The sequence below is a fragment of the Carassius carassius genome, chromosome 21 (genome assembly GCF_963082965.1).
Source record: "Carassius carassius chromosome 21, fCarCar2.1, whole genome shotgun sequence".
Taxonomy (NCBI): Eukaryota; Metazoa; Chordata; class Actinopteri; order Cypriniformes; family Cyprinidae; genus Carassius; species Carassius carassius.
Window position 1 is genome coordinate 11001636 of NC_081775.1, and position 144179 is coordinate 11145814.

Consider the following 144179-nt stretch of genomic DNA (forward strand, 5'->3'; position numbering starts at 1 on the left):
TTGAAATTCTCAAAACTACCTGTTCAATTCTCACATCATTGTGTCACTTGTGCACATCAAAAAAGTAGTTTCTCATTTCTCTGAACAAGTTACAAATGCTTTGGTACATCCATGCAAATGATTATGTACAATTCTCTGTTGTTTCCTTCATTATCAGTTGCTAATGTCATGTTGCTCAAAATTTATTATATAGTTTTCTGTGCAATAGTGTTACCCCTCAAAACATCGGGTCTTTAGTTCATCGTATAAGTCATTAAATGCAAAATGGTTATTCTAGTTGTCATAAACTGCCAAGCACACTTTTTTTTACACATTATTATTAGACTTTTTGTCAATCTGGCATGAATTGTGCAAATAAATCTTTACTAATGAAGAGAATGTAGATGATAAACCAATGATAAACCATTTCTCTGAAATAGCTCAAAGGTTCATCTCATGAGTCTTCAGTTAGAAAGCTTATACTGTATAGACAGAGGACAACACAAGAGTTACACATTCTGAAAATGGACTTATTTTCATCTTTGTGCCCATATTTATTTTTCCATTTCTACATGTTTTTTTTTTACAGTATTATAATTTTTTTGGCCAGACCACTAGTAAAAGTGTAACTGGGAATTCTATCCAGTCTCTTTCAATCAATATCCCAGTAATGTGTAAATTTCTACTTTTGAAATGGATATATGGCATACATAAGCATATGGCATACTGTTCAATACAGTAACTGTCATCCAAAATGTTGCCATAGTTTAGAGTACACTGTTATATTGACAACATGACTAAGCAATCTGACTGTCTTATCCGTAAACTATGACACAAGGACTTGTCATTCGATGGCACTGAAAAATGTTTTCAGTAATTGCAATAGTAATAAAAGCAGTAATAAATAAAAGCAGTAATAAAATAAAATGTAAAGATGAAAAAAGTAAAATTTGAAACGTTAAATAAAATATATTTGAAAAAGTAAGAAAATTAAAAATACCTAACAAAACCACTAAAACGAAAATGTAAATTGAAAATATAAAAATTCTAAATATGAATAAATACTATAACAATATATAAATAGCAGCACTGCTCTAAAATCAGCCAACAGACCAATCTGACCAGACTGAGATTTTACCTGCTGTTTTTCCTCCCACAGGGTCTTTTAAGATTATTCAGGTTTTTAAATATAAAATGCTAAAAAAAAGCGCCCTGTGGATAAAAAGGCCATATTTGGTCAGGTTTTACAACCATAAAACATGTCTTATAGTAAAGCAGCACATGACTTCTAGCACCATCTTAAACTTTCCTCTTAATTGTCTCTCTTATGTTATTACCACCGGGCATCTGAGAAAGATCAATATACCCTAATTGGTGATCGATACAATCCTAACCAGGGGGTCAGACAACCTGACTGCAGCACAGTAGTAACCACAGTTCCGGAGTCCGCATGTCCCCTTAGGCTGTCCTGCCCACCAGGCTTAATGAGGCTAATTAAACAGCACAAGAAGCATTTGAGGAGACATGACTAATTGTTTTCAGTTGAGCAATTGGCCGAGCGGTCATTTATCCAGCCCCACCCCCTGGAGATCCAGCAGCTGATAGGAGGAGTCTTTTTTTTAACAGCTACGGATACAGAGATAAACTGAGCCAGGCTCCATGCAGGCGGCCATTGGCACAGGAAGAGGAGTCGTGGATATGACCTTGGAGGAGGAGAGCTCAGGTGTCCACAGATAGAGAGCGGGATAACACTAAAATACACTCCCTTCCAGTGGATAAATAACTTTAGAAAACATGTTGAGAAAATTAGAAATGATAAATGAGATTCAGCCAGGACAACCTATTAAACAGACTGTAATACAGTCCATCACAACCCCATTTTAATTTGTATAAATGAATGTAGAATTAAATATAATTTCAACATAAGGTCTATGGTTAAAAAATGTATATTTTATGGCCCTACACCAACCCTACACCTAACCCTAACCCTAACAGGAAACTTTGTGCATTTTTATTTTCTCAAAAAACTCATTCTGTATGGTTTATAAGCATTTTGAAAAATGGGGACATGGGTTATGTCCTCATAAGTCACCCTCTCCTTGTAATACCTGTGTCATACCCATGTCATTATACAGAGTTGTGTCCTGATATGTCACAAAAACAAGAGCACATACACACACACTGTACCCCGTTTCCTCTTTTCTGTTCTTTCTCTGTCCAGCTGTGTGACCTTCTGTTGGGACAATAATTCTGCACGGTTTTTGCACGCAATTCCACTTTACAAAGAAATGCATTTATTTATATTAATTAATAATAATAATAATTATTATAATTATTATTATAAAAAACACATAAACAGATAAACACACAAATATATAAATAAATGAACATTTGACAGACAGATAGACGGAAAGATAGATAGACAGACAGACAGATACACAGAGAGATAGATAGACAGACAGACAGACAGACAGATACACAGACAGATAGATAGACAGACAGATAGATAGACAGAGAGACAGACAGATAGAGAGACAGAGAGAGAGATACACAGACAGACAGAGAGACAGACAGACAGACAGATAGATAGACAGAGAGACAGATAGATACACAGACAGACAGAGAGACAGACAGACAGACAGACAGATAGAGAGACAGAGAGACATACACAGACAGACAGAGAGACAGACAGACAGAGAGATAGATAGACAGAGAGACAGATAGATACACAGACAGACAGAGAGACAGACAGACAGACAGACAGATAGAGAGACAGAGAGACATACACAGAGAGACAGAGAGACAGACAGACAGACAGAGAGATAGATAGACAGAGAGACAGATACACGGACAGACAGAGAGACAGACAGACAGAGAGATAGATAGACAGAGAGACAGATACACAGACAGACAGAGAGACAGACAGACAGACAGATAGATAGATAGATAGATAGATAGATAGATAGACAGACAGACAGACAGACAGACAGACAGACAGACAGACAGACAGACAGACAGACAGACAGATAGATAGATAGATAGATAGATAGATAGATAGATAGATAGATAGATAGATAGATAGACAGACAGAGAAACAGATACACAGACAGACAGACAGAGAGACAGACAGACAGATAAATAGAGAGACAGATACACAGACAGACAGAGAGACAGACAGACAGATAGATAGAGAGACAGATACACAGACAAACAGAGAGACAGACAGACAGAGAGAGAGAGAGAGAGACAAGACAGACAGATAGATAGACAGACAGACAGACAGATACACAGCCAGATAGACAGACAGATGGACAGCCAAACAGATAGATAGACAGACAGACAGACAGACAGATAGACAGACAGACAGACAGATACACAGACAGATAGACAGACAGACAGACAGACAGATAGATAGACAGAGAGACAGACAGACAGGCATACAGACAGAGAGACAGACAGATAGGCAGACAGACAGACAGACAGACAGATACACAGACAGATAGATAGACAGACAGACAGATAGATAGACAGAGAGACAGACAGACAGATAGACAGACAGACAGACAGACAGACAGAGAGATAGACAGAGAGACAGACAGACAGATACACAGACAGATAGATAGACAGACAGACAGAGAGACAGATAGATAGACAGAGAGACAGACAGACAGACAGACAGGCAGGCAGGCAGACAGATAGATAGACAGAGAGACAGACAGACAGACAGACAGACAGATAGACAGACAGATACACAGAAAGATAGATAGACAGACAGACAGACAGACAGACAGACAGACAGACAGACAGACGGATGGATGGATGGATGGATGGATGGATGGATGGATGGATGGATAGATAGATAGATAGATAGATAGATAGATAGATAGATAGATAGATAGATAGACAGAGAGACAGAGAGACAGACAAAGACTATCTATCAGCCCAATGCTGTCCATCTATTTGTTGTATGTGTGGCAAGATCAAGCAAATATACTCCTAGTTACACACTCAAATGTCTGGAGGTGTCTTTGTGTGAGACAAAATGTCAAGTCTGGTTGGTTTGAGACGTCTCGTGCTGTCACACACACACACACAGAGCGGAGGTTCTGGTTATTTAGCTACACATCTTCACGCTCTAGACTGTCAACCTTGCTCAGCAGCAATAGTTGCATTTATATTCAAAGGTTGAATCTCTGTGTCTCTGGAGATGAAAAGCCTCCTAGTCATCGCTACAAATATAAAGAGCATTTTGATCTTTCTCTAGGGGACATAAATACATTTGTTTCATACACGTGTACATACATTTTCATTCAATCCTGATTATTTGTCATTACTTATAGTGGCAAATTTACTTGTGTCACCCAATCTTACAATTACAAACAACGTGATTATAATTATTATTAGCTTAGATATTCTATACTTTCCATATAGCAGATTTTCTGCTTTGGAAACACTCTTTTGATACATCAATTTCAACTGGCTGAAATAGAAACGCTGGTGCCTCTATGAAGATACTGCATATTTTACATGTAGTGTTGAAAATGCTGACCCTTAAGGTCAGGAAAGAGCTGACCACCCCATATCCGTTTTCGCATCCACCCCTCTGTTCTGCTAGGATGGCTCACCAGTGAAATTCCATACAGTCCCGGAGCAAAACAATCTGTCACATCTACCGCCATTGTTGTTTTTTCTCTAAATATATCTGTTTCCTCCTAAGACCTATTTTTGGATCAATCTTTATTCCAGGAACACCCATGGCATCTCATTCATGACTACATGAATAACTAACGCTATAGGCTATATGTTGTGTGTGCCAGTGAAACTAGTATAGAGTCATGTGAATGGGCACTGTATATCTGTTCGTGGTCAGAATGTGGAACAATGGATGTTCATCTCTGTATTCATTATCATAGCCAACCTTACCCAGGGCCACTGGCTTATTAGAGACTGCTGAATTCATTATCACTGGAAGTGTTACATTATAGGTTTTCAAAGAAAAGCATCCTTGGATTAAATAAATAGTTCACCAATTATGAAAATCTGTTTAATCAGCTTCAGGCTATTCAAGATGTAGACCTAGTGTCAACCGGTCGACCGATGATGCCATCACCACTGCTGTCCACTCAGCACTCACACATCTTGAAAAAAGGACTCATGAATGCTGTTCATTGACTTCAGTTCAGCATTCAACACAATCATCCCTCAACAGCTCATTTACAAACTGATCCAGCTGGGGCTCAACACTTCGCTGTGCAACTGGCTGTTGGACTTTCTGACTGGAAGACCTCAGGCAGTACGGGTCGGCAGCAACACATCCAGCACCATCACACTGAACACTGGAGCCCCCCAAGGATGTGTGCTGAGCCCCCTCCTCTTCACTCTGCTGACCCATGACTGCACACCGTCACACAACTCCAACCTCTTTATTAAGATTGCAGATGACACGACTGTGGTGGGTCTCATTAGCAACAAAGATGAGACAAACTACAGGAGCGAGGTGAGCCGCCTGGCCAAGTGGTGCAGTGACAACAATCTCTCTCTGAACGTGGAGAAGACGAAGGAGGTTGTTGTTGACTTCAGGAGAGCACACACTCAGCACGTTCCTCTGACCATCAACGGTGCGACTGTGGAGAGAGTGAGCAGCACTAAGTTCCTGGGTGTGCATATCACAGAGGACCTCTCCTGGACTGAAAACACTGCAGCACTGGCCAAGAAATCACAACAGCGTCTCTACTTCCTCCGCAAACTGAGGAGAGCCAGAGCCCCACCCCCATCATGTACATGTTGTTCACTTCATTGATTTGCACTCTATCTACCATTTTCCTTGCGCTGCTTTATTTAACTTTATTTTTAATTTTGTCTTTTTTTACATTCCCTTATTGTATAGTTGTATCTACATTTTATATTTGATCTAGATTTTTAGGCTTTAATGTTAATGTTATATGTATGCACCGGGGTCTGAGAGTAACACAATTTCGATTCTCTGTATGTATGTACTGTACATGTGGAAATTGACAATAAAGCAGACTTGACTTGAATTGACTTGACTAGATGAGCTTGTTTATCATCAGAACAGATTTGGAGAAATTTAGCATTACATGACTTGCTCACTAATTGATCATCTGCAGTGAATGGGTGCCATCAGAATGAGAGTCCAAACAGCCAATAAAAACAACACAATAATCCAAACATCTCCAGTCCATCAATTAATGTCTTGTGAAGTGAAAAGATGCATGTTTGTAAGAAATAAATCCATGATTAAGACGTTTTTAATCAGTTTATCAAGGATTATGGACTCTTCTTTTGCCCAGAAACAATAGTTTAAAGTTAAATTGTGGATTACTTGTGGTATATTGTGATGTTTTTATCGGCTGTTTGGACTCTCATTCTGACGGCACCCATTCACTGCAGAGGATCCATTGGTGAGCAAGTGATGTAATGCTAGATTTCTCCAAATCTGTTCCATTGAAGAAACAGACTCATATATTTCAGATCATTTTATTTTTCTCTTTTTCTTTTGTGAACTATTCCTTCAAACTTTTAAAATTGTAGAAAGATAAATACAAAAGAAAGATGGAAACAGCCGGCCATTTCGAGGCACGTTCATTATTATGAACCCAAAGGACACAGGGAGATAAAAAATAAAGATGAGTAACTTCTTTTGGCCGGTGAAGATAAACTGGGGCTCCAGGCTTGTGACATTAATTAGAAGGTGATTAAAGCAATAAAGAGATTTATCAGTTCAGACGCCGCTCAGAGAGAAAGAGAAAAAACTGAGATAAAACAGCAAAGATTCTTAATATTTAATGATAATGTAATTATAAAACTTGAGGCTATTATACTGGAGGCTTGAGAAAAACTGCAATGAACCTGCACTGAAAGCTGTCAAAAATTGAAATTAATGATAGACATAAATTACATGACAGACATGATTATTTTCTACTGTATATATTTAACAAGACAATATGTGTGTGTGTGTGTGTGTGTGTGTGTGTGTGTGTGTGTGTGTGTGTGTGTGTGTGTGTGTGTGTGTGTGTGTGTGTGTGTGTGTGTGTACAACATGCTTTTTGCCATAAAATATTGTTCCAAATATTTTCGTGAGCATGATTCTTTTGTTAAATGTATAGTTATACATGTTTAAGTTTTTTAGTATCACAAGCTGAACATGTTTATCCGCCTTTTTTTATTTGAAGGTCATTAATGATAGTCATCCTTCTATTTACCACCTGTATTATTATGGCTGTATATTTTGGTATAAACATTATTTCAGTTAACGAAAGGGTCAATGCCGTTCCGCAAATCTTGGAGCCACCGCCTACAATGAACTGTAGTCTCAACTGAGACATGCCCAGATTATGAAGGTAAAGAGAAGAGAGTCTCAATTTCAAGAGTGTCTAATTGGATTCCACAGTCAATCAGTCAAAGAGTCCAAAGGATGTTTGTAAATTAGAGACAAACGGACAGCAACAGTCACAGAATGAAGATGTATTACATTAAGAAAGCATTCAATTCCAAAGAACATAAATGTTGTTTATCAAAGAAGAATTTCATAATGATAGAATGCATCCATAACAGCAATAAAACTATCAACCAAGAAAGAAGACAATAACAAATCTCTGTGTCAGGCTTTCAGCAACAAACCACTGTAGGTAAAACATAAAGCTATCTACTGCATACATCTATCTTAAGAGGAATAAACAAGAGCTGTAAGGTGAATACTGCACCTGTATGATCTGACTAGGCTTCTGCTCAACAATGTAGAACATTTATTCCAGTCAAAGCTGGAAAAGCACCTCATTCGTATGAGAAACACCTTGCTCTGATAGGAATATCACTCAGTGTGAAATACACATCTGTGTTTGGGCACACCAATTGTTATGCAGGCTAGGGAAAAAAGTGAGCAAGACAAAGGAAACAAATCTTTGCATTTCACCTTGCAGGTTTTCTCCTTCACAAAGTCTGTGATGACTCAGTTTACTCCGTTATCCCCGTCTTGTTTGCTAAGCCTTGTTGTAATAGTCTCGGTAAGCATGACAACTCCACACAATGACTGAGAGGGGAATTTACTTTCCTTCACAGAATCCTGAGAGACCAGAAGTCCAATAAAGCTTTGATGCGTTTCTTGATGCCTTATTTTCCAAGGGGCCAAAAATATTCATTTTCTATTTGAACATCAGACATTTTTATGCATGACTGTCCAGATTTACACATTAACTATGCTTACCTTGTCAAAAGAAATAGCATACTGGAAACAATATACTTATATAAATAATATACTTAAATAATAAAGCCTATCAAGCACCATTAAAACATATACAGCAGTCTGCTTACCAATAGAAATGTAACATATGACATATACTTCACTATCAAAAATTATATTGCTATATTATGTTACTCTACCTATAAGGTATACTGTAGGTCAGGATGACATGCCACCTTTGCAGTTTGTGAAATTTTATCCCTGAAAAGTGGAAGAGTTTGGGAACAGCAGCAACTCAGTAATGAAGTGTAAGACCATGTTAAGAGAGCAATGTCACCCTTTTGCTGAAGCACATTGTGCATAAAAGCTTTTTTTTTTTTTTGTAAATCTGCTAAGTGACACTAGTAGCAAGAAAGAGCATACTTCCTTTAACTGATTGTGTGCCACATATTGCTTTGTAAAGCTTTTACAATGTCATTTAATAAGGGTCTTAAAGCTACAACAGCAAAAACAACACACTTATGGGCAGATAGTCATTACCTTTTTTTTTTACTTTTTTTCCCCTTGACATTTTGTGGACCTCGGGGAAAATATAAAATGATCAAAACATTTAAAGGTCTACTAACAGTGATCTTATGTAGCATCATGAAAAATCGTGTTCGTAACCAATGTTGTTCTAGTCGCAGTCACTGATGATCAGGGCTGAGAAATAACAGAGAAACTGTTAAGGTATTATTATGTATATAAAATATACATAATACGATAATATGAATATTTGTATTCGGTTACAATGAAAAAAAAGGTAATTACAGTTACATTCAAAAGGTAGCCTATTTAGATTTCTGAATGGATTGCTTGGAATTTTTCACTTACCGTAATATTTCCATTTACATCAATTGTGCAGGCTAACGCATTACTAAGAAGAAGAATTTAGGCTTTGGCATAACTTTAATAAGTAACCTGTATTTGACTGCTCTGACCCTAATCTTGCATATCACCCTCCACGGAGAGACTTGCTGGAGGCCAGCCAGCCTGTGCGTCTTAAATTACAAACGACCTCCAAACGAACCTGAGCATCCACACAGCCTATAGACTGCTGGAGAACGTCTGGATAGAAACACATCTTGCATTTAATCACTCTCCCGCACCCTCGGACACGGGCTGCATTAAACTCTGTGATGCTCAATCCTGCCCAAATCTGGGCCACTAGCGCAGCAGACACATGGACAGCCGTGATAGATTTAAAAAGAAAAGATTAAATGTGAGTGGGCTGAAAAATACATGCCAAACATTCCCAAAAAACAGCCTACACACACACACACACACACACCCACATTAGACCTAATACCCATGAAGCTCAATGCAATCAGGGTAAATGATATACATATCATACACACATAAAATCAAGTACACTACCATTAAAAGGTTTGTTACTGGTAAAAAATGTTTTAATGTTTTTGAAAGATGTATCTTATGCTCACCAAGGCTGCATTTATTTGATTTAAAAATGCATTGAAACAGTAATATTGTGAAATATTATAATTTAAAATAGCCCTTTTCTATTTTATATATTTTAAAATGGAATTAATTCCTGTCATGGCAAAGCTGATTATTCAGCATCATTACTCGTCTTCTAGTATGCCGATTTGCACAAAAAATGATATGCACAAAAAACATGATTATTATTAATGTTGAAAAAGTAAAAAAACGAAACAAAAAAATTAGCGTTCTTTGATGAAAAGAACAGTCAAGAACAGCATTTATTTGAAACCAAAATCTTTCGTAACACTATAAATGTCTTATAAATGTCTATAAATGTCACTTTTGATCAATTTATTGCATCCTTGCACTATAAAAGTATTATTTAAAATAATAATAATATTATATATATATATATATATATATATATATATATATATATATATATATATATAGAAATAAAATGTTATATATTAATATAAAATGTAGTGGTAATGGTAGATAACACTGTCAGAAGAGCTGACAAAGAGCTGACGTTTCTTTACAAAAATTTATCTGTCCCGAAACTAGATGGGAAAAATACAGCAAAGTACTTCAAAGATTCAGTCATAAATCAAAAGTGACAATGAGAAACGACATGCCTGAACACTTTTAATTGTGATTTTTCTTTGTCGAAAGGCTTTTATTGTCAGAGATCAAACATAATTGTCTCAGCATGATGTGCAAAGACCAAAAACAAAAGTATGACGGAGCAAAACGCTTGTGTGGGAGTGGTGATTGTCTATAGAGATAGAGCGAGACAAAAACCAAGATGTTGACATAACATAAGGGAGATGAAAAATGACCCCAAAAAAATGTCTAGGTATATTGTGACATGACTAAAGACTCTAAAGCTAGATGATGACAATGACATGATATTGGAGAAAATAAAACCATCACAAATCATAAATCCTGAGTTGTGTGTAGAAGGACAAAAATAAGAGGAGATTGAGTTTGTATAGATAAAAGGTCAAAGGAGAAACAGAAAGAGGGATAGAAAGAGAGAGTAAATAAAAGGGGAAGAGAGGCTTGGCCTCAGAGAGTCCCAGCATGCTCGGCTAGGTCACAGTGCAGTAACCCGAGTGGGAAAGATGTGCTGAATCAGATGCCATTGCTGAAGGTGACCCTCCATCGCTTCCTTCTGAGCTCTCTCTCCCCACCAGCCTCCTTTTCTCCCCTTTCGCCCCGCCTCCCCATCCTTTTTAGTCCCTTACCCCTCTGTTCCTCCCTCCTCAACCATGTCTTGCATCCCTCGCTCTTCTCCTCCTCACTGATATTGATCCCTGCAGCCCTCAGTGCAGCCTACAGCTCAAGGCTGTGTGCGGTTCTCTTGTAACAATTTTACAGTGACACGCTTATGCACTACCTGCTATCAATATCCATATAACGAGGACGGATCCATCACCGTTCAGAATGAAATTTGTGTTGTTCCAAGCAACAGACATGTCAAGGTCCATTTGGTCTGGATAATGAAGCGAGAGGAACTATGGTCAAGGTATTGACTCTTAGGTTAAATAGTGGGAAGATAAAGAACAATACAATCTCATTGCACCACACTTCACTGACTAAAGTTAAGTTATAGGTGTTCAAACAGTTTGGTTCATTGATTGGTGTGTTTTAAAAGTTTTACTATACTTTTTTTCCCCTTTGGGGTAAGGGGATGCCATCTTGTGCCATTATTTTATAATGTTAAAGGCACAGTGTGCTCAAAGAAATAAATAGAAATAATAATAATAATATTTTGTCATCGTTTTTTAAATCATTATGTGCCATGACAGCTGGGACAATAAATAAGTCCATGATATAGAAAAGGAAAAATGCTTTCAAATTCTAGTTTATAACACGTGCCAGGTTCTTATAAATGCGCTCTTTCTATTAACGTGGGCTTCATATAGTTTTGAAAACATTTATACCACTTTAAAGAAAAGTTTACATTTAATAAAATGTCAAGTATTGGAACAACCAAGTAAAAAGTACTTACATATTTTCTTTACACCTTGAATACATGCCAGTGTACACATCTTAGTTATTTTTAATTGTATTAATTGTATTATTATCATTTATATTCATTTTAATTATGATATATTTTTTAATGTGAGTATAAAATAAAATATAAAAAATATAATCATTTTCTTTTAGTTTTTGGAGAGTTGCACCACATGATGTTTTAATAATATGGCTTGTCATAAATAGGACACATGATCTAATACTTTAAGAGACTTGAGAGTCTGCAGTGGTCCACTCTATAAAATCATTTTCTGTGTTATTTATTTATTTATTTACTTATTTAAATTATTCATTCATTCATTTTTTTGTTGTACACATCACATGACTATTTTTCTAAGAAATAATAAAAGATATAGGCACACTTAACAGCCTCTAATTACTGCATGACTTAGTTGGATGGAAAAGAGCAGCATAAACACTCTTCAAAGTATCTCCATTTGTGTTTTATGGGGAAAAAGATTATAATAACATGAGGTTTAGAACACAGTGACAGTATTTTTATTTCTGGATGAACTAACTGTAAAAAAAGCTGGTTTCAAATACATTTTCTTTAAGAAACTGCTAGAAAATTTCACAATGAATTACAAAGAAATGGCAAGTAACGTTGAATTAAATGTGAAGTTTTAAAGCAGAAAGACTGAAATTGTATTTTTTTGTAAATTAATATGAATATGAAAATGTACTCGACTTTTTGAAGTTTAGTGTGACATCACTTCCTTTACCAATGACCTTCACAGTTTCTCACATAATATGACTGATGTTGATTGCATTAGACATCTCAGACTCAATAAACTGAAACAGATTAGCAGATTGTGATGGTCTTGTAATGCAAACAGTGAGCTCAAAGAAGCAGAATCGTCTTGCAGTGCTGTCCTACACAGCAAGGGTAAACTGCAGCATCCTCACATCTCCCTCTCCTTCAACCACACCTTCTACACATCACCTTGAATATGCATGAAGTGAAGTGTGGACTGTGCATATAATCACACAATTAACAACCGTGCACAAAACATGCTCTGCACAGAGGATCAGAATCATCTCATTAGCAGATGCTCTATCAGATGGACTCAAATGAAGGAACATTCAGACAGCCTCAATAAGACGATTATAAGTAATTGGCCAGAAGTTGGATTTATAATTTAGCTGAAATTGAGAAGGTGAGGAGAGGCTAGCGTTATTATACACACAACCATATGTTCACACACACACACACACACACACACACACAGCCTGTATTGTGAAGTGAGTGTTTCTCAAGGGATCGGGATGGGGAGTATTGCAATTGTTGCTTTCTTCAGACTTCTGCCTCATCCTCCGTCTTTCTCTCATATTAATGAATGATTCATAACTGTTGGATAACCTTGACTGCTCCCTGAGCCTTCAGCAATGCACTGTTGTGAAGTCTGGGTCACAACATTCATTATTTCAGCAGCACATCAGGACAGACACACCCAAACACACACACCTCAACAACTCAGCATCTCTCTGCATGTTTCTTTGGCACGTACGCCAGTCACATACAAATGACTACGATTCAAAGTTACACAAACAAAGAAAGTTATATAGAAATCATCGTTCAAACCTGATGAAATGCAAAGACACGCATCAAGTTGATGACATGCAAGACAGTTAAACCACAAACTAACAGATTTACAACATCAAAAATACGTTTTCCATCTGTGTGAAAACAAGCTAAATAAATTCAGCCTGATCATGTCTGGACTGTACTAACAAATGAAAGAATTACTGAAATAAATAAATAAATTATACATATGCTGTACTGTACTATACTAACAAATAAACGAATTACTGAAAGAAATATATAAATATAAATATATATATATATATATATATATATATATATATATATTATACAGAGAGAGAGAGAGAGATGTATACACATCACATTAATTACCCTATCATTAACAGTTATTTATTAAGCATACAAATAGTTTATTATTAGTAGGTAGATAGATGATAGATAGATGATAGATAGATAGATAGATAGATAGATAGATAGATAGATAGATAGATAGATAGATAGATAGAATGAGTGAGTGAAAATGAATCAGAACTAACATACTATATGTAGCATAAACTGTTGTATTTGGCAACCACAGATTCCACGCATCTTTCTGTCTCGCGTCTCTCCCACACCCACATTTACAGTCCAAACATTCAGACAACACGGATATTTAGCAGAAAACACTCACCTGCACTGTCGCTGACACACACACATTCTTTTCAAACAATTCAGCCGTTCAAAAATCATCCTTTTAAACGCGTCTATATACATTGATGAAAAGTAAATTTGACCCCGACGGTCAAATTCCTCAAGAGCATTCCTTACTGTAAATTATTCGGAGGATGCTGCGAGATCTGTAACTTTCTACGACTTCTAAATGTTGTCTAGAGAGAGCACTATCCGCTCGCAGCTGAGAAGCGCGCCAGACGCGTGTGTGTTCAGTGTGTGTGAGTGTGTGTTCAGCTCGGGACCCGTGACGATTCTCTGCGAGGGAAAAAAAACCGCACATCGGACAGCGCGTTTCCACTTGGCTGTAGACACTCCAAAACAACAGCCACTGTCATTGGATTGTGGTTTTCAGGCCAGAGATAACTTGTGTCCTGAACAAACTAAAGAGCTTTTTTCAATGTTCTTGACAGTAGCAGCACCTTGAGTGATTTCCACACAGCAACACGTTCACTTACAATCAATGGCAGATCCCTTACCTTCATAGATAGATATGAACCGCTTTCTCTTCATCGCGTCCCAAAGCGTTTCAATCCGGGCAATTGTTTTGACTTTCTGGATAAATGCGCTGATGCGTTACATGGCATCGGTTATGCTGAGTCTGTCTTCTCGCAGAGCACGGCGACAGGATCGATGATGAGCCGGAGGACAGTGTAACGGATGTCCGTGAAGGCGTGCTGCGGGAAGCGATGCGTGTCAGCGGGCCAGGTCGCTTCTAGCGCCCGCTTCAGTATTCCCAGGCACAGGCGATAAGAGAAAACACTGGGATAAGAGTAAGAAGCGATGTTGGAGGCGCTGAGGGGAGGGAAAGATTTAAAGGGAAGAGCCGCCCCTTGTGCAAACGAACCAGGTTTGCCGGTTTTGTTTAAAGCACCTCAGGTCAGGGAGCGAAATACGGACAGGTGAAATAGGAGGATTTGGATGGGAAGTGAGTTGGGAAACTAGTGTGGAAGTGCATTTTTACCGCCTCTTCCATTCAAACCAGATGGGTTGGTGATCTCCAAGATTGATTAGACCTGTTTTCTGGCACATTCTTTCAGCTAAGAACAGGAAACTAAATTAACATGGTTCACAGTTTATTTATTTCTTTATTTATTTATTCAGCAAAACTTGTCTGGATAATAAAAGTAGACATGGTTTGCGTACATAGTCTATGGTTTTTTGACAACGAGACAGATTCACACCAGTCTTTGGTCACATATTAATAGTTTTTTTTCCCACCTTGTCCTGGGTCAGTGAAGAGGCACTGGCAAGAGTTTTCTTGCATCACTCACTGAATTTTTTTTAGGGCAAATCTATGGCCCTACATCACTGGCAAATTATAAACAACTAGACTGAATAATAATAATAATAATAATAATTATTATTATTATTATTATTATTAAAGTATGTAATTTTGTTGATTAACTCATGTATATAATTTTTTTTATCACAACATTTATTCATATATGCTTGGATTTATATTTTCCGCAGCAAAGTTCATCTAATTTAGGGGTCACTGCAAGGTGTGTTGAACAAGGTAGAACTAATATTCATTATTTATATATTAATGTATTAGTAAATAAAATAATAGAAAAATTCCTTATCCTTAACTAATGTTAACCTATATTTTCTATTATGTATTTTTACAAAATGAAAGAGAAAAAATACAGTAGTGCGTAGTGTGTTACATTATGGGAATTGTAGTCTTTTGAACCCTCCAGCAATATAGAACTGCCTGTCCAATAAAACTACATGTACCAGCGTCTGCAGCACACAACAATCATGGCGTTGACGGAGCTGCATCAGGAGCGTGAATCACTGAATGATAATATCAGCCAAGATGATGGAGGCAAAAAGTCTGGCCCAATATCTTTCGGTTTTAGTAAAACTTTAAGTAAGGTTAAACCTGGGAAAGCGGAAGAGCGAGATTATTTAGTTGAAGTCGAAGGGAAAGAACTTAAAGGGTGAGTAGAATGCTAACGTTAGCTAGGTTAGCAAATAACCTAATTGAAAGTAACGTTAGTGTGACGTTGATTATTTGTCTCATCATGTGCCATGTGCTTTAACTCTTATGTATCTGTCACTTCTACAGAACCAAACCGGTGGAGAAGCCGAAGGAGCTGATCATCCCGTTGATCCACAAGAACCGCTGGTACCGACAGGATGCTGCTGATCGAGGGGACACGAGCAGAGACCCGTCCCAGAGCAGAGACCCGTCCCAGCCGGGGCAGCAGGACACGGTGGAGTCCCTAGCCGTCAAAGAACTCATCGAAGGTGTGTAAATTTATTATTAATCGTTCTTTAGGTTATGGCTGTGTTTCAAAACCTATTAAGATGTCTACCTAGGGGACATACTTGGGCATTCATTTACTAATATAAAATTGGCAGAAAGAAAAAATATTTGTAGTATTCACTCTGGAGTACTACGCTTATATCATTGTAGGTCAAAATTGTAACCATTCAGTTCCATGATATTTAGAACATTTACACTGACTGTAGTGTAAAACATAGCCGACAATGCCATAAAATGTTAAGTATCACTAGGTTTTAATACATAACCTTGCTGAGTTTGTCTACTTTTGAGATACTAGCTTTGCTTTAGGTTTTCAGTGGGTTTCTATCCCACTTGTTGTGTACTTCAAATCTTACATGTAAATTGTTAAAGAAAATCTACTTTTGATGTGTTGAGTAACATATTAACATGTAAAGTACTTGACTAATTCTAAGTGTTGTTTGTAAAACATATATGATATATATATTTTAAATGTACCAAATTGTAATGTCAACATTACAAATATGTTTAAATATAGGTTTCTATAGAATGACATATACTAAAATAGTATTTGTCATCTCTGCCAAAAGTATATTTTAGTTGCCATGAATGGTATATTTCAAAATCAATAGAATTATGAAATTACACACAAAAAAGCCATAAAGTGGGTGAAAAAACACTTTCAAGTTTAACTAATTGTGTTTAATATAAATGTTTAATAATAACTTTAATAGTTTATTATAAACTATAATACCTTTTTATTTAATTGCAAATAACCTGCAGCTCAGTGTCTGAACGCATTAAATTTAGTTCACATTTGAGTATATTCTTTTAAAGTGTATTATTTCTGTAATAAGGATCTTTTTTATGCTAATGTGTAAGGGCCAATGAAATGAGCTGTGTTCCTTGCAGTAGTAGTTTGTATAGTATTTGAATCCACTGGTTATTCATTGATGTAATGCTTGACATTAAATGCATCATCAATAATTCTCATAACTCAATGGTTGTGGCAATAATGTGGTTTAGTAGTTACAGATCTGAAATGACAAACAAAAGATTGTAGATGGAGCCAGTTTTATACTCAAAAGCATCTGCTTAAATAAAGAACGATGTTCTGTTTCTGTTTGAATGTCATTTTCTGCAGAGTCTCAAAAGCACCAGGAGAGATGGAAGAATGGACCGCAGATGGATTCGAACCTTTCCATTCCTCTTCTCATGCAGAACCAAGCCCCTCAGGGTTTTGAGGATGGAGACACAGTCAAAGTGGATTTGCGACCAGAGTCGGTAGGTTCAAGATTGACACAAAAAATGGATGATGGTCAATCCAGGAATGAATGTTGGTTGTCAGCATGGAAATATGCTTTTGTGCGAGTTACACATTATTACATTTTAAATCATCTTCATTTATGTAGTGCTTTAAACACACAAAGATTTTTACAAATATTTCGGAGAACGCTGCACATGGGATACATTTTAGAGTCGAGTTCATCATAGCAAATGATATTGAAACAAATGGGAAAATCTTGTAAAGCAAGATTATTCCTTCCTTGTAGATTTCTTTCTTTGACTAGTGTGGGACGCATCAGTGTGTTCGTACATGCTGAGGATTTCTAATGCAATTGTAGTTGTTGATTTATGAAGTGTATTTTATTAACTCTCATTAGTGTTCTATCGGCTGCTCGAGCTGTTGTCCAGTAATGGTGCCAAATGTGGTATCAGCAAAGGGCAGTTCAAGGTCATTGCACATGCAGTGCTCTTGTTGCATTTAATGTGTGTGTATGTGTGTGTGTAGAGGATAAGGGTGTGTCCTAATGAAATGAGTGATGAAGAACTCTCCTGCTGCATCCAAACAGCTTACTCTGCATAAACTCCCTCTCTCTCTTTCTTACTCGCACCTTCAGTGTCATTTTCTCCTGCAGTGCGAGTCCATCACTTGAAGATTGTTGTGAGAGCGCCAGCTACAGCTCGATTAGGCTTTAACTTGCTCAGAATCATTGAGTAAATTTGACTCTGCTTGTTTATTCAATGCATAAAGAAGCTGTAATATTTTATCTAATAATCATCTTCTCTGTAGCTTGATGTGTGTGTTTCTAATTAGTATTTTGGGTCTGAATGTGTTTTTGATTTCTCTGTGGAGTTGTTTGAGATGTGTTTTCAATATGCTATAGAGTGGATATCTGTTCTGGTTCAGTCCACAGATGCTGACTATGAACGTGTTCCTGTGGAGGCTTATGGGATGGCCATGCTGAAGGGAATGGGCTGGAAGCAAGGAGAGGGGATCGGACACACATTTAAACAGTACAGACCTTTTTTTTTCTTTCAGTTAAATTGTAAATGAAATAAAAACATGTATTGGATGTTTTTTTGTTATTGGTTTTAAGGTGCCCTTGACTCTCAGCATATTCAAATTAAATGTTTTAAAGTAAAAAAACTATGAACAATTACTATTAGTATTATTTTAGTGAAATTATTTTTAATGATCTGTTATGTTTTCCAAGTGCTTGGTTACATAATTGTTATGTGAACCCCTTTTTATGGTTATTATTATTTATTTTTTACTTGAAAGATAATTTTTTATTCAAAGCTGCCCGTTCATCTACACATATGGTTGTTTTTTTAAGCTAACCCAGTTTAACCTCTTTTAAATAATAAGGAAAATGAAATGATACATATATCCATATGTCCAACATTATAAATCACCTCACATTGACCATGTGTTAAAAGGTTTCAAACAGCTTGTCTGCTTTAGTGTGTTTTATATTTGACCTCTGCAGTGTCTTTGTAGTTTCGTCACTGTTTTGAGTGATAAGCTCTTTCTAATGCACGTGATGTTTGGCTCTCTTCGAGTCTTTTCCACTCATGTTTCCTTGTGTTGGGATTATTGTCCTGGCTAGAGACATTAATGACATGAGATTATGATTTGATGTCAAATGCAGTGAAGAATTATTTCAGACCAACAGACAGAATCTTTGGCGCGGACAGGCTGCACACTTTTTAATCTTTTGTGCTTAATGGCCCATCTGTTCGCTCGTATGAACATGGAAACACACAGTCTGCTCTTTTCTTTTTGGGGGGTGGTTGATGTACATGTGTGTGATATGTGTTAGCTTGTGGTTTATGTTTGAAAAATCCTAATAGCTTCTTATAAAAAATATTTTGTTTTTCTCATTTCCCGTCAGAGATGTGAAGCCCATAGAGCATCAGTTAAGGCCTAAAGGGCTGGGTTTGGGGGCCGATCGCTCTGCTATTAAAGACCTGGAGCCTGGTGTCCCCAAGAGACCTCCTAAACCTGGTGAGGAGAAGAAGGAAGAGGAGGCGTTGGTTCTGGGAGCTGGAGGATGTGTGCAGGTCCTGGCAGGAGCCCATAAAGACCTGTACGGGAAAGTGAGTGGACTTTACTTCATCCGAATTCACTTCTGTGTAAGTAATGGTGAACTACGGATTTTCTTTCTGTCTCTTTTTTTGTTCTCACATTGTCTCTTTCACAGATAGAGGGAGTGGATCCAGATAATGCCAGAGTCGTAGTTAAACTGGCCATTGGTGGCAAGACAGTAACCATTATCCAGCACTCTTTAAAACTTGTCACCCGTAAGGAATACGACAAATACAGCAAAGACCTTAGTAAGTTTTACATCTTCATCTGTTATTTGTGTAAAACTGAGTTTTACAGCAATTCTACATACACATCAAAGATGTTGGTCCTGATTTTGTTATTCTGGCTAAATCTAAAAGCATTTGTTATTCTACTTAAATGCATTTTCCTCTAACTATTATTTTTAAGATTGCAAATTAACAATGAATTTACCTTCAAGATGTGATTGCTTCTAATAAAACTGAATGTCCAGTGAGAAAAAATGTAGTGCAAGGCATTTTATTCATTAGGATTTTATTGGATTGTGAGCTATATTAATGTTAGTTACTATTACATAAATGTGCATCGACATGCATCAGTTTTGATTTCATGGTGTCTTTAAATTGAATGAGAACAGTTGAGAATACAGATTGACTGTGTAAAGTGCAATTTGAGCTTGTGGGAAAACTAGCCTAGTTCAAACCCAAAACATCACCAGTAAGCCTTTGTTTTTCTGTAATCAGAAGCTGTGTGGTCAGACATACATGTTTCACACATGCTGGTTTGCGCCTGTGAAACCGGTTTACACAAATGAGTAATATAAAAGCCATTGAAAAACCTCTAACTGTTGTTTTTTTTTTTTTTACTCTTTTAATTTTTTTGATTATGTAATTTTGTTTGCCAGATCTTTATCAATTAAAATGGTCCTTTCTGTCTACCAGGTCGGCTTAGTAAAGCGCACAAGAACAAAGAGAGAGAAAAAGAGCGGGAACAGCAGAGGGAACGAGAGGAGAGGTTAAACAGCAAAGATGACAGAGGAAAGACGGACAGAGATCGAGAGAGGGTGAAGGACAGAGACAGAGATCAGAAGAAAAGAAAACCCAGAGAATCAAGTACAGACCGGTAAGACGGACGCTCAAGAACAGGTTAGGTTGCATGTATATGTCATTGAATCTGTATTTGTTTAGGTGCATGACTTATCCGTTCTTTCAGAGAGAAGCCTCCTCCGGCAAAGGAGTCGCGGCCCTCCCCTCCAGCCCCCTCATGGCTCCAAAGAGACCTCCGTGTGCGATTCATAGATAAAGCATTCAAAGGAGGCAAATACTATAACTCAAAGGTACTTCCACCAGTATAGTGTGACTGGTTTGTTCAATACAGTGTGCATTTTCATGCTGAGAGATACTGAAGTGGTGTTTCAAAGTATCTTCATAAACAAGCTAAACAGAATGAAACTGCATTTTAAATACGTTTTTTACCACTTATTCCTAATTAAAATATTACTGATATATAAGTGTAACTTTTTAAATTTGTGTGTTTAGATGAGAGTCGAGGATGTCTTGACGCCCCACACCTGTGTGTGTCGTACAGAGGAGGGCAGACTGCTGGATGGTATGAAACACTCTGATCTTGACCAGTATAAGATGCATTTTAACACTGAGGATTTTGGGGCTTAAAGCTGATTGTAAGTTTTTACTCATTTGTCTTTTTCAGATATAACACAGAAGATGCTCGAGACCATTGTGCCCAAGAACGACTCGGACTACATTATGGTGGTTCTGGGGGAACACAGAGGACAGGTATTTGGATTCACTTGCTTTTGTAGTACAGCATAGCTCTCTTCCAAACCCTCAGGAGCCACCTACTAAGCATTATAGGCCTTATAGACACACTCCTGACATCAAGCTGTTTCACACAGAAAAATGTGAATACCCAGTGTTATTGTTAACTAAAACTATTAATTATAATTTATAATCGAATAAAATCTCGAATAAAATATAAATATTAGATGACAAACTTAACACAAAAAATTTTAAGTGCAAAAAATACAAAAACTGTAATAGAAATAAAGCTAGAGAAAAAAAAATGTAAAAATGAGAGCTAACAAATAGAAAAAAGCTAATTCTGAATATTAATAAATACTAAAATAACCCTGCTTATTCCTCAACTGGGCAAAGTAGGGCAGCATTACATTTACACATTTATTCCGGAGATCATGCAATCCCAGAATGCACTGCAAAATCCAAGATGGTGAATAAAAAAATTATTTACTACTAAAAGTAGATCCACCTATTTAAAATGAAATATTTGGGTGTACCATATATGTATCACCTCTTATTAACATGTTAACATACCTTAGAAAGTAGCTGCCTATGGAGACAGCGAGGAAGTGCACTAGGGTTTGGAACAGAGAGCCATTAAGTTATTTGTTTTCCAAACTTTTTTTTTTACTCCTGTAATCGTCTTTCAAAATGTATTTATTTATCCATATGGAAAGTAGTGCATTTCTGCTGTGGAATCATAATGCAAACGTTATCCTGCAGGTGGGCCGCATCCTGAAGCGAGACCGAGAGAAGTGTCGAGCCATGGTTCAGCTGGACCGGTACGAGGAGCAGGTGTTCACACTCGACTATGACGCCATCTGTCATTATGTGGGCGGAACAGAACACTGAGAGGCCAAGTGGATGATACGACACACCCTTCATCATCCCAACCTTATTCTGATGGCAACATGAGCTGTGATTGGCTGCTTTTTCCCTACATTGCTATTGACGTCATTGCACATTTTTTAATATGACCAAGACTTAATTTATTTTGCTAGTCGTGGTGTTGTATTTTTAAATATACTTGGACGCAACTATTTTTGCGTCGTGACAGTGGCATATCTGTATAATTGGATGATCTTAATGCAACATAATATCCTGCTAGTAAGAGTCTGTTATGTTGCCAAATAAAAAAAGTGCAATATTTCTCTGTTTAATGATAATGAACATTTACACAGGTCATCTGTTCAGAAGCATCAGTGTTTCAGTGTCTGCTGCTGATCAGGGAAATTATATTTCAACTCAATGTAATTAGGGATAAAGCATCTCACTGCCAGTTAATTAGAATGCAAACACTTATGAAACTCTGCTTTGGTTTCTTTGCCCAATAAAGATCTCAATTTGTTTATGTACAAAGATATACACAAGCCACCTAGAATTTCCACTCAGGTTACCCTTTTATAATAAAATGTTAAAATATCTTCAATATGCCTTTTATGGTTTTTGATTTTAGAATTTAATTCACGCTACTTGTCCATATAAATCTTACTGCATCATCTGATACATTAACAAGGAAATTTCAACTTGGCTGTAAACCTGTTGTACACAATTTACTATATAACTTTTGTCATCGGATTAATATATATATATTTTTTTTTTTTACTTGGTATTGTACACATGTCTTATTTTGCTTCTAATAATTTAAACATAACTTTAATATTGCTGATGTCAATATTCCAAAATGAATATTTACTGGACTTGGTTTACAACCCGAATTCCGGAAAAGTTGGGACGTTTTTTAAATTTTAATAGAATGAAAACTAAAAGACTTTCAAATCACATGAGCCAATATTTTATTCACAATAGAACATAGATAACATAGCAAATGTTTAAACTGAGAAAGTTTACAATTATGCACAAAATTAGCTCATTTCAATTTTGATTTCTGCTACAGGTCTCAAAATAGTTGGGACGGGGCATGTTTACCATGGTGTAGCATCTCCTTTTCTTTTCAAAACAGTTTGAAGACGTCTGGGCATTGAGGCTATGAGTTGCTGGAGTTTTGCTGTTGGAATTTGGTCCCATTCTTGCCTTATATAGATTTCCAGCTGCTGAAGAGTTCGTGGTCGTCTTTGACGTATTTTTCATTTAATGATGCGCCAAATGTTCTCTATAGGTGAAAGATCTGGACTGCAGGCAGGCCAGGTTAGCACCCGGACTCTTCTACGACGAAGCCATGCTGTTGTTATAGCTGCAGTATGTGGTTTTGCATTGTCCTGCTGAAATAAACAAGGCCTTCCCTGAAATAGACGTTGTTTGGAGGGAAGCATATGTTGCTCTAAAACCTTTATATACCTTTCAGCATTCACAGAGCCTTCCAAAACATGCAAGCTGCCCATACCGTATGCACTTATGCACCCCCATACCATCAGAGATGCTGGCTTTTGAACTGAACGCTGATAACATGCTGGAAGGTCTCCCTCCTCTTTAGCCCGGAGGACACGGCGTCCGTGATTTCCAATAAGAATGTCAAATTTGGACTCGTCTGACCATAAAACACTTTTCCACTTTGAAATAGTCCATTTTAAATGAGCCTTGGTCCACAGGACACGACGGCGCTTCTGGACCATGTTCACATATGGCTTCCTTTTTGCATGATAGATTTTTAGTTGGCATCTGCTGATGGCACGGCGGATTGTGTTTACCGACAGTGGTTTCTGAAAGTATTCCTGGGCCCATTTAGTAATGTCATTGACACAATCATGCCGATGAGTGATGCAGTGTCGTCTGAGAGCCCGAAGACCACGGACATCCAATAAAGGTCTCCGGCCTTGTCCCTTACGCACAGAGATTTCTCCAGTTTCTCTGAATCTTTTGATGATGTTATGCACTGTAGATGATGAGATTTGCAAAGCCTTTGCAATTTGACGTTGAGGAACATTGTTTTTAAAGTTTTCCACAATTTTTTTACGCAGTCTTTCACAGATTGGAGAGCCTCTGCCCATCTTTACTTCTGAGAGACTCTGCTTCTCTAAGACAAAGCTTTTATAGCTAATCATGTTACAGACCTGATATCAATTAACTTAATTAATCACTAGATGTTCTCCGAGCTGAATCTTTTCAAAACTGCTTGCTTTTTTAGCCATTTGTTGCCCCCGTGCCAACTTTTTTGAGAACTGTAGCAGGCATTAAATTTTAAATGAGCTAATTAAGTGGATAAAAGTGTAAAATTTCTCAGTTTAAAAATTTGCTACGTTATCTATGTTCTATTGTGAATAAAATATTGGCTCATGTGATTTGAAATTCCTTTAGTTTTCATTTTATTAAAATTTAAAAAACGTCCCAACTTTTCCGGAATTCGGGTTGTACTTGATTATCCATATATATTAAAAAAAATTAAATTTATGCATTTAGCAGATGCTTTTATCCAAAGCGACTTACAGTACATTCAGGCTATAAATTTTTACTTATGTGTTCCCGGGGAATCTAACCCCCAACCTTGTGCTTGATATCGCAATGCTCTACCATATATGTATATATATATATTTTTTTTTTAAATGTTAAAATCTGGGTAAAAAATTTCATTTCAGCATGGTAAAACACATTAAGGGAGCGACTGGGTTCATGTATAATATATATATACATACATACAGTTGCTGGTCATATAATTAGAATATCATCAAAAAGTTGATTTATTTAACTAATTTCATTCAAAAAGTGAAACTTGTATATTCATTCATTACACACAGACTGATATATTTCAAATGTTTATTTTTTTTAATTTGATGATATAACATCATGTATAACGACAACTAAGGAAAATCCCAAATTCAGTATCTCAGAAAATTTTAATATTGTGAAAAGGTTCAATATTGAAGACACCTGGTGCCAGACTCTAATCAGCTAATTAACTCAAAACACCTGCAAAGGCCTTTAAATGGTCTCTAGTCTAGTTCTGTAGGCTACACAATCATGGGGAAGACTGCTGACTTGACAGTTGTCCAAAAGACGACCATTGACACCTTGCACAAGGAGGGCAAGACACAAAAGGTCATTGCAAAAGAGGCTGGCTGTTCACAGAGCTCTGTGTCCAAGCACATTAATAGAGAGGCGAAGGGAAGGAAAAGATGTGGTAGAAAAAAAGTGTACAAGCAATAAGGATAACCGCACCCTGGAGAGGGTTGTGAAACAAAACCCATTCAAAAATGTGGGGGAGATTCACAAAGAGTGGACTGCAGCTGGAGTCAGTGCTTCAAGAACCAATACGCACAGACGGATGCAAGACATGGGTTTCAGCTGTCGCATTCTTTGTGTCAAGCCACTCTTGAACAACAGACAGCATCAGAAGCGTCTCGCCTGGGCTAGGACTGGACTGCTGCTGAGTGGTCCAAAGTTATGTTCTCTGATGAAAGTAAATTTAGCATTTCCTTTGGAAATCAGGGTCCCAGAGTCTGGAGGAAGAGAGGAGAGGCACACAGTTCACGTTGCTTGAGGTCCAGTGTAAAGTTTCCATAGTCAGTGATGGTCTGGGGTGCCATGTCATCTGCTGATGTTGGTCCACTGTGTTTTCTAAGGTCCAAGGTCAACACAGCCGTATACCAGGAAGTTTTAGAGCACTTCATGCTTCCTGCTGCTGACCAACTTTATGGAGATGCAGATTTCATTTTCCACCAGGAATTGGACCCTGCAAACAGTGCCAAAGCTACCAGTGCCTGGTTTAAGGACCATGGTATCCCTGTTCTTAATTGGCCAGCAAATCCGGCTGACCTCAACCCCATTGAAAATCTATGGGATATTGAGAAGAGGAAGATGCGATATGCCAGACCCAAGAATGCAGAAGAGATGAAGAGCACTATCAGAGCAAACTGTGCTCTCATAACACCTGAGCAGTGCCACAGACTGATCGACTGCATGCCACGTTGTCAGTTGTAATCATCAAAAATAAAAGAAATGTATCGGTCTGTGTTTAATGAATTAATATAATATACAAGTTTAAGTTTTTGAATGGAATTTGTGAAATATATAAACTTTTTGATGATATTCTAATTATATGACCAGCATACACACACACACAGTTTTTTAAATTGAAAACTATTGAGTACTATGTGAGTGCAGTCATTCAGATGATTCAGGTGAATCTTTACAAAATCCAACATTTATTCTTTAATTTGTAAAACTTTCTTAAATTAACACTAAACCACTGAATGCACCTTTAAACAATACGTTTATTTTGCAGGGAGCATCACTATCGTAAGTAAACTGGCGATTGTTTATAAAATGTAAAACACAACACATGGTATATTTACAAATGACTGTTGGTTCTAAATGTAAGAAAAGATATTTCAAGAGCCTTTTAAAAATCATAAAGGCTTTACAGACACACTACTCCTGCTCAGTCGTCGTCGTCGTCATCATCATCATCCTCTTCCAAGCGTCTTGTGTTCTGAGCGTTTGCTCTCAGAACGGCTCCGGGACTGGGGTATGGCCTCTGCTGGAACAGGGGTCCTGCTGCTGTGGTGTCCGCTCCTGTCTTTGCCTCATTGCGTTTGGGGAGACCGGTGGACCATAAGCCCCTAGAAGCAACAGCACCACATAATGATACTGTTCTTTTTTTATTATAAAATCTTCCTCTTTTATAAGTTTGTGTAAACATAATTTGAATGCATTACAGTTTTTTGTTTACTAAACATTGCCAAATTTAGTAGGTATCCAATGTAAGGCACCATTAGTCTCCCACTTCATTTTTATAAATCTGGTGTCTCAAAGATCCTCATTACAACTCATCACTATAAAAGTTTAATTTAACAAGGCCCTACTACTGCACACAGAAAAAAAGGTAGTAAAACATAGTTTGCATAGTACAGTGCCTATAAAAAGTGTTCATATTCCTTCATCTTTTTTCATGTTCTGTTATGTTGCAGTCGTATGATAAACTGCCTTAAATTACTGTTTTTCCACATCCATCTACACTCCATACATCATAATGACAAAGCAAAAACAGAATTGTCACAGCTTCATAAATTTATACAAAAAAATTATAAATAAAATCTGAAATAAGTACATAAGTACAACTAAATATTTAGCTAAAGCACCTTTACAGTCTCAAGTCTTTTTTGTTTGATACAACAAGTTTTGCTCATCAGCATTTGGCAGTAATCTGTCATTCTTCTTCTCACCACTTCACTTCTCAGATAAGAGTATAACTACTTAAATCAGTTATTTATTTTTAATAAATTTGCAAAGATGCTAAAAAAAATTTTTTGCTTTACAATTTCGGTGTATGGAGTGCAGATTAATGTAGGAAAAAAATAGTAAATTAAAGCAGTTTAACATAAAATGTGAAAAAAAAGGAGCACGAATACTTTTTATAGGCACTGTATATACAGAAAAGAGATAGTATGTAGAAGACTAGTGTGCTCTTATAGCATTACAAACACAGCCCTAGTGCTCATTGTAAACTAGCCGGTCATTACCTTGGAGCATCCGAATAGGCGCTGGGATCCATAGGATCCATTTCCTCCTGCTGTGGTTTACGACCACCTCCTGGTCCTCCTAAAATGGAGTTTACGTTTATTCAGGCTTATAAAGCCAATATAATAAATTATTACTTAAGTGTTTTATGAGATAGATAATGCATGAATGACCCCTCTTTGATTTGCTATATGGTGCACTGTCATCTCTCCGCATCCGTCTGTCACGCTCTCTGTCTCTGTCTCGATCTCGATCTCTGTCCCGTCCGTCCTCCTTGTCTCGGTCCCGCTCACGCTCGCGCTCTCTGTCCCTCTCTCGGTCTCGATCCCGGTCTCTCTCTGCCTTCTCATAGTGATTGTCTGCTTTGTCATGTCCAGTCTCACCTGGAGAGTAAAACACAAACAGGTGCAGCATATGTCTAAATAGCACACAAAATTCTGTGCACACTTATGCTTTATGTCCATATGTTACCTTTCTGCTTCTTAACGGCTTTGGTGATGACAGCAGTCGGGTCATTGGGGGACAACCAGGACACTAAATCTGTCTCTACATTCCAGTAGTAAGGAAGTCCACTAAGGACAAGAAAAGAGAACAGTAATTATTAATAAGCAAGTTTCAGTGTGGAATTATGGACATGTTTCATGGTTTAACCATGGTAGCTATTATATGGGAAATGTATTCATTTATGGACGGCTTACCAAGTGGGGTCAAAAACTTTGTACCAATTCGCTGGTAAATTTTCAAGCCTGGTAGCTTCATAATCAACGTTGTTATCATCATAGTCTTCAGCGATGATCTCCTCTTCAGCCTCTGAGGATGATGATGATGAGAAACAATATAACTGAGCATGGGGTCTTAATGTAATATGTCTTATATGGATCACACAGTGATATAAATATGCATGATATAATTTACCGTGGTCGGACTGTTTGACGATTCCTCTTTTGGCGAGGCGTGCAAGTAAAGCTGGAGGCAGAGGCATCTGAAGAAAGAGAGAGAGAACATCTGATCAGAGAAGAAAGCGAGCCACGCGTTAACTCACACTCTCTCAAACTGCGCTGACAGACTGCGTCTCTCGTATGTAAATAACGGACAGGATATGACACATGCAATTTAATTAAAAAATAAATTAAGGCGACTGCATACTTTACCTTTATTATGGCCAAAAGTTTAGTTATGTGGTAGACGTCTCATTGAAAGGGCCAAACAAGCGACGGCGCAGAATAATGACGTGGCAAAAGCGTAAGGTGACGTCATCTGAACGTTCAATTTTATTTTAGAAAATAGATTTTTCTCAAAAACACAATACGGTAATTAGAAATAATATAAAAATAATAATCTATATATATATATATAAAATACGTTTTACGTTTTTTTTAACGGCAGATGGCGACAAAACTGTCCTAGACTTACTATAAATACAGTAATTCTTATGATCTTGGAGATGATGCTTCTTCTTTTTTTATAGATGATAAATCTACACTTTAAAGACCACACTATTAATTTTGTATTTTCTTCTGAAAGAAATACCATAGTGTATGTGCAAATCCTTTGCTAATGTTAACCAAGTATTATAAAATAACGTCTGCAGTTTTGTAAACATTATTTGCACTAAGCACATTGTGCTTTTCTCAACTGTTTTATTGTCTTAAATTGTTGTTACATGTCTCAAAAGTATCAGATCTGTCCAGTATTATAGAGTTCCAGCAGACAGTGCTTCTCAGTAAATAATCAACCAGCTATTTTCTGTTGAGAACTACATGTATCTGGCTCCTGGACTTCAAAGCTAAAACTATTGGAGAAATTGCTTCACAATGTTAAAATAAAGGGTTCATCAGATGGCATTTTATCTATATACTAGAACTGCATCGAAATAGTAGACTTTCTCTTGAGGACTATGCATAGAGGAATCCAAATGAGCATCATTTACCATTTAAGTACATTTAGGTAAATACATGAGGCTAATGATGTTTAATTTTTCAGAAACACAAGGTTCATTGTACGATGTAACACCACATGAGAGAAAAGAAAAGAATGTTTCCATACAAAAGAGAGAGCTTTATTAAACAACACAACAGAAACAAGTCTTTGTTGGACAGTCTACAGGAACGAATGCCATATGTTGATAAGCGAGTGTTTAATGGCTGATGTTCATCTCAGTATCCTCCTCATCCTCTGGGGAAAAAGAGGAGAAGCAGACAGGCTCACACTCCAAGGTGCGCAGGTTCACAAGACAGGCCGTCTGTGTGCTGCTGAACTCTGGTATTGCTACTAGGAGAACCTCTTGTCCTTCAGGTCCTGAGATGAAAAGTAAGAAAATTACCATACAAATAAATACCGGTAATGTCTGGCCACGTTGTTAAACAGTGCTGCTGTTTATATTATTAAAAAGTCTTCTATTCACCTGTGACTCGTTTACATTGGTAACTTGGTGCATTTCCACTGAAGTACACATGAGGACACTCTTCCATAATAAAGGGGTCTTTCTGATAGAACGGGTAACAACCTACAGGCCCAGCAAAACAAGTCAGAACAATCCAGCATTTTCACAATGCTAACAGTAATACAAAGAGATATTCCAAACATTTCAACATTAATATTTGTTCGTTTTATAAATTCAAATGATTTTTCGGGTCCTGAAATGGCCACACTTTAGGGTTTATTAAACTATGGAATAAAACAAAGTAAAATATCTTCAGAATACAGAGCCCCTAAAAGGACATTGAAGGGAGAAACAATATTTCAATGCGAATGCTTTCTTTTGCACAAGGCTGGAGGAAAAACAAATTTTTTCAGGGAAACACACAAATGCTTGACGTGGGAACTGAAATCAATTTCTTTTTAAATTTTTTCTCCCATTTCATATTTTTCCCATCACCAACTAGGGGCTCTGTATCAGAAATGTGAAAATAAAAAAAAAATAAAAAAATGTTTTGAATGTAGTACTCTGGGTTGTTTTATTCTCATGTCTTTGCACAGCATATGTGTGATCATCACGGACAATAAATTCAAAACAATAATCAGTCGGTGTGTGCATACATTAATGTGAAGCTCATGATTTTGTTCATTTGAATTGCAGTACGCAGATATTACGCTAAAATAACCTAGAACACCCCTTTAAAAAAAATGTTAAAATATGACCAAAAACTGTTACAAACTTAAAATAAACAGAGAAAACAGCAGTCTATCCAGACCTAGTGTGTCCGGAGCAGTGGGAGCCAGATGGCGTAGTCTCAGTGTGCTCTCCAATATTTCCAGATGATCATCCATGCTGCTGTACTTCACAATATCACTGATATTCTGTCCTGCTGTGCCCAAGAACCTGAGAGAAACCACAAGACATTCACTGTCAAGAGCTGCTTACCACATCACATCACTGACAGACGATAAACAGGGGTAGTTACTCACCGGATACCATCTACCACAGCTTGGTAAGGGTTGCTGACCAGCTGAAGGGTGGGGAAGGGCACAGAAAGAGGGAACATGCAGCGGTGCAGAGGCTGCTGGGGAAGAGTGTAGTTTGTTGGGTCATACTGTCCAGGCATGACATCTACAGAAACAGAGGCCTATAGTGGACAAATCACACATTGCAGGTTTGTGTAAAAAGACATTCATTATGCATTTAGCAGTATGACAACTATGAACTATGGGACCTGGTCCTAGAAGCTTGAAATACTGAATACAATGTATATTGGCCATGTCCCAAATAACACCATCAGCTCTTTTTGTCTCCACACTCACCACTAGCTGCATTAGAAGCTCGTCCAGCAGTCTGATAGCCTCCACACTCCCAGCCGGAGTCTTCTTAGTCAGGTACTTTGCCTTCAAATGGAAAAGAGCTTAATTTACAAGATGAATTCTCTCTATGTTAAAGAATTCTGCTTAAAATGTAAGATTGGTGCTTCTTAAAAGTTAAGTCCCACTTGACACCTTGGTTGTTGAGTCTTTGTCCTGAGTGCTTTGACTCAGCAGGTTTCCAGCTAGTATGACTCTAGAGATGGATGCTGCTCCGCTCTGCTCCCCCTCATCGCCAAGCTGACCAGTTACCATATCCACCAGAAGCTGCAATCCCATCATGCTGTCTGCTCTGCTGCCGTTCAACCCCAGGCCAGAGGCAAGAAGCACAAACCTGTGCAACCAGTAAAACATCACAGGGTTAAAGGTGAAAGTGAGTTAGTACTAAATAACCTTTAAATTCACCCTGTATTCACCCTGCTTACAAAAACATGATTGCAGTCAAAGAATCCTCTTTTGATTACCAGATGTGTGTGTGGGAAACATCAACACTAGGGATGCATGATATATCAGATTCAGCTGGGTTGTCAGCAAATACATATATATTAAATTCAGCATGCAATAGAAAATGAGTCTTTTCTTCTCTATTATGTCCTATATCTTACATATGTCTGTCATAATAAAATGTACAAAAGATTTCCAAAAACATTAAGTGCAGTGATAAATCCTTCATAATAATAAATACTGCAATATCTAAAAAGAAATAAAGCAATAATCGATTTTGATTGGCACCTTTAAATAAATAAATAAATAAATATGTATATTATATATATATATATATATATGTATATTATATATATATATATATATATATATATATATATATATATATAGTATTCTTATTTCCCTCATTCTTGTATTTAGATAACATTTGCCAGTATGTAACACTCACTTAATGTTTAATTTTTAAAACACTATTAATCACACTCTGTACTTCACACTGTACATTCTGATGTTATGATTTCCAAATTTAATTTTTCATTCTTTTTTCTCCATTCATTTTTGTAGTGGTTTATTTTCTATTTATTCAGACAAAATAATAGCTTAATTTTAATGCTCATTATTTATAATTTAACAGCCATTGTCAGCAATGCATATTTATTAGCCAGGTTTTTAATACTGTTGCATCCTTTCAGTATGTCTAAAAAACCCCTCTGGTCATGCCAGGTGTGTGTCTGTACCTGTCTGAGCTGAGAGACGGTCTGGGTGTCTGTGGAGGAAGGTCGGCTGTGCAGAAATCTTCAACAGTGAACTTCCCATCATTCTTCTCTGCACCCATGATGGCAATTACACTACCTGAAAACACCATTTCACCACAAAGCATTAAGAAGACTGAGACAGATCAGTCTTGCTATATGCTGAAAAATATTCCCTAATGTTTCCGTATCCCACCTGTTACAAACTTGGGTGTGTCGATGTTGCCTTCCAGTTTAATCCTCTGCAGCTCATCCTCCAAAATAAGCTCATCTGATTGGCTGATGTATTTGGACCGAGGTGGCTGGGGCAACAGATTGTGCTGAAGAGAGACCAGAGATGTTAAAACAAGGTAAGACACAGAAGAGAGAGAGAGAGAGAGAGAGAGAGAGAGAGAGAGAGAGAGAGAGAGAACACAAAGCTGAAGTTTGTAACATCTGGTGGGTTTACCTCCTCACTGATCTCCTTCAGGATGGAGGGCTGCAGCTCCATGTTTTTGAAGATGGTACCCACTATTATACACTGTTCACCCATCTGCAGGTCACACAGCTTCCTGATGGGCACGACTCCGCCTGCCACACACATCCACATCCACTCATGTTCAGAAGTGATTCAGGTACAACACAACAGTGACTGTAGAGGTTTCTCACCCCACGTGTGCGCGGCTCTGTCGTTGAGGATGTCTCTCATCTGCATGAGTCTGGTGGCGTAGATGTGCGCGTACTGGCGGCTGAAGCTGCGCTCTCCGAGGCGGAATCTGTCCGAGCAGCCGCTGTACGAGAGCTGCTGACGCTCAAACACCGGCTCCTCGGAGCCTGGAGCGGACAACAGCGTCTCCTTTGGCGCGAGCACGTCTGAGAACATGACTGAAGACACGTTTCTGGACGTTAAATGATCGAGTAAACAACTGTTTGTAAATAAAATATAAATGCAATATTAGGAGAATATATACACGCGCGTCGTACTGTGTGCTAACTGCCCAGTAGCTTAACTTTCTTACCTTGCTTCTTATCTGCTGGTAATTTTCTACAATATATTGTAAATCTAGATTAATTCGATGATAAAGTAAACTAAATAAATAACAAAAATCCAGGCAGACCTACTCTGTTAATTTTTGGTATCTCCCGCTAAATATTTCACCTATGACCTCTACGAAAATGTGACGCGAGTTCCGCTAGACACGCTTTCAAAATAAAAGCCTCTAGCGTTTATGTTAAGGGACTATATATATTTTTTAATGTATTATTTACATTATAAATAATCTGAACTAATTAGTGAGTAATAATAGCCCCACCTTATCAATGCCTTCCAAAACTAAAATACTGTAATATGAAAAATAAGTAATACCATATTTGTGGGAGAAAAAAAAATAAACAAAAAAACAGAGTTCAGCTAATAACATTCCTTAATGAAATTTATTAGGTATGTTTTCCAAAGAGACAAGGATTTATTATGCATCTGACACAATGCAACGTTTCAAAGCTTAACTTGAGATTTGCACATTTTTAACACATTCACCTCAGTGAAAAGTGAAACTGTTTTAACACAAAGGTAAGATCATCACAAGACACTGATCACTTCAAACTGCAGTTTTTCTACATAGCACAGCACAGATTCTTTGAAGTGTACAAATGTAGGTTTAAAGCACAATAAATGTTAAGGATTGAAACGGAAGATGAATATGAGCGATCTACTTCTTCCTTCCTCCTCTTTCCTTAAGGGCCAGATGGATGACAGATCCATTGTTCATGTTGTAATAGGCCAGGGAGTTGGAATCTTTGATGAAAATTCCCTGGAGAATCAAACACAACATGAGATCTAAGTTTTCAAAGCAAGTATTTTATATTTAATAATGCCATAACTAAAATGCATCTTTTAAGCGTTCACAGTTTAATTACCTCATACTGCAGCTTCTGTTTTCCAGCCGGCATACCAGTGGCTTCATGGATCTTAACCTTAATGACAGACACCTGTGGCACAAGATGGCATTTGATTAGCTCACATTTTCATTAATTCTATACAGATGTTGTATAATCCTTAAGATTAGTAGTTAAAGTATGTACAAATGGTGCAGACAGATCCTGGATATGCAAAGTGTTTACCTGGTCTGTGAGAGGCAGGGTGAAGTTCAGCACTTGGCCACTCAGTTTCCATTCCGTCTTGTCCTGCATGTTGGGCACCTGGACCTTGACTGCAACAGGCCCCTAAAAGATAGCAAAGGTCAAAAGACTTAAATCATATGATTCATATAATAACAGTAATACAAATAATGATTGCTAAGTGCAGGAGAAACACTTTGTTGCAACTCCTTTGTACCTTGTTCCTGCGCAGAAACTCCTCTTCTGGAATCAGGTTGTCCTCGGTCTTCATCTTCTTGCTGGAGGGCTCGTCCTCGTGAGGAGGAGGAGGATGGGCAGGAGGCATGGGGGCGGAAACAGTGCTGGGAGGTTGAGGCACAGGTGGAGCAGGTACAAATGCTGAAAAACAAAAATGAGTTCTTAATAAGAACAATTATTTATAAAATTAATCAATATTAAATTCAAATGTGATTTATTTTTTATTAAAATCCTTATGACAAAAAGGTTAATTGAATACAACAATTTTCAATAGAATATAAATAATTTAAACTATTCATACACCATTATCACAATTTTAATAAACAACATATAAAAGTCTGTTCATTAAATATTTATTGAAATGTGTATTAATATATCTATTATTCTGAAGACTCACCAGCAGGAACCACCATGGGTGGAGGTCTGGGCGCCATAATATGAGGTGTAGAGGGCGGCATGGGCACCACATTGATGCGTGGGGCATGCAGCATGGGTGGCATGGGGGCCAGAACTTGCCCAGGGGCCAGGCGCACCACAGGGGCCACTGGAGGTCTGGGTATGATAGGAACAGCAGGGAGCAATGTGGTCCGCACTGGAGGTGCCATCTGGAATATACGAGAGAACCTTTGGTTAGAACTAGCACTTTCATTTTTGTGTTTGTCTCAGTTAAGCTGATCTTCCAAAACCCCTGAATGCAGAAATAGACTCAGACTCACAGAAGGTGCGGTGCTCACTGGTGGGTTGGGTTTGGGCATGCTGGGGACTACTGATGGCAAGGGAGGCTGATGAATCTCGTTGGGCTTGCTGGGGCCAATCTTCTCCTTGGTGTCGTCCTCCTGTACCAGGCCTTTAGCTTTGTGGATGGCCTCAATCTGCTCCTGCAGGGTGATGTTGGCCTGAGCAGCCTGCTGGGTACGAGCCATACTGCCTGAGTGACCGTCCCATGTGACCTGCAGAGAGAAGAGGATGGGCTGTTAGACGAACACTACGTCCCTCTGCTAGTCCTCACTCAGGGGAACACACTGAAGACAAAAGCATAGTAATTTTTAGTAATTAAATTATATTTATTATTGAATATTTTTTATTCTGAGAGAATTTCAAAGGTACTACACAATGTTCATCTTAAAATGATTCACCGTTTTTATATAAAATACAATTAAGTCCCACATTAAATATGTCCTACACAAAATATATTCATTTATTTTGACATTTTTCATTTTTGATTATGAATTGTAACTTTAAAAAAAACATTTAGTGTTTAATTGTTCATAAACAAATTTAAAAAAATTTCCCCCTAAAGTAAAGATCACTAGACAGTAAAATGATTCGTTTTAGTGATCTGGTTTAGGTTTTAATGGGTGTTTCTTTAACTATGGACACTTTTTTTTTAGTCATGCAGACTTTTAAAAAGACTCTAAAAACCCATTTTCACTATAGTTTTAAATTAATTTGTCTACTAATAATGTTGAACAGTGGATATATATATTTTTCTTTGTGTTTCTTACCTTCTCCTCTGGTTTCTGAATCTCTTCCTCTCCGATCTTCTTACCGATGGCCGTTTCTTCCACACCGAAGATATCGGTACGTCTCTCGGCCAGCTGCTTCAGGCTGCTCTCAATGTCCAGGCCAGGAGCGTACACCTCCTCCTCGATCTGACGCTCTCGGATGCTGCGGTCACGCTGCTCCAGCCAGCGGGGGTCCAGCAGGCCGATGCGCATGTGCTCCTGCATCTTACTGGCTTGGATCTTCTCTCCAGTGATGGGAGAGATAAGGTACTCATCAGGGACAGTCACAGGAGGCAAGGGCTTAGACGCTGGAAGATGAGATAGAAAGTGAGTGGATGCAATGAAATATGTGCTGTTCTAGTATGTTAAAAGTGTGTTTTTAGAAATGCACTTACCCTTGGGGTCATAGTCTTTGCGGATTATAACCTGGTCCGGGGTGGGGGGCAGAGGTGGTGGCAGGGGGTTATCAGGGGGGAGAGGAGCCTTCATACCGTCATCCTCATCATCAGAGCCCTGTTGAGAGAGGAAGAACAGATACTAGTCAGTCAGAGTGATGATTTACCCATTTCTACAAACTGCTCATCTATTTTCTTAAGTGAACATGGAACTTCTTAAAGCATGACTAAATCGTCCTTGTCTCTTTGGTATGAACACCCTGATTGTCTCACCTCATCCATGTCCTGCAGCTGTGTGTCCTGGTCCATCTGAGCAGCGTGTCCATCCACCCTGCGCTCTCTCTCATCCTCTTCATCTTCACTCTCTACCTCCATCTCCACCTCCTCACTCTCTCCAAACTTCTCATAGCGCTCCTGGATCAGGATACGAGCACCCAGCTCCTCAGGAGTTGTGGGAGGAGGGAAATTACCTGCAATTTGCATAAGTTATATAAATTATTGGTATTTATTAATATTAATAATCTGAATTTAACAGGGATTAATATGGACAAATATTAATACAACTATTTTTATTGGTATAGTACAAAAAAATTCTCCATGAGTGAGATTGTGTCTGTAACAAATGGAATTGACCTTGGGATTTAGGAAATGTTTTGCAATGAAAAATCACAAGCTTTCTTCTGATGCAATGGTATGTTTGTGACAATAAACATTCTGAAATATCTAGAATGACATAAACTGTGTTAATTACACATGCTCACCTTGCTCATTTGGTTGGAAGTCCACAGTCTCCACCACCACAAAGTCATGCCAGTCAATCTGAGCATAAGCCACTCTCTCCTTCTCTCGCTCCTCCTCTTCCTTCTTCCTCTCTCGCTCCTGGAACTTGGCCCACTCCACACGATACCTCACCTAAAATATTTGGGAATGAAGTGATGTATTTGCTTATAATATGGCATGTAATCTATCTAAAAATGTCAGTTCTACTCTTTGATTCACTGTAAATTCTCTCTGTTGGTTTTAAAACACCTGAATCAACATAATACACCACCGTCATATTAGGCATATCCTATGTAGACATCCACTATGTGTGATCTGGCTGTTATAGTTACCTGGTCCAAGACCTCACGTGGGTTCTCTGCTTCCCTCTTCAGTTTCAGCAGAAGACCTTTTGGAGGGATTAAAACCTGCAAGAAGCCAATCATTTAAGTGAATTTAATGTCACACTTGAATAACCTGTCCATGTAATTATGTTTCCCATAATACCCAGCTCTTTAGCAACCTCAATCTGAATTGTCCCGAGCATTGATGCCGTACCTTTGTGTATTGTTCCACCAGTTTTGTAAAGTAGTTGAACAAGCTGTGCTGTGGTCGTAGAAAGTCAAACTGGAAGTTCCTCTGCTCCTTCTGCATCAGCTGTGTGAGAAACTGGCGGCCATTTCGGGCGACAAACTGCGCGGTCAGCTTCACCACATCCAGGTCAAAGGCTGAGATGGAGGGAGGGTCAGCAATAAACTCAAACTCTGGTGGAGGCTCCTTGGGCACCACTGTCTCATGGATCACCTGTGCTTGAACCTAAATTACCACACATGTGTAAGTACTGGATAATAGGTTTAGATTTGAATAACCTTTAAATCAGACTGCTAGATTATGGCTTGACTGGTTTTATTTCTAGAATGTTATTGGTGTTTTGTAAATCCCTGACAGGTTCCTGACCTTCTGAGGAAGCTGCTGTGATGCTGCTTGTTGCTGTTGCATGACTTTCGGCACAGCTGCAGATGGTTCCTGAGCTTTGCCCTCCTTGAACTCATTGACTTTGTGACGGTAGTATGCATGGTAAGGGTCGTTGGGGTTGAGGAAGTTGAATTTGGGGTTGTTGATCTCATTCTGTCGAATTCTGGCCTCAAACTCGGGTCCATTCCTATAAACAAACAAACAAACAAGTGGTTAATTATTAGTTTAACAAAATACAACAAAGAAATTTTGCACTACATTATAATGTCAAACCTGGCCACGAAGCTGGCAGTCTTGTCAACAATATTTCGGACTTCAGGAGGCGGGTAGATGATTCCCACAATGGGCTTTGTGGCTGGAGTCTCTTCCTTCTGGTCCTCAGGCTGTGGATCAAAACATTGCATAGTTTAATTAATCTTGTGCTTCACAAAAAATACATGCCAAATTTCAGATACTGGCATTCATTTTGGTACATTGACTACTATATCTTAATTTGGCCAAGAAAAGTCAATACATACATATATAATAATGCAATATTTAAGAATTATTCAATAAATAATATTTGGCATTCATTTATTTACTTAATAAATGCAATAATAGCTGGACTATGGAAAAGCAACGAAATAGAAAAAAAAATATGATAAAAGTTCTGACTAGAGTCAAGCTGTGAAAGGGGAGGTCGATTCATTTTCCTAACGTTACTCAAACCACGATCTACAAATATGCAATACTATGCTCCAATAACATGTTCGTTTGTCCGTGGAAGATAAATGTGTTAGTAGATGTTCAATACTGTCTCTAAAAGAAGAGATATGAACAAACGATTGTCTCATACCTTGTTATTCAGCTCCGGCTGCGTGATCTGCACAGGCCCAGGCGGCATGACTGCGACACGACGCTCTTCTCAGACCGAAACAAATACGCTAAGAAAAACAAAGAATTTTCGTCAGTTTACATCGTAAGTTTTGGACAAAAGACAACGGTAAGCCTTGATAATTACTGAAATAATATAATTCTATGTACACTTTCATAAAACTTCACCAACCTTTCGTAACGCAAAGCCGCCAACCGCCACACAAGAAAAGACGATAGACAAAATCACTTCCGGTAGCAAGACCAATAGGGATTGTGGGAAATGTAGTTTTAAGATAAACGATACTGCCTAGTGCCTACAAGCAACTATGGAAACGTAAAGTAAATAGAGCTAATCCACATGTTCCTGCTCCGAAACTCAAACGATTGAACAGAAGTAGTTTTGGTCAGTTGAACGATGACTCATCTGTTGGGTCGCCAGGACTGTATCGACAGTCTTCGCAGAGATCTTATTGATTTACAGGGAGCGGTTCTGGATGTGTTTTCTAAGACTGGACCAGTCCGTTTCCAATCATGGAAGTTTCCCGATAAACTATCATGTAATCTGGACTTGGTCAGCCTTTTAGAAGAGTATGATTATGTGGATGGAGATGAGGAGTTCAGTCAGCACTCCCATATAGTCCTGCAAGAGCTGCTGATTGACAGGTAACGTTAACGTTAGTTCATTAGTGTTAAAGTTAAAGTTTCGTGAAAACACTGCAAATGTGTGTTTTTATATATTTTTTAAATAAGTAGTATATTTTATTATTATTTATTGTATTGGTTTATATCAATTGCACTTTAATATCATTGTCACTGTGTGTGTGTGTGTGTGTGTGTGTGTGTTTGTATAATATATATATATATATATATATATATATATATATTATGTCATGTGTGTTTGTTTAAATGTGAATTAACTTATAATGCATAATTAAATTTAATGCATTATATAATGTAACATAAACAGTTAAGTGTATAGTTTTATTTTCCCCAAATCATGATGTTCATTTGTGTGTTTGTCAAAGATTAATGCTTCTTCTTCAGAGTTTTAACGTTCATGCTGAGCTGCTGCTTGAAAAGCAGAGAGTTGTGTCACCTGATCAACATGAAACCTCTGTTTCCATCGGTCCCGTGGTCAAATGCTACTGGAGGAACCTGCTTCAGCTCAGCTGGCAACAAGCAAAAGAGGTAAGAAGGGTGATAAAGACAAATCACTAAACACTTGGTCAACGCCTATCAAAAATTATCCTTGCTAAAGGGTGTCTTCTTGCAGAGTACCAGTAGTGGACAGCAACCTCCATCTCAACAAAGTCCATCCATTACCAGAACAGCAGCAAACACTACTACCAGTAATACACACAAGACACAGAGCACCTCGATGACCAGTGTCCAGAAAACCATCACAGATACCCCAGTTTCAACTCCTCAGCATGAAAGAGCGTCCACTGCAGGCTCATGTATGTCCATTCACACCGTTGGCTGCCAGACAGTCGAGTCGGCCCTGGTGCCCTGCGAGGCCTGTGCTTGTGTTCAGGCAGTTCTGAAAGAGAGCAGTGATGCTTTAGTGTCACTGTGCCAGTCTCTGGGTTTGCCTTGCTCCATGCAGGGCTTCCTGGAAGCTGTGGAGGAAACTCAGCAGCTGGGCCGCTTGTCTGCATGTGACATTGCTCAATGGGCAAGTGAGCAGCGTAGGGATATGAGCCGTGTGGGTAAACATGTCCTGGAGGTGAGTTTTTTTTTTTTTTTTGCCTGTTCACACTTTAGTCAATTTATTTTGATTAGTTTACTCGTTTGATTTTCATTAAATGTTCTTGTTTTCAACTGGAGGTGAGAGAAACTGTTGAGCCATTGAAGAAGAAGCTGAAAGAGACAGAGATGGAGCTAGAGAAGCTGAGAAAACATCTATCAGAGATGGTCAAAACAGAGAAGGAGGAGAGGAAGAAGATGGAGGAGGAGCTGGAGCGCAGAATGCAGGAAGTGAAATCCAGGGCAGAGGAAGCAGTAAGGAGGTTAAAGCAGGAGGAGGAGGAGTTAAAGAGAGGTGGGAGTTTCCTTAAACTCATATGTAAAAAAATTCTTATATAACAGCTAAACAATATAAAGTAAAAATCATATTCATTCACAGGCGTAACATTGTTGGAGCAGCGAAATTCTGAACTCATGGCTGAACTGAATTTGCAAACGGAAGCAAAACAGAGTCTTGGTAAGCAGGAGATCATCAAATACTGGCCACTTGAGTGAACTGGAATAAAATGTTTAAAAAGCTTTGATTTTTGCAGTAGTATAAAATACATTAATGTTCAAAAAAAATATCAATGCAATAACCTATCTTTCTCGTAGCAATTATTAAAGATATAACATGAATTAGATGTCAATGTCAATGACTCTAAAATATGACCACTTTATAAGTGATTTAATTTTGTTATATAAAGAGCTATTTATACTGTGTTAATGCAAAGACAAAAGTCCTTGTTTTCTACCCATAGTTAAAGTAATTTAAATGCATTGCTTCTTAAGATAAATATTTCAGAGCAGGTTTATACATCTAATAGTGCTTTACAGCTTCAAGTAAGTAAAAACTCAAACACTAATATAAACTGTTATTAAACATTGAAAGTATATCAAGATGAAGGATGGATTTATTTTTCACAATACAATAGACCATTTTGATCATTTTAAAGGCTTCTGCAAAACTGTGACTGATCTCTTGATTTCTTTTAGAAAGCAGAACAAACCAGTACATTCTATAAATGTGCGTAAAAATATTCATTTAAACATATTTAATATATTAGGTTGCACAGTCCTAATAAATAGTTTTCTAGAATATTTTGGGGGGGTTTTCTCTCTCAAATTTTCAGAGGGCATTTCTTTATGATCCTCTGGAAACCCAAACCCAGTTTCCCAGTTTCCCAGTTTGGAAACCCATGAATTAGAGAATGTAGTAAAGGCCTACAGGAATGGTTTTGGGATAACAAGAAATGTGTTTTTTGTTGTTGTTGTTGTATAGAATATGAGAGGGCTACACTACAAGAGGAGGTTCATCGTCTACATTCACTGGAGACCATGTTAAGAGAGGTAGAGGAGAGCAGGCAAAACCTGGAGAAGGAGCTAAGAAGTACACAGACACTGCTGGACAAGGAGAGTGCCAAGAACCACAGTGTTCAACACCAAAATGAGGTGTGTTTATTTCTATAACATGATGCATTTCCAACTAAAACAGAATATTCAATGATCATTTTTATTTTACTGAAATATGGCCATTTTGTGCGCAGGCGCTTCAAGTGAAACAGGCAGCTCTGCGTAAGCATCTGGATGTACTGGTTCAGCAGACTGAAGATCTACATGGCAGTCTGGAAGAATGTGAGGATGAAAAAGCTGATCTTGCCAACAAACTCACACAGATCATACACGAAAAAGATGCACTTCAGGAGCAGTTCACACAGCAACAGGTAACATTGAAAATAACTGTGTCAAAAATATTTAGTATGACCGAATCAGCCTGACTACATGAGGTCACACCACTAAAAGTAATCTGTAGTTTCTTTCTCTGCAGTCCCACTGTAGTTCACTGAGTACTGAGAAACAGCAGCAGCAGACACAGATCACAGAACTGGAGGAGAGTGTGTCTCGTCTGAAAGAGATGCTAAAAGAAGCCTCCCAGAGAGAAAGGATACTGGTGGCCTTTCCTGAGCTCAGTCCACAAGCAGCCCCTCAGAGTGAGATAAACACACACATACAAAATCATATACAGTTGAAAAGTTTACATACACCTTGCAGAATCTGAAAACCTTTTTTTTTATTTTTTTTATTTGACCAAAATAAGAGGGTTATTTTTTTTGCACAGTTGTTCAGGAGTCCCTTGTTTGTCCTGAACAGTTAAACTGCCTGCTGTTCTTCAGAAAAATCCTTCAGATCCCACAAATTCTTTGGTTTTCCTGCATTTTTGTGTATTTGAACCCTTTCCACCAATGACTGTATGATTTTGAGATCCATCTTTTCTCACTGAGGATAACTGAAGAACTCATATGCAACTATTACATTACAACTATATTATTATTTTAAATGAATTAAAAACAGAAATAGAAAACTATTTTACGTAAAATACAGTGAATACGTAAAATACAGTGCAATCGGTTTGAACATCGCATAGTGCTCATTCAATAAATGCACAGCTAAACAGGTGAGTTTTGAGTCTAGATTTAAATGTGACTAATGTTTTAGCACATCTGATATCTTCTGGAAGCTGATTCCAACTGCGGGCGGCATAGTAACTGAGTGATTTATAAACTAGTAAAAGTACTTTAAAATCAATCCTAAATGTAACTGGAAGCCAGTGTAAGGACCTGAGGACTGGTGTGATATGCTCAGATTTTCTGGTTCTAGTCAGAATCCTGGCAGCAGCGTTCTGGATGAGCTGCAGCTGTCTAATGGTCTTTTTGGGAAGGCCGGTGAGGAGCCCATTACAGTAGTCCACCCTGCTAAATGACTCTTTTGAACTGGATAAGTGCACAAACACGCAGAGTGACCAGTGTAGTCCAGTTACCTGAAAGAAGAACTCTATGAGCCGGATGTTTAGTAAATTAAAAACATCAGCATTTCCCCTAAAACTGTTACATTTCTTGTGATTCCCTCCCTTACCGGTCATTCATAACCAGTTGTTTGTGTGTGTCACAGCTACAGGTGATGTGATTTGTGATATGGAGCAGCAGCTCAAGGCAAACTCAGTGAGGATCAGGATTCTGCAGCAGGAGAACATCACCCTGAGTAACAGTCTAACCAGACTGAAGGACAGAGAGGAGAAACAAAGATCTTCAGACTCTGGGATAGTGGAGATAGACAGGAGCAGAGAAGCTCCAGTGATGGGACCCCTGGACAACCCTAGCACCCCTTCTAGCGCCTCAACTCCCACCTCCCCTTCATCCATTCTTCATCATCAGACACTCAGCCTCTCTCTCCATCAAGATGTAGAAGAAAGATACATGAACATCCGTCAGGCTGCTCGCACCCGATCTGCAGGCACACGTCGCAGGAGGAAGTGATGTCACTTAATGACATTATAGGTCTGGACTCTGGAGCACTGATCTATAATAGATGCATAAAATATTATATAAATCAGTAGTCTGGAGATTGAGATACTAATGTAGCATTTGTGTTGTTCAGTTGCATGATGTTGACCATATATATACTCACTGTACAAAACGAAAGTGAAAGTCATCCTTTTACGTCATATCTCCTGCAATTTGATTGGTTCCCGCGCTTTTCTCTTTATTTTTGAATACTGTAGTAATATAGACTGAATTGGGGCTGGATTTATTTCGATGTTTGTTTCAGATTGGTGGTAGCCAGTAAAGCATGTAACGTCACTTGTTTGTGCTCTACGGTTTATCAGATGAGTAAATGGATTAAGCAATCGCGCATGCATGCGTGGGGTTTTTCGCTCGTTTGTTGCGTAATTTTATTCATTTAAAGTCCTCTACTTCAAATGATCGTACTGTTGCAAAGCTACTTGCGTCATTACAGTCACTCTCCATTTTAGCTTCTCTGACAGCAGCTGTCAATCAATCCGTCACAGCGGGTCTCATGTTCACGCTGCTCTCGCTCAGCCCCGCCCTCGGTTCGTCCCCTCTATCTCCGCTGTGATCTGCCCACTTTTCAGCATTTTTCAAATATTGTCAGTGGGTGGAGTCAGGCTGTGACCAGGGGTTTAGTTACCCTTTAACCTGGGCTCTTCAAACTGTAAATTAAGATTTCGTCGTATGTGGTTTCGCTTTACTCGTAAGTACATTTTTTTTCTACTACTAATTCTGTGTGGCTGTTCCACTAGAAGAAAATATAAGCATACATGAACTGCAACTGATGGTGCAAAAAATACCTTTTTGCTGTTATTATTACCTGTATTTTTTTTTTTTTTTTTTACATATGCGTAACTGGCATAAAGTTGTCGTGACGATCGATATTCGCAAAGTTAGGGACCATCTATAAAATTACTTGCGATATTGCGATACATGCGGTACACTTTTCTAACGTCAAAAGCATTTGAGGAGAATGACAACTGTGAACTGTTAATCTAGGTGTGAACTATAATGCACACATTTTACATTTTTGATATTTATTACAATACTTTAAGTCATACAGGGCCGTGGCTAGTGGGGTGAAAGGTGGTGATGATTATAGGGGCCCACGGCTGAGGAGGTGGGGGGCAACGATCTCAACCGACTGGCTGAGGCCAGCTTAAAAAGACGATCAGGACAGTTGACGGGCCACTGTTGCGCGTCGTCACGAAAGCTAATTATTTTCACGTGTTTTAAGCCTTGACAAATTAAGCATTCAAAAGAGTTTAAAGCATTCAAACACAACAAGACTGAGTACTCGCGCGCTGTGTTCGGTAGAAAAGAAGATCTGTATCATTAGAATGGCTGCATTGTCTCTTAAAGTGACCGCGCCTATTTTTTATTTTAATGTTAATCCAAGAAAATGAAAGACAGAAAAAACACTCACGGCTCTTGACTGACTTACTTTGTAGTTTTAACAAGAATTAATCCACAGCCAAACCGAAAATTATTCAGACACCATATATATATATATGGGGAAGTCGTGGCCTAGTGGTTAGAGAGTTTGAGTTCTAACTCTAGGGTTGTGGGTTTGAGTCCCGGGCCGGTAATAACACGACTTAGGTGCCCTTGAGCAAGGCATTGAACCCCCAACTGCTCCCCGGGCGCTGCAGTATAAATGGCTGCCCACTGCTGTGTGTGTGTGTGTGTGTGTGCACTTTGGATGGGTTAAATACAGAACACAAATTCTGATTATGGGTCACCATACTTGGCTGAATGTCATGTCACTTTCACTTGTATATAGTTATTTTTTTTTATTAGTGGGTGCAGGGCACTATAGTTCATTAATGTAAGTGAGTACAGCAAAATAAAGAGAACTGTGAAATATTATACCTAAAAAAATCTTCATACTGTGGACTACAGGTGAAATTGATAAAAACAATTTTGGACCAAAAATTATTCAGACACTTTGACCTGAACATGTTTTGCTTAAGTGTTTCTTCTTTAATTGCTAATTAACCACTGACTGAACAAAATTAAACAATGCTTGGTAATTGGTCAACAAAGTATTGATAGTTGTGTAAATATTGTCATACTAACAGTAGTCTAAAGTTTTGTAGTTTTCTGACGTTATTAAGTGAAAGTCGTGACATTAAGATGAATTTGTTCTGACACAGTTTAACTCTGAGTTCTTGTTCTATTGTATTACCATGTTCTAAAATATAGAAAATAAACTATGATAATGTAATAAATGTTGAAGGTATCTGAATAGTACATTTTGGTTTGACTGTATATTTTATTTTAGACTGAAAAATATGCAGTGCTATTTTACATAGTATTATTCGGTTTCTGTACAAATAAATAAACAGAACGAACTTACAAATTAAACAATTTCAAACAGGGCCCACTGGTACAACCTACACAGCCCTGCGAACCCAGCAACGGCCCTGATCATATGTAAAAATTTCTACTTTTTCTCTACCGAATGGGCTCAAATGCAAAAAATGCTATAATTTAAACCTCAAAAGCATTTGAACAAAATGTTTACAGTTTATTTTAATATCAAAAATATAAAAGGTGTGCATTATAGGTGACACTTAGATGAACAGTTTACAGTTGTTTTTATGAGTAATTCATTCTCCTTAAATTCTATTTAAGTTTAAGTAATGTGTACACCAATATCGCATGTAACTTTAAATTTGCAATACCAAATGTCCAATGTCAAGCTAATTTTATCCCAGTAAAGGACTATAAGTTACATCACAGATTTGTCTTATATCCTACGTGATGATCACAATAAAAGATTATCACAGTACTGGATAGACACATAATGCAATCTAATAATACATCTTCTGCACTATACTAAGTATCTAATCACTTTCTTGTTTCTGTAAATGTAAGTTAATCTGTAACTGACTATTTTTGCAGCTCTTCATAGTCCCCACCTGTCGTTCAGGAACCAAATTCAATCCATGAGCTTAAAATGAAGAGAACGTCTGTTAAAAGATCTAAAAACAAACGAACATCAGTAAAAGGAAAATGTTTGTACAAAAAGTCCAAAGGTAAGTTAAATTAAGGTAATACCGAATTAACACTAAGGCAGGGATCCTCAAATCAGGCCAACGAGATCCACTTTCCAGAGTTTAGCTTTAACTCTAATCAAACACACCTGAGCAAGCTAATCAATGTCTCCAGGAGCATTAGAAAATCACAGGTAGATGAGTTTGATCAGGGTTGGACCTAAACTCTGTAGTGCATTGGCCCTCCAGGACAAGATCTGAGGAACCCTGCACTAAGGTTATAATCACATCACAAAGACTGAGCATATTGGTATGAAAATAAAAAATGGTTACTATGATGCACAGATTAACCATGGATTTAGTACACTAACCATAGTTTAACCATGGTATTTGTACAACTGTGGTTATACAAAAGGTCGTCAATATTCCAATAAAAAGAAAAGGTTAATTTTCGATTTGTTGTGGTCAGTGCTACTTGCACGTTTCTGTATTTGGTTGTGTTGCAAGTATTTGCAGCGCATGTGCTGTCAAACTGACGAGGATGCTTTCTTAAATTGCTGGTGCTTTTTGAAGTTGCAGCGCACTGAGCACTCTCGGCCACTGTTTATCTGTAATTTTCAATGAGTTGACCATCAGAAAACTGTTTGGTTTGAAAGTGACTATTTTTGACAATAATAGTGCGTACTGAATCTTTTTTTCTCAAACCTTTTGTGACTTCAACTAATTTCTAATTTGTTTATTTGTGTCAAGCTGTGTCAAAATGTCTCCATCCTCTCTTTGTTTTTTTCACATCTTTCCAGTTGAAAAAGACCCTGAATCAGAAAACATACCTCCATGTTCAACTCCTTCGCAAAATAAAGCTGGTAAGAAAGAATGAAGAACTGTGAGTTGAATAGGTGTCATATAGGACGTTTGAGTAGATTACATTTTGTCTATTGTTTGTATTTCACCTGGATTATAGGCAATTAATTTAACTTAAAAAATTATCATTAGTCAACTCCATTTTTGACAATATTAGTTTTTGTTGCACAGGTAAACTGTCAATTTCTACAATATCACTGATTGTGCTGTATTGTGGTAATTTCTGTTTTGTTTTTTTATTTATTTTTTTCTCTCAGTAAGGGACCATGTAAAGACAATTTTAGCGCATACTCCTTCACATCTGAATGTCACTGCTTCAGCGGATCAAGGAAGTCCAGTCAGTGCTCCAATAATTAGCCAGACAAATGTGAAAGGAAACCTAACTATAAATCAAAACTGTAAGTTAAGGAAGTGTCATTCCAAAGTTTTCTTATTTTGTTTTTCGACAGCTGTGATATGTAAAATGTTAAAGAAAAAAGTGTTGAAAAATCTTTTCTCATCTAGTGAAAATAATCAAATGCCTCTTTAGTTTCAGTGGTCTTGCAGAATCCCTCTGATGGTAATCCTTTGCCTGAGGTAAGTGTGAGATGGTCTGAAAGATTTTTATTTTTAATGATAATATATATTTTAAACATTGCCTCAGTTAATATCAGAGTATCTGGAACTGTTTCTGCACTGTAAGAATGACACATTTATTCTGTGTATTTCTCCATGAAATTGGATTTGAAAATATTAGTGCCATAAATATAACTCCATTTATTGTTTTCTTTCTGTATTAGAATACCTCAGATGTAGAAGAGGGGACATATGATGACTATCAAATTCTGCCTTCACACAACACTGAACAGTATGCAGCCTAACTTGTTTAAACCTGTTACGACATGTTTTATTAAAATTATAGTATTTTTTTTTTTAACTTATACTGGTATTTGCCTTTTTTAATGTGGATTTGGTGCCATATGATAGTGACTCAGAGTGAAAGTTTTATATACATTCACCACCAACCACTTTATTAGGTACACCTTGGTAGTAGGGCAAGGCAAGGCAAGGCAAGTTTATTTATATAGCACATTTCGTACACAATGGTAATTCAAAGTGCTTTACATAAAAGAAAGTAAAATAATAATGAAGAAAAATTATAACAAGAATAAAACAAGCAATTTTAAAACTTAAAAAAAAATAATAAAGAATTTACTTATTTAAAATGAATTTAAAACAGTTAACATAAAATAAAATAAAAAAAACAGTGAAAATATAGTGCAATCAGTTCGGACGTTGCACAGTGCTCATTCAATAAATGCACAGCTAAACAGATGACTTTTCAGTCTAGATTTAAATGTGACTAGTGTTTTAGCACATCATATCTCTTCTGGAAGCTGATTCCAACTGCGGGCGGCATAGTAACTAAACGAAACTATACGAAACTATATTTCGGTCCTAGGTCATTTAGTGACTTATATACGAATAAAAGTACTTTAAAATCAATCCTAAATGTAACTGGAAGCCAGTGTAAGGACCTGAGGACTGGTGTGATATGCTCAGATTTTCTGGTTCTAGTCAGAATCCTGGCAGCAGCGTTCTGGATGAGTTGCAGCTGTCTAATGGTCTTTTTGGGAAGGCCGGTGAGGAGCCCATTACAATAGTCCACCCTGCTGGCGATAAAAGCATGAACAAGTTTCTCCAAGTCTTGGCTGAAAACAAAACATCTAATTCTTGCAATGTTTTTTTAAATGATAGTATGCTGATTTAGTTACTGCTTTGACATGACTACTGAAACTAAGGTCTGTCTCCAGAATCACACTAAGATTCCTGACTTGATTTTTAGTTGTTTGACCCCTAGAGTCAAGGTATGCATTCACCTTGAACACTTCATCTTTGTTTCCAAATGCAATGACTTCAGTTTTTTCCTTGTTTAATTGAAGAAAGTTCTGGCACATCCAACTATTAATTTCATCAATGCATTGGCAGAGGGAGTCAATGGGGCTGTATTCATTTGGAGATAAGGCTAGGTAAATCTGGGTATCATCAGCATAGCTGTGATAGGCAATTTGGTTCTTTCTCATTATTTGACTTAGTGGGAGCATATACAGGCTAAACAAGAGCGGTGCAAGAATTGACCCTTGTGGGACTCCGCATGTCATGGACGTCCACTTAGACTTATGCTCTCCTAGACTCACATAATAACCTCTACCTTCCAAGTATGACCTGAACCATTTGAGTACCATCCCAGAAAGCCTGACCTAGTTTTCCAGTCTCTCTAGTAGTATGTTATGATCGCCAGTGTCAAACGCAGCACTGAGATCTAACAATACCAGCACCGATATTTTTTTTATATACCAATATCTTATTATCTTAATGAGTGCTGTCTCTGTGCTGTGATGCGGTCGAAAACCAGATTGAAAATTGTCCAGGTATCCATTTGAGTTTAAGTATTTGTTCAGCTGATTATAAACTACCTTTTCTATAATTTTGCCTATAAAAGGAAGATTAGATATTGGTCTAAAATTGCTCAAAATGGTGTTATCAAGATTGCTCTATTTCAGGAGGGGCTTAACAGCTGCAGTTTTTAAGGAGTTTGGAAATGTCCCAGAAAGAAGTGAGGCGTTCACCACTTCTAAAAGATCTGCTTCTAAGCAGTTAAGCACACTTTTGAAAAAAGATGTGGGAAGTGTGTCAAGATAGCAGGTTGATGATTTTAGGTGCTGCATTATGTCTTCCAGAATTTTGCTATCAATTGCTTCAAAAATAGACATAGTATCTTTTTGATATTGTGGCCGAATCTGTCTGACCTCTGCATTACGTGAGGATGTGCTAATCGCCTTCCTGATATTGGTGATCTTCTCAGAAAAGAAGGATGCAAACTCATTGCATTTGCTGTCTGAGAGCATTTCACTGGGAATCTGACTTGGGGGGTTTGTCAGTCTCTCAACAGTGGCAAAAAGAGTACGAGTGTTATTTAAGTTACTGTTAATAAGTTTTGAGAAGAAATTCTGTCTAGCTGTGGCTAGTTTCACATTAAAAGCATGAAGGCTGTCTTTATAGATGCTATAGTGAATTTCAAGTTTTGTCTTTCGCCACATCCGCTCTGCTTTTTTGCATTGTCTTTTCATAGTCTGAACTGCTGTTGATCTTCTCCAAACTGATTTCTGTCTGTTTGTTTTCTTACTGACTATTATTGGAGCAATATCATCAATAACATTCTTAACTTTTGAGTTAAAGCAATCAAGGAGAGTATCAACAGAGTCTGCAGAAATGCTTGGTGTTAAAGAGATAGCCTCCATAAATAGTACACTTGTGTTCTCATTAATGCATCTCCTTCTGACAGAGACCGATCTAGATTCTGTTGTAGCAGACATCAAAATATCAAAGAAAATACAGTAATGATCAGATAGTGCTATGTCCTTAACAACAATGGATAAAATGTTTAGACCCCTACTGATGATTAAGTCTAGAGTGTGTCCACCTTTGTGTGTGGGTCCATGCACATGCTGAGTCAAGTCAAAAGTGTTTAGAACCGTTATCATTTCTTTTGTAGTTTTGTTTTCTGCATTATCTATGTGAATATTAAAATCCCCTGCAATAGCAAAACAGTCAAACTCTGAGGAAATCATTGATAACATTTCTGTGACCTCTTCAACAAAGGCTGGAGAGTATTTTGGAGGCCTGTAAATAATAATAAACAGAATGCGTGGAGCACCTTTCAGCACAATCCCTAGATATTCAAAAGACAAGTACTGACCAAATGACACTTGCTTGCATTGATAGACATCTTTAAATAGAGCAGCTACACCCACACCTCTCCTAACAGTCCTGCAGACATTCATGTAAGTGAAGTTAGGAGGGGCTGCTTCATTAAGGACTGTTGCATTGCAGCTGTCTTTAAGCCATGTTTCGTTTAGAAACATAAAATCCAGATTGTTTGTGGTTATAAAGTCATTGATTATAAATGATTTATTTTTTAGTGAGCGAATGTTTAAAGATGCGAACTTGATGGCTGTGCTTTGTGTCTTTACATCAATTTTAGTTTGATGCATAATAGGCCGCAGATGAGATGAGTTTGCCCTGCGGCTTGAGATGGCCTTAGACTTTCTATCACATGATAAAACTGAAATAGAGAAAGCTACAGGCAAACTGGGTTCCCGCTTGTTCTGTAGGCATTTGTGAATGTTGCTGTTATTATAGCGGGTACCCGACACATATCACTGAGAGCTGCTATCAGTTGTTTTTGGTTCACCTTCAGCAGATAGAGGGTTTGGGCCCTGGCATTGAGGCAGTGGTCGAAGAGCTCAAGCAGGAGCAGGGACCACAGGCTTTGGTGGTTGTGGGGCCCGCCGTTTTTTTGTTGATATCTGTGGGCTTGCAGCAAATGAGTGAGAGAGTTTAGTCCCAGCATATACCAATTCCTCCATTTTCTGTGAAAAGCACAGAAGTGGAGATGCTGGAGAAAGGGATAATGTGTCTGGTGAGATGGGCTGTGTCTCTGGTGTTTCTGGTGGCTGTGATATGTTGTCCTGGCTTCCCTGGCTGTTTTCCAGAAAGTCATCCCTGGGTGCTGAATCTTGTAGCTGTTTTGATACATCACAGTCAGTCTGTGAGGAGCTCTGTGGGCAGGGCTCAGCCGGGATAGTGTCTATCAGCAGTGCTTGTTTTGGCTGCATGTTGTTATCAGTGCCCTTGTGGGATATGTCAACCACATGATGACTCCGACCCGGTGTGTGTGTGCTGAATGGATTGACACACTCTGCTGAAGGATGACGGAGGGAAAAGTAGATATTGTCCTTTAACACTCTAGCACCAAGTTTGTTTGGGTGGAGGCCATCCGGTTTAAACAATTGTCTATGGCCCTAGAAAAGATTGAAGTTGTCAATGAAATTCACTACTTTTATATTACAAGATCTTTGTAGCCATGTGTTCAGTCCAAGCAACTGTGAAAACATATTTGATCCAACAGGAGTATGTAAGCTGCTGGCAGCGGGAGGCAAAGTTTTCTTTTTGTACTATTATACCAGTCCCAAAGAGTTTTTAGTTTTAGCGTTTGTGCCAAAAATCTGTTGTTTGAGCACTGTGCTTATCTGCTGATGTAGAAATCTTAGAAAAATCAGAGAAAAGTACAGAAATAAGAAGCAAAGCGCAGAGCAGTAAGCTAGAACGTCCGAACGGTAGCAAAGCCGGAAGCAAAAGTACCAGGATTATTATTTTCTTTTTTTTTTGTCTTCAGGACTGCCTTAATTCTTTGTGGCATAGATTCAATAAGATGCTAAAACAATCCTCGGAGATTTTGGTCCATATTGACATGATATCATCATACAATTGCTGCAGATTTGTTGGCTGTTCTTCCATGATACAAATCTCCCTTTCCATTACATCCAAAAGGTGCTCTACTGGATTGAGATCTGACTGTGGAGACCATTTGAGAATAGTTGGGCTGTCATGATTCCTAAATTCAATTTGATGATTATACAAATTTAAAAAAAAAAAAGCTTGATTGCATGTTGAGTAATGTTAAACTTGAAATTACCAGAAGTGGCGCATTCTACGGACATGAATCCATGAAACTCATTGGGCGTTCCAAACGGAAATGAGCATTCCTATGCCCTACTCCCTTCGAAGGGCAGAGTCCTTGAAGTGTGTTTGAAGGGTGCAGGGCATTACGGTCTCATAAGCATTTGGAACTCCCTTGATGTAGGGAATGACTGACCAAATGTTACCTTGACAACACTGCCCGTGCGTGCAGCATTTAGCACTTCACCAGTTGTTGCACTAAATATTTCTTTCTTTCTTTCTTTATTTTGAACATGTAAATACAATTAAAATACAAAAAAAACGATTTACATGTACAAAAAGGAGTAGGAAGAAGTAAATCACATATACTCCTACCCCTTAAATCTCCCACTCCATTTGTAAATCAATAATCTATGGAAATAAGTATTCAAAAGATCTATTCACATACACGTTACACATACACAACAATTTATAGACCTTCTACAAGTAATTCCATATAAACTCGTTAATTTTTAACACTCTGTTTCATTATACCTCTGCAATATAATCTCTTTACACATCCTTTTAAAATGTAATATATTTGCACACTGCTTTAACTCGTTATTTAATTTATTCCACAATCTAACACCACTAACAGATAAACAAAAACCTTTCCTAGTAGTTCGAAAACTGGGAGTCATAAAATTTGACATTCCCCTTAAATCATAACCCCCCTCTCTTACAAAAAACCTATTCTGAATATTACCCGGTAATACATTATTTCTGGCCTTGAACATAAAAACAGCTGTTTGAAATTCAACCAAATCAATTCATTTTTATGCTTTAGACTTTAAAAATAATGATGTGTTATGAATTATTCTTATTGCTCTTTTTTTGAAGTATAAACAATGATTGCAATGCACTTTGATATGTATTTCCCCAAACCTCTACACAATACATTAAATACGGTAACACCAATGAACAATACAATATGTAAAGTGATCTATAATCCAAAATATGCTTAGCTTTGGCCAGGATTGAAATACTTCTAGACAGTTTAGTTTGGATATATTTTATATGTGATTTCCAACAAATCCTGTCATCTATAATCACTCCAAGAAATTTCATTTTATATACTCTTTCTATCTCAACATTTTACATTTTTAACTGAAATGACTGTCTTGACTTACTATTGTCAAATATCCTAAATTTAGTTTTACTCAAGTTTAATGATAACTTGTTTATATCAAACCACTGTTTTATTTTTTCCAAATTCTGAAGTAATTAGGTCCAATAATTGCTCTAAATTCTGACCAGAACCAAAAATATTAGTATCATCAGCAAAAAACACAAATTTCAGTTGTTCAGATACCTTACAAATGTCATTTAAAGAGAATAAATAATTTAGGTCCCAATACTGACCCCTGAGGGACACCACACTAAATATCCAAACAATACGATGTGTAATCTCCCAACTTCACAAATTGTTTCCTATCTTTTAAATAATCCCCAGATCCCGAGCCTTTCTAGTTTAGATTAATTCTAGATTAATTTCTAGATTAATTGTATCAAATGCTTTTTTCAAATCAATGAATACCCCAACTCCATATTGTTTTTATCTGTAGAATTTGTAGTTTCTTCAACAAGTTCTGTTAATGCTAATGAAGTTGACCTTCCTTTTCTGAAACCATATTGACTTTCAGCGAGTAATTTGTATTTATCAATAAATGTATCCAATCTATCATTGAAAAGTTTTTTGAACATTTTAGAGAATTGTGGCAGAAAAGACACAGGCCTATAATTTGTGAAGAGGTGTTTATCTCCAGATTTATATAAAGGTATAACTTTAGCTGTTTATTTTTGTTGGAAATTGACCCGTTTGAAATGACAGATTAAAAATGTAAGTTAATGGTTTTGAGATCTCCTCAATTACATTCTTTACTATCTTCATATCAATTTCATTGCAATCAGTGGATACTTTCATTTGACATTTTTTAACAATATTAATTAATTTCCTTCTACATTTTTAAGAAACATCGAACCTTGATTTCTTACAATAATATCCTTAAATATATTATCAATTATATGTGAATCCGGAATTCTTTCAGCTAAATCTATTTCTTCTTCTTATATATATATTTATTTTTAAGTATTGTATTATTGTTTCTTAATTACTATTAAACTTTTTCAAACAAAACATGCTCAAACTTGCATCATCTTAAATCATATCACTGATGAAAAACATATTTTGTCTTACATTTAAAATAGACAAATTAAATTAACCTATTCTATTTAAGTTAGTATGTGAAGTCGAAATCAACCCCAACTTTGCTTTAAAAAGCATCGCAAGATCTCCTAATCGAAGATCATATGAGGATATATATTTGGAACATCCCCACAAATGGTGTCCCCTTCCCATTAGACCATTTTCTAAGGCTGAATGATACATTAAACCCATTTAAAAATCATAATAATATTGTGAATTCACAAATGGTATGATTCAATTAAATAAATGCATGCGATGCAGGTTTAATATGCGCTATTTACGTGTTGCGTACATGCATCTCAGAGCGATGCATTTGTACACCTAAGCCAACACAGGAGAATACATCCTTATATTTCTAAATATGCTAACTGTTCATCACAATTTCAAAATAAAAGCTCAAACCCTCACTCTGAGTTTACACGTTATGATGGCCACATATTCAAGACATTACAGTGGCTGTAGCATTTCTGTCTGAAAGAAATGGCCAAATATTAAAAGAGATAGTTAAACAATACTTACTTGGTACAAAGAGCCCCAATGTGGGCCAAGAAAATACTAACCCTAACCCACCATTCCACAAGCAACCTGAATTGTTGATAAGGCAGGATTGATCTATCCTTTTCTGCCAAATTTTGAGCCTACCATCAGAATGTTGCAACAGAAATCGAGACACATCAAGTGACTTTTTTCAAATATTCTATTGTCCAATCTGGGTGAGAAAGTGTGAATTGTAGCCTTAGTTATCTGTTGTTACCTGAGAGTATTGGGATCCGGTGTGGCCTTCTACTGCTTCAAGGTCCTCTAGCTCAGTGGTTTTCAAACCCTGAGTCGCGACGAATTAAAAAATGGGTCGCCAGTGATTTTTTTTTTTTTTTTACTAAAATAATTAATTCCGTTTTCTAATCATAATAATATTAATAATAACAACTTTGAATAGAAGTACACTGAAAAAGCATTCAAATACATGCAAAAAAAACTTTAAAAAATATTGCGCGCAGTGTTGTTGCCAAAGTCAAAAAGCATTTATGATTTTTTCACAAGAAAAAGAGGGCCATAGACAGAGACCCCTTTAAATGAAGCAGCAGAACACGCAGCCAGTCGTCAAACCCTGCCGCAAACAGCGGAGATCAGCAGGGAAGATAACGAAGGCGATGCATTTGAACAGAGTAGCAGTACTTGCCCAGCAAAGAAAAAGCAGAAATCTGGAGTAAGGCCATATAAAGATGATTTTTTGAAGTTTGGGTTTGTCAACTGTTCGGACGCAGTCCGTGCTGCAATACCAATGTGCGTAATATGCAGTGAAAAGTTGGCAAATGAAAGTTTGAAACCAGCGAAGTTGGAAAGACATTTAAGTACACGCCATGCAGATCTTGCGGACAAACCATTATCTTTTTTTCAGAGGAAGTCTCAAGAAATTAAGTCATCAGCTCAGTTACTCAGCAGAAGTGTGACATACAATGACAAATTGCACTTGGCATCTTATAAAGTCTCATATCGTGTTGCCAAAGAAAAAGCGCCACACACAATTTCAGAGCGATTAATATTGCCTGCTGCACTAGACATAGTTAATACAGTTCTGGATGAAAAGGCATCTGAAAAGCTAAAAATAATTCCTCTTAGTGACAATATGGTGTCACGTCGAATTGTGGATATTGCCCAGAATTTAGAAGAACAGCTCATAGCGAGACTGAAGTCAGCGAGGGATTTTGCTATTCAGCTGGATGAGAGCACAGACGTTGCATCAAGCGCTATGTTACTTGTTTGTGTTCGGTACATTTGGCAAGGTGAATTTCTCGAAGATCTTCTGTGCTGCCTAACTTTGCCTTCTAGCACGTCAGGATCACATATTTTTGAACAATTAAATGCATTCATAACAAAAAGCGGTCTGGATTGGGCCAATTGCAAAGGCATCACCAGCGACGGGGCGGCCAACCTCACTGGCAAAATAGTGGAGTTGTCAGAAGGATTAAGGATGCAGCAGGACAAAACATTGTTTATTACCATTGTTTTATTCATCGTGAAGCGTTGGCAGTGGCGCCCCCAGAAAATGTTAACAGGGGTGGCCAAATGAGGCCACAGTAAATTTTGGGGTGGCACATTAAAATAAAGAAATAAAAATTAAGGGTTTGCAATATAGACAAAAAGTTATATCTGTGAGTTCTAGGATTTTATTGATAACGATAATTACACTATTGTGCTGAGTGTAATTGTGCTGATATCTTATTTTTAATTGTGCTGACACCTGATTTTTTTTTTTTTTTTTTACCTTTACAACATTATTTCTAAAATTGTGCACCATATTTTAGGTCAAATACTTGCATTTGGGCTGTTACCAAGCAAATGCAATCAGTATCAACAAAACTGATCTTTGCAATGCAGATAAAACAGAAGCTGCATCTGAAGTGCCATTTAGATGTTTTTACACACTGTTTAATGTAGCTCCGTGGAACATGGAATACTTTAACCTGCAGTTACAAATGAATAAATAATGTTTTGATATTTTAAAGATAAAACATTGAAAACTGATGTTTGAAATTATTTAAAAAATGAAAAGGTTCCATAAAATGTGAAATTAAAACCGCCAATAGGTGGCAGCGAGTCACTGTTAATAAGTGAGTCATTGCGATTGAACCGAATCATTTAAACGGTTGATTCATTCAGGAACGAAACACTTTAATGTTGCTCAGAGACGCAAAACTGTGGCTGCTGCAGCTGCTGCACTTTTTTTCACTTCTTAAACTATTGTGAATTTACATTCTGCATTTAAATTAATAGGTCCCACTGCAAATAATCCTAGGGGTGGCCACAGGGGTGGCCAGAGTTTATACTGGCCACCCCTTGGGGGCGCCCCTGAGCGTTGGCATCAAAAGGAATCCCACCTGAGCTTGAAATAGTGATGAGAGACACTGTCAAAGTTGTGAACTACATTAAAGGCAACTAACCAGTGACAACACTTTGAAAACTCGTCACAAAACAGAACAATTGTCTTCGTTCTGGATTGGCCTCTTCAACGAGTATCCCATGCTGAGCAAAGCAAGCATTTCATTGCTATACCATTCACCACTACCTATATGTGTGAAACTGGATTCTCAGTTTTAACCAAAATGAAGACGAAACAACGAAACAAACTGAATGCTTCTCCGGACATGCGTGTTGCCCTCTCATCCTGCGAACCGGCTTGGGACCAAATTATGCAGAATAAACAGGCCCACCCTTCTCATTAATATATATTAGGCCTACTCGTTCGCTCCATCGGCAGCAACACACACACACACACACATACTTGTTCGCTCCATTGGCAGCAACACACGCGCGCGCGCGCGCACACACACACACAAACTTACACAAACATACACACACACTCACTCGTTCGCTCCATCGGCAGCAAAACACACACTTGTTCGCTCCATCGGCAGCAACACACACACACTTTCGCTCCATCGGCAGCAAAACACACACACTTGTTCGCTCCATCGGCAGCAACACACATACACTTTCGCTCCATCGGCAGCAACACACACACACACACACAAACATACACACACACTCACTCGTTCGCTCCATCGGCAGCAACACACACACACACACACACTTTCGCTCCATCGGCAGCAACACACACACACACAAACATACACACACACTCGTTCGCTCCATCTGCAGCAACACACACACACATTAAAGAGTTAAGTGAACATGAGCCTTGTCTTCTGTCACACACACACACAAACATACACAAACATATAGGCCTACACACACTCACTAGTTCGCTCCATCGGCAGCAACACACACACACACATTAAAGAGTTCAGTAAACATGAGCCTTGTCTTCTGTCACACACACACACACACACTCACACACACACCTATTTCAGATCAATAGGATAATTGTTTTACTTCTGTTTCCTTATTATTTGCTTTTAAACAGTTTGTGTGAGTGTGTGTGATTTTGGTTGGGTGACAGTTGTTTGTTACTTGTTCTGTTCTGAATATCACATTTAAAGGATTTGTTGTGGAATATGTTTTGTGTATTTTTTAAGCATGCAGCAAACGATAGTAGGCTTTTAAATGGTTAAAATTCTTATGATGGTTAATGGTTAACAGGTTAATGAGCATCCCATAGCTAGATCAAATTAGTGCAGAATCAACTTTGCATTGCCATCGCGTCAATGATCATCCAGTGCACGTGCATCATCAAAAGCGGTTGTTATTGTTATTCTTATGCTTGGCTTAAGAATAAGCCTATGGGTCGCAAAAAAAAGGGTCGCTCTTGAAAAAGTTTGAAAACCACTGCTCTAGCTGACATTAGATATTTGCGTTGAGCAGTTGAACAGGTGTTCCTAATAAAGTGGCCAGTGAGTGTATTATTTATATATCAGGAAAAGTATTGTAATCAGATCCAGATACAAGTGCAATAGTTTGTGGAGTCAGTATTTTTAAATGACAGTAATAATGAGTATGCTTCTATTTGTTTTAGTTTTAAATAATGTATTCAATGTGAAGCCAACTTCTTCTTGTAGGGTCACTCAAAAATGTGAAAGCTTTCATCGTCGGAGACACTTGTCCTTCAAAAGTTGTTTGGAGCAACATACATTAACTCTTGCAGAGGTGAAAAAGGACACAAATCACTTAAGAGAGGTCAGTAAATAAAGCACCATATTTTGATTTGGTATAATTTGGTTTGTTATATACTGGTCAAAAGTGCAAAATATTAAGATTCTTAATGTTGTTGAAAGATGATTACATGCATTTATTTGATGAAAAAAAACATAAAACAGTACTATTTTGAAATATTATTTCAAGTTAAAATGACTGTTTATGTTTTAATATAGGTCAAATGTATTTTTCTCCTGTAAGGTAAATTAAGCTGAATTGTCAGCATCATTACTCTAGTCTTAAGTGTCACATGATCCTTCAGAAATCATGCTAATATGCTGATTTGCAGCTCCAGAAACCTTTATTTTTATTATTATCATTGATGAAAACACTTTTTTTCTGCTTAACATTTTTGTGGAAGTCATGATACACTACCATTCAGGAGTGGATAAGATTTAATCAAATAAATTATTCATTTTCTATTTATCAAAGAATCCCGCAAAAGAGATCATAATTGCTACAAATATTAAGCAACTCTTTTCAACAGGAAAAATTTTTTTTTATAATATTTTAAAATAATACTGTAATCAAATAAATGCAGCCTTTGTGAGCATAAAAGACTTAAAAACAATTAAAAACAAAACATTTATTTAATATTAATCATTTGAATATTTTCATTTTTTTCAGGTTACTGTTACCGGACAGATTTTAGACTTTCAGCCTGCAATCAGCATTCTGCAGAATGAAGAAGGGATTCAATATTCACATTATATTCTGTATGATACCACTGCTAAAGTTCACTTGAGTTTAGCAGATAAATTTATTGTAACCATCAATCAGTGGTATATATTTAAAAGTCTTTCCATCTGTGACTTTGGCAAGGGAAATGTGCTTTGTTCAACCCAACTCACAACACTGGAGTCGTTTACACCTTTAGCAGACAATCTACAGAAGCCTGAAGAGACTGTCATCTCAGGGAAGGTCACAGAGGCATTATTGACCTTTGAATATATTTGTTCATGTGGTGCCACACTCTCTTTTTCAAATCCCAAATTGTTCCTTATTAAATGCAACAAGTGCAGAAAAAGCTGCAGGTGTGAAAATGTTCAAAACAGAGCCAAGGCCAGTGTAACCATCAAACAGCCAAATGGAACAGACCAGAGAGTGGTGTTAAATGACGCACTGCTGCACTCCATTTTCAGCTTTAAGAGAGAGGGATACTGTGACAGTCAGCAGCTAGAGGCCCGTCTGCTGAGAGCTGAGAGAATGACTGTTGTCTATGTGGATGATGAGCCTCAGCGTGTGCTAATAGAAGCAGTGGAAGAAGCAAAGGATATGGCAAAAAAAAAAAAATCTAGATGCTGTGCCTTTTAATGTATTTTTCCTTAAAGGTTTAGTAATTTCCAAACCCATTAGAAATTAGTTTGTCTTTGTAACACAAATTAAGGTATTTTTAATGACACCTGAGATATTTCTGTCTATCAATTTAAAGAATATTCACCCAAAATTCTGACGCTCTGAATGTTTGTAAAAAAGAACATCTAATAAATCCATATTAATTACTCCAAGTCTTCTTAAGAGAAATGATCACTTTATATGATGAACAGCTTTTATTTGGGCTTTTATTCACATATGGAAATTGATCAGCAAACATAAACAGAAGTTCAACCATGCCTGCTTGTTGAGCAAGAACAAACCTCATTGGTTCTTGCTAAAGATTGAATGTGCAGGCATGACTTGTAAGAATAAACCTCACTGGTTCTCATTAAAGGCAAATAATTATTATTATTGTAATATTGATCATTAATGTAATTGATGAAATGCCGTTGTAATGCTCAACGCTACAAAAAACAATGCGTAAAAAGAAATTGGATGTAGCATGTGCAGATCTAAATGTAATGCAGCAAATTGACACTTCATTCATTTTCATTTTAATTGTGACAGATTTCACTCCCTTATAATGAATTTGTGGCACATTTGTGTTCATTTTGATGGTATTTTTCCCTAAACTGGATGGTATATATGCCCTAATGGTATTTGACCTACTATTAGGGCATATATAATGGTGTGTAAATATGTGTGTGTGTATTAAATTAAATTAAATTAATGCATTTAGCAGAAGCTTTTATCCAAAGCGACTTACAGTGCATTCAGGATATACATTTTTACCTATCATGTGTTCCCCGGGGAATTGAACCCCCAATCTGGCGCTTCATAGCGCAATGCTCTACCAATTGACACACACACACACACACACACACACACACACACACACACACACACACACACACACACCCACACACAGACAGACAGACAGACAGACAGAGTGAACAAAGATGGTATACTAGTTTGAATATTTGTGTTTAATGGCATCTTTTTACTATTAATGTACTATTATTGAAGGCCAGTATCATCGATACAGTTCTGCTACTGATGTGTCTATTAAGCGTATTTTTCCTTCAATTTTAGCCATTAAACATTACAGTATAATTGAAAACCATTAATATTAACATTTAATAGGCTTTGAAAAATATAACAACTTTTAATTTGTCAACTTAAAACAATCTTTGCATAAACTGTAAATTATTTATGCATAAACTGAATATAAATTAATCTATATTCAATTTATATCTAGTCAATTTATAAACTTGAACTTAAACGGAACCAAGGCTGCTGAAAAAGTGGGCATGCACTAATGCAAAAATTGTTCTTTTTACTAGTTCACAAAAACATGTTCAACACAGAAGAGAGTATGTCCAAGACATTGTACAGTATGTATATATGAATAGAATAATGAATGAATAACTAATTATGCATTTACTGTAATAATATTTAATCAATCATCCATCCATTGACTTGACAACATGCACAGTATATTACAACTCTATAAACATGCCTACAGTTGTTTCTCATTCATTAATGTTCAGTATCGGTTATTTTCTTTCCTGTTTATGTATGTTGTATGTTTAGTGCATATGCCAACTGCCAGACCACATGAACTGACAAAAATTATATGGTCTAAACTTCTCTATTATTCTTCAAACAGAAAAAAAAAAAAACCTGGCCTGTCAACATCCCAGCTATCATATTATTATTGCAATTTCTTTCTTTTAGATATTCACGAGTTTAACCTTGATAGCTTTATTACTGACCAAGTCTTCAGTCAGTATGTTGGTATGTTGTCACGGTGAATGAAACCTTGATATCATTGGTGTATGTCGTAATATCTACACACAGTTTTCTATTTTCTATGTTTGTTTTCCTGTAAAATAAATGTTAAATAAAATATAGAACATTTTTAACTTATATTTCAGCTATTTGTCAAAGAAACATTTCTTGTTTTCATTTAGTTTAGCTTGAAGTAAAATAACTAAAACTGAAATAAAAGTAATAAAAACTAGTAAGACAAAATTATTACAACTAAAAAAAATATTAAAAATAACATTAAAATTCTTAATGAAAACTATAATAATATATACATTATACTAAAATAGCACTGGTGCACACTGTATCACACATTAATAGTGAAGGATGTTGTGGTTATATTATAGGGCTGACAAACCGAGCATGTTGAAGAGAAATTTAATCTGTGTTTTGTTCTGTGGCACTGATGGGATCCTCATGTGCAGCGAAGCATGATGGGTGTCATATTACATAGTCTACATTACATTACATTTAGCTGACGCTTTGGATGTCTTACAATTGCTATATATGTCAGAGGTCGCACGCCTCTGGAGCAACTAGGGGTTAAGTGTCTTGCTCAGGGACACATTGGTGTCTCACAGTGGATTCAAACCCGGGTCTCTCACACCAAAGGCATGTGTCTTATCCACTGCACCAACACCACCCCAGTCTAGGTGCATTCCGGTTTGTAGCTCTATCTGTCATGTAGCACTTTATCCACAATTAGTGAGAGTAAATGTTAAAAGTCTTTATCTACACCTAGTTAAGCCGAGGTCATCTGGTTCATAATGATAATTGGGAAAAATTCCCATGTGACTCCTCACAAGTTCTGCTTAATCTAATAATCCATTCCTGTCCGACAGACTCGTCTGTCATGCCTGAAATCAAGGTTTAAATTTTTTTTTTTTTTGAAAAACTGTTTGCTATTAATTTTCTCTAATGATTTAATATATATATATATATATATATAAACATTAAATACCACACCAATTCTATAAATAATGAACATTATGATGCTTCAAAACATTTAATCATTACATGATACAATTTAATAACAGAATGTTACAAAGACACAAAATAGAGGTATATGTTCAGTGACACAACAAAGAGGACATTTCTTAAGCGGTGCTTTTGAAAGAGATGACAGTGCAAGTGAACAGGGCGAGGTAAACACAACCTGATATACAGAAGCTGTACAAAGAGGAAAGGCCCAAAAAAGAGGTGCTTCAATAATTCTTTCAAACAAGATCTCAGCTTTATAATCATTTTATATCTTTGATTGAATAATAATATTAAATACCACAAAATTACAAATAACACTATAGTCTACAGTAGCTGTATGTAAAACTTTGGGAATGCTTCAGTATCTGCATTATTAAGGCCATTGGTTAGGTGTGCTATATTTACAAACACAAATAGAGTATTTATATCTTAACTGGATATTGTGCCTTCATTTACTATTTTTCATGTATGCATTACACAACTAAGTCTGGCTGCCAGAAAGATGTGAAGTGGATTATACAGCAAACTGGACTAGCAGACAGGCTTAGATACAAATACAAGACAGCTGCTAAACGACTGAGAATACAAACCTCAATAGAAAGGCTTTGAACAAACACCAGTGCACTCAATAAAGGGAGTACTGACGTTGTATCTGAAGCAGTGGATGGGTGTGATGAAGTGGGCCTTTTACCCTTATCAGCACATCAGTGACATGAAGAACAGCCATTAGTCTAGTGCTGCGTGTGAGGAAGTATTTAGCCTTACATTCACTGTATATACAAATGAAAAGGAGTGTTAATCATTTACAGAAATGTAAATACTAAGCTGTCAAACAACACAATCTGGTGTTTAAATAATTTTTTTTACGTTTTAAACTTTGCCTGTTATGTACAGTTTTAAAATAAAAAAAACAACAACAATAGAATAAATAAATCATATTGATAATCAATAGCAAAGCTTCACATAACCTTCAGTGGTTCTTATATTAACATGACAAGATGACAACATCATTTTTGTCGTCAGATTATAAAGATTATAACGAAACAGCAGTGTGATATATTTATTGTGTTTTGTTACATTTGTGCACCATATGAAGATGCAGATCTATGTCAGCTGAGCACTTGAGATGGATGCTCATACCAGGTGCAAGCAGCCTTAGTTCAGCTTGTTAGATGTAGTTAGACTGGCTGCAGAGATAATGTCATTTAATGAAAGTCTCATGGGTGCGATCCAGTAGTCATTATGTAGTATGGTTACGACTCCACACAACACTGGGATTGGAGTGTGAATGAAATGAAACATACAAGTCCAAATACATCAACAAAAACACATGCTTCCTTACTTAACTATATTTTAAAGCACTAAAATAAACTTTTGGTACATCCAGTAACCTGTAAAGTGATTTTTGATTAAATCTCACATGCTGAGTGGATGTGATTGGTCAAAATTTGATTGGTCTTTGTTGTATGTTTAAAATGGAGTTAGCATGATAAAGCAGAAACAGCAGGAAGTAGAATGACATTGGTCATGATAGTGAATGAGTGTAGTGCTATCCGAGTGACAATCTAATACTCTCTCTACACAGATAATCTGGGTCAATCTGTGAGGGAGGGGATGCAGTAAATCTAGGGGGTGAGGGAGATTACAGGGGCTTGTGAAGGGAAATATCCCATCTTTGCTTTTGCATGGCATATTTTCCAATATCTGCTGTCCAAACAGCATCCACTGCACATTTAATGCACTTTCTGTTGTCCTTGTACTAAGAAAACTATCTTCAATAACAATATTCTAGTTGTGTTCAATGGAAGTATATATTATTATTAGTCATTAACACGCATGTTCCTATCCAAAGCAAATTTAGCCTAAATACTAACAGGGTCAGTCCACTTGGAGCAACACAAACTGAAGCTCTCAGAAGATTCTTAACACCGTGTATGTGTGTGTTTGTAAGTTTGCCATTATAACTGTGACTATTCTAACAACATAAAATGAGTTAATCTTTAAAGTCAACAGAAATTCTAAAGCCATATTTTTAATACACATTTAGCTGGGACAATGACAAATAAGAGTGTTTAAAATTAAGAAAGGGGCATTTTTTTAAATGTCTGATTTAAAATCGATTTCATGTTCTTAGAAATGTACTCTTTTTAAATTGAGAGGCCACTTCACTGCCTTTTTCTAATAATAGAATAAAAGGTTATTTCTTTTTTAATAATTTCATCCTTTTAATGAGCCTTTTTTCCTTGTTCTGTTTCAGGACAGTTGTATCACAATTTTGATTTTATTTTTTAATGCAAGATCTCGGTCAATCAACTTTCCTTGGGCTAGCGGGATTTCATTTTCAAATAAATGTATAGACCTGGACAAAAACAAAATAAATGTCACTGACCCAGCTAAATAAACAGCGAGTTTCACAGGTACCAATTCCATCTGTGTCACGCAACACTGAGTGAGTAAGTGTGAGAATGAGGGTGGTTTAGTGTGTGGGAATGTCACATGAGATGTGCGGATCGGAGTGTGGGAATAAGGATTAGTGAGCACTGGGGTAAGTGTTTTTTTAGTGAGGTGTGGCAGTGGACACAAATGAAACATTATCGTACAAACACACATGACAAACAGAAAAGAATCACCATGAAAGGTTAACATGATTAAAACATGATCTCGGTTCCAGTATATGCTGAAAAATAAATAAAAATACAGTTATACTGTATTATAAGAATAAATATTTATAAGGTGCAGAGAAGTAGAGGAAAACAAAATATGGAGAAAGATGGTGGAAACAGAGCCACTGAGGTTAGTGTGTGTTTAAGGAGTGTGTGTTTGTGACCCAGACTGCAAAAATAATAGGTGTGTAAATATATAATGTTTTAAGTATATTCACTTGATTTGTTGATAGTTCCTGCCTGCTGTTAAATTAAAATGATGGTCAGCAAAGTATGTGCATGTGTGTGTGTTTGTATACACAAAAAAGAAAATAAACGGCCGTATTTGATTAGGATGGTGAACAAGGACGTTGACACTGGTTGCTCAAATACAATATTAAAGTAATATGTTGGGGTCAGTTCAGGTTAGGACCAGTTAACAGCATTTGTGGCATAATGTTGATTACCACAAAAATTACAATCCACTTCATTTATTTTCTTAAAAAATGTCACAAATCTGGATTACAGTGAGATACTTTCAAAGTAAGTGAATTGGGCCAATCGGTCCTCACCATTTCAAAATTACAGTCGTAAGATATAAACAAAAACGCTTTTCTTTGAAAAGGTATTTACAATTTTACAACTTTTTTGCAATGACAGCTCAGATTTTTTACAGCTCAAGTAATACAGTTTTAACAGAATAACCGTTCATAAAATAATAAGGTACACATTTCGGCTCCAAAATGGGTTTCATTTACCTCTATTGTTTTTTTAAAGGAAATGAGGGAAGTCCAAATCATTTTTTTGTGGGAACCAACATTATTTGACAAGTTACTGAACCTAGAATATTCCTTTAACCCTTCGTTTTGATAAACAGCGTATCTTAACATGTTGTCAGTAAACTGAATCAGGAGGAACAGAACAGGCAGGCATGCAGGTGTACTGTAAACACACCTCACTGTGATCAGATCATCTGCTGGCAGGTGGATTATCGTGGGTTGGTGAGTGTGTGCTGAGAGTGTGTCCTTCAGGCTGGACGTTCTGGACGGTCTCCACCAGGCTGCCGCTGGGAAGGACCACGTATCGTGCTGCCACTTCCTGCCCCTGCTTCTCCCGCAAACCCTCCTTACTGTGCCAGATACCATAGCCAAAATACACCAGAAGACCTGTGAGAGAGCAGCAGGACAAAATTGATTATGTGAGCAGGCTGGCTTAACTGTTTATATGGTCTGTAGCAGTGCTGACAGGACCTGAAGATAATCATGTTTAGGCTGATCTTCTTTTCCCACAGATGAGTGCATAGCCAATTAATGCTCAGCTACTACAGACAAACGCTGGACTCTCTTTAAAAGCTTCAACATGCAGAACAGTCACCATTTAGCTATTAACTTTGACTAAAAAACTAGCTAAACAAATCTAAACCTTCAAACTATAGCCGTATTTTCACCTTGTTTACCCATTGAAATAAAATGCTGTTTTTATTTATCTGTCAAGGCAACAGTATGTAGATTTTATAGTCTGAATCTCAGACTACCCTACGAAATACAAGTTATAGAGAAATACAGTTGAAGGTGCCCAACATCTTTGGTAGGAAAATAGCAGCTTGAACATTCTGCTTAAAGCATCTTCCAGTGTTTCAGAAAACAAAGAAAGTCAAATGGGTTTGGAACAAACTGAGGGCGAGTCTCTTTATGACCGCTGTATTCACAGACGGCTCATTGTCTTTAATGAGATTGTTGTTCTGTAATGAGTTGATCAGTTCATAAACTATATATCTCCTCTGCGGTTACACTGTAGAGGGTTTTTTAATTGATATTTATGTAATTCACAATATTGTGGTGGAATAGAGGTGAAGCGCAATGAAGTGGTACCTGCTGCAAGCCATACGGCGAAACGGATCCAGGTGAGTGGACTTAACTTCAACATGAGAAATACATTCATAAGGATGCTGAAGCCAGGAACAAATGGCACCAGAGGGACCTGAATGATAAAACACTAATTTATCACTTTAAATCTTAAAAAAAAAAAAAGAATTCTGAAAAGTTGTTTAAATAAACTGGAAACTAGAGGAAAAGATATTCCTTTACTTCATCACACGTACCTTGTGTATGACATATTGCGGTTAATTGCAGTTTTTTTTAGGATTTGTACTTAAACTTCATGTTGAAAGTTCAGTTCGTGGTAGGCCCATAAAATCATAAAAATGTATAGAATATATAATGTTCTTACAATGAGCTCACTAGAGCTATATTCAATGAGTCTGTGAGTTGTTATCCCAGATCACGCCAAGAAAGACAGCAACAAGTCAGTAAACTTGATTTAAGAACTGTTTGGACCAACTCAAGTCAGATTCCTAAAAAATTTGTTCACAAAATATTTTTTGAACTGATTCAGCTGATTTAGGCTATTGAAAAAACAAATCATACATCGATGATGTATTCAATAATAGACAATGATCATGTTTTATGATGCACACATGCAAAGGATTTAACACTCAATTATTTTTACGGAAATCATGCTCACTTTTACACTGTATGATAGCTAACCAGTTGTCTATTCAGCCCTATTATTTAACTCACCTGAAAAGTCTTATGATTGGGCTGCTGTTCATGGACCCAGATGAGAGCCAGACTGAGCAGGAAGACCAGACTGAAGATGACCAGCAGCAGGGTGAAGCTCCACACAGGCAGATTGAGCTGGTTATTCCCAAACACCAGCACAGCACAAAGACAGACTCCACTGACCATCAGAGCGAGCACAGAGAAGGCCACCACCTCGCCTGGCTCACAGCCCCCCACTATCCGGCCCAGATAAGGCTCCCAGCAGGCCTTCAGTGTCCCTGGAGCCCCTCTCTCCTTCACTGACTTCTCCCGCTCCACCAACTGAAGTTTATCAGAGAAGGACTCATACTCCTTCAGCTCTCCACCGTCCGGCGCAAAGGTCTGGGTCTCATTCGTCACCACAGGCGGATCCACCGGCTGGCCTGACTGGTTCACTGAAGATGTGGATGAAGCGTCTGTCTTGATTCCACCTCCTCCTGAGCTCCCACCGCTTTTATCCGGCTGGAAGCGGAGCACTATGATGCTGGCCGCTACAAAAGTGTAAGCAAGCAGAGTGCCAATAGAGAGGAACTGGACCAGAGCTTCCAGATCAAAGATGAGGGCAAGGATTGCCATAAGGCTGCCAAATACTAGAATTGCGATCACCGGGACTTTGGTTACAGGGTTTACACGGGAAAAGACAGAGAAGAAAAGGCCATCCTCTGCCATGGCATACACGATCCGTGGAAGGGAGAAGAGGTTGCTAAGCAACACCGTGTTCATGGCTAGATGAAAGAGATAAATAAGTTTTAATTAGTCAGGAAACACATAGTGCAACCATAGTCTTCATTATTAAAATCTAACAGCAATACAACTTAATCATCACTATCAACATAAGTTCAGTCATGTCTTCCAAAAAAAAAAAAAAACATGTTTTTACATATTTTATATGGCAATGTGACAATATGAATGTCAAAGCTGAATTTTCAGCATCATTACTTCAGTCTTGATTGTCACATGATCCTTAAGAATTTATTCTAATATGCTGATTTGCTGCTCAAAAAACATTTCTTCTCATTTCCAATGTTGCAAACAGCTGTGCTGAATCTGATTAACATTTTTAAGACGGTGATACTTTTTTCAGGATTATTTAATTAATCTAAAGTTTAAATGAACACTATTTAATTGAAATAGAAATCTTTTAGAAAATTATAAATATCTTTACTGCCATTTTTGATTAATATAATGCATCCTTGACGAATTAAAGTTTTTTTTATCAAATGTATCAAAATAATAATAATCCAAATAATTAACCCATATTAGGTCATTTTGAAATAATGCATTATTAAATAAATACTGCATAAAACAAGTGAATTTGGGTACATCTTTTGTTGTCATTTAATTGTGTATATCGGTATTAAATCAACCACCCTGCTCTCTAAATGTCTACACTGGCCATATGTCAACCACTAACTCATACTCACCACAGATGGATCCCACAGCCACAATGAACCCGGCCCAGCTATATCCTCGTCTGTAGAACGCATCAGAGAGCGCCGAGTTTGGGTCAAGCGTATGCCATGGAACCATCAAGGTAAGAACCGTGGACACCAGGACATATGCTGTGGCTGCCAGGCCTAGTGAGATTGCCGTCGCTGCAGGAACAGCCCTCTGAGGATTGCTGGCCTCCTCGCTGGAAGCCGCTATCACATCAAAGCCAACGAAGGCATAGAAGCATGTTGCAGTTCCTGCCAGAATACCTGAAAGTCCAAAGGGGGCAAAGCCTCCCTCCCGACTGCTCCAGTTGTCTGAGTCGGCCAGTACAAAGCCAAACACCAAGATAAAAACAATGACTGCCATACTGATGGCTGAGAAGATGTGGTTTAGCCAAGATGAGACACGAACACCAAATGAAATGAAAAAGGAAGCCACTAGGAGGATGGCGGCTGCTAAGAGGTCTGGGTAATTAGCAATGAAGGGCACATCCCAACGCATCACATGAGTCTCGGTGAAGTTCTGAATGCGATGATTGAAAATAGAGTCCAGATATCCACTCCATGCACGCGCTACTGCCGCCCCACCAATCATATACTCTAAAATGACATTCCAGCCAATCAGGAATGCCCAGATTTCCCCAACAGAGACGTAAGTGAACATGTAGGCGGAGCCTGTCTTTGGTACACGGGCGCCAAACTCAGCATAACACAGTGCTGCCATGAGAGACGCCACCCCGGCTATGATGAAAGACACCACTACAGCCGGTCCTGCAGTGTCTTTAGCAACGGTTCCCGTGAGAACATACAGGCCTGAACCCACCATGCCACCAACACCAAGCAGCGCGAGGTCCACTGTGGACAGACAGCGTTTTAGTGAAGTTGCCATCATGTCGTCCTCCAACGTCTTTAGCCGGTTCAGCTTCTGACAGAACCTCACCACTGGAGAGCAGCCGGAAACACATGATGCCATCTTGACAGAGAACGCAGGGGTTGGTGAAAGAGACTGTGTGAAATATACAAAGATCACACCTGGCCCATCATTTTCTGAGTCAAACAACCTAAAAGGAATAGAAACAGAATAGAAAAGCAAATCTGCTATTAACACACCGAGCACCAAAGTAAAAAATTTACTATTTTTTTTAAAGAAAAAGATTCCAGCACAAGTGACGAAAAATGTACAAGATAATTAAAACATGGGCAAAACATCTAATATTTGATATATTTCATAATATGCTTTTCTAGGCCTGTCTAGTATGGGTTTAGGTGCCTTTGCAGTAACATATAGATTGCATGTATCAGACTTCAGCAAATTTTATGGATAGTGTACCTAATGTTCAGTTATTTAGATTATGTTTTATACACTACATTAAATATCTCTATGTAGACCTGGCATATTATCTCTTTAAAATGCAGCATGAATGTTGAATACTGTTTAATGCTTAATTTGATGTATATTTGATAAAGTAAATCATGATGTTAGTTATGTGGAGATGTGGCCTGGTTAGAGTGGATCAGTCCACACACACGCACATACACACACACACACACACACACACACACACACACACAGATGAGATGATGCTGCAGATGGTGATTCCGCTCACATCACATCCGCTGCTGGAGTCCCGAATGAATTACATGTCAAATTCTCCATTGCACAGTCAATCTAAAAATCGCTTTAATACAATATTATATATTTATGCAAAAAGCCAAGCTGTTGACGGACTAACGTTACCATTCGCCATGAAACGCAGCATGAATAATTTGAGTTTGAGTAATTTGAATTTATCTGAGATTAGTGATATTTCAAAGAGCTGGAATAAGCTCACATATAAGAGCCAGCGATCTTTTCTTGTTGCTTTTATCGTTTAATTGCACAAAACTGTGACAGCTGCTCTTTCATCCTCCTTAACGCCAAAGCCACGTTAACTAACGTCACGGAGACAGGTGAGAAACTGCCCCGCTCTCTGCTTTGTACTGACCACAAACATAAGCATTCAAATCATATACATACACATCCGTATAATAAAGAATAGTACGACTCTGTACCTGTAGTTGGTTCGTGTCTCGTTCGGTGAAAGCGATAGAGCGTCATTGAACAGAAGGGAAGGGAGTGAGGGTGGAGGAGCGAACAGGAGCTGTTTCCGCTCTTAAAGCTACAGCACCTCATTCATCAGACGGTACCCACCCTAACACATTAGAAATGGCCAAATTACTGTTATTGAATTATGTGTGACGCCTACTCTTAGGCATGCTAATCACTTACATACTAGAACTAGTTTACACACACACACACAAAAAAAAATAATAATTGAGACCCTCTACTCTTGCCTGTAAAAACTGGAATCTTAACCTCTGACCCACTTTCTGTAGGCTCTGAATTTTAGAATATTGAATTTGGTGTTCCAAATTTGTTCTTCATCTTGAAACTTGAAAATGTATATAAAAAATAATGTTTATTGTCTAATAATTTAGAATAAATAATTGTTATGACCTTTAAAATATGCTATGCAATGCATCTGTGAACTCTTTTTAATGTGTTTTATTTCTCTCTCTCTCTCTCTCTCTCTCTCTCTCTCTCTCTCTCTCTCTGCTCGTGTGTGTTGATGTTTGTGTTCCAGATGGGTGTGGCCTCTGTTAACCAGCTGAAGATGGTGATTGGTGCTACTATGCACCTGAACGGATATAAGGACCGCCCCAAACACTCGTTGACTGCTATCTGATTTCGCTAGCATTGTCGTCGTTTGGTAGTGAGTGTTATATCGGAGATATATTTTGTGTAGTGAATCTGTTGAGTGTCTGTCATTGTAAGTTCAAATACTGGATCTCCTGTTTCTCTGAACATTGCCTGTTTTTGATTACGATTTGGGGATAATATTTATTTATTACAATAAATAATGTTTTTTTCCGGGTCTAGGAGGATATAGCGTGTAATGACAGACATTTAGTGTGTAAGAGCATGTTTATGTAACCCTTCTATTATGTTTTGAGTCAATTTGACCCCAGGCTGTTTTAGCTTTATAAAACATTATCCTATGGTCTTTTGATTTCAAATGCAATTCAATTGCAATTTCAGGGGCACTTCTAAAATATTTTGGAGCATCCTCTGCCACTGGTCAGGATGAGCCAACAACCTCCCCCGCTACACAGGCCTCTTCTGGAATCGTCTCGACCCTTCAGGATGAGCCAACCACCTCCTCCGATACACATGTCTCCACAAATATCTGATATTGAGGATGAAGACCTCTTTGCCTCTACTTCTCCCCAGCATGAGCTTTCAGGTGTGCATATCGTGTGTGTGTGTGTGTGTAGGCTACAAGACAACTGGACAACTGCAATTTAATGTAATTTTAATATTTCTGCTCATTTATGAGTAGGACTATGTTTTTTCACTGCTATGTGTTTTGAGTAATATGCCAATATGCTGTCTGATAGAAATGCCTGGAGCTGAACCCCCACTGGTGAGGATGAGCCTCTGTCAATCGACCCTGCTAACTGGCCCTCACATCTGACTGACAGGTTTCGGACTGAGCTGGTTCGCAGAGGACCAAGTAAGCCACCTGGCTTTGTTTTCCGTATGAATGAGAGTGATGGGAGAAGTTGCCACCAACAATATTTTAAGAAGTCATTAGTAATTGGTGAAAAGATGGCAAGAAGTTGGCTGATATATTCAATTAAGAACAGCAGCCTCTTTTGCTTCTGCTGCAAATTGTTTTCCAAGAGGAACATCAATTTAACAAGTGCAGGAATGGCAAATTGGAAACATGCAAGCAATTATCTCACATCACATGAAAACAGTACAGAACACCTCAATTGCATGAAAGCATGGAAGGAACTGTCAATGAGGTTAAAAAGTGGGGCAACTATTGATAAGCAGGAGAAGGCACTTCTGGAGGCTGAAAGGGTGAGATGGAGAGCACTGCTGACACGTCTCACTGCTATCGTGCAGTCACTGGTTATTCGAAATTACTCGTTCACATAGAAACACTGTTCACACCATCAAATGGGAACTTCCTCAAAGAGGTCGAACTTATGGCCAGGTTTGATCCCATCATGAAAGATCACCTTAACCGTGTCGAAAGAGGAACAGCAAGTCATAACAGCTACCTAGGCCATCATGTGCAGAATGAGCTGATTGATTTGTTGAGCAGCAAAATCATATCTGCTATAGTGGATGACATCAAGCAGGCAAAGTTTTTTTCAATAATTTTGGATTGCACCCCAGATATAAGCCACACAGAACAGTTGTCAGTGGTCATTAGATGGTGTCACTGATGGAGAAGCCCAAATATTCTTAATATTTTTTTGTTGATAATATTGTTGCTCTCTGCTCTGGGGGGGGGGGCTCGAAAGGGGTCTCGCCCAGGGTGTATTTCAATGTAGAACCGCCACTGCTGTAAGACGTTTATCTTTGGAACACCGTTTAAGATATTTTAGATTTAGTCCGAGAGCTCTCAGTCCCTCCATTGAAGCTGTGTGTACGGTCTACTGTCCATGTCCAGAAAGGTAAGAAAAACATCATCAAAGTAGTCCATGTGACATCAGAGGGTCGGTTAGAATTTTTTGAAGCATCAAAAATACATTTTGGTCCAAAAATAGCAAAAACGACGACTTTATTCAGCATTGTCTTCTCTTCCGTGTCTGTTGTGTGAGAGAGTTCAAAACAAAGCAGTCTGGATATCCGGTTCGCGAACGAATCATTTAGTTTCTTCAAATCGAACTGAATCGTTTTAAACGGTTCGCATCTCTAATACGCATTAATCCACAAATGACTTAAGCTGTTAATTTTTTTTAATGTGGCTGACACTCCCTCGGAGTTCAAACAAACCAATATCCCGGAAGTAATGCATGCACTCAACCAGTACACTGACTGAACTGCTGTGAAGAGAGAACTGAAGATGAACACCGAGCCAGATAAGAAGAATCGAGGAGCTGATGATACTGCGCATGTGTGATTCAGCGTGAAGCAGACTACACAGAGCGCATAAACTGAACTGATTCTTTTGGTGATTGATTCTGAACTTATTCTGTGCTAGTGTTATGAGCGTGGGTAAACCGAAGGCTTAAATCAAGGGCAATCATCGCAAATGACGCCATTACGTCGAGCGCAAAAGAACCGGTGAACCGTTTTCTTCAACCGGTTTATTGAATCGAACTGTCCGAAAGAACTACTGGTGATCCGAAAACCGATGCAACCGGTTCTTGACTCGTGAACGAGTCAGTCTTTTGTTCGTTATCTGGCTCGGTGTTCATCTTTAGTTCTCTCTTTGAGACCATTTGTGAAAATGTAGCTTGCTGCTGCAGCTAGTTTTAGTCCAGCCAGCAGGAAGTGATCATTCCTTGACTTGAATGGGTGCAAAAGTCCTAGTGTAATTTCACACATGTTAGTGAAAAGGAGCATCCTTCAAATGAGGCATTAATCTGGCCTCCTGGCATTCTGTTGTCATGAATTCCCCACCTCAATTATGAATTTGACTTCGTTTTCATTTTGAAGATGGTAGCATATTCTTATGGTTGGTAGGCCACTGTGAACAGCTTGCTTCTGGAGCTAGTTTTAGTCTGGCCAGCAGGGGGTGATAATTCCCTGACTTGAATGGGTGCCAAAGTCTTAAGGATGATTTATACTTCTGCGTCTGGCCTACACCATAGCATATGCGTAGATGCACTCCCTTATGCCATTGCCTGACGTGCACCTCTCCAAAAATCTAACAGCGTGTCAATTATACGCAAACCGCAAGCGCTGTGATTGGTCTGCTAGAATCCCTCCCTCCTTATGTGCTTGAGTTTTGTGTGTTTATGTGCACTTTAATATATTTTAATGTTACACCTGAATAAAATTCATACACATATAAAAAAATAAAACAAAGCAAAGAACAAGTGTCTTTTCATTTATTATATAGCATTATACATCAGTAGTTGTCCGCAACAAACAATGTTCTGCCGTGGTACAAGTCCTCGTGGAGATGGAAAGAATGCCTTCTTCCTGTTCCATTGTTGTCTCCTTTTGTAGTTTTAAATAACGATTTGATATTTATTTGCTGCCGTCATGGCTATAATGCTTCTCCGATGAGCCGCTTCGATCTTCTTCAGCTTTTGTCGTGGTACTGCAGGTAACACCAGCAACATGCTACCACCCTAAAATATTAGGGTGGTACAACTGAGCCACGTTTCCCCTGATGGAGGTCACAGTTGAAACTCTGAGTACAGCTTCAAGATGGGCATCACTAAGCCTGGACCTGTACTTGCATTTATTGAAGTTCATAGTTGAGAAAAGTTTCTCACACAGATATGTGCTTCCAAAAAGGCACATTACCCGACTGAACACTTTGGACAGCTCTGGGAAGCATGGAGGTAATTCTGTCCAGTCTTGTCTGCTTGTCCCTGTGCCTCTCTGAATTTTGTTTTTAGCTCACTGTTGAACTGCAAGTCAATAAGTTCCATTTGCAAAAGATTTGGGACACTCTCCACATCAGCTAAGAAGGGGTCTGAAAACAGCTGGAAAGTGTCACGATGTGCCTTGAAGTCAGCAAAACGTTGATCAAATTCCTGCAGTAGGTTTTCAATAGCAGAGGCATATTCATCACCACTGAATGCTGTGCCCTCCTCCGCAAGAGATCTGCATGTTAGGAAATGACTAGGGTTTTTTGCAGAAAGCTGAGTTTTCCACAATCTTAGTTTTGTGGAGAAGGCTTTCACACTGTCATACGCTGCTGTGATGAGCTGACCTGGGCCCTGGAGCTTCAGGTTAAGGACGTTCAGCTCCTGTGTTATGTCAACTAAGAATGCAAGGTCCATGACCCATTTAGGATCATCAAATACAGGAACATCCATTCTGCCATCTTCCATGAATCTCTTCACTTCTGAACTTAACTCAAAGAATCTCTTCAGGACATTCCCCCTGCTGAGCCAGCGGACCTCAGTAAAATAAAGTACATCACCATATGTTGACTCAATTTCTTCTAAAAAGGCCCGAAACTGGCGATGCTGTAAACTCCTAGACCTGATGTAATTTATACATTTCAGGACAACAGACATGACATGTTCATATTTCAAGCATTTGCTGCACAGTGCCTGTTGGTGTATAATGCAGTACAGAACAACATTTTCCTCTTCTAACTTTCTTTGTACTAGTGCCACCAGTCCATTTTTTTCCCTGTCATAGACGGGGCACCATCAGTGGTAATGCCGACCAGTCTGTTCCACGGCAAACCAGCGTGCTCAATGGCGTCACACAGCTGCTGAAATATATCTTTGGCTGTGGTACAGCCGTGCATTGGACACAAACTCAGCAACTCTTCTGTCACTTCAAATTGGTCATTAATACCCCTGATGAAAATTGCTAACTGAGCACTGTCGGTTATGTCTGTGCTTTCGTCAAGCGCCACAGAATATGCTGTGAAAACTTTAGATTTGCTTTAGATTTTAACACAAACAGGACAATTTAATATCTATAATAATCATATAGACTACAACTTTTAGACTCTGGGATGAATGTTGTGCTAGAGCTTATCAATAAATGAATGAAACCGAAATAGAGTATAAAGAAATACTTCACGAAAAGAGCAAATGTTAGAGGGAAATTTAATTATGGCAGATTTTAGTAAATTTTAGACAAAATCCTTAAAACAACTGAATAAATAGCTTATATTAATAAATACATTAAAGTAAAAACATTTTAAAAATCCAAAAATATAATAAATACATAATGCAACGACAGTACATATAGTAAAAACTTTTTAAAAGCAATACATATAACAAATACATAATACAACAAAAGTAAAAACATTCTTAATATATTATCTATATATTTTAACAGGAACAAAGTCCCACTCGCAGGTATTCACAGATCAATGACCAGGTACCAATCCTGGTCAAGTTTTTTTCTGGAGAGGATTTAAAGCCAGCTTTCAGGCTCTCCAGGAACAGCATCAACATGCTGGTACAGATGCTTCCCCGTCAAAAAGCCCATGGATGGAGCTGTGAAATTGAAGTACTTGTTACGGTTTATTGGCTTGCCTGTGGAGCATCCTACAGGGTCACATCAGATAACTTCAGCATGCCACTTTCAACTGTTTGTAGGACTGTTCACAATGTTGTGGAGGAGATGATGACCATCCTCCACAAAATTATTCATTTTCCAAAAGCAGAGGAAATGGATGAGGTGGGGGGTGGCTTGCTCACCTTGCTGGCCATGAGGCATTCCGCTGTGCTGCTGGTGCCACATCAGGATTGTTCCTCCTGCAATGCCACAAAAAAGATGCCACATAAATAGAAAGATCTTCCCTTCCATCATTCTACAGGGCACCTGTGATGCTAAAGGCACATTTATAGATGTGTATATTGGCAATCCAGGCTCTGTACACGATGCCCTTGTGCTGCGCAGATCACCAATGTACCAGCAGGCTGGATACTATCTTTTGGGAGATGGTGGATACCCTTGCTTGCAGCATCCTATTGCAATCATGACCCCATACCGCCAGCCTGTCGCAAGTAAGAACACTTTTTTTTATGTCAGACAGACAGACACACACACACGATAAACCAAATTGTTACCGTCATGAATTTGCAATACACTACACATTTTCTACACGATTTTTGATTAACAGGCCAAGTTGAAGCCCGATACAACAGGCATTATGCACAAGCACGGAACATCATCGAGCGCACTTTTGGGATGTTAAAAACTCACTGGCGTGCAATTTTCTTGCGGGCCCTGGAGATCAGGCCACTGTTCGCCCCAAAGGTGATTGGTGCCTGTTGTATCCTCCACAACATCTGTGTTGGGAGGTGATCTCTTGGAGGAGGAGGAGGAGGAGGAAAGCCAAGGACAAGAAGACAGCGAGGATGGTGAGAATGCAGCAGTGGGTGAGAGGGACCTATCAGGGAACCATCTCCGAGGACGTCTGGCTGCACAGCTTTCTTCTCCCGTGGAACTGCCTGGGTGTCCTACTGAACAGTACTACATCTAGACAGTAAACCTTTCCAGATGTTGTCATGTTCATTAAAAGAGCAACATAAACAGTTGAAATAGCTATGACATTAATTAGAAAGATAGGTATGAATAAATGTGTAAGTAGATGGATATAGATACATTTATACGTTTTCTTAATGTTGGTATGTTCTGCTTGAGATTTAACTGCATGATTGTAAATAATTGTATACCACTATAGACATTGGATATTACATTATTTTATATTATTTGTGTTTTTATTGTAAATATAAAGAATACACTGTTGCTATAACAATGATTTGCCAGGGTTGAAATTGAAACATTCATTTGTTATTTTTTTTTATTCAAATAATCTATATAAAATCATTTAACATTAAATACAACATTAATTTAGAATTTATTAAGTTTTTCAAACAGAGACAGATATGTCTCTGCTCTGGCTGTTGCTGCCCTCTCTCTCTCCTCTTCTCTCGCCAATGCTTCTCTCTCCCTCTCCTCTTCCCTCTCTGCCTGTTCTTTTAGAAACTCAAGAAGAGCCTGGCTGTCCCGTCGCCTCTTTCTTGACTGCTGACTACTCCTGGCTTCCACAGAAGGGGTAGAACCTGGTGTGTTGACTGAGCCACCTGTAGTGGCAGTGGGTTTGATGCTCCCCTGGAGTGCAGCATCCATTGCAGTGTACCACTGCCAGGTGGCAGCAGTCACACTACCGGCCTCTACCCCTTTTCCTGTGGGTGGGTCCCTAAGCTCCTGAAATATAAAGCAAAATGCTGTCATGTTCTCACCTCACGTTGTTCCACACTTTTAGACATTTTTTAGACCTTTTTTATTTTTGCTCTACACAGAGGAAGATATTCTTAAGAATTTTTGTAACCTAACAGTTTGAGACACCAAAAAATTACACATGTCAGTGGTGCCCCAGAACTGTTAGGTTACAAATATTCTTCCTTTGTGTAAAGCAAAAAAAAAAAGAATAAATAAATAGTGTATACAGGTGTGAAACAACTTAAAATTGTGGGTGAATGACAGAATGTTCATTTTGGGGTGAGCTATTCTTTTTACAGTCTCAGAGTAAACAATGTAAACAGAGTAAACTACATTTTACAAAATAAAATGTAAGGGCCAATGCATCTATGTAAGGTTTCAAATATGACCGGAAAGTCTTTACACACATCTTGGTAAGCCTCTTTTCAGTAACAGAAAGTAGAGAAACAGGCAGATTACCTTGTATTTATCTTTTAGGTTATTCCATTTTTTCTTTGCCTGTTTGGCAGTTATGGCCAAACCAGAAGTGGAAACAAAATGCCTATAGGCAAAACAAACCCATAAAGATTTACATGATTCCACTTCAATAACGTATTCATTCTTATGGATGAAGACTGTCCAAATCTAGCTCCAAACCTTCAGACATACAGGGAATTATACAAGCACTCAAAATGAATACTCACTCCCATCCACTTTTGGAGGAATTGTGCCTCCCGGTGAAAAGCCTTTCATTGGCCGCCCGCCACTCTATTAAGGTCCGAGTTTGCTTATCAGTCCCTTGATAAAAAATAATGCTTAATTTAAGTTGATGAAAAGTAATACAATTATAAAAGAATTTGTTAAAAAAATTTAAATAAAGACAAGAAAACTATTTGGTTAAAATGACAAGAGCACTCTAAAATAAGGTTTGCATTTGATATAAGTATCGTTAGGCAAACGTTAGTTAGGAAACTTTTCCCTCAGGCAAAACAATTGCCCATTAGATATACCCAAAGCACAATATATCAAATGTTTAATCCACTACAGAATCAACACAGGCAGCCCCATATTTTACCAAATGTTACAAGGCCTAGCTAACGTACTTTTTAGGAGGACTTGCCGAGGGCCACCGCCGGATTGCCTGGATTTTTCAACTCGTAACGAAATCGTCTGAGCAAATTTTCAAATAGTTGCTATATCCTTAAAATTCGACGGTAGCTTTCATTTCTTTTACTGTCTATGGTGTTATCATTGCTCTGTGTGTGTGCACTTTGGATGGGTTAAAAGCAGAGCACGAATTCTGAGTATGGGTCACCACACTTGGCTGAATGTCACGTCACTTTCACTTTTTATTTTTGATATCAGTGGTGGGCCGATTGGAGGGGGGGCCTTAAATGGCCCGCGGGCCGGCAGTTTGAGACATAGACATATAAATACCTAGACGCCTCATTGGCCGCTTTGAGCCGTTGCCGCGATCGGGCCGCGATAGGCTACGTCAACGCGTCCGCCATGTGTGAGGGCAAGACTGCCTTAATAACAAATGAAAGTAAACGGGGGAGCTGCGGTTTTTTCTGAATAAAAACACGACAACGTTCACATTTATCAACCGATTTCAGAGGTTTGTGATCTACGTGCAGTTAAAAAAAACGTTGCCTCCAGTTATTTAGTTAGGTTTGGAAAATTATTAATTTTCGTAAGGAATTGTGAAAGCTCACATTTGTCTCACTTGTTGATTTCGTCGATTTTTTCGGTTTACAATTCTAATGTTAATTTAGTATAACTGTGACATATGCATGTAATGTAATTTGAATGTACATTAAATGAAATGTAGTTGTTTTATTGCTTTCTCTGTGTTCAATCCCAACATTTTTCTTTCTTTTTTCTCTCTCTTTCTTGTGTCTCAGGTCAGCACACAGCTCAATCCCTTTGAAATACTGGGATAAAATCTAAATAATACATCTTTAATTGAGAAAATTGAATAAAACAAGTAAATACAAATCAAAATGTGGCACACTTGTAGTCTGCTTTTCATTTTGATAGCACTATAGCCTACAGATGAACTCCACAACAAATAATAACACATGTAACTGATGAGGCTTTATGGATCCAGTGAAAATGAAAATATGTGTGAGGTTTACCTTGCACAACAAAATCTCAAAGTTATGTTTATCACAGACCAGAATATGTAACATATGAATGGCTCATTTTAGTTAATTTCATCATTTACTAATGTTAACTAATGACACCTTATTGTAAGTGTTTTGAACAACATATTGGTAAATGGCAAAGTTTCTTCAAAGTTATTATTTTAATATTTCTGTTTTAGCAATCAAGAAAAGTTTCATTGCTGAAGAAATGGAAGATATCCTCAGACACCTGTGAACACTGAGAAGTGCTTGGAGCCCAAGACAGTGGACATAATCTTTGTTATACCAGTACGTTTCTGACTGGAATAACATGGAGCAGTTAGAGCCAATGAGAAAGTTGGTAAGTACAAGTTAATGTCAGCATGACCATTTCACCATGTTATTTTCTGCAGCAACTGGGGGAAATCTTGACTGAAGTGTACTACTGTTCAACAGCAAGCTTAAGGTTATGCTGAATCTGTATTTATCAAGCATTTTATTGCAGCGTTCACTGTCATTTTTCTGCACAGTGATGACTAGTGAGAAGTGTTTCTATTAATTTACTTAAAAGTTTAGTTAAACAAAAATTCTGTTATTTACTGTACATACATTTTTCCAAACCTCTGACAATTGATTTCTGCAGAATTCAAATGAAGATACTTTGAAGAATGCTGGGAATCAAAACCAACACGTTTGTCAGTCTTAGGCAACATGGGGTGGGATATCATGTAAAGGTTATTTGGAAATAACCTTTATCATGTAAAGGTTACCTTTGGAAAAAGTCGCTTGTTTTGGGCTTGTTTTCACAGGCCTGGTTGCTTATTTGTCTCGCGAGATCTGGCAACACTGGCACTCACCCGCACCACAGATCCCCATCAAGCCTCCAACAGGAACAGTCTCATCCCCCTTGTCTCCTGAGCTCAACTTGCCAAGCGTAATGTATACTCACCTTTTGGTGTTACACTAACCTGTGTCTTTGTTCTGCTGCCCTCAGGACCGCGGATCACCAGCTCATTACCTGTGATTCAATGATCGCTGAAATCTTCTATGATTACCCTGAGTTGATACTGGCTTCGGCACCTAAAGAGAAAGAGAACGTTAGTGAGCGATCTGTGAGTGTGGCTTTGACGTTACAAGAACCCAGCGAACTCACCTGTCTGGATGACTAATCCATGTGACTCTCAGAAGTACCTATATCTTCATTGGTGATTCAACGAGCACTGGACACGGATTCACCGCACACTTGTGCATATCACTTAATAAATCACTGTTCTGAATTCACCTACCCCTGTCTCCCGAGTATATCCTGACAAATATAAGAAAGTTTACTTTTTTTGAATTAAATTACAAAAAAAGAACTTTTCCATGATATTCTAATTTTAGATCTACCTGAATTTGCTTGTACATCTTTTGCTGTTTTTAGGTGCAGAAATGAAAGCTCTCAAAAGACAATAATATCACTGAATTAAGACGTGGAAAGACATAGTTATACAACCATAAATCCTGAGCAATTTTAAAATTAGCAACAAACTAGGAACAGTAATTATTGTTTCACTCAAAAATAAACTGAAATCGTACAAAATGTGTTTAATTTCCAAACTTTGCCATTTACCAATGTGTTGTTCAGAACACTTACAATAAGGTATCATTAGTTAACATTAAATGTAGAAATTAACTAAAATGAGCCATTCATATGTTGCAGTTTAATTATTTGTCACCGTTTGATTTTTTTTACATATGTTACCCGACTGTTTAATGTTTATACTAATAAAATTATATAATGCAAGTATAAGTAAATGCAAGGGTAGTTTTGCAAAATGCTATATCTGTATAACGTTTTTTTATTTTTATGGTTTTGGCTGTAATTGTGTAGTTTTGTAAATACATTTTCTTCATGCCAACTTGATCAAGTGAGTTCTTTAAAATGGACTTTAAAATTGCATTCATCATAATCTACGTTAGATGTGTTATTCATAGTTGTGTTATTTATGTATTATAGTATATATAATGGAAATAAAAGTAAAGTTTTGGCTGCGTATCAATTTTAAATGTAGGATTAGTGTAGGGTAGATATTAAAAATTAATTTGGGCCACATCCAGCGTGCTGTGCACTTTATACTTCAACATTACAGTAGGCTACCACACAGAAATCACAACAGGAAACTAAACGTCTGCCTTATACTGCAGTAAATAAAGTGCTTTCAAACTTTCTAGGGTATATTTCATTTGAAGACTTTGGGACTTGCGGATATGAAACAAAACATGTAACTTAAACATTTCATAAAACAAACAGCGCAAAAAACTGTAGTTTCAAACATGACCACGAGAGGTCACTGTCATTCCACAACCAAATTTCACAGGTTCACTCACTTGATGACAAATTTGGTGATTTAAGTTAAACTTTCTGGTGTTTTGTACGTGTACGATGTCACAGTTACACTTCAAGTTTGCCATGTAACATGATAATAATAACATATGTAATCTCCTGTAAATCCTGTAGCTCGTGCTCTGAGCTGCTGAGGATCCAGAGCTCGCGCTGGGTGACTGTGTGCTGCTTCGCGCTGCCACGAGACTTTCTGCCTGGACGAGACCACAACAGGACGTCTGAAGTCAGAGACACTTATCAAAAAGAGAAAACTGATTTGTTCTCTTTCTTTCGTTGGATTATAATGGAAAGCTGTGCGGTCAACAGATAACTAATGAGAACTAATCTTAATCTTGCTAAATTATCCAGGTGAGGCGGTACATTTCTTAACATAATATAGCAGTTTTGGCACGCTCGCCGCGGTTCCAGTTTAAATTACTGAGAAGCGCGTGCACAGGTAAAGACTCGACAGGTAAAACAGCATCATGATGCTGATAGAACAAATGCGCAGGTCAGTCTCTCCTGTTTAGGATTCAGAATCGCCAGAAACGTTAATGGGACATTTTAAAGAGAACCCCTGTGGCAAAAATGAGCGTCTATTCTCACCTATGGCGGATCCTGCAGATATTCTTGGCAACGATAATCACGGCTGTCACACAAGGTATGTGGATTTCTTAAAGTCTAAAAGTTGGAAGAGCTAATAATATATAGATGACATTCATGAACTGACATTCAATGTTTTGGTAAGTGTGTATTTAGGACCGGGTAAGAGGTCTGTAATAGCCGAAAAATGACTGTGCAGAAAGACTTAAAAACATCTAAATGCTTTCTATAGCCTACAGGCTATTTACTCTATCTGGTCATGTTAATAGACAGGAAACACAACATCAATTTTAAAATATACTGTATTTTATTATTTATTATTTATTTTTTCAGTACTAGAGACACACACCGCCTCCTCCCCTTTTTATACTTATTTTATTGGTTTGATAAACTGTTATCTTTCCAGCTGTTAAAATCATAGAGCAATGCCATAACATCGACATAATCAGGTAAATGATAATTAACTTATACTTTTTCAAGAGACGTCATTTCTGGCTCACTTGGTGCCATAGGCAAGATACTTCATATCCAGAGGAAAAGCAGTACTTTTACTTAAGGGTGTTACTCATGTCATGTCCAATATAAATTTGCATGCAAAACACATCTGAACTTGACATTCCCATAATGAATTGCCATTGATATCCTGATAGCAACTCCTTTTGTGTTCCACATATTAAAGAAAATGATCTGCAGAAAGTGACTCAACTGGTAAAATGTATATAAGAGAATGGGTGATTTCTTCTGCAGTTATTATGAATGTGCACAATCTTTCATGTATTATCTTTATCTGTAAGGTACTTAGCTGCAGAAACTGCTTTGCTTTCAAGACCTCAGCATCTTGGATAAAGATATGATGAAGATTAAACCCCTATGAAACTGATTTTTGATTTGATTCTGATTTTGGATTCAGATCTATTCCTAGCCATTCTTCAAATGTCTTTGTTCACTTCTCATTCTTTAGTTTTCCATTCCTCTATTTTTCCTCAGTCCCTTCTGTAGTATTTTTTGCAGTGAATCTAAAGGCATGGTCTGGATAGGATTAGTGCTCATCCCGTCCCAGAAACAGTGTTTCTACAGCTTCTCTCACGCATAGGGGCTGAGACATCTGTGCTGTGTGTGTCCTCTATCTTCAGTGGTGTTTTAAGACATTTTAAAATCATTTTTGGGTTTTTGCACACAAAACACACACACACACACACACACACACACACACATATATATATGTAAATGATATCACACAATGTGCCCTTCTTGTAGTATTAGTGAAATACATGCTTTTATACAAGCTCTTAGTTAATATTGAGTATCTTACATTTCAGATAAAATATGTTCAGTTCGTTTATAAAGCCTATATTTTTTTTACATTTCCAAAAGAAGCAGAAGCATCAAGCAACCAATCAAATTTGAGATATTTCATGAGTTCTGGTTTGTCCAGCTCACAATCAGTCATAGTGTTGTGCAGTGCAATAGCTTCACTTACCGTAAATGCATTCAGTGCTGAATATTATTATTATTTTTTTTAAGTTCAAGCAGTCAGATTGTGCATGATGAATATTGACGGTGGAAAAGAGAGAAAGGGGGAAAAGATATCAAAAGCTTTGCTTGCATTCAGTATAGACCCAGTATGATGTTGTGTTAATTGTTGCCCAAGTACAAATCAATGAAAATATCTTATTTTTGAGGCATATTTCTTTAGGATGTATCAGACTGATATCAGATTACTTTATACCTTAGGGTCATATGCAGCCATATGTTTTACATTCATTTTAATATTGTCTATTAAGATTTCTTTAACCCCATCGTATCATCATAAGTCTTTGTCAGTAGGATGCCCTTAAATCACCTGCTTAGGATTTACTGTGGTGACATTTGGCATTAAGGATGTATTATAAAGGTTAGTACAGACTTACAAGGTAGTGAGCTTGCTTGTTGACAATATAGTAATGTAGTATGATCACAGAAAGAATCTGCTATATACTAACAGCTATCATAATATTATATTTATGTCATCAGTATGAAATTCTTCCAGCATCAAGTCCCCAATTGGGCAGAGTGAACGGCCTCTGCTCTACCATCTGTGCTTGTTCATCCTGAAGCATAAACAGTACTGTATCTGCTGCATTGAATCTCACTGTAATGGATTGCGTTTTTTACCCTAACAAGATGTTTGTTAAACACAGATATACAGTGTGTATTGGAAATTCATAGATGATCTCTAAATGGCTTGCAAAATGTAAATGTAAATTAGTATTTATTTACCAGAAGTAATGTTCCAATTTACTATATTTACTGACGTATTTCCTTTTAAAGTAACTGAATGTGTCAAACTGTGTCGGTTAAAGTTTCATAGCAAGAAAGCGTGTCATTTCCAGTTTTAAGGAGTCTGAAGTGTTTGGAAGAAGAGAGGCAACTGTTGATGTGTCTCAAGAGGATGCACATCTGTGCTGTCAGCTAAACTGTTTGTAGTCCTCTGAGTCTTTTCACTGTATTCTCACAGCATGTAGTTTTTCAGTGTTTTCAAAACTACTCAAGAGTTTCCTTTTTCACAAAACATTTCAGGTTGGTCCAGACCTCCAGGAAACATTTAGTACAGTGAAACTAAATGATACCATCAACTAATATTGTATAGTTATAGTTTTTAATCATTAATTTAGTAAATATAATAAACTATAATAATCATATGTTTTTTGTTGCAAATTTGGTTGTGTTGTGTTGGGTCACCAGTTGATTTCAGTTGTAAACTATGGCTCCTGAAGCAAAACCAGCTCAGAAGCCCTGATCTAGAACAGTACATCAGTAACGCCACTTTTGCTGTTAAAACTGTTGTGCTAAGTACATACTAAAACAGATAATGCATGGATGTATATAATCTGAGTTATTTTATAATATGTATTTTCAAGTAGTTTGTCTCTGATGTTTTAGTTTAAGTTCAAGTTCAGTTATTTATTAAGCAGATTTAAAAACATCACAAGACTGACCGAAGTGCTGTACGTTAAAATCAAACCACAAACACCTAAAACAGAAATAATAAAAAATATGAATTTAAAACCAAAGGAATGACAGATAAACATTCTGAAGACAGATTTATAATCAAGATCATAATAAAATGTAATAAGAACAGGATCGGCAGATTGTTCCATAACCGAGCCCCAACCACAGAAAAAACTCGATCGCCTCTATGTTTAAGTCTGGACTGAGGAATTAAAAGTAGATTCTGGTCACTGGATCATAGACTTCTAGTGGGAGTTTAAAAATGCAACAGCTCTGAGAGATCACTATTGGTTATGTAAATATTTATACACCAGTAAGAGAACTTTGAATCGATTCTAAATTGAATAGGCAGCCAATGGAGGGCCCTCAGTATAGCGGTGATGCAGTCACATTTGCGATTTTTTAAAGAAATCTAGCAGCAGCGTTTTGGACCAATTGTAGGCGAGTGAGTTGCAGTAATCTAAGTGTAAAGTAATAAAAGTGTGGACAGCCATCTCTAACGTCACAGTATTTAAAAAGTGTTTGATTTTAGACAGCAAGCGGAGTCTGTAAAAACTGGAACCAATTAGAGAAGAGATATGTTTGTCCAATTTTAATGACTCAACAAGATGGACACACAGGTTTAGCACACAAGAAGATCTGAAGGAAGTCCAGATCTAGGCTGGAGGCCTGAGAATGATCAGTAGGAATGAAAACAATCACCTCTGTTTTATCTTCTTTTAACATTAAAAAATGTTGAGCTAGTCAGATTTTGACCTCGTCTAAGCTCCTTAGTAAAGTGCTGAAGATTATTTTTTTTATGTTCAAATCAAATCAAAATAGTACCATTTCTCTATGCTCGACCTCTCTATTTGGCAGTGACAACCTTTTGTCCTGCCATAGCCATGCTATTTATCCCTATATGTATATATTTTTAATGCTCTCTAATGTAACTGACCATATGTACAGTCATGACATAAATTTTGTGTTTTGCAAAGTTTGCTCCTTCAGTATTTGTTAATTATTTTCCCCCGTTTATACTGAAAAACATTGATAAGCATATCATAATTTTTTAAGGCTTTTATTTGCAAAAATATATATGATAAGTCAATATTTACAGCGTTGACCCTTGTTCCTCATAACCTCTGCAATTCGCTCCGGCATGCTGGATATTACAGTAGCTTCTGGGCCAAATGTTTTAGAATTTTTATGGCATGTAAAAAATCTTGTGTGATATCATTTGTGTTTGTTTGTTTGTTTGCTGGGTTTGATTGTATTTGTTATACTTGTTATTTTTTTATTGTTTTTCCATGAAAATAGCCTCTGATGCTGACATGGCTTTAAATAAATATATACTACTATACTGCATGTGAGGCCATTTTGATGCAGATCGATGATGGCTGCACAAGTTTATTTGGAGGTAACCATTGCTAACAAGAACACAATGATTGTAAGCACTTCTTTCCTCCTTTTATAGCAATCAGTCTACTCTTACAATCTAAATAGTATGGTAGTGATTAACTTGACTAGTAATCATTCACACTTTCACATGTGCTGCTGATATGATTATGATTATGAAGCTGTTAGCAATTATTTAAAATGCATCTGATCACTCTACACAATAATCTAGAAACAATGGGAATGTACACCACAACATCTTAAGCAGCAGACTTTGCAAAACACAAAAATTACGTCACTGCCAAACCTTTTGGCCATGATTGTACATTAAACATGCATGGTAAACGTACTGAGCATATCTAAGTGCACATTAAACATACTGAGAAATTTATCTCAGTGTTTAGCATGCATCCTTAACACTGTTTTCCCCAGAGTGTGGCTAGCAGGCTTATTAGCCCCTCATACGTAGGGATTTAGAGCTGAATCCATCCAGATGTTAGCTATGTCATCTGCTGAAATGGAGGGTAAATAGAATGGATGCTGACCTGTTGAACTGTTAATGCTAATGCATCCAGTCCTGCTGATGGCTAGCACAGACACCCTTACATGATCACAGTCTACACTCCAAATGTGCAAAATTATAGAATGACACACATATTTAAAAAAACGTCAGAGGCAAACCACTCCCCACAAAGACACATAAATAATAAATATATAAATCATCTGATTAGATATTTAGACATTTCTTTAGAGATGAATCAAGTTTTTAAACATTTATGCACAAAAACCAACTTAACTCTGCTAATTCTCCAGTAGTTGTAACATGCTAATTTATGCATACGTTTCACTATTTTATAATCTCATTAAGTATTTCCTTTATGAGTTTGAATTTGATAAAGAAATTAATTAAAGAATGTTTGTGTACATGTGTGTTTCTGGAGCCTCGATTAAAATGAATGATTTTTTGTCTTTGCCTGTGCTGTCACTGCTTCTGCTGTATGTATAAGTTTAGGGTTGCATTGTCCCATGAGTTTAGTATGAGATTAGTCTGTAATGACTACATGACCCTACCACTCAGTGTACCTTTTTAAAATTACTTCCAGGAATTTTATGCATTCTCTTTTGAGCTCTTTATGTTTATTTTTACTGGCACACAATTCACTTAATTTTGAGTTTATAAGTCTGCCGTGGTTTTTCATGAATCTGCTAGAATATTGAATTGATATTGTGCCCGTAAAATGAAAGTGGTTTAAGAAGGGGTGGATTAAACTACGCAGTATTGGATGCAACATATCAAATTTACATTAGATTTTGATTTTCATTATAATAAAATGTATTTTTCCATATGTGGCTGATACTAGTATATTATGAAATAAACATTTGATAGTGCTTGAATGCCACTTATTTGTTTTTGAACTATTACAGACAATACTGCTTTTGACAATCCTCACAATACCATCTGGTCTTCATACAGTGCATTTTAGTTTCCTTTTTAACTATAAATTATTAAAATAAATATGAAAGATCAAGAAAACCACAGTGCATTTTATGTTTATGTGCAGCCTGGTCTCACAGTGGAAATGTCACTCTAGCAGTTGTTTTATTCTGCACATATAAGATGTTTTTATGATGTTTTAATTCTTTGTGAATGAATGAGTGCTATATGATTAAATTAGTCTTATTTCATATACTTCATTACAGAGTCTCATTAAGGATACATTAAAAAATAAGTTTACTTAATGAGCTCAGCAGTGTGAATAATATTACAAGAAAAAAAAAAGAAAAGATTATACTTTTGAGTCAAATGCTTAATTAGTAGATTGCTAAATTATATTCAAAACAGTCAATAGTGTATGACTTTGGCATGCTGGGAGATTTAAATTGGGATATTAAAAATATTTTCATGGCAGAAATGTTGCTATGATACACACAGGTATTTCAAAGTGTGATAATGTCTGATCTACTGTATGCTTCATAAAGTGTACAAATTCTTTTGGGGCCAGTTTATGTGATATATTGGGATGTCATACAATTGAAAGTAGTGGTAATTTAATACTTCAAAAAGTTTTGTTTTGTTTTTTTCATTATAAATAACCAGATGTGAAAAAACCATGGCCATTATAGGCACCCAAAACATCCATCCATCCATTCTCCAAACAGCTTGTCCTATGTACTGATGACAGAGATGCTGTCATCAGAGAACCTATCCCAGCATTTCAGGCCCAAGGCAGGGGCTTAAAGCACTTATTATTTAAGGCAGCCTCCCAACCAAGTTCTAACCAGGCCAAGCTTGTATAGCTTCCAAGATTGGGGTTTCCCATTGTTGTATGGTTGTAGGCAAGGTCCAAAATCAAAACAAAGAGACATTTTGGTGGTGCACTGCACAGCACTATACAGACCCGTGGTATGCCATGAAGACAACATTACACCTAATTTCTCTATTTTTTTATTTGTGTCTTTGTTCTTCTTCAGAACTGGACAGTCAGGAGATCTCTGATGCCACCAAATCCTCCACCCCATATCCGTTGTTCCTTCCTGTAACTTACCAGGTATGGGATGCTGACTACTTTCTCTTAAAAGAGGCTGGACAGGACATCATGCGAAATTCTAGCATGCAGAGCCACACGCAGCCGTTTGTTGTGCTCCAAGCGGGACGTCTCCCTGTTATCAATGCCAGCTATGGCCCACTCTCTACCAAACAAGAGATCCCCCTAGACTTAGTGCAGTCAGTGCAGTTATTCCAGCCATCACCACAAGTTTTCACCCTCAATTGGAAAGTCCAATCCTTTGTCCTGACCAGATGGGTCTATTCATCTTCTCCCAAAGTGCGAGTCCTGTTTTACGTGGCTGGAAGAGACTGGGACAGAGGAGAGAAAGAGAAAGAAATGAAAGATGAACTGCCTTGTGTGACTGTGTATGCCTTCTGGCAGACTCAGGAGGTTCGGGGCTCCTGTGTCATTGGAAATGAGCATGGGACTTGTATGGCAGAGGTTGATCCTCCTGAAGGTTGGTTCAGCCCAGTTGAAGGCAGTTCCAGTCGGGAAAGACAAGGGCCAACGCAGGGGAATCCTGTGGAGCTGTATTATCAGGCCAGACCCAGCGCCTACGGCCCATGCACAGCCAGTGGGGTGGAGGGCAAGAGGTGGGATATGGGTAAAGAAAATGCTGGCCAGCCTCAATCTGAGTACATGCCTGTGACCCCCATGCAGAGGATCGGGAGCGTTCGGCTCCTGCAGGTCAAACAGGGGGCCATGCCGGTGTCTGTGCTCAGACTGAGAGAGGCTGTGGTCATCCAAACCTCCTCAAAACCGCTTAAGAAGACTGATATTGCCTCGTTTTATGTGTATGTGAAGAGCTCAGCCAACCTGAATACTTTCTCCCTCAGGTAAGACTCAAGAGTTTTTCCCCTTTTAATTCACTTCTTCTCAGTATTTGAATGGTAAACACATGTATGCATTGGCAAAGCAACATATATTTCAAAGTTTACATTTTAGAAGTCCATGCATTTCCTGGAAATCAAACCCAATACCTTGCTGTTGCTGGTGCTATGCTCTACTCTAAGGAACTTGGGAATGCCTCACCACTGCTTTAGTGCTTTATGAGAAACATACCAATGAACTGGAAACAAGATTTTTATTGGATAATGCATTTTTCCTGAAAAGATTTTACCAGTAATGTTATCATCCTTTCTGGAAGTAGTGCAGACTATCAGTGTGGTGTGGGGAAATACATGTCAAGAAAAAAACATTCAGTGATATTCTGAGGTGTTTTTCTGACTGCAGAACTCTAGGGCCATCAAGTCTGAGAACATAGCCTGTAAAACTCATTGTGCAGATTTGAGCAGCTAGCTACTGTATATGGCTGACAAAGACATCCATGTTTATTCCCTCCACAAACACATTTTCTTAGCTTCTCTCGCTTTGGCTGCACATTCATTGTCATGCTGTGCTTTAAAAAGCATGTCTAAATAGAGAGCCTCAGCTTAGTTAGAGAAGGTGAGCATAATTTAGGAGCCAGAAAGGGTTTAACCACAACCTATGCTTATAGTATTCTTATACTATTTTCAATAAAAGATTTTCTAAAGATAAATAAACACTTAAATTTGAAGTGGTATAAGCATCAAATAAAAAGTATTTCCACCCATTACCCATTATGTTCTGCAGCTGGGTTATATCTTGGCTTTTCTGTAAAAGTGTGCAAAATGGGTTTGGGACAGTGTGTGTAATTTCTACATTTGTAGAACTGAAGTTTGGGTCTCATTTTTAATGTTCTCTGGGTATGGAAGTAAATGTATTTATTTTAAGGTGGTTGATGTTGTACTATTAATGTTTTTCTGCCACTATGAATGACTGAATGGAAGTGAGGACCTGACTCAATTTGACGACCTGAACTAACCTTGCCATTCAGTGAAATTATCTGATATTTTTTTTAAACTGATACGTTTTGAATTACCCTGACTTAAGTTTGGGGGATATTTTATTTTTATTTCTTAAGTATTAAGACATTTTTTAAATTATTTTAATTATTATCTAGGCTGGATTGTAACATCATGATATTCTGACTTTATGCCCCTATATTAAAGTTTTCATTTTAATTCAGAAATGCAAAAATGTGTTCATCATTAATCAGTAAAATGAATGTCTCTCATTAATGGCTAAACATCAACTCCTTCTCTTTAAAGAATTAGATTTGAGATGTGTAAGAGTTTGTGATGCAGTGGATTTCATCATTGAAATGTGTGGAAAATTTCCTAAAATTAAATTAAGAAGCTTAAGAAGACTGATGTAGACTTTCAGTATTGTGTTTTTCAAAAGCTACTGTCTACCTGGAAAGCTGCTGTACTTGTGATTTATGATCATACTGTACATGTGCACTTTTGTAATGTGTAGACCATTTTATATTCACATGTCTGGTTGTGTCTGTTATTATTGTGTCCCCTTCATTCTTAACATCCATCTATCAGGCTTCCCTGGTGAAGTTCAGTTCTCTCTGAAGCACACTTCATCTCCTCCTGCATGAGTGTGTTTAAGCCTTTCTTTTCTTTTTCTTTTTTTTGTCTGATGTACCATCTCTCTCTTTCTTTTCGCCCTGTTGCTCTTGCCACTTAATCACTGTCGCCTTAAATCTCAGTCTGTCCACGGCCAGCTCTCCTTTATACAGCTCACATCAGTCACTGCAAGCCCACCGAGGACAACTGTACCACGAGACGTGCCTTCTCTTCTCTTCTCTTCTCTTCTCTTCTCTTCTCTTCTCTTCTCTTCTCTTCTCTTCTCTTCTCTTCTCTTCTCTTCTCTTCTCTTCTCTTCTCTTCTCTTCTCTTCTCTTCTCTTCTCTTCTCTTCTCTTCTCTTCTCTTGATTTTTTCCCAATTCTCACCATTAACTAGTTGTTGTTATCTTGCCTATTATAAACATAATAGGTGTTTATTAGTACTTATAAACCGCATATTCTACATCTCTAATCCTACCCAATACCTAAACTTAACAACTAATTTACTGACTATTAATAAGGAGCAAATTAGGAGTTTATTGATCAAAAGTTGTTGTTAATGATTTGTTAATAGCATCAGACAAACATACAGTAGTTGGACTTTAAAATTGTCAGACTCTGTTCTGTGTTTTGTGTGTGTTTTTCTCCCCATATGTGCTCCATGTTATTTTTATGCCCTCATTTGGTCCTTCCTGTTCCCATTATGTTCCCTGATTAGTTCATTTTCTTCAGCTATGTCAGTAATTATCTTCATGTGCTCCTGTGTATTTAAAGTGTGTTCTGCCCCTCATTTTCTGTCCGGTATTGTATGTGTTTGTCAGTGTGCGTCAGTGTTTCCACGAATTGGAAGAATAAAGACTGTGTCTCCTCGTTCCTCCACAGTAGCAGAATCATGACAAACAATATATATATATATATATATATATATATATATATATATATATATATATATAATTATTATTATTATTTTTTTTGTTGCCATTTTTAACACTTGAATCAGGCATGTATTTTTTTTTTACTGTACAAATAAAGGCAGCCTTGCTGAGCAGAAGATAATTATTTTAAAATATTAGAATATATTAGAGATCCCAGTTTGAACACTATGTGTGAATATTATAATAAATATATTAATAGAGCTGTTGTAGGGTAAATATTATGATCATTATTATTGTCTTTTTTCTTTTATTTTACAGAACAACAGTAAAATTACAGTACTATCATTTATGAATGTCGATGGAGTTGTTGCATTATCTTGGGTTTTATTCTGCCAGAATCCCGCAGGAAGATCTCATTGCTTCTTTTTGTTGACAACAGCATGCAGATTTATGAAGGATTCTAGTTACGAATTTGGGAAGATGTTTGTAACACGTATCGACGAGTATCACAGTTTCAGCGCAGATTGTCCCCACGCTTTGGACTTTGAAACCTAGCGCCACTTGCTCTGCCATTGCTGTCAGAATATATGCAATTCGTGAGTGGATCAGAAAATACAACATTCTGCAGTTTTTAAAAAGATTTTCTGGAGGCCATTTCACAATTTCAGTCATCATACAGTAGGCTAACCACCAGCATCAGCCACCTCTTCTCATCGGAGACATGTGATGCAGCACCTCTCGCTGTCAGTGCTTCGTGCTTTCTCTGATAGTTTCAAATACTTTGACACAGCTGACATGTTTGCTGCATACCTGTCAACCCTCCCAGTTTTCCCAGGATTCTCCCGCATTTTACCATTCTATCCCCGCTATCATCCCTTTTAAATATTTTCCCGTATAAAATTCCCACTGGGGGCATTTTTATATGTTTGCTATGAATTTGCATTTTTCAATAGGCACTTCTGCTCTTAGACCAACACCAAAAACAACCTTTTTTATTTTTACGCAAAAAACATAAATGTGTAAATGTGAATAATTTAAGATACATTTCAAGGCATATCATATAGCATATTTTTTTAAAGACATGAAACCAGGGGCCATATGTACTGTATAAAGCCGCTCAATTCTAAGAATGCTGTCATTTTACTCTCATTCCTAGACTTAAGAATAAGAGTGATTCATAAAGGTTCCCAAGTGTTAAGACTACTTCTCAGCTAAATTATTTAAGAGAGCTGGAGAGGTATTCTAACCTATAGGAGTATCAAGATGGCAGCAAAGAGGAGGAGAAACACACTATTCAATGAAGAAATGACTGATAAAACTATGCTAATTTCACCAAGTCAATTCTTTTTGTAACTGCCCAAGTAAGACATTTTATAACTTCTTCCACACTACAAATCAATGCTCTAACTGCAGAAATGAAAATAGTAATTAACATTTTTTTGGCTGAGAAATTGGAAAAATGCAGCAATGCACTGGTGAATTTTTTATGACCCCACATTTCACTTAAACCATCAAAATACGAGGGAAAAACACTGACCACTGTTGCCAACTGCTTTCAGTTGAAAGTAGCTAAAACAGTCACTAAATGTTGCTAGATTATGTCATAATGGCATGTTCACTGATCTCTATAAATATAAATATGGATCAGTGGGAGAGTTTTTGAATGTAGATGAGGTTTGTCCAAGAAATTGATTTGTTGGTAGGCTTTTGAAAAAAAGTCTTGTAAGGGGTGAGGAATTCACTAAGTCTAGTGACAAAATTACTAAATTGGCAACATTGATATTAATTACTTTTTTGGTTGATCCACTTGTTTTTGCATCTGTTCATAATCTCTGCCATGGCCAATTGAATTATTATTACGTTTCATTGAATTATTATCACAAATAAAACAATTGACTCAACTGATTGCAACTACGCAATATGCTTACAAAATCTTTAACTTTTTTTGTAATTAAGGGTGAAGATCATCACTTTTGGCCACTACTATAAGGAAGTTCATTGCCTTTCCAGCTGATGGTCAAACCATGCTGCAAAATGAGGATTGTGGGCTTTCCCACAATGTTGGAACCATTGATGGAACTCATGTTCACATCATTGCTTTAACTGTAAATGAGGAGACATACCAATAGCAAACTACTTCAGAGCATCCGTAATAATTTGTGATAATTTTGCACAATTCAAAGCATTTTTTTAATACATTTAAATATTAAAATATTTCAATGTCTCAAGTAATTTTTTATTATACTTACATTAAATGATTGGTGTTGTGCTGCTGTGACTTTACATGAGCAGGCTCACTATTTTTTGGGCCATTTTGAGTTGACATCATTGTAGTCCTTAGTTCACAACACTTAAGTGTCAGCTCAGTCAACACTTAAGAATCAGTCTTAGACTTTACTTAAAGTTGCTTTAAGCTTCTTTATAAAAGTCTCCTACTCTTAGACAAGTCCTACTTTTTACTAAGAGTTTTTAAGTCCTACAAAGAACTTTTTGACACTGAAGTCAAAGCTTAAAGACATAGTTCATCCAAAAATGAAAATTTGATGTTCATCTGCTTACCCCCAGGGCATTCAAAATGTAGGTGACTTTGTTTCTTCAATAGAACACAAACAAAGATTTTTTTAACTCAAACTGTTGCAGTCTGTCAGTCTTATAATAGATCTGAATGGGAATCATGGCTTTGAAAGTAAAAAAAAACATACATAAACAAAACCAAATTAAACCCTGCGGCTTGTGACGATGATATGAACAGTATTTATATAGTTTTTTACCTCTGATTCAACAGAATGTCTGAACTGTCCTGAGCATGTTTGTGTCTTCTTCTTCTTCTGCTTTATGGCAGATCGCAGACTTGTAAGTGCATTACCACCACCTATCTCTCAAATGGACCATTGACACTCTATCTATAATCTCAATTAGGAGTGTCATATCATTCCCATTCAAATATGATGCCATAAATTTCCATTATTTTCACTGGGGGGACAGGTAAGAATAAAAGAGTTTAACAGATTATTTAGCATTTTCTCAAAAATGCAAATATAAATGTACAACAAATGGCATTCCTCAGAATAAGCCAATGGCATTTTGTTTATCCCATTGTTCCTTACATTTGGCACTTGGTGAGTGTTCATTCAGGATCTGTGTGTTTTCTTCACTACTTGGTCATTTAATATTCTCAATATGGTTCTCTGGCATTTCCTGTACGTGTTTGAGTATGTGCATGGCATTTCAAAGCCTACATTCATTATGTGAAATGTCATGGATGTTTGATGGATAATTGAAAAAGGACTCCCAAATGGACTCGTGATAGCAGATGTCGAGCTTGCTCTGATATACCCTCTACCAAAATACTGTGAGGTTCTCAACACTGACAGAAGGTGATTTGGGATGGATGTTAGACAAGATGTTTGGTCTCCATAGGTCAAATGGATTGATTTGGTGCGTTAAATGTCGGTCTTGAACAGATATTTCCGGATTGTCAGAGAGGGATAAGTGTGGACTTAACAAACTGTAAAGGGGCATGTTGCATCGATTTTCTAGGGGCAACATTTGTAGCCGCTCACAAAGGCTGCATTTATTTGTTTAAAAATAGAAATATTGTGAAATATTATTACAGTTTAAATTAACTGTTTTCTGTGAAAATTTCAAAATGTAATTTAATCCTGTAATGGCAACACTGAAATCTGAGAAGCTATTACCATTACCAGTTTTCAGGAACACATGATGCTTCAGAAATCATTCTAATATTATGATTTACTGCTTAATTATTAATAATAGTTCTTATTATCAATGTAAAAAAAAAAAAAAAAAACTTTCAGGATTCTTTGATGAACAGAAAGTTCACAAGAACACCATTTATTTGAAATATATATTTTTGTAACATTATAATTGTCACTTAACTGTTTACAGAGATATGTTATTGCACAAACATATAAATATAATGCAAGCATGTAGTGTTTCAAAATGGGAATTAGATTTTAGTTTATAATGACACGATTCTAATCAAAAGTTACAGTATTAAACATTATGAAATATGTTGCATTTGAAACCTTTTTCTGGTACTAGAAGTGAAAATGCACAGTCAGAAACTTGCAAAGAAAAGATGACAAAAGAAAAAAAGGGATATTGTGAGAGTTTTCGATAACATTTTCGTTCAAGAAAGTGAGGCTAAAATCTGGTTTTTCGTCTGAATAGTCCCAGAATCTTCTCTATCAATGCCAAGATTAATGCTCCCTTGAGCCCTTCACTTGAGACAGTGATTACATCTTACAAGAACAGAGTACAGATGGTCTCACACAAACACACAAACAAACACACACACACACACACAATCTTGAACACAAAGATCATATTTTTTTAACAACCCCAACATAACCATAACCCTGTATTACATGCACAAAATACACAAATCTTACTGTTTTCATTAACAAAATCAACATAATATAATCTTACCCATGCTTATATGTTTGCAAACATGATTATGTGTGTGTTCAAATGTTCAAAACATACAGATGAAAACACAAATAGGGTTCTGACATTACAAAAGATTTAGCGGGTGCTGAAATCTGGAAAGTGCATTTTGCAACATGTCATATTTTTATGCCACTCTGTGTGGTTGTATTTGTTCTCAGGAAGCTTTTAGATTCTGTTCCAAGAGCTCTAATAGTCCCTTGAGCTAAATATGATTTTGACACTATTGAGCTGACAAATTTCCTTTTCCTGTGGGTACATAATGTTGCAGTTGTATGATCAATTATATTGATACATTATTCTGATTATAGTTTGATATGGGGTCAGTATGACAGGTCTGGGAGTAACAGGAACTATATAGACATTTGCCTAAGATGGCCTTAAATGAACTTCTTGGAGTTGCTGATGTTGAACAGAGGAACATTTGGATTGTACAATATATAGCCAAAGTGACAGTTGTTTGTTTCTTTGGGTGAGCTTCTAAGCAATGAAATTAAGTTATTATGGGGAGGGGGTTGTGCTCATGTGTGTGACTGTGTAGGTCTGGGTTGTCATGACCGTTCAGGCTTGGCTAACTGGGTCTGATGTGGATGTCATTGATTTCCTGTCCTCTGTAAGGGAACAGAGACAAACACCATTTTCTTTGCCCCTGTATTGGAAACAACACTTTCAGCCTCAGCTTTACACTCCTTGAACAGACTACCATTGGCCTTATCTCCCCATGCCATACACATCCACCCACACATGCAAATATGCTATGTATAGAAACTCAAGCATTGCTCTCCAATGAGGATGGAACCAGTAATAAATAAAACAGTTAAAAACAAACTTACAGTTTCAAAAGAACAATATGACATCCATCTAAATGTGTAAGATATTACCAGTTTCTGTGGTGCTTTAAAAAGGATAAATGTAAAGACCCACCTTTTCTGAGATGATTTTACCATACAAACTTTCTGACAGGTGTCACTGTAGCTCAAACAGCAGAGCATGTTGCTAGCTATGCCAAGACAAGGATTTGATTTCCAGAAAATGCAGGAACTTATAAAAGTATGTTACATACTTTCACTGAAGGAGATGTTACACTGATTAATTACACCAGTGTAAACGTATAAATGTTAAATAACAAAGGGCCCAGAATCAAGCCTTGGGGTACACCACATTATAACAGTATACCCATTTTTTTAATTTTAAAAATATATTTTTAAAAGTGATACTAGGCCAAATCTAATTAAGATGTTCCCTCCATTTTTATTTTTTACTCTTAACAGAGCCATGGTCAAAAAGCGTGTGTGCTTCCGTACAGCCACACCTAGCAACACACTACTATGGGACATCACCCTAGACACAGGCCCAGATGGGAGTGTTGGAGTAATCTGTCAGAGAAAGTCAACTGCAAATGTGAAAAGGTGAGTGTGTTTGTTAAGGAAAATTGAATGAATTACTTTTAATCAGATGATTAGGTAGTGAATAACCAACTCTAATTGGTGACTCTGATTAACCATTGACAGACAGGAAATATTGTCCATGGAAACAGTGATTTTACATTCTAAAGCAAATTGCTCAAAGTGTAGTTTTGTAATTATTCCAGTAATTTGTTGATTAAGCCCCGTTCACACACGACTTTTGTCGCTGCATGTCGCCAGAGGCTGGCGATGAGGTTGCTAGTGGGCGTTCTCAATACTTGTTGCCTTGACAGCGAATTAGGTTTCTTGAGGCAAAAGATTAAATCTAAATTAAATCCGTACATACAAACAAAAACGAATGCAAAACAGAGACTACTTTCTTCCATTGGGTATGTTTATCTATGGCTGAGAGGAGAACGATCAAATGATCTCTACCATCTTCTTTCCTATTGGCTGTCACTCCTGAAGTTTAAGGATTCTGAACGTGTGATGACTGAATGGGCTTGTGTCGCTTTAATACTTATCTGTTTAATAAAAGCATTTTTATTTGTATTTATGCTTTCACTTTAAAGTGAATTATCCACAAAACCACCAAAGATTGGCTTACTGTCTTGTGTGTCAGTTTTTTTTTAATTGAGATGTATACTTAATCTGAAATATGAATAAATATGCTTTTCAGTGATGTATGTATTTTCAGATACAACTATTTGAAAATCAGCAATCTGAGGGTGCAAAAAAAATATCTATCTAAATAACAGAGAAAATTGCCTTTAAAGTTGTCCAAATGATTTCTTAGCAATGCATATTACCAATCAAAAATTAGGTTTTATATATTTACTGTAGGAAATGTACAAAATATCTTCATGGAACATGATCTTTACTTAATATCCTAATGATTTTTGGCATAAAAGAAAAATCTATAATTTTGACCCATACAATATTTTTTTGGCTATTGCTAAAAATATACACCAGCGACTTAAGACTGGTTTTGCTTCACATATATGTTTGCCATTGAGTTCTGCATGTATGTGCATGGTTTACTATGGATGCATTAGAAGGGAGCACAGAGTTCAGGGTTGTACGGCAGTGTACGTTGTACGTGTGTGTGTGTGTGTGTCAGAATCCTATTAGTGAAAGCTTAACCTGAATTCTCTTCACTATTTATGGTTGTAGTCAGAAATCATTTTAGGATTTCAGCCTTTGATTAGAGCATGAGATGATGTGGCATTTCTTGCCTTGAGAGCAAAGTCACTAAATCATGAGTAAAAATCTTGTTTGACTGACAGCATTTTAAACAAATTTAAATGGCATATGTCTGTCATGTATTTGGTTGCATTTTATTTTTTGATTTCACTGGAAATTATAAAGATGAAACACATGAATCTTAGAGCTGAATCAATTCTCTATGTCGCCAATGAAAGGGTCCGTTATGGACTAGAAGGAAGGTTCATTTATTTTAACGTTACAGTTTTTTAACAACTGGTAAGTAAATGTTTCAAAGTGTCCTCAAACAGTACAGGTGCTACTACACAGCTGTTGAAGGGATAGTTCCAATAAAAACATTTTTCTCACCATCATGTCAAACCTGTATAATTTATTTTGCAAAATATAAAAGAAGATATTTTAAAGAATATTGGTAACTAAACAGACGTCCATTGTATTGACAAAAAAAAAAAAAAAAACGTTTCTCAAAATATCTTCTTTTATGTTCTGCAGAGGAAAGAGAGTCATGCACATTTGGAAAAATTTTAGGGTGAGGAAATGATGCAATTTTCATGTTTGGGTGAACTATCATTTTAAGTGAAGAAACTACCTTTTCTAAGAATAGGGGGTATACATTGACGTCACTCTCCCGCTGGAACATGCCCCCTCAGCCGGACTGAGTGGCAAAAGAGCCTGCTGCATGAATGGATTTAATAGGGGAACCTGCCAAAACGCGAGTAAAACAAACGATTATCAGTTTAAACTAAAGATAGTTGGACTCTATATACTGTTCCTTACAATATACCAAATGGTCCATGGATATTGACTTGCAGCAAGGAATTGTGTTTCCTAACATTTATATGTGACTGATTGAGAGGCCAGGGAAAAACATAAAGCAAATTTGCTTGTGAACGCTTTATTTAAATACACAATTGGTTGGTTTATTTGTCCAGTCAATTGCAAAGCTTTAGTTTTATTTGTTTTTGGTGTGTTTTTTGAGCATTCACGCTGAAAACCAATGCTTCCACTCAGTATTTTTGCCACTCAAGCTTGGCAATTATTTCTTGTTTTAGGCATAAACTAAAAAGGTTCTTTACAGTTGCTTCTTAAATAACTTTAACTTGTTTTAATAAGGTTTAGAGAATTTTTTTCTAAGTAAGTGGAGTCTAAACGATCTCGGTCAGTAACAGTCTTAAGTATCTATGCCTTTTTTAGCAAAGTATCTATGCCTTTTTGAGCAAATGTCACATTGTTCTCATTTTGGATTTTCTTCCCTCAGTGATTCCCTCAGTGATTTCTTCCCTAAGGATTAGGATTATTTGTTGAAGTAAATATTTTCAGAAATGAAATTTGTGGTGTCTAATTCACATCATCACTTAAAACTAATCCATAACATGCTCAAGTCCCCTTCAGCAGTCACCTAATGTTAACACAATATCAGGGATTTTCCCTCTCAGTTAGCACTTTAAGAGTTTAATGGAGGTGAAAGATTTCTGAATAAAGGAAAACCTAAATCGTTCTCAAATATGGCTGCTTGATATTTTATCAAGGACTTTTTCAAAAATCATTTTATGTCAAACATATCCATGCATGCATTTATATACAAACATGCCTTGACAAAAAATAGCCATCTAAACACTTTGGTTCATCCCAAGTGCTTGAAAGCTGTGCATTTTAAAGCTGAAATTTGAGACAGATTCATCAGATTAGGGGTGAGGATGTTCAATCGAAAGCATTATGCTGCATGTTGACAGGATTGCACTACCAAGAGGTTAAAATGATATGGTTTTCTGATTGCTGAAAGGTTGATACCACAAGCTATGTTTCTTTTAAAGTCAACACGAACTTAAATTTGACCCTATTTATTTTTTACCAATTAATTCTCAATGAACAAAACCACCTTCTGCCCTGCTTATTTTTTCTAGGAAATATGTCAAATTATGCCAGCAAAATTGTGTTAATGGCAACAACGGTATGATCAATGTAGAATTATTGACAAAGTCAATAGTTGCACATGATTATTTAGAATCAAACAGAGCAACCTGCAAATGCAGCAGTTTGATAGTTTGATCACAGAAGGGTTTACAGTATATAGTGTGAAGTGTTTAACGGGACATTCTCTTCCAGGTTAGGTAAACTCCAAGCAGTTCTTCAGATGGATTTTGAAGTGGAGGATGTCAGCAGTCAATCAGAGATTCAGGTGATTAAGTGGGAGTTGACGCTTCCTGATGAAGTCAAAATGTTGGGGGCGTCTGAAGGCACCATGAGGATCTACACCACTCAGAGAGACTTTGTAGGCCTGGCTCCTCTAGTTGTGGTAGGTTAAGGTTATTCATTAAAGATGGTAACAAAAATAAATGAATAAATAAAATGTCTCTATCTTAAGTTTCTGTCTGAGACTGTAAAGGATCTTCATTAGTTATTGACTGGCATTTTGAAAGACAGAATTGATCCAGCAGGGAACCAAGGGCTCGGCACTGACACAACTTGTAAATGCAACAAGCTTCATCTGCAAGACCGATCATGTTGACCTTTGGATTTTGTCCAAACATGAGCAGATTTAGGCATAATCAATCAGATTTTCTGTAGCGGCTCTAATATACAGCTGGAAACTGTCCCAGGAATTTGTAAACAGCACAGGACAGAAAATGGTGAAAGAAATTTGATATGTTTGCAAGTACTTCTTTAGGATTAGGGGACTAATTCTGACTATTAACTATGAGTTTTTCTTCACTAAACACCTAATCTGTTGCTTATTAATAGTTTGTGAGGAAGTTGTTAAGTTTACTGTAGGTATGGAGTAGGATTAAGAGATCTAAAGTATGGTCATGCAGAATGAAGCATTAATACTGAATGTGCTTTTCAAACACTTATAAACAGCAGTGTAGTCCATGGTTTTCCCGCAGAATTAGGCTACTGTAACACTGTTGCCGTGGGTTGTTTTTAATGTACACGGGTTGATGCTTCCCCATTAATGTGATGTTTAGGGGTAACTCCATAAAAAAAAAAAGTATTTTACTCCCCCAGAATAGGGCTGTGAATTTATTCAGTCACAGAATGACTGAACAGGAGACGTTTCAGACACGCGCTCCACTTCACTCTTTTATCAGGTGCAAGTTAAGCGAGCGCGGAAACGGTCCTGTGCTCAAAGGCACCGGTGCCAAAAAAGGTGATTAAAGCTGAATTAAACTGTGCATGCATGTAATAAATTTAATATATATTATATACAGGATATATTTATATATATATATATGTATGCACATGTCTATGAAATCAGACAGCACTGTCTCACTCATCGAACACATCCTATTTAACTCGTCAGTTCGTGTTTATTTGAGCACTTCTGTCAGTGAACGTCGCCTGCAAAACACTAAAATAAATATCAAAGAAATTATGCAGTTAAACAAGAAAGTAGCCACTCTAACGGATGCGAGCGACGCAGCGCGACAAAATACTCATTATAATCAGTGATGCTACACTGGAAGCTGCACGACAAGACATGATAAATCCCCGTCCGGTCTGGGAGGTACTGACACAGAGTTCAAATGTCCTGTATAAACACTAAACAGACCTGTCGCAACGCGGTTGTGTTGCGTCCGGTTTATTTTTCCGCCACCAAGCAAGCTCAGTGACATCTCATCTGCATGCGCTCTCTTTGAAATAGGAATCGTTGAATCGTATTTCGATCGTGGAATCGAAGAATCGTATTTCTTTTTACCATCTTTTATTTATCGCTGTCTCGTTTGTATTTGGCCAGTTTGGAGAAAGCCTCACCAAACCTGACCAGCCAGCATTTGCGCTCACGAGAACTTGTGCAAACGCTGATGGGTGACATGAATGCAGATGACTCCAGATCGGCGATGTGGTATTTGCTTTCCCAACAAGATCCATCGCCCAACACTAAATTAATTTGCTGAATGCATAAACTGTATTTTCCTGCACTCAAATTTGCCAGTCTAAAGGAAACGCTGTGTTTGAGGTAATTTGTTAATAACCATAGACTTAGAATTTTGCAACTATTACAGTTATTACACTTATATACAAAACTTTGTATTATGCTTGTGACGTCACGTACACTACCCCCGGTGGCAGTAGACAACCGCGACCACCGCGGTGACGCGGTTGTCATGGCAACCGTCACAGCCCTACCCCAGAACACTATTGGTGCTTTTCAACTGCATGGTACGGGCATGGTACAGTTCAGTTTTGGGGGGTTTTCCACTGGTTACAGTACCTGCCTGGTGCTTTTTTTAGTTCCAAGTGAACCATACTGTTACCAAAACGTGACGTGTAAACTCTGCTGATCACGGATTGGTCGAAGAGAATCGTCACTACCCGCGTCACTGAACTTGCGACACAAACACAAAAGAAGCACTAAATATAAATCAGCACAGCCAGCGAAGGATCGAATGCAACTGTTTTGAACGTGCACACCTTTTTTTTAACAACCAAAAAGTTTTGTTGTCTATTGCAGAAGTACAGACATTCCTCTTGTTGATAGCAGAGGAGAGGATACAGCGAGAGCTTGATGGGGAGACCCGTAATTAAAAAGTTTTTTTTAGGAGTCGTGACAGTAGAGGCGGATCAACTATAATGACGTGAATAATCCCGCCCACTTTAAAGCGATACTAAACTGCAGTGGAAATGCAAACCGCATCGATACATGCCGTACCGTACTCAGCCATGCCAAGCTGAGTCGTACTAACGCCATATTTTTACTGGGGGAGCCCCATCGAAACATCATTGGGCTAGTTTTGTTGTGAAAAACTGCCAACCCTGATAAACAGCCAATATGCTAGTAATATGCATGCTAATAAGCAACTAATAGTGAGAATTGGTCCCTTAACTAAAGTTTTACCGGTGCCCCGGTGACAGCCAAGGGTGTGGAAAATCCATTATTTGCAGCTTGCTGGTTGCTTTTAGGTCGGTTTTACAGGGCAAGGGATTTTCTTATTTCAGAGAGCATTATACTGGATAAGAAGTAAATCTAACTATTTTTATTCATGAACAAAATAGTGCTGTTTGATCAGCCTAATGGTAATGGCAAATTCCTTTTTCCATATTTAGCAAAACAATATTGATATAGCTTAGGCTTATTTTTAATGCATTACATAAAGTTAAATTAAGTGACCTGTGTTTCCTGAAAACCTGTTTCATTTATGTGAGCTGGCATTTTGCATCTGTCAGGATCTTTAAAGTTCAGAGGTTTATCCCACTAAGCTGGTGCTTCCCATTTACTGGAGACAATATTGGGAAATGGGGGTTTGACACGTAATAATCCGTTTTTGCTTTTCACTTGTTCTCATTAAAATGACTTTGATTACATAAAATTGTACCAGTCTGAGTAGTGCATCTCTGGCCCAGATTATCTAAATAGATTGACACACTCCATTTAAACCTAAAATCAGCTTTGAGTCCCTGAACATACTATTGTTTACCTGTGAAATGGTGTAAAAGGTGCACTGATATTATGACACTAACTTCATCACTAGATTGCATAATGTTATCATAACTGACCTCCATTCATAGGAGTGCCAAAGTTTAAGCTTAGCTAAGTATTAAGATCCAAAATGTAACGTTGATCCCTGTCCCCTGTGTAGGACACAGAGCTGTTGAACACTGCCGTGCTGACTGGTAAGAGGGTCATGGTGGGAGTACGAACCATTGCTGTGGAACAGGATGGTTCTGTAACGGATGTCTCTGAATTTGCTGACTGCATCTCCACAAATGAAGATGTTCTTAAGGTACAGTCATTGTACTTGTTTTTACTCTTGTGTCTTAGCATGGATACAGCAGCTGCAAAGTCATATCAAGCTATTATCAAACTCTAATTCTCTCTGCACGTGTGAGACAAAAGTAGGTCATTAACATGATGTTAACTGTCTGTCCAGATCATCCAATTCATACAATGACTTGAATACACCTCTCCTGTAATGGGCATGTTTTTTATTTATTTTAAGGGCATTAAGTCTAAAATGATTCATTCAAATATCACAAAGAAAAAAAAGCCTTATTAAAATATTTATTGAAAATAAAACATTGAAGAGTTTGCATACATTTTATAATTATTATTTAATATATTCATAAATCATTTTAACAACATTTCTTCACTGCTAATTAATATAAAAAATAATAATAATTGTACATACCTTCATGACAATGTGTCAAGGTCAGAAAGTACCTTAAATATCAGAAAATCTGATTAGTTCAATTAGTATTAGATTAGTTCTCAGTAAAAACATGATGTTTATGATTTAATAATTCATATTTACAACAAAAAGGTTTTACCTTGAAAAGTTTATTTTAAAAATGTTTTGAAAGTAATTACTACAATCTGTACACATCACATGACATTTTGTCTTTTTTTCAAAACCACGTGAAATAACAAACATTTGTTTTTCATATTTGTTATAAACTCGAAGACGAAAGATGGATAGATGTGTAAGATGGAGTGTCTGTGAATGCATGTCATTGTCAGACAGAGGCAAAAAATCTCAGAAGAATATCTCAAAGTCTTTTCTTGTGTATACATTATGTAACCTCTGCCAGTCTGAGAGCCTGTGTTCTTGGGACAGTGCTCTGAAAGTCATTAAGCCACGTCGTGACCTCACTCAGGAGGCCTGTATCCTCTTTGTTGAGGAGGTAATCTGAACGGACAGCTCAGCACCATACTGTGACTACAGCTAAAATCAGAGTCTTAAAAGAACTTCAGTCCTGTCTCATTCAAGGACAACATCACTTTCTGGCCTCATTTCTTAGAATTACACAGAAATGCATTTACTTTGATGTTCTCAGTAAAAAATATATCCAAACTTAAAATTAATAGATTATACATGAGCAAGAAACATGATGAGACTCATGTTTGGAATAGATTCACCCAAAATGAAAATTCTGCCATAATGTACTCATACTCATGTTTTTCCAAACCAATTTGCTGTTATTTTTGTTTCAGAAGACGTTATGTCACACAGATTGTATATGGGCTATTTTCATTTAATTTTTGTGGGGGTTTTTTATTTATTTTTTACCCTTTTGGAGTTGATATAGCATTGACGATATAAATTGTTGTTTGGACTACAGCTGTGTGCAGATTCTTCAAAAACTGTTTATTGTTGTGCTTTAGTATATAATTATGCTTTTGGGAGTTTCATGTAAATAACAGCATATGGTTTGGAACAACATTTAATATTGCTTTAATCAACCCTCTACATTGCAAGTAAATCACTCGCATATGCGACTTCATTCTGGCGACTAAATGTCTAATATTAGCCAATGGCTAATACATTCCCAGATTTTACTCGCCAGTGTGTGAGTTGGAGGCTAAGTATAAGTTTAGCACAGATATATTTTCACTCGCAAAAACTCTGACTCTGACTGAGGGATTCAGAATTTCACTCTCCGTCAAGCGATCTGTGATTTAATGTACCATAAACTCTAGTGTGAAGGCACACAAATTGTCGTCGCTTTCTCTCACACACACACAGAGAGAGAGAGAGAGAGAGAGAGAGAGAGAGAGAGAGAGAGAGAGAGAGAGAAAGAGAGTGAGTGAGTGAGTGAGTGAATTGACGTGCTACATTTAAACAATATTCTTTGTTGTATTTTCCTGTCAAAATAACAGTCTTCCTATGGAAGTCTTCAGCTTTTAAGAACAGCCAGGTTTTCCGGTAGTGGGTGGAGTTAATGTGCAAACGGCAATCCCATTGGCTAGTGCTCACCTATTATCTTCCCTGTTTTGATTTCAGCAAATCAGTTCAAGCGAACGTACAAAACCTGTTTAATATTCATGAATCCAGCAACTCATCATTAATCCTTAGTAATCCCAATGAAATAAAGCATGAATAATAATGTTAATGCATTTTGAAAAAAAAAAATACAAATGAATCTCTCATGAAATTGATCAATTAGAGTGAAAAAAAGTCTATAAGCCTGTTTTTCATGTTAAATGTGACAGGTTGGATGCAATTTTTTTGTTGGCGGAGTATAGGTGTAATTTTCACATTAACTTCACCAATATAACACAATTTTATTATTGTTATTTTGAATTTATTCTTAAAATATTATGACGTTAATCTTAAACGTTTAAATCTAAAATAATGGATAAACTAATCAGACATATGCCCAAACTGACTGTGTGGCGCTGACCGCTTGGTATTTTACAATACAACAACTTGAATTTAACAAACATAAAATGTTCTAGTCATATGTAATGAATTACAACCTTTGTAATCTTCGGCAAGAAGGAGGCGGGAACCGGCGGACAATCAAATGAAACTTTAATAACAAAATAAATACAAAACAGCGCACCAGCCCCTCACGGACGACTGGTGCGCGCAAATAAAAACCAAAACAGAACTAAAAGCCCAGGCCTGGTCCTCTCTCGTCCGTCACTGTCGTCGCTCCAGTTTTATATCCTTCCATCTCCTCCGTGGGCCTCGAGACCGGCGGGTCGAACAGGTGTAGCTCATCTCCAATCACTCCACCGGCCTCGCTCCCATGTCCCTCGGCCCCGCCCCACTCGTCACATCATATTTCTAAATGAACTTAATAAAGAAACAAAACAGATATAACCACTTTGCCATTAAAAAACAAAACTGAACTATTTTAATGGCACCAACAGCAGCTGTTTAGCTTAATGGGAAAGAAAGAGAGCGTAGAGCTGTAGTCAAGTTCAGATTTATCGAGTCCAAGACAAGTCCAAGACCAGGACTAGTCGAGACCGAATCAAGAACGAGTCCAAAGAGGTTCGAGTCCAAGTCCAAAGAGGTTCACTAAACATTAAAGACTCGCTTAAAGTGTTCTGCGCAATGAAAATGTGCGCATTGAATGGATTCGGTCGTGTACAAATGATCACTAAATGTTTGTCATGACATCTCTTTGCTTGCATGATAAATATTATTTTAGAAATTAATAATTATTTTAGTTTAACAAGACATACTTGTTCAATGATAACTATAAGAAAAAAAGATCTTATCAAGTAACTGTACGACGTTCTATACGAATGCAGATACAAACATTTTTGTGATTGTTACAGATACAAATACAGATACAAATACTGGCTGTTACATGAAAATGTAAATATGTAATGTCATAATTATAAAATTTTAATTAACATATGTAATTGTTGCATAAGGCTAATAATTAATAACCGTTTATTGATTCAAAAAAATATTTAATTTGTTTTCATTTACAATAGTATGAACCACAAGTAGTCGAGTAACTCGAGTATATTTTTAATAAAAAATCGACTAGTAGAAATCTGTAGTCTTGCAACCCCTATACTGTACAACATTAATTAATATTTCATTATTGTAAAGGGTAAGTTTAAGGCTATCTAGGTGTACACGTAAATAAAACACAGGTAGAAAGAGCTACGCCTCTCCATCACTCGCTGGTCAAAATCTTGTTTATTCCATTTGAGCTTGATTTTTATGTAATGTTAAGTGCAAGTGTCTGAAATAATACCAACACTGGCAATACAGTGTTGTTTAATTATTGAATTTCCCCCTTTCTATCTTCTTCCCCCTGTATTTCAGTGCTTCAGTATGCTGTGGGATTGTTTAATTTATTAACACCCACAACCTGTCACGAAGGGGATTCAAGAAACACGGAGAGATCCAAATGCAGGTATGCGGTTTATTTAGGGGCAATCCAAAAAGCATAAACAGTCCAGGCAGGGTCAAAACCAGAATATCCAAACAACATGAAAACAGACAATAACACACGGCAAGGGCAAGACTACGGAAAGCATGAAACATACACAAGGACTCCGTGACACAGACTCAGACAGACCGGGTATAAATACACAAAAGGATGATGGGGAAACAGGAGACAGGTGGGGAACAATCAATTACCTAAACAAGGAGGAAGGTGACCAAATAAGGAGACAGGAAGTGATAAGGTGACAGACACCGTGAGAAAGGAGGACATCTAGTGGAAACCCAGGGACACAACCCAGACACTGTGACAGAACCCCCCCTCTACGGAGCGGCTCCCAGATGCTCCACGACAGACACAAAACAGACCAGGAGGGAGGCGGACAGGTGGAGGCTCAGGGGGAGGGATGGAGGGCCAGAAAAGAAAGACATTGGAAACAGGCACCAGAAAGTAACCACAAAACAGGAAGACCAGGAGGGAGGAGGACTGGAGGAGGTTCAGGGGGAGGGATGGAGGGCCAGACTACAGAGAGGAACAGGGACAGGAGTAAATACAAAAACAAAAAGACCGGTCTTGGGCACCGAATCGGGAACGGCATCGGGCACCGCCTCGGCCTCGGGAACGGCATCGGGCACCGCCTCGGCCTCCGGAACAGCATCGGGCACCGCCTCGCCCTCCGGAACAGCATCGGGCACCGCCTCGCCCTCCGGAACAGCATCGGCCTCGGGCACCGCCTCGGCCTCCGGAACGGCATCGGGCACCGCCTCGGCCTCCGGAACAGCATCGGCATCGGGCACCGCCTCGGCCTCCGGAACAGCATCGGCATCGGGCACCGCCTCGGCCTCCGGAACAGCCTCGGCATCGGGCACCGCCTCGGCATCGGGCACCGCCTCGGCCTCCGGAACAGCATCGGGCACCGCCTCGGCCTCCGGAACAGCATCGGGCACCGCCTCGGCCTCCGGAACAGCATCGGGCACCGCCTCGGCATCGGGCACCGCCTCGGCCTCCGGAACAGTATCGGGCACCGCCTCGGCATCGGGCACCGCCTCAGCATCGGGCACCGCCTCGGCCTCCGGAACAGCATCGGGCACCGCCTCGGCATCGGGCACCGCCTCGGCCTCCGGAACAGCATCGGGCACCGCCTCGGCATCGGGCACCGCCTCGGCCTCCGGAACAGCATCGGGCACCGCCTCGGCATCGGGCACCGCCTCGGCCTCCGGAACAGCATCGGGCACCGCCTCGGCATCGGGCACCGCCTCGGCCTCCGGAACAGCATCGGGCACCGCCTCGGCTTCAGGCACCGCCTCGGCCTCCGGAACAGCATCGGGCACCGCCTCGGTCTCCGGAACAGCATCGGGCACCGCCTCAGCATCGGGCACCGCCTCGGCATCGGGCACCGCCTCGGCCTCCGGAACAGCATCGGGCACCGCCTCGGCATCGGGCACCGCCTCGGCCTCCGGAACAGCATCGGGCACCGCCTCGGCATCGGGCACCGCCTCGGCCTCCGGAACAGCATCGGGCACCGCCTCGGCATCGGGCACCGCCTCGGCTTCCGGAACAGCATCGGGCACCGCCTCGGCCTCCGGAACAGCATCGGGCACCGCCTCGGTCTCCGGAACAGCATCGGGCACCGCCTCGGGAACGTCCTCTGGGCCTTGAGGAACGGTAGACGCCTGTCTCCTCCTCCTCCGCCCTCTATGTTGGCGAGCCGGTGACACCTTATCTGGAGACTCAGGCGTTGAGTCGGCCATCTTGTGCTGTGGCCCCAAGCTGGCGGCCACCTTGTGCTGTGGCGCTGGGCTGGCGGCCATCTTGTGCTGTGGCGCTGGGCTGGCGGCCATCTTGTGCTGTGGCTCTGGGCTGGCAGCCATCTTGTGCTGTGGCCCTGGATTGGCGGCCATCTTGAGCTGTGGTGCTGGGCTGGGGACCGCCCCACCGGAAGAGACCGGAGTGGCTGGGGCATTCCACAGAAGCCGATGCTGCACATAGTACACAAACTCCCAGTATTCCAGTGTCTCTAAATGTACCATCTCCTCCTGAGACACTGGATCATCCAGCCTGCCGTTGAAGTAGTCCTTCAAGGCCGCATCGTTGTATCCCATACCCTCGGCCAGGGACCAGAACACCTGTGCCAGGGCACCCACCTCATTGCCCTCTTGGCGGAGGGCGATCAGCCGGAGATACTTAGCTCTCCGCTCCGCCATCTTGGCTGGGGAACGGGAAAAAGACATACCGCTGGATCTCAGTGGGACGGAGTCCTTCTGTCACGAAGGGGATTCAAGAAACACGGAGAGATCCAAATGCAGGTATGCGGTTTATTTAGGGGCAATCCAAAAAGCATAAACAGTCCAGGCAGGGTCAAAACCAGAATATCCAAACAACATGAAAACAGACAATAACACACGGCAAGGGCAAGACTACGGAAAGCATGAAACATACACAAGGACTCCGTGACACAGACTCAGACAGACCGGGTATAAATACACAAAAGGATGATGGGGAAACAGGAGACAGGTGGGGAACAATCAATTACCTAAACAAGGAGGAAGGTGACCAAATAAGGAGACAGGAAGTGATAAGGTGACAGACACCGTGAGAAAGGAGGACATCTAGTGGAAACCCAGGGACACAACCCAGACACTGTGACACAACCTACATCAAATCAAGTTTAAGTGATTCAAATTGTTTCCTATTCTCTTCTAATCTGTCAATCCATCTAGCCATCCTTGCATCTATTCATCCCTTTGTGGATCTTATGTAACTACTGTAGGTGCTTGTGCTGTAAATGCATTATGAAATGTTAATGTCATATTCTTTGAAATTTTGCGGCATTAGATCCATGTCTGTCGACTAATAGGATAAAAATCATAATTACGGTGTTAACGATTCTGACATCTTATGCATCCATAACCATGTAATTTGCTATCCATAAAACCCTGTATATGGAAATAGTCCTTGTTTTTACAGCTGCACATGTATAAAACTGCACTGTTAAAAATCGTTGTAAAAAACTGCCAAATTTTGACAGTAACATGCTGTTTTTCATTAAAACGAGAATGTAGCCTGATGCTATAGATCGTGAATTATCAGCGTTCAAAGTCGACACTATTTTAAATCCCACTTTACACCCTCATTCACTATTCCCTACATGAGTTTATTAATACAGTCCACCTGACAGAGAGAATGAAAACTAATGAGTGAATTCAGACACTGATGAACAGCTGCTGTTAATGAGCAGAATCACTGATGTTACCATTGTGGAGATCAGTGTTTGCTTAAAGGCGGGCGTACACGGTGCGAATTCGGATGGTCGGAAGATCGTATGTCCACGCACACGGCACGCGTAAGTTTATCTGAAAATCGTACGGACGAGATGATATACGACACGATTTTACAACCAGAAGCAATCGCACGAAGTTGATAGACGCGTTCGACTTGAAGCACCGCTGCACGCACAGAAGGATCACTGTATGACATTAAAGTACCGTGAGAGCGCTAAGAGAGCACACATATCCAAAGCATTCGAATCGCTTTCACGGTACTTTGATGTCATACAGGTGATCATTCTGTGCAGCGCTGCTTCAAGTCGAACGCGCCTAATATAACTGCTCTCCCTCTCTCATAACTGCATATAAAATATCAATATGAGCCGTGACTGTTTCCTACACATACAGGTTATTTTTCAGCAATCGGAAACCGAGACGTTTGGTCACCCTGTGGGTGTGTGTGTTTTTGTATATGCTTTATAAATATCTGAAATAGGTATTACAATGTAAACATGGTTTGTGAGGACAATTCCTGTGCCCTCGTAAACCAAATGGCTTAAAAATACTATACGGTGTTTAATAGAAATTTTAAACATGCATTTTCCGTGATGGATAGAGGTAGTGTATGGGGATATACAGTATAGAATACCGTTACGTCTATGGAGAGTGCCTGTAAACTACATAATGCGTGTGTGAGAGAGAGAGAGAGAACTAAAAAGGCATTGGAACACGTTGCTAGAAACATCACACAGCGCTCGCTGTTCATGTCAGACCTTAGCGAGTTTATCCTCCTGGTCAATAGTCAACATTCACGTGGCGCTGCTGTCTTCGTCTTTCTTCTTCTGTGGTTTTCCTAGTTCGTGATTGGTCAACTTCAGATAAATCAACAAATCGGCTCGTTCAACCGTGCACACGTCACGAATTCAAACCGATAGCTCACAAACTTTTTAGACATGTTTAAAAATGATCGGGAGGTCGGGAAGTGCTCGTAAGCCACTCTGCTCGGCTCGTAATTCATCGCAAATGATACGAGCCGCGACCATACGCGATTTCCACACGATTGAAAAAAATCGCAATGCGAACTTGTAAGACAGCAAAAATTGCACCGTGTACGCCCGCCTTTAGTTGGGCTCCTAAACCTTAAATTTTGAACATTAGCTTTTGTTTGATTGCTACAACTGTGCCTTTAAGATGCATCTGTTAAAATAGAATTGTTGTTATTGATCAATGACGATGATTGATGATTTCCCAAAATGCAGTTATCTACTAGACTGACTTATTATATTAGTGTATTTTATATATATATATATATATATATATATATATATATATATTAGGGGTGTAACGATTCACTCGTTTTCTCGATGCATCGATTACATCCCCGACAATTCATATGCATCGATCTTGAAACATGATTTTTGAATCGTGAATCACCGATATTGGACAGTAATCGATTCAAAATGCTAAGAATCGAATGAATCGCGAATCTATAGCGATTCAATGCTTTCAAAATGTATACACATTAAATTACTACACGCACAAATTATTGGAGACCTTGAAGAGTGTTCTGAATCGTGCCTCTTATCTGTCCTTCACGCGCTCCACTGTTTACCGCCTGAGACTGTCACAGGATTGCGCTCGCGCTCCGTTCGTCTCTGAAGCAGCTGACGTGTGATCTATAGGACTCGTGGCCAGTAATGCTAACTTTTCTGTAGTTTGTCAATGGCTCTCACCCACGGAGTTACCGGAGCCGTCGACAGCTGTATTTATTGCATGGACGGAGCAGAAATGTAAGTGTCTAAATCCTACTTACAGATCCATAGAAATGTTTTTAAACAATGCGGATGAACCGAATATACGAAGGAAACTTTAAAAATTAACCACAGCAACAACGACCTTGAAATAAGAGCGCAAGATTTATCTGATAATCAGACGCATGAAAGTAGTGTTTTTTTTTTTTTTGTCTTGAGTTTTAGTAGCATGTTTTGTGATGTTCAGAACTGATCTGTTTATTTATTTTCTGGATTGTGACCATTGTTATGATTCATACACTGATTCTTGATCTGTTTGTCTAAATTACAATAAAGGTTTTTTTTTATGAGTAATGTCTATTTAATGGGTTTTCATAACTAATGGCTCAGCAGGACTTGATCTTTTGCTCTAGTATCAATATTCAGTAAGAGAAGAGACACTGGATTGAATCAGAAATAAGAGAATGAATGAACAATACAATATTTTTTTTCGTTGACCCTTTTTTGCTATAACAAACAAGTTTGAAAAACACGTTGTTACAGCAGGCAAAAAAAAAACCTTATTGTTAGAAAGTCAAGGTACAAGAGCACAACTAAATTAAACACTGATCTCCATCATGGTAGTGAGAAAAACAAAACCCATCTAAACCTCTGTAACTCTCAATAAGATCTTCTGCAGACATCTGACAGAAATAAACTCAGTCTGGGTAGTAATGTGAAGCTAATGAAGATACACTGTAAAACTTTTCACTGTAAATTTACAGTAAAATACTGGCAGCTGGGTTGCCAGCCACATACTGTATTTTTACAGAACTAGTACTGCAAACACAATTTACAGTACTAGTTCTGTAAACCATTGTACTGTAAATTTACAGTAAAATACTGGCAGGTGGGTTGCCAGCCACATACTGTATTTTTACAGAACTAGTACTGCAAACACAATTTACAGTACTAGTTCTGTAAACCGTTGTACTGTAAATTTACAGTAAAATACTGGCAGGTGGGTTGCCAGCCACATACTGTATTTTCCTAAATTTACAGCACTGCACTGTAATTACAAAATACAGTATATACCACAATTTTACGGAATTATACTGTCTACAGCAAAAAAAAAAAAAAAAATACAGGGAAAACATTATACTGTGAACTTTAAACAAGAAAATAGAAACCAACCACATTATCTGGGTTTTAAAACATTTATTTTAAAAACAACGACCAGACATTTGCCTTTTGCAAACACATTTGGCTGAAATGCCAGCTGTTTTTTTTTTAAGTGTTTGCAGTTTTATACTAAGAAATATTTCTTCTCAGTGGACTCACAGTACTAATAGCATATGAATGCTAGTTTTTAAACTCAAACTGTTTGAAGCAATGGGAGCCGAGTTAATTTCCATGGAAGAATTACGGTAAAACACTGTTAAAATATAACAGTTTTAACAGTTGAGAGCTGTAAATTTACAGTACCTTACTGATAACCCTGCTGCCAGTAAATTACTGTTATTTAACGTCACAATTTTTTACACATAAACGACACATAAAATATACATTATACTATAAATACAGTACATATTCTAGAGCCGGTTTACACTACGCAAACTTGCTTTTCCACACCAGGATGTTGTTCAAAGTCACCCCTGTGTGCCATCCTCAATCTTTTGAAAATTTAATCACATCGTAAATTATACAATTGATTTAATCATGTGGCAGCATGCATTTGGTAAGCCCATGCAGAACTGTTAAGTGACTTTCAGACTCTGTGACAGTAAACATCTAAAGGTTACATTAAAAATGCAGCATACGGATCAACCACTACATCATTTTGCTATAATTTTTTATAAAGTTGAGTTTATTAATAACGGAAATAACTAAAGCAATCTCAAGCAGTTGAAAAAAAAAAGTAAATGCCGATTTAAACCTAAATTATACTTGGTCTCAGAAGTCATGTTTTTACTGGGACTAAGCACCAACAAATCCTCTTACACAAGTCCGTTCCAATCCAGCAGAACATGAAAACTACAGTGTGAACAGCCTGTTTGTTCAGAGTTATAAATAACATAAAACATTTCTGGATGCCCTCAGGTGTCTGACAGATGCAACTTTGTCTATGTGAATGGAAAAGAAAGCCAAGGGCAACTGCGGATGCTGGTGAACTTTACCTACAGTTACCTGAGTGCTCAGCTGGAGATGAATGTGTGGTTCCCTCGTCTGCCGCTGGATATAGAGGTGTCTGATACAGAGCTGAGTCAGATCAAGAGCTGGAGGATCCCCATCATGTCCACCAAAAGGTACAAACACACAGTGACTGCGTTCAAATGCACAATTTCTAGTTAACGCCTATATTGTGATTAGCATTTGTTCTGAATAACAAATAAAGGAATATTTCTGTATAAAGCTGTGTAATCAGCTTACAATGCATTAAAGTATCCTGAACATTGTATTTTTCTCTGTGCACTTATTTACTTACTGTTGCTTTCCTTTTACTGTGGCAATGCTTAGAACAGTTGTGCTCAAACAGAGGGCATCATTAAACTTCCAAAAGGGGCACAGGGGAGGAAAATAAACTAACTTAGTGCAAAAGAAAAAAATCTAAACTTTTATACACACACACACACACACATATATATATATATCTATATATATATATATATATATATATATATATATATATATATATATATATATATATATGTGTAGTTATGTAATACAAAAATGATTGCGTTGATTGTAAAGATCTCTGAAAACACAATCCAATATTAAGAGTTTATAGCCAGACATTCAACATTATAGCCAGAAAATGCCTTTAAATTCAAAATCCACTTTCAGACAGGTTCAAGTAGATTATGAACTGTGGAAAATTGTGAATAAGATTGTGTAAGGTTATATGAGTAGTTTAAATACTGTTGCATAATGGATTACATGAAGCAAAAACAGCCTCTCATTAATTCACAGTTTGATCCAATCATTGTCTCATGCATGCTCATGACTGTTTTGAACTAAGTAAATTTGTGCATGTGTGTTCATTTAAAAAGATGAGGCCTTCATCTAAGCTGTTATGAAGACCATGAGAGGTGACAGATGGAGTTACATGACTATAAGTGGGTTGTCGGTAACATCTGTATGTCCCTGACAGCAAACCAGGCTGGAGCAGTGAGGAAGAGCGTAAGGGCCGGGGTTGTATGCTGCAGTTCCAGCATGCTCTGGTCCGAGTCCTCACACACTTTGTGGCAGAGCAGTCAGACCCTCGGGAGCCACAGGCCTTCTTCCTGGGCTCTGATTGGCAGGTGGATGTGACCAGGTTGGTGCGGTACTTCCTGAAGGTGGAGGACACTAATATTGCCCGTCTGCAGGCAGGCAGGATTCTGTCAGGACAAGATGTGGGCACCACCTCTATAAAGGTAAAATTGAATCTGTTGAGTTTGGCTTCCATACGACAAGAGTAATGGACCAGGCCAAACATAAATCAGTATTGATCTCATGCAGGCCTCAATAACCTGTTGTCTTCCTTTGTGTAGGTCCTGTCCCCGCTGTCAGACTCCATCCTGGCAGAGAAGACGGTGAGGGTTGTGGATGATCGAGTGACCATCACTGAACTGGGCCTGCAGTTGGTCAGTGGTCTCACACTCAAACTGCAGCTCAGCACAGGAAGTAACCGAGTCATCAGTGCCACGGCTACCACACAGGAAGTGCTCAGCAATCCTAAACAAGTAATTTAACAATACTTTCCTTAAAATTTGAGGCACCTATTAATGTCTAAAACATTGATTCGTCTGAGTTTACAACATTCAAACAATAAATATTTAATACATTTAAACTGATAAATTTGTTATATTTACATTTTTAAACGTAAAGAACTGGTAACAGGTTGGAAGTAAAAGGATTGCTAATTTAGCCATTAAAGGGGTCATCAGATGGCCATTTTTCGAAGTTTGATATGATTCTTTAGGGTCTTAAAGTGTATAACATACAAGCCTACTATATGTTAGCCGTCCGTCATATTGTAAAGGTCAACTTGACGTCATTCACCATAGTATTCACTGAATATTCGAAAGATGCCACAGTCCTGTACAGAACGGCTCTGTGAGAACCTATAGTGTGGTGAATGATCTCAAGTTGACCATTCCAAGATGTCAGCCACATCTACCTGCCTGAAGCAGTCGAATGAGGCCTCTATACATATCTATGGTTGTGTTCACACACTGCCAAGACACATTTAATTTCAAACATGTAAAAGGTCATTTAGCATCCGATGACCCCTTTAAGCTGGCCTGTTGGGGCTAGTTACCTTGTACAAAATAAATTAATATTGTGCATAAATATTTTAGATTTTATAAATATACATATATACATACATGCATACATTCATACATATTAGGGCTGTCAGTTTAAAATGTTAACTTAATTAATTAGTTATGAAAAAATAACACAATTAAAATATTTTAACACAGTTAACACTGGCCCCAACCCCAGACCTGTATGTCATCTTACATTTCATACAGTTGCCTGTTTACAATATTATGCAGGGGAACAACTCCATAAATGCATGATATCACATGATAAGTGTTATTACACAAGCAGCCAGAGAATCACTCAAGTGCTGTTTTTGTCTCTAATATAAGGAGTGCAAATGTGATTTTATACAACAGTTAAGTAAATAGGAAATTAATATTGTGATATATTTTAAACACAATACTGTCTGTTTTTGCTCAGTTTTGCCAACAAAATATTATCTATAAAGCCACAACATAATTCTCTGAGCAAGCACAGCGGTGTTTAATTTCTGAATGAACCCAGTTTTTAAGAATCATTTGAATCAGTGATTAAAAGCTCCATTCATAAAATGAGATGTTTACTGAATTCATGAATGAATCAGCCATTTGAACAAATCAAATTAATGACTCAAAGACATTTACAGCCACCTGCTGGCAGAATTAGTTTCTTATTTAGAGTATTATTACATAAAAATAAATAAATAAATAATAATAATAACAATAATAATAATTATATTTGTAATTATATATTATATAGGTATTTTAAAGACTGTTGGTAACAAAGCTGTTTTGGTTACCACTAACTTCCATTGCATAAACAAAGAAGAAGAAAAAAAGAGAGAGAGATGTTTCTCAAAATATCTTCTTTTTTGTTCCACAATTCTTTTTGGACCTTTGTAGCCTAAACTTTTATCTGTAATACTTTTATATAAAAAAAATAAAATATATAAAGCTACTATTTTGTAAATGTCTACTTAATACTATCTACAAATACAAATCTTACCTGTAATACAAAAATTCAATTAATTAATACATCATGTAATTAATTAGATTAAAAAACTGTAATCGACTGACAGCCCTTATATATATATATATATATATATATATATATATATATATACACACACACACACACATTGTATATACTGTATATATACACAATATAAATATTTATTAAAAAAAAATAGTGTGTTTGACTGGTCACTATACCAACATTTCTTTCTGTAGTTGGTACTAAATTCTAGTATGATTTATTGGCTCACTCTGTACCGATTTTGGTACCATAGCAAAAAAATGAATAAAAAATAGTGACATTTACAGTGTCCTTGCTACATGTTACACACGTGCAAGACACAATATAGAACATGGCCAAATTACATTTTATTCTTATTGCAGGAGGCTGTGCTGAGCTTCTGGCTGCAGTTCAGTGATGGCTCCCTCACCCCACTGGACATTTATGATCCTACTCACTATCGCCTGGATGTGACATCACTGGATGAGGGTGTAATCTCTGTGCAGGACTTACCTTTGACTATAGTGGCAGAAGGTGAAGGCCAAGGAACACTGGTGAGAGCTGAGATGACCATTTGTGAGGTCTGTCAGAAATCCAAGCGCAAAAGCACTTTAGCTGTAGGCACTGGGAGCTTAACGGTAAAGTTCCATACTAGCGGCAAACGTCCTGACAATAGCACCAACAATGACACGGGAAACAGCACAGGACTATTTGCTGGTGTCACTGGGAAAGACAACAGTAGTAAGCGTGGTGATGAAGGAGAGGAGGCAGACTCTGAAAAGAAACTGCAGCAACCAGAACAGGTTTCAAGCAGAAATTCAGAGTCTGAGCGTGAGGAAAGTGCCTTGAAGATCACCACCACAGCCAAGTCGACAGCGCGAGACTCAACCGTTGGCAGCATTGCAAATGATTTGGGAATGGAACGGGCTAATGATGCCTCGGATGGAGTCAGTAAACCTGGAAATATTTTAAATAGTGGATTTTTTTTTAGTACAGGAAAAGCTGGCAATGATGGTCACACAGGAATTTCCTGGAGTAACAGTGAGGTTCCTGAGGATTCAATGCTGAGCACTGGGAAAGCTTCTGGGAACTTAGTGAACTACAATAACTACCCTCCCCAAGTGGAAATCCCCAATCAGGAGTCAAAAAATGACAATGACGATAATGATGATGACATTGAGGGACCACTGTCAAACCGTCCACTTACAGACCTGGAGATCGGGATGTATGCATTACTGGGAGTCTTCTGCTTGGCTATCATAGTATTTATGGTAAATTGTGTATCATACTTGGTTAAATTTAGGCACAAGCAGACGCCTGGTCAAGTTTCTGAACAGACTGGTCATCGGCATGATTGGGTATGGCTGGGAACAGATGCTGAGCTGGTTATGAACGTCACTGGAAGCCCGTTACAGCAGGACGCTCATAATACATCCGTGATCGACATAGGACCCAATACAGAGCCTTGTGGTACTCTCACCCGAAGAACCTCTTGCCAGGTGTCTTCTGTATCAAATGACTCTAATGTTTTGTGTGTAGGATCCCCCACAGTAAAACCAGTACGAAGTGAATCCCTACACTCACCCACTAGTAAGAGGAAAAGGGTACAGTTCACCACCTTCACATCCTTGGATCGGCAAACTCCTCCCAAAATTTTACCACAAGAGAATGGACATGGAATTAACTGGGTAGGAAAGGAGGACAGTTGTATGACTCCTGAGGTGCCAGCTGCTGAGTCTTTGCAACAGCTTTGATTGTTGGCTCACATGCAGCCAGATTTATGCACCCATAATGTATATCTCTATACCAGGGATGGGCAACTCTGGTCCAGTGGCCTGCAGAGTTTAGCTCCAATCTATGGTCACCTGAATGCCTTCTTTCTTTGGAAAAGTCATACTTTTGGTCTGTGCTACACAGGATTAAGGTTAAGATGATCAGTACAGTTTCATTGCTTTCACAAGGTGTGACAGGTGTGACATTTTCTTTGTGAAAAATTTATTCTGTCTTGATTACTAATCATGATAAAAAGGAGAGAACACAACTGTGCTATTTTTGAGGATTATTAAAAGCACCCCCCCCCCCACCAAAAAAAAAAAAAAAAAACTAAGCTCATTTTGTCTTTCTTAATGAGTTATTAATTGGGGAATTAAAAAAAATAATTGTCATTCTTTCTCTAGAGCCAACCTCTGAGATAATGCTTCATTACACTTCATTACACTACACAAGCTGCACCCTTCCATTTTTTATACAAAAAAGTGCATGTGATTATTGTACAGAGGAAAGTTCTCTTTTAAGATATTTACCACTCTGCATTTATATGTACATTCAAAAACATGATAAAGCCACATTCAGTGCTTTGTGCTAGGATAAGAAATAAAAACCATTTAATTGTAAATGAATGGTGGTTTTTATCTTTTGTAATCTGTTATCTTTCAATATTCAAATGTAAGTCACTGTTGGCATGTCCCAGGTTTTCATATTGGTAAAAACATTTGTAGTAACTCCATGTGTGGAGGTAATTGAAAATAGTAGTAAAAACATTTTATATTTTCTGAAGAAAATGAGTGGCACTTACCCATACAAAACTCCTCATAACCGCTAAGTTGAAATTGGCCAATTTTCTCACAATGTAACAATATTCTGGTGCAAACATATGGCTAACACCGCACACAGGCCAAAAATGTCAATGAGTTCAGAGCACCATTGCTGTATATATTTTACTGTACCTCTATAGATGAACTGAAATTCAACAAAAGTTTGTATACAAGTGTTTACAGTATATTTTATTGTGCCATGAAATTAAAAGAAATGTACATACAATCATAGAAATTCATGGTTTAATATTTGAGACATACAGTCTTAATTACAAACAGAATAAATATTTGATAATATGTTTAGCAAAACCTCTAAGCACAAACCTTAATCCCAGAACAAAGTAACTTTGATGAATAAATAAAAATTCCTCCGAAGAATAAATGTGTCCTTTAAAAACAGTCTTGTGTTTCATTTATTGTACAAAACACATTTTTCTTCATCTGGGCTTAAGAGAAAAACTAGTTTGGCAGCTGAATCAGCTTATGACAAACAGAATTGTCTTTTGAGTTTATTAAGACTGTAAATCTTGGCCTTGACACGGTTTAACATTTTTAAAGCTCTAAATTTGACTACATTAAAAGCAGGGTGTAATTTGTACCAAACAAGTTAAATGTAGCACCTCTGAAACTAGACCTGCCATCTATTTTAGTGGATTTCCCACTTCATACCATACATTTGTTTAGTAAAATTAAATATACTACATTTTAGGCATTTTTAGTTAATCATGTCTTGCCTGTCATGTCATATCACATATGCACATGTGAACACAAGCTGTGTCTTCAGTTCAGGCTGAGATCCTCCTGAGAGTAGGAATAATTCTTGCTATCAAAAAAGTAATGTCCCTTTCATACCTGGTGGAAAAAAATAAGTCAACGTTCTATAAATATATCCTTCCTGTTTATCCCACTGTAGAGACAAATGGCAATCATAATCTAGGCTTGCATATTCAACTGAAATATGCAATGCAGATTCAAAAGCTCCAGAAAGAGCACAACGCTCTCACCTTTTAAAAGATATTAAAGACCTGAGACAAATGTTAATCCCATCATACTGTCAGTGAAGAGTCTCCACCAGTTTCTGATAGGCTATTCTCTCCTCCATCGGGTTGTGGCAAGTTGTAATGTAATTCTTTCCATTTCTCACCAGTCTTTCCTCGAGCTCATGGTCATTCAGAAGTTTTCTGGACATGCTTACAAATTCCTGTTGAACAAGAACATTGAGATTCTTGTTAAGGCTTCACATGTCCTTTTTTTTTTTTGTCTGTTATCCATGAAATATCCATTAATTTATCTATATTCTAAAAGCTTATTTGATGTTTCTATACAATAACACACAATCGTTTGGGTCAGTAAGATTTCTCCTTAAAAAAAAAAGAAAAGAATATTAACTAGTAAGCAAGGATGCATTAAGTATTAATTAAAAATACAATTTCAAATAAATGCTGTTCTGTTGAGCTTTTTATTTATCAAATAATCCTGGAAAAAAGTATTTGTTTCCACAAAATAAAAGTAATAATAAGACAATAAAAAGTATTGTTTAGTAAAAATAGCAAAATAAATGTTACTTGAGCAGCAAATCGTCATATGAAAATGATTTTTGAAGTCTGATGTGTAATGACTGATGAACATTTAGTTGTAATATTTTATATTACAGATTTTAATGTATTAGTTTGCTAAAGTCAAAAGGCAGCATTTGTGAGCATAAGTAAGCATTTACTAAAATCTTACCGATCCCAAATATTTGAACAGTAGCATAAAACAATAAAAAATTCATCATTTATTTTTATGGACAAAATTGCTGTCTATCTGAATAATGAAAACATAAATCCTTATATATTGAGGACAGTGAAATTACTCATCATGTCAACTGCTCATGTTGTAACTTTGTCTTTCAACCGGACTTAAAACACCTTCAGCTTCCAGTGACCCCCTGCTGTCTACTCTTATCCACGGGCATCATGAGAGACTCACACTGATGTGACAGGCAGAGTATAAACCTCTCTCAGCTCAGCAGGATAACAGAAGCCATGAGGAAAAGGCAAACTGTTTTTTCTGTCACATGAAAGATTTGACCACAACATGAGGCCTCTGTCTTTGACACAATACCATGATGAAACCAGAGTGTAAATGAGTGTGTTTGACAGAAATGTGGCCTGCTGGGAAGCACCTGGGCTCTCTTGGGTGAAGATCGGGTCAAGTTATTTGTTTAACAGTGGTTTAATATGCAGGATAATATAGTCAGCAGATCAACGTCAACAAATAAGCCACTTTAGGGTGATACACACTACTGTTCAAAAGTTTGGGGTCAGTAAGATTTTTATTTAAAAAAAAAAAAAGTTTAATTTTTTTTGTTTTATTAATTACATTTTTTCCCATGATGCAAAGCTGTATTTTCAGCGTTCTTATTCCAGTCATCAGTCACATTTCTTATTATTATCAATGTTCAAGACAGTTGTGTTACATTTTTGTGTTGATTAAAAAAAATAACTGAATTATTCGATTAATAGAAAGTTAAACAATAAAGCATTTATTTGAAATTTATTAGATTTATTTATTGTTACATTTTAGGTCTTTACGGTCTCTTTTGATCAATTTAATGCATTCAGAGAACTAGACCTGACTTTGTCATGTAGTGAAGCACATAACTAATCATGAGAGATCTTTTAAACCATCTAAGGCTCTTTGTTCCACACCATAGAGTCCAGTCTTAAACCTCTCATTTAGCTACTTACAAGGCAGAGGTCAAGGCTTAGCACAGCACAGATGTGACTCATGATGGACACGGTTAAACAAATCTTGGGCACTAAGAATTCACTGAAGAAAAATGCTTCTAGGTTAATTAAGTAAGTGACAGAAGAAAGTGTGACAGATTTGGGGAAAATCTGAATTTTTTTTTTTCTTAAATATGACTTTTCAACCTGGCCAAATCACCCTGACTCGCAAACATCAACACTTTCATATACAATTTTCTGTGCTTCTCTAGAGATGTCGGATTTTCAGATCCGCTATTGCTTTTAATACATTTGAGATAAGCATGATAAATAGATGTTTGGAAATTACTCAGAGGAGCAGATTGGTTTAGGGATAAAAGATTTGCCCTTTGACCTTTTAAGCTGCCTTGGGCTGCTCTCAGGCATTTAGCATGGTGGTACAATGAATGCTAAGTCTATCTGTTCTTCCTAAAGACCCAAAAATAAGTTAAAGTCAAAGCTTAGTCACCAGCAGGTAGAGATGTTGCTAAGAAGAGATGGTTAAGATTACTCTCCCTTTTGCAGCAGCTTTTTATTGCCAAAAAAAGTTTTAAGTACTGATGTTTTGTAAAAGTCTAAATTATATGAATAAGTAATTTTATTTATCTATTCAAAACATTTACTCACCCTCTATCATTCCAAACCTGTATGATTTCCTTACTTTAAGTGTTCTGCACTCTTTTGATATATTTTTGTGACGGACAGATTTTTTCTCTCTCTCAATCATCTTATTATAAATCAGTTACAGCTGAAATCTCATTCACATTTGTAAATGCAGTGCATGAAAATAACTTCAGGTTTAACATCAGTGATGGCAAACATTATAAAGCACAACAGTGGGCTTCCGGAAGTAAAGACATTTTCTCTATATTAAAATAGATTTTTAACTATAACTGATGAACCTTTAAAGGCCGACCAGTTCTGAGCTCTGAGGTTCCTTTTGTTGAATCCATCTGTTTCCATTAATTCAACTTATTTGTATAACAGGATCTGTAGTGAAAAACTACATTACCCATGATGCTGTACATAAAATTCCGCCACTCAAGCAAAGAATGGCAAACGAGATCTTTAGCTCGGCCCACTCCCATAAAGAATGATGAAACTGATGAGTCTGTCTCCCTACACACTCAAAATATGTACAGTAAATATCTGTGTACAGTATATACTATACTATTAATGCCATTCATGAGGTTTGCATTTTCCTTCCCTCACTAAAGCCATTAAATACACAGTCTTGCACTTTTGTCCAATTTTTATTTACATTTATGCTTTGAGTAAAAATCTAATGTTAATTCTCCTGGAAGCTGGTTGACTTAGTTCACGGTTGGTTTACAACTTTTTGAATCTCTACATATAAATGGGAAGTGGATGGGCACCTATGAACTCTCTTGGTTATTGGTCATTGTGTATGTCGTTGTAACCATTTGAAAATGAGCATCATAAAATTACACTTATTTGATTTGAGATGTTTAGCAGAGGGAAGGATTTAAATGTTGTTCTTCGATGTGTCTCTGGGTGAGTGAGTGTGTGTTGTTGTACAACCCGAATTCCAGAAAAGTTGGGACGTTTTTTAAATTTTAATAAAATGAAAACTAAAAGACTTTCAAATCACATGAGCCAATATTTTATTCACAATAGAACATAGATAACATAGCAAATGTTTAAACGGAGAAAGTTTACAATTTTACGCACAAAATGAGCTCATTTCAATTTTGATTTCTGCTACAGGTCTCAAAATAGTTGGGACGGGGCATGTTTACCATGGTGTAGCATCTCCTTTTCTTTTCAAAACAGTTTGAAGACGTCTGGGCATTGAGGCTATGAGTTGCTGGAGTTTTGCTGTTGGAATTTGGTCCCATTCTTGCCTTATATAGATTTCCAGCTGCTGAAGAGTTTGTGGTCGTCTTTGACGTATTTTTCGTTTAATGATGCGCCAAACGTTCTCTATAGGTGAAAGATCTGGACTGCAGGCAGGCCAGGTTAGCACCCGGACTCTTCTACGACGAAGCCATGCTGTTATAGCTGCAGTATGTGGTTTTGCATTGTCCTGCTGAAATAAACAATGCCTTCCCTGAAATAGACGTTGTTTGGAGGGAAGCATATGTTGCTCTAAACCTTTATATACCTTTCAGCATTCACAGAGCCTTCCAAAACATGCAAGCTGCCCATACCATATGCACTTATGCACCCCCATACCATCAGAGATGCTGGCTTTTGAACTGAACGCTGATAACATGCTGGAAGGTCTCCCTCCTCTTTAGCCCGGAGGACACGGCGTCCGTGATTTCCAACAAGAATGTCAAATTTGGACTCGTCTGACCATAAAACACTATTCCACTTTGAAATAGTCCATTTTAAATGAACCTTGGCCCACAGGACACGACGGCGCTTCTGGACCATGTTCACATATGGCTTCCTTTTTGCATGATAGATTTTTAGTTGGCATCTGCTGATGGCACGGCGGATTGTGTTTACCGACAGTGGTTTCTGAAAGTATTCCTGGGCCCATTTAGTAATGTCATTGACACAATCATGCCGATGAGTGATGCAGTGTCGTCTGAGAGCCCGAAGACCACGGGCATCCAATAAAGTTCTCCGGCCTTGTCCCTTACGCACAGAGATTTCTCCAGTTTCTCTGAATCTTTTGATGATGTTATGCACTGTAGATGATGAGATTTGCAAAGCCTTTGCAATTTGACGTTGAGGAACATTGTTTTTAAAGTTTTCCACAATTTTTTTACGCAGTCTTTCACAGATTGGAGAGCCTCTGCCCATCTTTACTTCTGAGAGACTCTGCTTCTCTAAGACAAAGCTTTTATAGCTAATCATGTTACAGACCTGATATCAATTAACTTAATTAATCACTAGATGTTCTCCCAGCTGAATCTTTTCAAAACTGCTTGCTTTTTTAGCCATTTGTTGCCCCCGTGCCAACTTTTTTGAGACCTGTAGCAGGCATTAAATTTTAAATGAGCTAATTAAGTGGATAAAAGTGTAAAATTTCTCAGTTTAAACATTTGCTACGTTATCTATGTTCTATTGTGAATAAAATATTGGCTCATGTGATTTGAAATTCCTTTAGTTTTCATTTTATTAAAATTTAAAAAACGTCCCAACTTTTCCGGAATTCGGGTTGTAGTTTTTTTTATCTGAGTCTTCAGGAGACCTGGAATGTGTCATATAGATTACTTTTATACATTTACATTCTATGAAAAAGAGCAGCGTGGACATTCTGATAAACATCTCCTTTCATAATCTATGGCAGAATGTATCTGTAACAACAAGAGGTTGAGTAGATGGTGACAGAATGTTCACTGTATCATGAACTATCCCTGAACAGAATCTTTAAATACACCGGATTGCGCTTGTTTAACCACCTTTTTCATATAGAGACTTTGATTTGTTTGATTTCACCACATTAAAATGAAGCTCTTGCTGATAATCCAAACCATTGTAAATCTTACCTGAGGGCTTGAGTACAGCAGTCCTGTGACCTCATGCTCGACTATTGCAGCATTACCAGGAACATCCCTCGCTAAAACAGGCAAACCTAAATCCATCGCCTAAAACACACCAGATTGCAATACATTAACTCTGTTTGGCCTTGTGCACAATGCATTTCTATTTATTCATTTTCCAGGTGCTTTTATCTGAAACAACTTAAGGGCATTCAAGGTATTTTATCATTATATGTGTTTCCTGAGATTGAACCCATTACTGTGACATTGTGCATGCTATTTCAGCAACAAAAATGTTCACTGCAAGCTAGCAATCAAGCATTATGGGATAGCTGATTGCACTTAGAAAGCTTTTCCTTTTCAGTTTTAAATTCTTTTAAAATCCCAACTACCTTTTTAACATCTGTCATATTGGCCATTTCAATCTAGGCTTGTTTATATATGCAGGATCATGAAAAGCTGTGGAACTATTGGGGAAAATATGATAACAGCTACTTAGCATATTAATGCCACTATGTCTTAAACTAATCTGGTCAGTGTGAACACAGATTAACTAGATCCCCTTGATGATATTGTGGTCATAATATCCAATCTAATAACAGGCAAAACAAACACAGATTTAAAGCTCATTTAAGTGATTTCTGAACTACTGGGAAGAACAAATTAAATACCAAAAAATGACTGATTCAGACAGGTTTCTTTTGGACAAACCAAATTCTAAGACATTATTAACATTACATTATTAAGTTATTATAAACATTTCACTCAAAGTGTTATAAATTGTCTCATAAAACTTATTCTATTAAAGTACTGCTCTCTTAACAAACCTCTAAGATGGCAGCAGACATTCCCTCTGAGAGAGACGAGTTGACCAGGGCAAATGATTTCTGCATGGCAGCATGCAGCTCCTCCTGACTCAAATCAGCCGCTAGATAGACTCCAACAGACCTACACACACACACACACACACAACCTCATACATAAATTAGAATATATCCAGGAACAGTTTAGAATGAGTGCATTTCCTTATTTCAAAATGGGAATTTTAAAAATACTGCAAAGATTACTGACATAAATATTTAAAACAGCACATGAATGTTCCTGCACATATGTGTGGGTCTTAAGTGGCAGTAATAAGGAACTGAGACTTTGAAGATCAAGTACCAGAGACTGAAGAAGGGAGATGAAAGTAAAGCAGAGCAGATCAAGGAAGGAAGATGGAGATGTCAGATGATATTTACCTCTTGACACTCTCCTCAACCTCTGTGGTAAACACTGGATCTATCTAAAATGAGACATGAGATTTTTAATGAAAAACATTATTTGCCTTTAAGACCCCAAATGCAAGACTACTCTATTTGGCAAGTTCTACAGAAAGCCTTTTTTTATCATTCAGCTTTAAATAAAAGAACAACACCACACAAATCAAAAAGGTCGCCAAGCAATATTAAATGTTTATGTTTCTGAAATATTTTTGAATAGAAATAGACAATCCAACATCTTTATTATGCATTATTATTATTGCTAATAATAATAATAATGTCTTATTATTATCATTCATATTATGTGTTTAAAATCAGGAGTCATACGGACAAAAAAAATGTCTGTCTATAATTTTGAACACCTTTTTTTTTGTTCATTTATCAAAATACTAAATGCATTAAGTAACAACAGACACACAGTCCAAAACTGCAGCAACACTGCAAATAAGTATAACTTCACATTTTATCACACAAGACTCACAGGCCATGTGCTGTAAAAGAGACATGAAAAGTATCTTGAGGTCACGTTGTGATGAGAAATTAGATGAATATACTTTCGGTATTATGCAGAAGTTCCTATGGCTTATCTTTGCTCATAAGCAATAAAGAGCACAAATCCCATGTTGCTGTTTTTTTTCTCCCTTTTGCTCTTTTTCCCCTGCCTGTAAAATACTGTCAATAATACCAAATCATGGCCTGTGGACAAGACAACATTTCATGCTGATCATAATTTCCTACATGGCCAGTTGTCCTGAGGGAAAAACGCATTTGAAAATCCCATAGATTTCCAGAGATTAGGGTCAGGGTAGGGTTGTTGCTCAGTCTGATTCATTACGATGAGGGCTTTGCGTGTATTAGCTGGCCGGGGCGGCTGCAGCAACCACAGCACATGCAATCTGGGTCAAAGATGATATGAATGTGTGAGCATAGCAGAGCCTTTCTACAAATCCTGTTTGTTTTGATTCCACTATCTGCCATTATTCTTTTTTTTCTCTCTCTCTCTCTCTCTCTCTCTCTCTCTAAGTGAAATGTGATATTTGATGAATATTTGAATCTAATAGTGATAGTAAAATTTAAGATTACTGCTTAAATTAAAGCTGCTGGCTAAGAACATATCGTGTGATCAGTCCTTCCCACAGGACAAGCTGTTCAATCGCAACCCAAAAGAGTCAGCAAGCCTTTTTCCTATAGTCAATTTGAACAAAACCCAAATATAAAAGTCAGGATACTTAAAAATAGCATACAAATGAATAATGCTTGGAAACTACCAATTAAAAATGCCAGGATTGTTTCAAATGCATAAAGGATGGAAGGATGGAAGCTGGTTCATGTTTTGGTGCTCATATTACACAAAAGTTTGGGCTGTTTGGAGTATTTCAGAAAATAATTACATGTGTTGTGTTTCTACTCAGTGGAAGGAGGGAAAAACAGATGAAAAGAAAAAATGGCAGTATGATAAATGATGTAATTGAAAACAAAAACAAATACTAACGACTGACTCATAGCTTTTATAGATATGCATACATGGTAATTTTACATGGTAATAATAATACATTATAATCATAATCCATATTATGTTTTCAATGTTTTAGTATAAAAATACAAAAGTGATGAATTAGAAGTTAAAAGTGCTGTTAATTTGGTTATCAAACACTTAAATATGAAAATAACCAGTACTGGCAGTTTGTTGTATTAAAAAGTTAGCATGTGTCCTTTAATCAATATTAACAAGAAGTTAACATCTTGAATCACACATGAGAATCACAATGAGAAGCCCACTAACGTTTGATCACCAAAATAAACAAATTTAAAGTATTAGTTGTCATTAATCAGAAGCACCTATAAACAAATAATTAAAGGGGCATGTTTCAACATATTTTGGGAATGCAGCTTTAAATGTTATTTTCAAATCAAACCAAAAGGAGGCAGAAAAGAAACACGAGGCTTCTGGGATTCATTTGATGTCATCAAGATGAGCCCGCCCCTCCCCAAAGAAACAATGAGTCTTACCACTCTCCAGATATTCTTATCAAACAAAAACACACCACAGCTTACAAGAACATGTAAGCAACTGCCAGTGTCATCGGTTTGCCTGGAGCCAACCACACTCAAACAAGAAAGCCTTTGAACATCACTGGAGACGCAACCAGACAAGAAAAAGGAAAATGTGTCTCCACCTGATGTGTGAATCTCAAGGAAACATCACAGAACAAAAGTCAGTTTGTGGCAGAAGGAAGCATCGTGTCACTGTGGTGAAATCACTGGGGCTTGAGGAGAGGTGGCTGTGGAAATGGGACACTTTGAAAAACTCAAGGTACCGAAGTTCAGGAGGAAATGAAGGAACAGTATCTGTTCAAGATCAGGATCTGTTGTCAGGTGCTGGGTCATACTGGGTGGCAAATGCATAAATAAACGATGAAAGCTAATGGTGTGGGGAATTGGTTTATATTTTGGTGCTCATATTGGGGGAAAAAAAAGTGGCTGTTTGGAGATTTTCAGACAATAATTTGACATGTTGTATGTTTCCACTGAGTGGAAAAGGGTCATATTTTGAGGAAATAAGAGAATGGAAGAAAAAGTTTCTTTAAAACAAACTTGGGTATTTTTTTTTTTATAGAGAAATTGCAGAGACTTATTTATAAGTAATAACTAATACTTTAATAACTAAAAAAAAACACTTCAGAGAGTTTACGTCTAAAACTATAAGAGGTGTATTTAAAATCACATACTGTCTGAGGAGGAAGAAACTTTGCAACCATTAAAAAGTACATTCTAGTATGACTGTTTGTCATATAAATGTCAGTGATTTCTAATGGGTTTATTTTCCAAGAAATTTCCAAGATTTAGCCTTGTTTCCTGCCATTAGCGCCATCATCTTTCCTGCATGGTTACTTCCCAAAATGCTGAGACTTGAAAATGAATTAGCTAAATTTGTTGTGGCTTTGTCTGACAATCATCTAGACCAAACTATAAAAACTAGACAAAATCAGTGAAAAAATATTTGTGTTGAAATCAAAGATGGTAACAAATCTGGTAGGCAGAGATTCAGAAATTAAAAACTTTACTGAACTTTGCATGAGACAAGATGTCAGAGAGAAAAAAACCCCAACATACAGTACAAACAACATACTGTATCTAGACCAAAGAACTAAAAAATAAACAATTATGCAATTTGAAGAGTTTGTGGTGCTACAGTTTGACTGACAGGTCTTAAAGGTGGTCACAGGACTACCTATGGTCAGATAAATTGTATTTAAGAGTTGAACGCACACAAAAGCCACAAGAAGATTTTAGAGACTGTTTCTGGGTCGTTACTGAAAAAGCATGGCAAAAGCAATGAATGCAGCGTCTGTATTGAGAGTAAGTTTGTTTAAATTAATTTCTCCCATTTATAATAAAATTATAGCTAGACAATGAACAAAATATGATATTTTCTACAATTATGAGAGAACCACAAAATAATTCAGTTTAAAACACCTTCATGAATTGAATAAAATCGAGCTGAAACAATCCTGATGCACATATTTCATCATAACGTAGAAATCCAAAAAGTTTTGTCCATGAAACTTTAGATCAGTGGTTCCCAAACTTTTAACAGGCATGTACCCCCTGAGACATCATAGATCTTCCGGAGTACCCCCAACACCACCACAAATTGTTAACAAGTTTTATTTTTTATTAATATTTATTTTTTATCAATTTTGTCGAGAATAGTGAATAGAATCATAAACAAATGATACAAATCTCATCAAAAGTCAACATATGATACAAATGTGCTGAATATAATGATTTTAAACAGATATGCACCCAATCTCACACACCTACAACACATATCCAACATCTCATTACAGTTATTGTGTAACTTTTCACATACTAATAAGTATTGCTTTTCACATATGATAACATTCATTCTCTGCTGTAAAATAATAATAAAAAGAGAACACATTAACAATAGTAAACTAAATAGTAAACAGTAAACTAAATTGTAGTAAACCACACAGAATAGGCCTACCACCTCTCCATCCACATCACCAGTTTAATCTATGTGAGGGATGTGCCTGGATATTCTTACATAATGCAGCGATGTTAGGCCGAATTGGGGACAGTCTTAGATCATTTTCCACAAACAGTCTGTACCTATACTTGGTCTTAAGGCAGACCAAAGCTTAAAAATTGGAATATCAAGCAAAATAATATTCGATGATTGAACGAAAATCGTATCTCTCCCCCCACATGCTATTATATATATTATAAAATATATACCAATCCTTTTTGTTACGGCAAACCAAAATATTTTTTAGGATGGCCTAAGAAGTTACCACCGTGGGACAGAGAAAACGTTTGAAAAGGCATATGACTTAGATATTTTTTCGCATACCCCCTGAAATCAGTCCACGTACCCCTGGGGGTACGCGTACCCCAGTTTGACAACCGTGGCTCTAGATGATGCAGTCCAATAGGTCAAACTCAATCTGACAAAATGACATCATCACATGGTGCAGCTGACTGGTTCCTTTTGTATCAGCAGCCAACAAGCACACTGATCAACATTCAAATAATTGGCTAGTGCTTGCTGTAGCAGTTGCAGTGTCCTTCAGAACCCTCTACCTTCCCCAGCTCCACCTGTACAGATCTGCTATGGGGTGATTTTATGCATGCTATATGGGGGTTAGTTCATGTTATATGTGCACCAGCCATATTTCTTACATGCTCACAGCAGCATTTTGTGGTTGTATTGGCAGTAGCAAGTCTCTGTCCTTGCTCCGTTGCAGCAGCAGAGTAGCAGATCTATTCCACCAAGACCAAATACATTAACACTGTCATGAACATTGCCATGCCCTTCCATCCCAGAGTTGTCATGACAGAAGTAGAGTGCATGTCCCAATGAACCAGGAAGCAGCAACAGATCTTTTCTTTGTAATGTGAAGTACACCCGAGTGAAACTCTATCCATTCATTGTTGTTTAGTTTTTTAGTTTAAAAACAAATGTTAACTTTTAATCAAATGTAAAATAGGGGTGGGGTTTAAGGGGCCAAAATGAATGGAAAAGTCCAGCATAAGTCAGAGAGAAGTGTGAAAGAATTCAGTCTTCAGCAGAAAGTCCAGGTATGGCATTTTAAATAAAAAATGATGAGGTTAAAGGTGTCATCGGAAGCTAAATTCACTTTTACATGTCTGAACTTAAATGTATCTTGGCTGTGTGTACACAACCACCCTTTAATGATAACAGTCCAACAGTTTTTTTATCCCCATAAATCATAACCCCTTTCTCAAATCAAGCCGTTTCACAGATTCTCGGCAGAGTGGTGTCACACAGGCCCAAACCCCTCCCCCTAGACCTCAGAGGGTTAAGACCATAAAGAATCATATCAACTTGTGAAAAATGGGCATCTGATGACCCCTTTTAAAAAAGAAAGAAACATACGCATGGTTGAATAGTTCACAACAAAATGTGAAAACATGAAAACGGTGAATTTTTATGTCATGCCAACTTTGCCAAGTGATTGAACCCACCTGACCCATCATAATTATGACTTCCTAACTTTTCAATACAAACTTCCTAGGAGGACTTAGACCCAGACTAATCAGTGTGCCAAATTTCACAACTTTTTACCATATGGTTTCCATGGGCTGCAATTGACACCCACCCAGAAAAGAATAGTAAAAAAAAAAAAAAAAAAAAAAAAAAAAAAAAATTAATGGAAAGAAAACACCACTGGCGCTTGATCCCAAATGAAGCAGAACATATGTAGTCAAACTTTAACAGTAAAACTTTCATTGTTGAAATAGGAAGCAATATGGGCTTGAGGTCTTGTGTTGACTCGTTCAGTTCCTGTTTCTCTTCTAACCTTTTCCCCAGACACACTTAGGGACAGAAACTTTTTTTTTTTTCGCCTTGGGCTTGTTTGTTTCCTTCTCACTTTTGTCAATCTTTTAAATCTCTTTATTTCTAAAAATATTTACCCATGTCTGTGACTAGATTCTGCCCAGAGGGGAAGGATGACCTCTCTATCGGGTTGGCAGAATGGCAGCACCTAGGCTTGGCACATAATCTGGAGTGGCAGATGGCCTGCCACAGGCTAGCCATTAGCACATAGCAGCTAACAAGCCTCCCCTAGCATCACACAGCACTGCAGGTGTATGAACAGCCCGCAGCTTATGCTAGTCCCCTGCAGCCCCAATCCTCTGCATGATTCCACTGCTCTAGCTTGAGTGAGCCTCTAAATGCCTCTGATAAGTCCAGTTTAATGCATGCTAATGTTATTATCTTTGCTACATCCAATTAGCACTACTTTGGAATCCACAGAAACATGCTGCCCACATGCGCCAACACTGACAGAAAAGGATGTTAGGATGTGTTATGGGCTTTTAGAGAGGTTAACTAGACATGAGAGGATATACAACACATGTAGAACAGTTTCATGGCTTTACTTGTGGTGACGGCAACAGGAATGGGTGTTAAATTGAATAATTAGACCAGGACTTGTCAACTACTTTCTTTCAAGGAATAGATTATCTAGGGAATTTCCTACATTGTACACTTTTAAGAAAGAAAGAAAGAAAGAAAGACAGACAGACAGACAGACAGACCGACCTTGGGACCAATGATGATGAGGGCCACTAGGGGGTTCTGACTGTGCCATTCTGTAAGGAACAAACAAAAAAAATCATTTAACACACATAATTATGCTAATTATGTTTTCATAATTATGTTAATATTTAAAGACTGTCACAGTTTATAGTTGCACAATGACTGAGGATGAACTGTGATCTTATAGAACAGTAATACCTGCAAAAACTTCTAGCAGATACAGAGGATCCTTAACTCGTCTGAGTCCACATACCAGCAGAAACACACGTACATTTTCCTCTTGTTTGGCACGCACACCTAAGACACAAGACAAAAGTTTCACATTGAGACAGCCTTGGAATCTTTGAAGTCTTTTTGCTATATTTCAAATGCACAGATCTTACCGTTTTAAAGAGTGAAATAACAAAGAAGATTCAAGGTTTGTATTTAAGATACATGAAATGACAGCTATGACATTAGCCTTCGCTGGACACAAGAGTCCATCAAATTATCCCAAAACTGTATAAATGTCATTTCCACCACTGAATGCTTGTCAACAGTGTCAAAACTGCCAATAGTTGAAGAAACACCAAATTACAGGGAGAAACTGCTTATCCTGAATCAGATGTTTAAGCATTTCTGAGTAATAAAATGTAATGTGACATAAATCAATGCATACATGCTGTACCCCTCATCCAATGAGGCTAATCCATCAAACAAGGTCATAGAGATGTCAGAGACACAATGAGTGCAAAACTGATTGCTGGCTCAAAGTAGCATGCGGGACAAGTACTTTATCAATATGGCATATAAAAAAAAGTTAATATTTCATAGCATGTACTGTATATACGTTATTTCCCACAGTATACACAAGTAACATCCACTTTTATAAATCACCATGGATATTCTGTGGTTTAATCCAAAACATCTGGATTACAGAATGAGCATTGGAGACAGAAATCACTGAGGATAATAAGGAAAAATAATACTGTACATTTAGCATATTAATTTATAAACAAATGTGATTTTTCTACCATTGGACATGACAATACTATCCCAAGTACTACTCACAAGAATCATTCATGAATTCATGAGGCCTATAGACTAAGTTCAAAAGAATGATTTGATTAATTAGTCAATTAATGTTTCATGCAATATTTACTATTATTAAAAAGCCCTGAAATAACCCACAGGCACAAAAATGTTCATGATGATATCACCAAGTCCATGTGACACAGTCCTCTCTCTTTAGTCAGTAACCGGTATCTGTGGGAATGTTCAGTCCAAATCTGTGCTTTACCCCAGATCATCCCTCGTTTAAATCCCACCTATTCCAGATTATCCACAAAATATAAGTGCTAGTGTATGCATGCTTACACATGTATGTCAACTGCGTGTCAAATGTGAGTCAGTGCAGGCTTAAACAGAGTTGACCAAAATATGATTAAATCTTCCCATGAACCGTCTACCTCACTGGACAAACACTAACAATGCAAAAATATTTCAACTGGCAAAACCAAATAGTAATTTTGCACCACTTGTCACGAAATGAAAATTCAATAATAATCACAAAATTCACTCATGTCAGACGCTGTCAATTCACTGAAGTTAGAGTTAAAAGGTCACTGGTGGAGTTTTCAAACAGATATCTTTTAAAATAGAGTTTGTAATCTATCAGATTTTCTATTTTTTTTTATATAGAGTCCTTGCTTATTTCTAATCTCTTATTCATCACAATTTCTCACTTTTATTTTATTCACCAAACAGTGGTTTGGCTTTATCTTCCATAATACTCTGTTTGACTGATAAGAGTTTTATACAAAAATTATAAATCGTATTTAAATTTAACTGAAGTTATTTCTGAACATATTTATCATATAATCCAATACTTGGTAGAAAATGATATGTTGTTAAAATAAATATATTCCAGTTAATATTTTAATATGTTTTGGCTTTAGTGCAGTGACAAAGTAAATGCCATTTTAAAAATCTGTTTTTTTTCATACACAATATTAATTGTGGTTTGTATACATGAAATACATACATTAAGTATAGCTGCTTTTATGCATTAGCTCCTGGCATTAAACTGTTTGAAAACCCTTGGTTTATAGTATTAACTATCTTTTGGAAACTGTATCTTTATAGTGTTCCTGTGGCTCAGTGGTAGAGCATTGTGTTAGCAGCACAAAAAGGGTGTGGGTTTGATTCCAGGGAACACACATACTGGTAAAAGAAAATGTATAGCTTGAATGAGTCGCTTTGGATAAAAGTGTCTGCTTAATGTAAATGTTATAGTCACAGTGCTTTATTTTGTGTGTTTTAGCAGGTAAAACCAGAGAGCAGTGCTATATGCTTGAGGACAAGAGTGATAAATGAAATGATCTGTGAACTCTGCTCATAAGAACTACTTGTTTGGCTACAAACCATCCATTAACAAGCTGCTTAAAGTTGAGCATTGTTGCTTTTATCAGAAATTGCCCCCTGATCTGGAATCGGTTTTGCTTTTGGTTTCATCAATGATGTTAAGATTCAGAAAGGCTAAGGCTGGTCATAAGTCAGTATGAGGACAGCTTTAACTCAGAGAGGGAAGGACACAGAGGTATGTGACGTGAGGTAAAGCTCCAGGATTAGACGACTGATTTAAGGGTACTTGCTTACAATGGTTTAACTCTCAGACAAGGGCTTTGAGTGAATTTTCATTTGGAAAGTGAAAGTCAGGGATGGTTTCACCTCATCTACCCCACAGATGGATAAGCCAACAGTCTCACAATAGCCCTACTGTATATCAAGTTATTTTTAAAAAAAGGGTAGTCAACATTCACATCCATAGTTTCTCTTATTTATTTTTTATATAATTCACCTTGTTCCTTGTTACATATCAGTGAACATGCTTTTGCTGAGGGTTAAGGATTTGCAGACTATATAATACTTTTTGGGCAAGCACCAAAAAAAAAAAAAAAGTGTAAATATTTAATTACTTGTTTTTCATATTGATTTAAATATATGATATGATCTCGTATCATATTGACAGAAAATACTACAGCCCGACTGATATATAGTTTTGGTATATATCGGTATGATATATCGGTATCAGTGAATATGGCACTGATATGCTGCAGATATGATTATTATAATTTTTTTACAGAACATATAATGCAAATAAAATGCTTGAAATGGTGTCATTTGTCCAGCAGTGTGCGCTCCATTGTTTGGTACTGGCGAGCTGGATGAAATGCTAAAGCTTAATTCTATGGAAAACCACTGAAACTTTGAACGGTCATATCTCTGTAATGGCGCGGCCAAACTGCACCAAATTCGGGGGATCCCTTCAGCTCGAGGAACCTTCTCGAACACATATCAAGTGTACATATAGAGGCCCTCTTTCGAATTAGACCACCCCAACATCAATAGACCCTGGGATTCGGGAGTTATACTGTAGGTGGTTAAATTTGCAGATCAGTGCTGAATGATATAGCAATCCCAGGGGCTACCAACTCGCGGAGGGTGGCATTTGAGAGGGCTCCTCGAGCTGAAGGGATCCCCCGAATTTTGTGGAGATCCGAGATCTCCACAAATTTCTTTGTGGAGAAATTTTACATAGGATGCAATGATCTTATTTAAAACAGACATCCATTTTTGGAGAGCTGTTGTCTCCAATGCAGCACTATATACCACTATAGAACTGTTTCATTACACATCTTTTATTCATAATGACCTGCACAAGCAGATGGTGAGAAAAAAACCACACAATGCCTGA

At 37.6% G+C, this 144179-nt stretch overlaps 9 protein-coding genes across 16 annotated transcripts in view; 4 read left to right on the forward strand and 5 right to left on the reverse strand.

Moving 5' to 3' along the window:
* Positions 1–15710: 15710 nt before the first annotated feature.
* gpkow (G patch domain and KOW motifs) lies at positions 15711–22807 on the forward strand. 2 transcript variants are annotated; one of them, XM_059503299.1, is made up of 11 exons: positions 15711–15901; positions 16030–16211; positions 17354–17493; positions 18401–18507; positions 19389–19629; positions 19698–19830; positions 20503–20683; positions 20774–20897; positions 21100–21169; positions 21272–21357; positions 22102–22807. In XM_059503299.1, exons 1-11 carry the CDS (start codon positions 15720–15722, stop codon positions 22228–22230), a joined length of 1575 nt encoding a protein of 524 aa, XP_059359282.1. In that variant the 5' UTR covers positions 15711–15719; the 3' UTR covers positions 22231–22807. The 2 variants fall into 2 exon arrangements, with proteins under 2 accessions (XP_059359282.1, XP_059359283.1); XM_059503300.1 differs by having other exon boundaries at positions 19389–19593.
* A 3721-nt stretch (positions 22808–26528) lies between these two features.
* On the reverse strand, positions 26529–29055 carry pqbp1 (polyglutamine binding protein 1). The gene is made up of 7 exons (XM_059502746.1): positions 28944–29055; positions 28708–28774; positions 28491–28602; positions 28264–28364; positions 27966–28175; positions 27795–27873; positions 26529–26894 (listed from the first exon to the last, which is right to left on the reverse strand). Exons 2-7 carry the CDS (start codon positions 28772–28774, stop codon positions 26714–26716), a joined length of 750 nt encoding a protein of 249 aa, XP_059358729.1. The 5' UTR covers positions 28944–29055; the 3' UTR covers positions 26529–26713.
* A 774-nt stretch (positions 29056–29829) lies between these two features.
* Positions 29830–33939, reverse strand: pold2 (polymerase (DNA directed), delta 2, regulatory subunit). 3 transcript variants are annotated; one of them, XM_059503304.1, is made up of 11 exons: positions 33782–33939; positions 33432–33647; positions 33232–33353; positions 32980–33103; positions 32769–32883; positions 31723–31921; positions 31534–31614; positions 31201–31358; positions 30987–31114; positions 30197–30298; positions 29830–30090 (listed from the first exon to the last, which is right to left on the reverse strand). In XM_059503304.1, the coding sequence occupies exons 2-11, from the start codon at positions 33643–33645 to the stop codon at positions 29930–29932; spliced, it is 1404 nt and encodes a 467-aa protein (XP_059359287.1). In that variant the 5' UTR covers positions 33646–33647; positions 33782–33939; the 3' UTR covers positions 29830–29929. The 3 variants fall into 3 exon arrangements, with proteins under 3 accessions (XP_059359287.1, XP_059359288.1, XP_059359290.1); XM_059503305.1 differs by having other exon boundaries at positions 33432–33688; positions 33782–33936; XM_059503307.1 differs by having other exon boundaries at positions 33885–33902.
* Positions 33940–34299: 360 nt separating this feature from the next.
* Positions 34300–39945, reverse strand: sf3a1 (splicing factor 3a, subunit 1). The gene is made up of 16 exons (XM_059503301.1): positions 39797–39945; positions 39587–39674; positions 39025–39134; positions 38734–38938; positions 38335–38592; positions 38130–38204; positions 37779–37929; positions 37291–37487; positions 37018–37135; positions 36623–36930; positions 35834–36067; positions 35515–35722; positions 35098–35258; positions 34884–34985; positions 34680–34751; positions 34300–34573 (listed from the first exon to the last, which is right to left on the reverse strand). Exons 2-16 carry the CDS (start codon positions 39632–39634, stop codon positions 34472–34474), a joined length of 2349 nt encoding a protein of 782 aa, XP_059359284.1. The 5' UTR covers positions 39635–39674; positions 39797–39945; the 3' UTR covers positions 34300–34471.
* ccdc157 (coiled-coil domain containing 157) lies at positions 39903–44769 on the forward strand. Of its 2 annotated transcripts, none has more exons than XM_059503302.1 (9): positions 39903–40269; positions 40632–40794; positions 40880–41332; positions 41434–41647; positions 41732–41809; positions 42614–42783; positions 42879–43055; positions 43160–43322; positions 44281–44769. In XM_059503302.1, the coding sequence occupies exons 1-9, from the start codon at positions 40022–40024 to the stop codon at positions 44643–44645; spliced, it is 2031 nt and encodes a 676-aa protein (XP_059359285.1). In that variant the 5' UTR covers positions 39903–40021; the 3' UTR covers positions 44646–44769. The 2 variants fall into 2 exon arrangements, with proteins under 2 accessions (XP_059359285.1, XP_059359286.1); XM_059503303.1 differs by having other exon boundaries at positions 40135–40269; positions 40651–40794.
* A 2799-nt stretch (positions 44770–47568) lies between these two features.
* Positions 47569–62364, forward strand: LOC132097121 (uncharacterized). Its single transcript, XM_059502747.1, has 7 exons — positions 47569–47719; positions 48499–48540; positions 48796–48936; positions 49068–49114; positions 49318–49385; positions 60803–60920; positions 61566–62364. The coding sequence occupies exons 1-7, from the start codon at positions 47641–47643 to the stop codon at positions 62250–62252; spliced, it is 1182 nt and encodes a 393-aa protein (XP_059358730.1). The 5' UTR covers positions 47569–47640; the 3' UTR covers positions 62253–62364.
* Positions 62365–67654: 5290 nt separating this feature from the next.
* slc7a4 (solute carrier family 7 member 4) lies at positions 67655–73916 on the reverse strand. Of its 2 annotated transcripts, XM_059503309.1 has the most exons (6): positions 73791–73916; positions 71730–72799; positions 70285–71030; positions 69577–69685; positions 68660–68871; positions 67655–67740 (listed from the first exon to the last, which is right to left on the reverse strand). In XM_059503309.1, the coding sequence occupies exons 2-5, from the start codon at positions 72709–72711 to the stop codon at positions 68675–68677; spliced, it is 2034 nt and encodes a 677-aa protein (XP_059359292.1). In that variant the 5' UTR covers positions 72712–72799; positions 73791–73916; the 3' UTR covers positions 67655–67740; positions 68660–68674. The 2 variants fall into 2 exon arrangements, with proteins under 2 accessions (XP_059359292.1, XP_059359291.1); XM_059503308.1 differs by having other exon boundaries at positions 67661–68871.
* Positions 73917–86064: 12148 nt separating this feature from the next.
* LOC132097529 (transmembrane protein 132C) lies at positions 86065–126780 on the forward strand. Its single transcript, XM_059503310.1, has 9 exons — positions 86065–86584; positions 93367–94279; positions 102499–102636; positions 105964–106153; positions 109437–109580; positions 120587–120792; positions 121638–121902; positions 122020–122211; positions 124171–126780. Exons 1-9 carry the CDS (start codon positions 86512–86514, stop codon positions 125539–125541), a joined length of 3492 nt encoding a protein of 1163 aa, XP_059359293.1. The 5' UTR covers positions 86065–86511; the 3' UTR covers positions 125542–126780.
* Positions 126550–144179, reverse strand: part of glt1d1 (glycosyltransferase 1 domain containing 1) — a 44838-nt gene continuing 27208 nt past the window's right edge. For all 3 annotated transcript variants that reach the window (XM_059503312.1, XM_059503311.1, XM_059503313.1), the window contains exons 7-12: positions 140642–140740; positions 140447–140496; positions 133831–133874; positions 133417–133537; positions 132596–132694; positions 126550–127582 (exon numbers count right to left, since the gene is read on the reverse strand). In XM_059503312.1, the coding sequence (XP_059359295.1) occupies positions 127436–127582; positions 132596–132694; positions 133417–133537; positions 133831–133874; positions 140447–140496; positions 140642–140740 (560 nt within the window). In that variant the 3' untranslated portion in view covers positions 126550–127435. The remainder of the gene's footprint in view (positions 127583–132595; positions 132695–133416; positions 133538–133830; positions 133875–140446; positions 140497–140641; positions 140741–144179) is intronic.

Excerpts from the sequence above, each read along its gene's own strand:
- gpkow (XM_059503299.1), top strand. The coding sequence starts at position 15,720 with ATGGCGTTGACGGAGCTGCATCAGGAGCGTGAATCACTGAATGATAAT. Across the intron at positions 18,508-19,388 it reads ATCGGACACACATTTAAACA|AGATGTGAAGCCCATAGAGC; the intron begins GTACAGACCTTT and ends ATTTCCCGTCAG. Across the intron at positions 20,898-21,099 it reads GCAAATACTATAACTCAAAG|ATGAGAGTCGAGGATGTCTT; the intron begins GTACTTCCACCA and ends TTGTGTGTTTAG.
- pqbp1 (XM_059502746.1), bottom strand. The coding sequence starts at position 28,774 with ATGCCTCTGCCTCCAGCTTTACTTGCACGCCTCGCCAAAAGAGGAATC. Across the intron at positions 28,365-28,490 it reads AAAGTTTTTGACCCCACTTG|TGGACTTCCTTACTACTGGA; the intron begins GTAAGCCGTCCA and ends TCTTGTCCTTAG. Across the intron at positions 26,895-27,794 it reads GCCTATTCGGATGCTCCAAG|GGGCTTATGGTCCACCGGTC; the intron begins GTAATGACCGGC and ends TGTTGCTTCTAG.
- pold2 (XM_059503304.1), bottom strand. The coding sequence starts at position 33,645 with ATGTTCTCAGACGTGCTCGCGCCAAAGGAGACGCTGTTGTCCGCTCCA. Across the intron at positions 33,104-33,231 it reads TGAAGGAGATCAGTGAGGAG|CACAATCTGTTGCCCCAGCC; the intron begins GTAAACCCACCA and ends GTCTCTCTTCAG. Across the intron at positions 30,299-30,986 it reads CACTGCTCCGGACACACTAG|GTTGTTACCCGTTCTATCAG; the intron begins GTCTGGATAGAC and ends CTGGGCCTGTAG.
- sf3a1 (XM_059503301.1), bottom strand. The coding sequence starts at position 39,634 with ATGCCGCCTGGGCCTGTGCAGATCACGCAGCCGGAGCTGAATAACAAG. Across the intron at positions 38,939-39,024 it reads ACTGCCAGCTTCGTGGCCAG|GAATGGACCCGAGTTTGAGG; the intron begins GTTTGACATTAT and ends GTTTGTTTATAG. Across the intron at positions 35,259-35,514 it reads ACCCATGGTGGTTCCTGCTG|CATTTGTACCTGCTCCACCT; the intron begins GTGAGTCTTCAG and ends TTTGTTTTTCAG.
- ccdc157 (XM_059503302.1), top strand. The coding sequence starts at position 40,022 with ATGACTCATCTGTTGGGTCGCCAGGACTGTATCGACAGTCTTCGCAGA. Across the intron at positions 43,056-43,159 it reads AGCAGTTCACACAGCAACAG|TCCCACTGTAGTTCACTGAG; the intron begins GTAACATTGAAA and ends CTTTCTCTGCAG. Across the intron at positions 43,323-44,280 it reads TCCACAAGCAGCCCCTCAGA|CTACAGGTGATGTGATTTGT; the intron begins GTGAGATAAACA and ends TGTGTGTCACAG.
- LOC132097121 (XM_059502747.1), top strand. The coding sequence starts at position 47,641 with ATGAAGAGAACGTCTGTTAAAAGATCTAAAAACAAACGAACATCAGTA. Across the intron at positions 47,720-48,498 it reads TTTGTACAAAAAGTCCAAAG|AAAACATACCTCCATGTTCA; the intron begins GTAAGTTAAATT and ends ACCCTGAATCAG. Across the intron at positions 49,386-60,802 it reads CCTTCACACAACACTGAACA|GGTCACTCAAAAATGTGAAA; the intron begins GTATGCAGCCTA and ends TTCTTCTTGTAG.
- slc7a4 (XM_059503309.1), bottom strand. The coding sequence starts at position 72,711 with ATGGCATCATGTGTTTCCGGCTGCTCTCCAGTGGTGAGGTTCTGTCAG. Across the intron at positions 71,031-71,729 it reads GGCTGTGGGATCCATCTGTG|CCATGAACACGGTGTTGCTT; the intron begins GTGAGTATGAGT and ends TCTTTCATCTAG. Across the intron at positions 69,686-70,284 it reads CCAATCATAAGACTTTTCAG|GTCCCTCTGGTGCCATTTGT; the intron begins GTGAGTTAAATA and ends TTTATCATTCAG.
- LOC132097529 (XM_059503310.1), top strand. The coding sequence starts at position 86,512 with ATGAGCGTCTATTCTCACCTATGGCGGATCCTGCAGATATTCTTGGCA. Across the intron at positions 102,637-105,963 it reads TCAACTGCAAATGTGAAAAG|GTTAGGTAAACTCCAAGCAG; the intron begins GTGAGTGTGTTT and ends ATTCTCTTCCAG. Across the intron at positions 106,154-109,436 it reads GCCTGGCTCCTCTAGTTGTG|GACACAGAGCTGTTGAACAC; the intron begins GTAGGTTAAGGT and ends TCCCCTGTGTAG.